The sequence below is a fragment of the Camelus dromedarius genome, chromosome 1 (genome assembly GCF_036321535.1).
Source record: "Camelus dromedarius isolate mCamDro1 chromosome 1, mCamDro1.pat, whole genome shotgun sequence".
NCBI lineage: Eukaryota > Metazoa > Chordata > Mammalia > Artiodactyla > Camelidae > Camelus > Camelus dromedarius.
In genome coordinates, this window is record NC_087436.1 from 92,789,162 (window position 1) to 92,915,632 (window position 126,471).

The 126,471-nt window shown below is 35.4% G+C and overlaps 2 protein-coding genes and 1 non-coding gene across 4 annotated transcripts; all 3 read right to left on the minus strand.

Moving 5' to 3' along the window:
- Positions 1 to 327: 327 nt before the first annotated feature.
- Positions 328 to 61,957, minus strand: SLC30A9 (solute carrier family 30 member 9). 2 transcript variants are annotated; one of them, XM_031435306.2, is made up of 18 exons: positions 61,728 to 61,957; positions 52,087 to 52,239; positions 43,671 to 43,733; positions 42,124 to 42,223; positions 40,300 to 40,392; positions 39,866 to 39,948; positions 34,819 to 34,877; positions 29,738 to 29,805; positions 26,164 to 26,266; positions 22,369 to 22,424; positions 20,058 to 20,193; positions 18,410 to 18,449; positions 17,340 to 17,411; positions 16,785 to 16,892; positions 14,330 to 14,495; positions 10,031 to 10,160; positions 8,062 to 8,175; positions 328 to 1,789 (listed from the first exon to the last, which is right to left on the minus strand). In XM_031435306.2, the coding sequence occupies exons 1-18, from the start codon at positions 61,837 to 61,839 to the stop codon at positions 1,745 to 1,747; spliced, it is 1,701 nt and encodes a 566-aa protein (XP_031291166.2). In that variant the 5' UTR covers positions 61,840 to 61,957; the 3' UTR covers positions 328 to 1,744. The 2 variants fall into 2 exon arrangements, with proteins under 2 accessions (XP_031291166.2, XP_064343179.1); XM_064487109.1 differs by lacking the exon at positions 61,728 to 61,957 and adding an exon at positions 52,646 to 52,762.
- TRNAG-ACC (transfer RNA glycine (anticodon ACC)) lies at positions 41,781 to 41,853 on the minus strand. The gene has a single exon. It is a non-coding gene; the product is annotated as a tRNA-Gly (tRNA).
- Positions 61,958 to 78,579: 16,622 nt separating the features above from the next.
- TMEM33 (transmembrane protein 33) lies at positions 78,580 to 101,377 on the minus strand. Its single transcript, XM_010980351.3, has 8 exons — positions 101,226 to 101,377; positions 100,969 to 101,047; positions 98,044 to 98,138; positions 97,327 to 97,514; positions 93,781 to 93,848; positions 92,557 to 92,690; positions 88,590 to 88,673; positions 78,580 to 84,017 (listed from the first exon to the last, which is right to left on the minus strand). The coding sequence occupies exons 2-8, from the start codon at positions 101,011 to 101,013 to the stop codon at positions 83,888 to 83,890; spliced, it is 744 nt and encodes a 247-aa protein (XP_010978653.1). The 5' UTR covers positions 101,014 to 101,047; positions 101,226 to 101,377; the 3' UTR covers positions 78,580 to 83,887.
- Positions 101,378 to 126,471: the final 25,094 nt, after the last annotated feature.

The window sequence follows — 126,471 nt, forward strand, 5'->3', positions numbered from 1 at the left end:
ATGGCAGTGACATGGAATAACAAAATGGCAGGTGGGAAAGGGGAGGAAGACACAAAGTATAGAGTGAATTATAATGGGTAAAAAAGTTTTTTTAAAAGTAGAGGTGAAAAATTTGAAACCATAAGAACAGAGAATCAAATTGTGTGTGTGCATATATACATATATGTATAAAACAATTTTGTATCTTAAAAAATAAAGCTAGAATGTTATTTCACTTAAAATGTACAGCATGCACAATTCTTTGTAATAGAAAAAAAATTGTACACCAGTGTAAATTTTCACCATTTTCAGTAAATGACATTTCTGGATGAAAAAATTACCATTACAAACCCTTTAATCAAATGTTTATTTTTTGTTTCCAGCATTACAATTTGCTACAATTCATAAACTTCAACCTAAGTAAGTTTTTAGACACTGACCTAGGTCCTTAAGCACTCAATTACCCAGCAGAGATCATTCATTCACCCAGCCACCACTCTTGCGTGGACAATGCTCACTGGTACCTGAACAATGTAAAGTGCACATGAATTGTTTTGATGAATGGAGACACAGCCTTAGTTCTGCACTAAATTTTCAATTACTGAATTGCATGTTTTTTCACCTCAATACCTTATGATCAGTAGAAAGCTACTTACTTACGTAATGTTATAGTCATATATTATGCTAAATGCCCACTTGTAAGTGCAAGAAACTCATGTTTCAGGCACACTACTGACTATATTTTATACAGAGTCATGGCCACAAGTTTCTGCATAAGAGGTTTACTTTTCTATCTTTCTTTTAAAGCAAGAAATATCCCATAGTTCAGATTTACATAAGTAGTGCCTCTTTTCAAATAAATTAAAAATAAAATGCTGTCCTGTCTGTAAAATTATAAATATTTCTAGTACATTTACAGAATGTTAAAATGCTTATAAATGCATGATCTCCTAGTAAATACACATTATGGCACCGAAGCCAGTTAAAGAAACAAAAACAAAAACAAAACAGTCATCACACTGGCCCATGGAAACATCTAGGGTTATTTTACATTTCCTACCATTAGAAAAATTAAACTAAGTAAAGAAAAAAAGCAAAGGAGAGAAAAGAAATCTTACAAAATGGCAGCTACTATGACCTAAAAGAGCGTACTGAAATGTCTTCCTTCAATTCAGTAACACAGCCCTTTCTGGAATGAACATTTATGGGTAACTAGGTTAGGAGAGTGTTCCTCTTAGTACTCAGGGCAAATTACAAGGTATGTAGAAATAATTTCCACATTCTACACATAAAGACAGACTTTAAAATGGAGTGACTATTTTAAAAACCACAAACCAAGGTTTAGTCAGAATGTTCAAGATTGGCAGGTTCTGATGGAGTAAAATCTTCAGTGGCAAAAAAATTAAAAATCATAATCATATGGATGTCTCTTATTTTTACAATGTGTAGAAAGAAACATGATTACAAGGTACAATACACACTGACAGGTTAAGATGAGAAATTATGAACAATTTAAGTAACTCAAATGCTTCCTGTTGAAAATAAAAACATGATTTCCAAATTGATTCAACTTGTAGTATGTCTCTTATAAGTAAGAAGTTGTTTTAGTTCTGTAGACTGTTGAATTGCCCTTTACATGAATACTTCCTCCATCTTAAAAAAAAAAACAATGTCTTCTGAATGGCGCTGACTCCTTCAGTGTGGGAAAGCAGTCTTGGCAAACTTGTTTCCAAGGCTCCCCCAACGGTGACTCATTCCATCAAATCTATAATATCTCCAAATCTACATGTCGAACTTCAGGATTTCGTTTCTGGAAGGAAAAATTAACACCGCATTATTCATAGCAAAAGAGAATCTTCCATTTCCTTTTATTCCTTCTGATCACTAAAGCCAATGAAAACATTTCATCAAACTATAGGTGAATAGACCAGTTACACAGTATAAACAATACAGTAAATAGTCCCACCTCCCTGAGTCTGTTTCTATGTTCGTTAATACAAAAATGGATTAAGGATCTAGTATGCATTGCAAAGCACTGGAAACATGCTCTTGTATGTGATGAAAAGCAAATCACTGCAGAACAATTATAATCAGAAAGATTAAATTGATATTCACTTATTTATATATTTTAGTACCAATCCATATAGTCTTGGCCCAAGTTCTGTGCTAGAAAGTGGAGCTATGATTATTAAAGAAGACTCTGCTCCTGACCCTGAGGGACTCAGTTTAGCCAGAGAGACAAGGGTATCAAGAACCTCTACGAGTTGAAGCATTATGGCTAATAACAAGAACCAGCTAACATTGAATGAGCGGTCACCCTCGTGTCAAGTACTGTGCTAGGGAGTTCACAGCAAGTGAGTGCTTTAAAAACCCTCCTAATAACCCACTCATTTCCATTTTACACATGAGAAAACTGAAGGTTAAAGAAAGCAGTTAACCTGCCCAAAGACACACAGCTAGCAAGTGATGGAGCCAGGACAGGCTCCAGGCCTGACTCTAGACCCCAAGCTCCTGACTATTTCAATGCACTAAATAACAACTCTGCAAACAGAACTGTGAGGTCTATTACTTTTGCTTATGAGATCCAGAGAGAACTCACTGAAGATACAGTATCTAAACAAGGTTTGAACACAGTGAGATGATCCAGAGAAATGATCAAAAGGGTCCAGGCAAAAGAAACAGCACGAACAGAGGCAGAGAGCCTGGAAAGTACGTGCTGGCAGTACGGTACCGTTACCACAGCAGCCACCAGGAGGGCAGGGTTAGCAATGAGGATGGAAAGACAGGCAGATGCCAGACTGTGAAAAACCTTAAGGAATTTCAGTAACAACAAAACCTATCTCTATTACATGCCTGCACTGTACCGAGCACTGAAGTGTACAACAATGAACAAGAAACAAACTGCTCTTGCCTTCTTCAGTGAACTCACCGCTAGTGAGGAGATACAGGTAAAGTAGGCAGGCAATGCTAACAGTCTACTACTACAGAGCAAAGGAAAGGCTTTGGGGGGTTTTTCCACCATCAGTACATAAAGGACACCTAACACAATCTGGGGGAATTAAGTTTAATAAAATGAATATAATGATACTGTGAGACTGTAGGACAGAAGAGAGTGTATAAAAAACTAAATCTATGCCTATGTAAGAGGAAATAAATAATGCTTAAATCAGGAGAGCATGGTAAGACTTTCATATATAATTATGGCAGTAAATATAAAAGAAATACTAAAAATTAAAAAATGATTAGCTCTAAAATATAAAATTAAGGATTGAGGAAGGCAAGGCAAGTGGGCAGGTGACACATTTCTGTACATGCTTTTCAATTCCTACTTCCATCAATTTTTTTTGTGTATACTTGATAAAAATTATAAAAATAAGTCAACAAGGGGGAAAAGGCTCTTCTAAATGATTCTAATAATCAGTCAAGATTAACTCCTAGGAAAGAACAGCCTAGGAATATCTACATGTTGTTCATATTAAAGGAATTCAATTAGGAAGACAAAAATCTGGTAAAATAATGGAGTTCAGCTCCAGCTAGAGCGTTCATTCTATTTAGTGCACACTGGGATTTTTCTCATAACCAGTGTAGCGCAAGTGTACCTAGGAGTACTTTCCTCTTGGATCCTAACGGAAGAATGGCCAGGGACCCCACGTGGTGGGTATACTTTTTTCTCAGTGTTTTCTTTATCTTAAACTATTCCCTGTGCCTAGAATTTCTTAAATTCAATATGGAATAAAAAACTTCCTCAAACAGAAATGAAACTGAATCTTATTTTCCGATTCCAATCAACCCTTACTCATCCCAATATGACATGAAAAATTTTAGCTGTTTATTGGAAAATTTTAAATTATTAAATCTAAAAAGCACTATATAACAAATGTATACTAATAAAAATCTGATCTCAAGAAAAAGAAACTAAAGTTAATTTATTCTGCTTTTTAAAACCAAGTTTTCAGAGAGAAAACTATAATCAAATTCCTAAAATGTAATGTGCCAAAGCAGACACACACAATGTGTTTGCTAAACGAATGGTAAAAGAAATAGGATTAATATCCTTAAATTTTAATGTTTACTGTCTAACAAGATTATCATGTGCAGAGTAGAAACTGAGTAATTGTGAAATAGAACTGAAAATCAATAATAATGTCCAATTTATAATTTTCATTAATTTATTCAACAAATATTTATTGGATCTATGCCATCCCAGATACTGTTCAATGCGAACTGGAACATTTCACACATCACAGACAGATTTTACCAACACTCATATTATGCAAAGATAAAACCAAATTACATAATTTATTTTACAGTGTTTGCAGACTTAAGAAAAGCCTAAAGGAGGATGCAATTAGAGATGCAAAAGACAAAGTAAAGGGCAGAGTATTTAACTGGAATTTATTAGGAATTTGCATATGTTATGGTATCTCCCACTGAATTAATCTCCAACAGAATTATTTCCTCCCAAACAAACAAAAGTTCATGAGGGACAGGACAAGGGTCTATCTACAGACTGAATAGAGAGGTAGAATACAATAACAACAACAAAAACCTAAGCTGAGTTCAAAGAATTTAAAAATAAGAACAAGATGTATTTCATATTATAATATGGGACTTTATAAATTAGCCTCTATATTTTAAACATCTTTACATAGAACTAAGTAAGTTACAGACTTAAAGGCAAAAATATCACCTGTTCTAATACTTAGATCAAGGCATCATTCAAAGGAGATGGCCATAATGCTGCAGACATTTATCACTGAGTGTGACCAAAGTAATTCAATAATTATTAAAATGTAAACTTAGAAGGCAATCATGCTTAGATACTAAAAAAGGAGGGAAAATGCCAATGTACAAAGTTTTAATTTTCAAAAGAAAATCAACTTATTTTCATGACAAGAAAGAAGGATATATTCATGCACTGTCTTGGTTTGGTACCTCAACTATCCTTTGACTTAAGATTAATACCTTATTACCACGTTAGAGATGTTTCCACCTGAAAGTGAGGGCAAAACGTGGCTTCCTGGTGTGAAAGACTTATAATTAAAAAACACAAGATAGTTCAGTCTATTAATTACTTAGTAGCTTCTAATTAAAGCACAAAGTTAGCTAAAAAATAATAATAAGCTTATCTATGATAAAAGTAAATATAGTTAAGAATAACCAACATGTTAATTATTCTTAAATGTGGCTTCTGACTTACGGTTTCTATTAAAAACTAATGCTAAAATGAAGATTTAGTTTAGAAGTCCTTTATTTCTCTTGCCAGGGAAATAAAAACAGAATGGAAATGCAATATATATTCATTCTCAAGTTATCCTGCAAAAAACAATCATCTCATATTTTATTTAGAACAGTGGTTTTCAAACTGTGGTCCAAGGATCACTGGGGTACTAAGACATTTTCAAGGGGTACTCCAAGGTCAAAACAGTTTTCCTACGTACACTAAGATGTTTTTCGCCTTTTTACTATGCTGACGTTTCCTCTGGTGGCATAAAAGCAATAGTGGGTAAAACTGCTGACCCCGTCACACAACTCAAGGTGACTGGCACCAAACTAAACTATAGTCATTGTGTTCCTTTACTGCCAGTCACTCAGTTTTGGTTTTTTTAAGCCAGTTTCACTTTAAAATGTCCTTCATGAAGTAGTAAAAAGTACTGATTTACTATACCTTAACCCTTGAAAACACTCTAAAAAATATTCTGTGACAAAATGGGAATATGTATGAAGCCCTAGTGCTTCACACTGAAGTCTGATGTTGTCACAAGGAAAAGCACCACTGTGATTGCCTGACTTATGAGCTGAATCAGATGTTTTTTACTGGAACACCATTTTTACTTGAAAGAGTAACAAACTACAGTTATTCAAATTTGACAGGCATCTTCTTAAGAAATGAATGCATCTACTACTTCAAGGAAAACAATTAACAGTGTTTGCTGCTAGTGATAAAATGCAAGCCTTAAAGTGAAAATTAGAACGTTGGAAAACTCACATCCACCATCTTGAGCCTGACAGCTTCCCAATAATTAGTACCATATCAACATTAGAATGATGTGCATAGATTCAGTGAACCACTATTTTCTAAATGACCAATTCATAATGTTACAAAATCATGCATGGGTTGAAAGATCCAATCAGACAGAGTACAAAGATAGACCAACAGATTTTAATACACTAGAATATGGGAGGGAACTAATCATACCCAAAGAGAGGTCTGGCCTTTGCCCTTGACTATTGGGAGGTAATCTCTAGGCCCTTGGAATATCCTGCCTGATAATTATGTCTTTGTTTATCTTTGGCCATACAATAACTGCTATACCTCCAGAAGGGGTCAGAGATGAAAGGTCAGCCACTCAAGCAGTCAACTATGGAACCCCAAGAAAATTTCTGGACACCAAGGATCAGATGAGATTCTCTGGTTGGTAATGCTCCATGCAAATTGTCATACATCTTCACCAGGAAAGTAAGACTGTCCACGACTCCATGGGGAGAGGACAACGGAAACTCCAAGTTTGGAATACTGCCCTATGCACCTCTTCCCATGGCTAGTTTTAATCTGTATCCTTTCATTGCAATATCCACACAGTAAGTTATGTGAGTCCTTCTAGTGAATCATTAAACCTGAGGGTGGTCTTAGGAACCCCTCAAACTTTGCAATTAGTGTTAGATATGAAGATGGTCTTATGGATTGTGCCCCCTTACTTCACAGACAGTACAGGAAAAGTTCATTGATATGGTTTCAGATTTCATATCGCAACTAAGCTTTAAGAGGTTATTAGTTGTCAGGTTTTGGTATAATATGAAAAGAGACTACCACAATTACCTGAAAAGGCTGTAAGAATACTTACAAAGGCTCCTCCCTCTTCATATTCTTCAACCAAAACAACATATGGTAACAGACTGAATGCAGAAGCACAGATGGGAATCTAGCTGTCTTATTTTTGCAAAAATGTAAAACAGTACCATTCTTCTATTTTCATTTCAGAAAATACAGTTATTTTTCATCAAATTGTTATTTATATTAACACATAATAGGTTTATCATGTTTTTTAAATGAATACAATATTTTAAAATTTGTTTTAATTTATAATTTGATAAATATCAATAAATATAATTCCAAAAAATAAAAGCTCTTTGGGTCTTCAATAATTTTTAAGAATGTAGGGTCCTAAGACCAAAATATTAGAGAATTGCTCATCAAGAAACTCTGAAAATCATGCCAAATAAGCCTATGAACTATAATATTACATTAACAAAATCATCTTATTTGAAGCACTTCTATTAATAAGATCAGAGATTTAGATTCTAAAGAGTAAAATAGAGATAGAAATGTTTTCCTTCAAGTTTTGTCTTTGTTTCTCTTGAATTTTTAACAAAACTAAAGAATGATCAGCATCAACTGAAGAAAATGTATTTTTGCCTTCAACAAGCTATAAATGTTAAAGATCATTTACAAGTTTTTTTCATTGTAAACAATTAGAATTCAAATGTCAATAAATGACAATTTGAGAATACTGAGACATTTTTAGAGGCAGTCTGATAAGGTAATATTTCAGTAAAAAGCCAATAGGTTGTAAGGATCTCCAACAGAACAGAAACAAACAGAAAATATAAAATACTATCAAATGGAAAAAAAAAATATCATCAGATGGACTAAAGCAAGATGTATGTATATGTTTAAGGTCACACTCTATTTTTTTTTGAACTTTTGAACAGTCTAAAGTTTCCCTTTACCTTTCTCTAGAAACTTTTAAAATTCTTCTTATTTAAAGACAAACAAACAAACAAACAAAAATCCTCTATTTTAGAAACGAAGCAAGCAGTAGAGAATAGTGGTTACAAGCACAGAATTTGGAATGGAACAACAAAGAACAAACGCTCAAATCCCAAGTCCCCTACTTCCTTGAGTAAATTATCCAACTTTTCTAACCCAGTCATTTTCTCACCCATAACTACCAATAAATCATGGGGTTACTAAGAAGATAAAAACACACAAGTGATATAGTTAGCAAAGTGCCTAACACTGATAAGCAATCAAAAAATAGTTGATACTGTTATTACATTATTATAATGAACACATCTTACTTTCAGTTCCCTCTCAAGTCTATCTACTTCAGCTCCTAATGTATCAATAATATTTTCTCCATGTTTAAGCATAAAGGTTTCTAGTTCTTCAGGAGTTTTCACTTCTTGAATTTCCTATAAAGAGAATGATAGCAGAAAACAAAATAAATTCTTAAAAATAAAATCACAGCGGTACACTGATAATTTCTTTTAATAATTATAACAAACACCATTAAGTTTAATGAAAAATGGAAAACTTTCAAGCCATAAGCACTATAGACCACCTATTTCCAAAAAACACAGTTCAAGAAAAAATTGAGTACAATGCTCCACAGAGGTAGCATTACAAAATTAGTGGGAAAAGAATAGACTATTCAATGAATAGCCAGGGAAATTCATTTTCTATAGGAAAAAAAGACTAAATCCCTAGCTCAGACCGTTAAACAAATAATTCTAAGTGGACTGAAAACTTAATGGTAAAAAAAAAAAACCCAAAAACATAAAATATTAGAAGAAAAAATAGTTTTATGATAATGGGATAAGGAAGGGTCTTCTAAGCAAGATACTAAAAAGCCTATTTGACATAAAATTAAAAATGGCATTAAATCTTTTATACGACAACAAAATGGAATGGTAATCACAAAGTAGAAAGTTATCTGCATATACACAACTGAGAAAGGATTAGTAACCAGTATGTTAAAAATAAAATGCTTACAAATCTGTCAGAATATGAGACATTAAACAAACAAAGAAGCAAGTAGAGGGAATACCAATGTCCAATACATTTCTATGCATATTAACCTCACTACTACCAGGGTAATATAAATTAAAGCAACAAGATACTATTTCCCATCCATCATAACGATAAAAATTTCAAAACTCTATGAATACAATCTAGTAAGAAAGTGAAGCAATAGAAATTTTCATACATTGATGGTGGAAGTTAAACTGACACAGTCTGGAGAACAATTTGCCAAAATCTGTTGAAGATATGTTCACCCAATGGCCCACCTATTTTAAATCTAGCTATGTACTACCCTAAAGAAATTCTTGCACATGCGAACAAGGAAACTCATATGAGAATGCTACTTGTGGCATGATTTCCAATAGTTTAACAATGGAAACAATATAACTGTCCATCAAGTGGACATGTTATGTACAACATGTCCATATATACGTATATATATGTACATAAACATGGAAGAATCTCAAAAAGATGCTGTTAAGCAAATTATAGAGGGAATTATATGACATTAAACCATTTATATCAATTTTTAAACATCTAAAATGTTATTATATATTGTGCTAAGAAAAATACATTAAAAAATATAAAAGCCTGAATGGAAATGACAGGTACTAAATTCAAGAAAATTGTTAGTTCTGTGGATGGAGGAAGGAGACTGGGATCTAGAAGGAGAAACAAGGGCTCTATTTTTGTAATGATTTCTTTGTTTTTTTTTAAAGATCCTAAGCAAATACAAGTACAGTAAAATATTAATATTTGACAAAGGCAAGTGGTAACATCTGCTCTGTTTATTATATTACCCTCCATCAATTTTCTTCTAAAGTACTCTTAATAAAAAAAATGGGTTCTGGAGTCAGAGATCTAAATTCATAACTGACTCCATATTATGGAGCTGCAATTTTAGGCAAGTTACTTCATCTTTCTGTGTCTAGATTTACATATAAATATGTAATATAATATGAAAATATTTCTTTACCTCACAGGTTGTTGAGAGTAAATTAGGTAACGTATATAAAATACCTGGCACATAACAATGACTTTAATAATAAGTTTGCTCTTCTGTTATCTCCTCTGAACCACTTTTACAGTAAATAAAAGGGTCTTTGTCAAGTTTTGGAACCCTAAGAAGTTGAAAGCTGAAGTGAGTTTAAGACCTATAAATGAAATAGTTTTATTTTATTTACTTAAGAGGTAATCTGTCTAACCCTTGGCTATATACGAAATCAAATAAATACATAAACTTACTTGTAGCAGTTGGTCAAAATCTTGTTTTTCCAAATACGATCTTGTAACAACTCGTCCATCAAAATCTACTTCTGCCTTAAATCTTACTTTCCCTAATCCCAGATCTGTGGCTTTAACATCATGAATTGCCCTGCAATCAATAACAATGCATAAAAATTTATATACACACACATACACCTAAATTTTAATGGCACAAAGTCTAGAATTCTTATTTTTCTCCAACAGTGACAAAAATGGACTAAGACGGCTTTCAGAGTATTTACCATTAAGTGCCACCTATCATTTTCCAAACAAATGTTCATTTAGCTTTCTCTGCATAACACAATACTATCAAAGGTACAAACTTAACAAATATTGTTTCATGGTAATTTGTATATATATATTTAAATAGTTTGGATTAAAATAAGTCAACTCTAGGGGGAGGGTATAGCTCAGTGGTAAAGTGCATGCCTAGCATGCACAAGGTCCTGGGTTCAAGTCCCAGTACCTCTATTAAAAGATAAATAAATAAAAACGTAACTGCCTTCCCCCAAATAAAAAAATAAAATAAAAATTTAAAAAACAAACAGAAAAATCAACTCTAAATTGCTTTTCCAAAAGACTGTCACTTTATCTCATAATCCTTTTTTCCTGTTGTCAGTATCTTCTGTAAAAGTCATCACACAACTCTGTGAAGTACTCTTATTAGAGTAAGGTTAACAATAACTACCTAATGGGACTGATGTGGGGAATAACAAACCAGCATATATAAAAAGTTTAATATGGTACCAGCTATACAGTAGACACTTAATGAATGACATTCATAAAATAGATTAACATGGCATCTTTACGATAAAACAGTCCTGGGGGCATAAGTGACCTGCCTAAGGCAATTCGTCTAGTCAAGAGCTGAGACTCATCCCAGATCTTCAGATACCCAAACCCAGTGTGGTCTTTCCTTTACACCATTCTGCCTTCCAGAAAGGGAAGCAAATGCTCAAGCACAACTGCTTCCCATTCCTCCTGCCCTACACCTGAGGAGTCAATCTTCCCTAGAAAACTGTTGAGAAATTCCTTTCTTTCTATGGTAATCAATATAACATCTTTTCTTTACAGGATACAAAAGAAAATAAAAAACACTCTGAATTCTGAGGGCACAGAGATTTCCTACTGGAAAAACAAGCCTAAATGAGATTCCAAATACTCTTAAAACATCTGACCCTAATTTGTGAGTGATCTTAAGCAAGTTACTAAATACGGGGTGTCCAAATTCTTTACCCACATAAATAAAGAATTATAGATGAAAATAAGAACTAATGATTTAATATTTATGAAGTTATGTATGCATAAGTTGAAATGAAACTTGTCCAGATTGGTAAGAGGTTATATAATTAATTCATTTAAAAAAAGCGTATCTACCTCAGTCTTAACAAAATATTTAAAAATCTCACTGTTTGACTAATACTTAGATATCAGCTAATGAAAATATTCTGATACACTTTTTCCTTACATGCTTATATGTAACTAACTGCAGACAATTATGATAGGCAGCTTCTGTCATGGCTCCCAACGATCCTTCCCTCCTGCGTTCCAGCCCTTGTGCAGTCCTCTCTCCTTCAGTGTGGGCTAGATCTAATGATTTGCTCCTAACCAACAGAATATGGCAAAATGGTGAGATGTTATTTCCAGGGTTAGATGACTAATCTGTGACTTTTATCTTGTTCATATTCAGTATCTATTTCTTTCTCAGTATGCATACTTTGATTTAGCAGGCTACCATGTTGGGAGAGCCCCAGTTGGGAAGAAACTAAATCTTGTCAATAATTATGTTAAGTTTACAAGCAGATCTTTCCCCAGGAGATGACTACTGCCCCAGCCAATACCTTGACTGTGAGAAATTCTGAAGTAGAGGACCTACGTAAACCATGCCTGGATTCCTGACCCATAGAAGCTGTAAGGTAATAAATGTTGTTTTAAATCACTAAGTTTTGGGGTAATTTGTCATAAAACAACAGATAACTAATACATGGTTTGAAAAACCATATGAACTTTCTGGATTACTAACATTTATTTTCTCCAACAATTCAATCTACAGATCTTCACCCTTCCAGAAAATTTCAAGTTTGCCAGTAAGTCTTTCCATATACAGCTTTCTTCAGATTTTAACTATAAACAATATATGCAAAATTATAAACGTTCATATACCTAATAAAAGGTTAACAAAATACATGAAGCAAAAAGTGACAGACATGATACGAGAAACAGGCAATTCAACAATAATAGCTGGAGACTTCAATAACAGAACAACTAGGCAAGAAGACCAACAGGGAAACAAAAAACTTGAACACTATAAGCCAACTAAGTCTAACATACACCCAACACTCCACACAACAGTAGAATAGACATCCTTCTCAAGTACACATGGAACATTATCCAAGATAGATCATATACTAGGCCATAAAACAGTAAATTTAAAAGGACACAAATAATAAATAGAATGTTCTGCAACCACAATGGAATGAAATTAGAAATAACAGAAAGATATTTAAGAAACTCACAAATATGTGGAAATTAAACAACACATTCCTAAATAACCAATAGACAAAGAAAAAATGTAAAGTAAAATTTAAAAATACTTTGAAGTGAATGAATATGAAGATACAACATATCAAAATTTATAGGAATGCAGTAAAGCAGTACTTAGAAGGAAATTTGTAACTGTAAAAGCCTGTACTAAAAAAAAGAGAGATATCAAATCAAAAACTTAACCTACTAGCTTAAGACACTGGAAAAAGAGCAGCTAAACCTAAAGCAAGCAGAAAGAAGGAAATTAGAATTAGAGCAGCAAGTCATGAAAAGGAGAAGAAACTAACAACAGAAAATCAACTAAACCAAAAACTAGTTCTCTGAAAAGATCAACAAAATGGACAAATCTTTAGCTGGGCTGACCAAGAAAAAAAAAAAAGAGAAGATCCAAATTAGTAGAATCAGAAATGAAAGAGGAGACAATGCTACTAACCCTAAAGAAATATAAAGGATTACAAAGGACTACTAGGAACAGCCATATGCCAACAAATTAGACCATTTAGAAGTAATGGACAAATTTCTGGAAAGATATGAACTACTGAAACTGACACAAGAAGAAACAATCTGAACAGACCTACAATAAGAGACAGAATAATTAATCAAAAAACATACCACACAGAAAAGCTCATGCCCAAATAGCATCACTGCTGAATTCTACCAAACATTTAAAGAACATAAAAGCCCATGCGCAGGTGGCATCACTGCTGAAACCTACCAAACATCTAAAGAAGAAATAATACCAACTCTTCACAAACTCTTCTAAAAAAACAGAAGAAGGGGATATATTTTCCAACTCATTCCATATGGTATTACCTTGATAACAAAACCGAAGACATCACAAGGAAAGGATATTGATATGGATTATCTCACATTAAGTTACTAAGCCTAATACTGATTCTAAGAATGCTCAGCTTCTAATCTTGACCCAGCTAGGTAACTACTTTTAAGAGTAAACACACAGGGCTTAAAATATAAATCTAGTAATCAATTAATCATGTGTTCTTTTGATTCACATATACAAGTCATTTTTAAAGGATTTAACGAACAGATTTTAATTACAACAAGAGAAAAATAGATTCTTATTTTAAAGTTTTATAAATATACATATATATATGTAGGTAGGTAGTAGAAAACTAGAATTTTAAGATTGTTCCTTCCACTTCACTCTGAAACTACACTGCTGCTGAAGTTCACTAAAAAGCCCTATTAGAACTCTCCATCTCTTCTTATAACCTCCTAAGTCTTCAGTTCTTTATATCATTTAAAAATAAGAAACATAAGGGAAGATTTTTAAAATAAGCTAAAACAAAAGTCTATTTTTAACTATAAATTATATTCAGTTTGGTAATGACTCCCCCATGAATAAAAATCTTCTTAAGTTTAATATATTTAATTTGTAATTAAAATTCAGATATAAGGCAAATATAAATACGAAGGTTCCACATAAGTGGTTCTACATTAAAGAGACAAATACTTTACAAAATTCTATTCCTGTTAATCATCTAACTACTCCTTATTCTAAAAATTAAAGATACACAGAATTTAAAAGGAAACAGGGAGTTTCCAAAATGCTTTCACTTGCTTTCTTTTAAAGTTGCAATTCTGAAAAGTAATCAATTAAAAAGTTCTGAAGGCTAGGGATCCAAAATCTCTTCTGGAAGTATTAACAAGACAAGCATGTCTATTTCTTAACATGTTTTTGTGACCTTAACAGCATCATTGGAATAAGCTGACCTTACTGATGGGTCGTTCTCCAGTAGTTCAGTAAGCCGTTGTACTTGCTCTGGCTGGATGGATCGCCCTAAGAGTGCTTCTGTGTTAGTGTAGATGAGGAATGCTGAGACCACGCCTAACAAGGTGCCCACACCCAAAGAACCTAGGCTGTCATACAGTGGATTGCCTAAATAAAGCACATAAAAACTCAGTAAATTAACATTTTCTATTATTTCAATGAGCTTCAGTGAGCAAAAAACCAGCATTAGTTAATCAAGGTACTTGAAATTCGTTCCTAATTCCTTTAATAACTTTCTCCTAAGAGTCTGACTATACTACAAAATAGGAATGCTACAACTTGCTTCATATTACATAGGCGTATCATGCAGTTTATTTATGACCTGTTTCGTGTATCTGGTCACACGGATGAGGGTTCAGAGCATTTTTAGATTAGAGACATGATACACATATTAACAATTTCTTTTTAAAAAGTCCATTTCTTTTTTATGTATCAGTAGCACATCTCCTATCCCAGGTTGATAAAATAATTGTAAGATAAAAAGCCGAAATAACCATTTTTATATCTTTTTCTTACAAAGGTTCTGTGAAAGAATTAAGCCATACAAAAAAATGATATGAGTCCCTCTTATCTCATTCAACCAAGAATGATACATAGCTAGTACCATTCCAGACAGACAGACAAACACGCGCGCAAGCACGTGTGGAAGAAGTTGTTAATTCATTGCACACAATGGCTACCTTACAGCAGTGGTTCTCAAAGTGAGGTCCCTTGACCAGTAACACCAATGACACTCAAGAACTTGGTAGAAACACAAATCTCAGGTCTCACTGGAGATCTTCTGAATTAGAAATCTGGAGGTGGGGTCTAGTACACTGTGTCTTCTCATTCCCTCCAGGTGATTCTAATTCTACAGTTTGCCTTAGGTTTTTAGGGCTTTATTCTCTTCCAGAACCAATGAGAATGTATGAGTTGATATTTATATAACAGATATCAATAAATATTATATTTTAAATATTTATAATAAATTTTAGACACAAGGCTTTTATAATTAGAAATCTTTTTATTCCAAAGACTAAATGTCAATATTAACTTTAACTTTCTTAATGCTTGATAAAAACTAATGCTTAATATTTTACTAAAATTTACACTATAATTTTCAATTTAGATTATTTATGACATTTAGTCAAAATATAACACTAAAAAATGGGTAACTTATCTGTACTACTAAATTTTTAAAATGACCCATTTGTAAAACACAATTCACTAGGAAGTTTGTAATTACAGAGTTCAAAATCAAATACTGCTTTTTAAAAACCCAAATTTATATCATTATCTTTATTTAAAAGTATACATGTATTAATAAGCCTACAGAAATCATAGGATTATTAGCTGGAAAATATTTATTTCCTGGCATGTCATTTAGTTTAAATGAATCAATTCAACTAAGTAAAAATTAATGAGAAACTAAAAAAATTTTAGAAGGTTGATTTGACTGGTTTATATTACTAAGTAAAAAGAATAATTTATTAAAAGTTGACTTATTTATTGATGAAGTCACTCTCCCTAAGCCTAAAATTTTGCTAAGTAATCATTTAGTTCTAGAAATGTCCAAAATGATAAGGTCAACCAGAAAAATAATCAAAATACGTTTAGAAATATTTTGGATCACAGCGAACATCAAAGAATGCTGGCTTAACCTTAAAATGTACATTCAAAATGAGAAAGGCCTATTCATATTTCAGAATATTCTAAGAAATACTACAGAACTGTGAAAGCTCATCACCTAAAATTATTTTAAATATGCAAGGACAAACAGGTAAGAATGGAGTAAGTACCATTCCAAGAGAATTCCAACCTCAGAAATTGAGTCTTTTCATACTGAATGGTTCTTTTGGTTTAGAAAATAAAAATAAAATGATTTTTCTGCTTCTTATCAACCTGTACTGCACTGGTTTTCAAAACATTTAACTAGCTACCAAAATGAGGATGGAAGAAACTATAGTCAAGGAAACAGGGAAGTAACAACAATTATCATTGGCACTAATAGTGGAAAAAGACAAATGAACATGAGCCACACACAATACATATTTATTTCGAACTTTAGAGTTTATTAAAGTTCTCTCTCATATATTACCTTAAACCTGTGAAGTCACTAGGATAAATATTATCAATATCTTTACAGTAAAGAACTTAAAGCACTGAGTAGCTGTATAATTTATTAAGGCACAGCTAGAAGGGTTTAGAGCATTACAGAAATGTTCTATTAGTAGCCTTTTTTATTTCTAATTAAGAGAAATTTCTAACTCAGAGAAATATAAACAAATGGTTAGCATGAAATTCACATTTAACAATATATTGGTTTATAATTATCCAATGATATAAAGGAAAGTCCCCACATACTAGGGAATTATTTAAGTAGCACAATATATCACCTGTAATATAAAAAATATTTACCTGTTAGAGAAGTAAGGCCCATACAAGTGGCTGCTATGATCACTCCCAACACTGCTGCAGTATCCTCCAATAATATAACATTTGTACTAGGGTCACGACTTTCCATCACTTAATCATTTGGGTAGACACAAGAAAAGAAATCTTAATTGGATACTATCAGGTAACATTTTAATGAGTATCTGTTAAATTAATTAAATTAAAATTAAGATTTAGAAATGTAAGAGATCCTGATTTTGAAAACCCTGTTCATTATAAACATAATGTCTTGGTTTAAATGTTAATAACTGATATTTGGAGTCAAATTACTTTCTCAAGTTATATAAGCATATACAGAAATACTGTAGTTCACTTCAGTTAAATCCAAATATGAAGTATTCCTTTTCAAATTACACTACATTTCTCTTTTTAAAAGAGCTGATATGTAAGTAAGAGGCACATAGGGAAGACACTGATATATATTTTGTACACATCTATGTGGAAGAAAGCAATAGCACTAGGCAATTTTAAGCAAATAAGGAAGATAATATAATACACCTGGGTCTCTAAAATACATACCATACTTGTAAAATGACATTCCTTTGGCCCGAGCACTCCTACGAAGTTCATTTACAGCAACAAGAAGTGTTGCTGAAAGAAAAGCATTCGTATCAGCAAGGAAGAAACTTCATGCCTTCAAACTTTAAAGATGGCATCTCAAGAGATAAGTAAACAGGCACAACGCTTAAATGCTAAGGGCTGTCAATAAGGAAAAGTTCTATATTAAACTAGTCACTATCAAGACCCCAATTAATCATTATAATATAATGAACCCCGTATTTCTAAACCACAATAATTTAAATATCATTACTACCACAACAGCCTTAATTTATTACACTAGTCGGTAGGCATCACACTAAGCACAATCACTTTTGATCCCCCCAACCTTCTGAGGTAAGTGGTGTTACCACCATTTTACAAGACTGTCAAAGATGAAGGGAACACAATGCATAAAAAAAACAATGTTTTAGAAGTAAACATGAGTACAGCAGTGAATTAGGCAGTTTCATACATGATATGGTATTAGCACTTCTCTGTCAAAATACTGCTATAACTGAAAGTTTCAGAAACTTTAAAATATTTGAAATGCAAAAAGAGAGAGTCTTCTCTGATTAACACTATTAAAACCTGATTTTTAAAAACTCATTACATAGATAGGTCGTTTTTTTAACTGACATATAGTCAGTTACAATGTGTCAATTTCTGGTGTACAGCATAATGTTTCAGTCAGGTATATATTTGTTTTCATATTTTTTTCATTATAGGTTATTACAAGATATTGAATAAGTTCCCTGTGCTATATAGAAGAAATCTGTTTTTTAATAGATATGCCTTTATACTCCATTTCAAATGTTCTGAGCATTATGATATTATACTCAAGAAAAACATAGCATTTCCAAACTTGCCCCATCTATTATAGGAAGAACCATGGTACATTATACAAAGAATTTCCTCCCTTGAGCTAGACAAAACTTATACTCCTATTCCCACAGTTTTCTTTAATCAACAGAACTTAGCAATCTATCAAAATGGACTGCTGAATATGTATTGCTAAATTAAGAATAAAGAGACACTGTGACAGTACATACCGCCTTCAGATACCAATGATCCTGCTAAAATACAATATGCCTAGAAAATAAATATTAAAGCATAAGTTAATATTTCACTAAAGAATTACAATGGTTCATGCATAAAGTCTTAATATTTAAAATGGAAATATAAATTAAAATCCTAGCCAGATAAGGATTTTGATGGGAAAGAGTTCAAACGAGGACAACGAGATAGTTGGTATCTTCATAAGAGAAAACAAAAATTAAAACTTTGATGGTCATCTCATTTTTTAATACTTGGAAGGGTAATACACACACACACACAGAAGAATGTTATACCATGACCTAAGTTAAATTGATGACATAAAAGAATAATGGTTTAATTAGTAAAAAAAATTTTGGGGGGCTTCAAAATCAACACTATTTGAAACCTAAGGTTGTGGATACCAGATGCAGTAAGATCCACAACCATATCCAGTAACTTCTGGATTTTGTTTGTATGCCCAGTAACAAGAGAATCCTTTCTCAGCCCTGACTCAGAAAAATAAGCAGTTATAAACAGTAATCGGTTTTTTTGGGGGGGAGGGGGAAGGACAACTGCACTTCCCTTATAATCCCAGACACTCTTAAATTAAAGATACCAAGAATAGCTTTAATCCAAGGTGTACAGAAGGAATTAACACATATATTTTAAAATTCTAAATGAAATTCAAATCAAACATCTGTAGAATTTTCAATAATACCTTTTTGGAACTCTAGGCTTCCCTGACATAGATGTTTAAAATTTTTTAACACAGTCCAATACTCATAATTCTGTTAAACTTGAGGTTTCCTAAAGCTATGTGATTTGTTTGAGTATACGGAAATGATGCCAGAGTAAGAACTAGAAATATAAGCTTTTCAATCTTAAAGCTTATCTCCTTCCACTGTAGTCTAAAACTACACCATGAGATACAGAAGCTGACGGGTGCCACATGACCAATCTGCATTTGTCAAGGGAGCTATAGTCAGAGCAGCCAAGCAGGGTAATCTCCAAGAAGTTCCCATGAGAGGAAAAAAAAAGACAGCTTTTAAGTATCTACAAAGGCCAGAGAAAACCCGTGCAAGATGATGTGGTGCCAATAAAGTAGTACTTTTCTGTCCCCTGTCTCTACCTTCAGTGCTGCCAGAGGCAGCCTAGGGAGTAAGAGAGAACAGAAGCCCTTAGGTGAGAAAATACAGAAGGTAACCATGCTCCCATTCTCCCAACGTAGGCTTCCTAACAGAATGAGGGAAAGGGGAAGCTTTAATTTTAAATACAATTGTAGCATATGACTATTATAAGAGACTGGATAATTTAATTACTGGTAAGAAATTATTCTTGGGACTAAAAGTGAACAGATGTCTTCTTGTTTTTCAACAGTAACTGCAGAAATTAATGGCATTGCCCAACACTGCAACCAAGGAAGCAGTGTTTAACGATGGGCCTACAGAGATACTCTTAACATCTCACTGAATCATACGGATTTAGAAGTCATGTCCAGTCACGATCTAAAAAACACAACTACAGATATATAACCCTGTATTATAGTCAAGAAGGTATATGTTGGTCCCATTCTTTAATATCAATTTTACAAAGGCATTCTACTGCACTTAATCATTATTTCATACTAATTCAAAACTGATCAGGGGTCAGGGGGTAGATTACCCATAGAAGAGATTCTATTGGTTGAGGATTAAGCAATCCCATGACTCCATGGTACCAAGATAATCCTGCACCCATCATGAAAATACCAACACCACTAATCAGTGAAACAATATAGCGCATATTTGAAAATCCATACCTGAAAAATAAAAAAAGATAATACAGTTTACAAGAAATACCAGATAATTTCCTTTCAAAGTATCTGTTTAACAGGTCAATGAAAAAGTAAAAAAAAAAAAACTCCCTACAACATTAAGATGTTATGACTTTACATTTAAGTAAAATGTAAGTGCCAAACTCAAATCTAATCAGAAAATCAATAGATAATGTGGAAGAACTGCAAGATCTATGAAAATATATAAAAAGAGTGAATATGATCTAATTCAGGTATTTTTTAAGCCCTCTTCAGTGTAATTTGCTTTGAATTACTAGAGTGACTTTACTCTTATGTACCACAAAAGCTGGTAAAATTTATTTTTTAAATGCATCCAGATGTTTAATGAAGAGGATAACATTTAAATTTCTTTGAAATGCAGCTTCTAATTAAATATTTTGGTCTTATTTTACAGCCAGTCAATCATTTATATTACCTATAATTTGATGCTAGATACTTGTTTCTGGTTTTGTATAGCTTAGCACACAGCAACTAACTACTATTATTAAGACTAAAAGCTTCAGTTTTCTGGGTGTTTTCATAGCACCTTTTTTGTTAAGGCAAGTATTTTTTAAAAAATCTCTGGTCAATGTATGCATTACTTTGTATTACTATATGTACAAATAAAATACTGAGCATTAAGAAATGTAAAAATACAACATACTATAAGAGAAAAAGAATCACTCATTAACAAAAATATTTTCTGGGAAATTTACTCCCAAACTCTATGGCACCTTTCCAGCAGATGCAAACAGACAAGAGTCCTTAATTAAAATTACTTTCTGAATTCCTTTTGCAAATACTATAATCTAGCCATAGGAAATTCTCAGTTTATAGATGTGACAATGTTCTACCAGCTTGATTTAGAAAAATTTACTTTCTTCTAAAGTCTTCTCCCAAAGTAACACAGGATATGTGTGTATACATATATATATGTTAAAGTAAATTAAGATCTAAATTAAGTGGCATTACTTTCATTTTATGTGTTTTCAAGTTGTAGGTTCTTACTGAAATTTTCAGTTATGTAGATCTACAGTGTCCAATATAAGTCACTAGCTACATAAGACTATTTAAATTTAAATTAATTAAAATTAAATAAAATTTTAATACAGTTCTTCAAATGCACTAGCCACATTTCAAGTGCTCAATTGCCACATGTAGCTAGTGACTATCATATTGGACAGATATAAGTATTTCTATTATTGTAAAAAATTCTATTGGGAAACACTAAAGTAGTACCTTAAGAAATTTTCACAACTGAAAATTTTAAAATTTTACTGTTTTTAAATATTTGGTATTTAAAACTAGTCAGGAAAAAATGTTTTTCTTGACGTATTAAAATATTGTAACGATGTATAACTAGCTGATGAAAAAGCTAGTTATCCTCTATATAAGCTTATTGATAGCTGCAGCTATAGGATATTCAAAATATGCTATTATTTATTAAAATACAGGAGTGTCTGGCTTTCAAGTAGAGAAAGGCATTTAAATAAAGCATAGAGGCAGACTCCTTCATAGAAATAAAAGTGTATTTTTTGGCTTAAGAAAAATTTAATTGCTCAAATTTGCATTACTGAGACTTGTTAAAAAAATGCACCTAGAATTACAAAAATTTTACATGGTTGTAGAAGCAATTGAAAAAAATCTTTGTATCAAATAATATGATTCAAAACAATATATTCTAAAACACATACTCATTTTACAAATAAGTAACTTCGAAAAATTAACAGAATACTATTTCCAAATCACATGGGGATTAAAATACATTAAGCATAGATTTAACAAAAATCATCACTAAAATTTTAGACTGAGTGGCCTATTGGTCTAAATGTGGCATAGATATTTCCTTTGACCAAATAAAACAGAATTCTAAGACCAAAATATGTGCGTCGTTACTATCAAATATGAACAGGATAAGATCTCTATGCTATGTATGTTACAAAGCATAAAAGTAATTTGAACTCCATTTTCAAATTATATCTTGAATTTACTTTGACACAGCAGTGAGTCCTGCATTACAGATACTATATAGTGGAAGAAATGACTAAATCACAAAACTGCAGGTATATAAACTGCAAGAGATTCCTAAAATTCAGTTGCTATTATTTCAATGACTTGCTGCCAAAACAAACAAAAACAAAATAAAGACAATGTCCTTACGGATGAGTAGGATCTGGTGTTTGAACAGACTTACTGATGCCCAATGCCAGTAAGCCCTAAGGAGAAAAAAAGGTAAATAATCATTAGCAAAATGGAGAGTAAAATGAAATGAAGCTAATCCGGAGGGCACAACCTGACAATGACTAAGAAACACGTAACATGGGCAGCATTCAATAACCCAACAATTCTAGTTTCCAGTCTCACCAGAGGGAAATAAAGATGAACCCAAAGGGATTGAAAACAACATTGCTTATAAAGATGAAAAATGTGAAGGCAACCTAAAACTCCTTCAGTGGGGAGAAGCAAAATAAAATGGTGGCATAACCAAACCATAAGTTACCTCTACAACAGTGTAAAAGAATGGAGTTTGGACAGAGCGCTCTGCACTGACATGGTGAAAGCTCCTGGACATACCATTGAATGGACGGGAAAAAGACAAGTTTAGAAACAGTACGTACAGTAAGTACAGAAGAACTTCTGTCTTGTAGCTTTTGTATACAACATATAATGTAAAGCAGAGGAAAAGGTCTCAAAGAACTCATATTTAACTACGTCTATACCTCTGAGGAGAGAAGTAGGATTAGGGTGGTCTGTAATATTTGATTTTTGCAGGAAAAATGACTTGTATAGCTGTACAAATAAAAGATAGTAAAAGCTTTAAAGAGCATATATTGTGTATGGACACGATACATTTACACCTCTAGTAAAACTGCAAAACCAGGCACGTGAAGTATACATATCAATGTATATGTAGCAGTGATTGCCTGGGATGTGGAAGGAGGGAATAAAGATGGAAGACTAGTTATAACTAAAATTTTATTTCCTCAGGAAAAAAAAAAGTCTAAAGTAAATATGACAAAAATCCAAGTCTTTATTCTTTTATTGAAGTATAGCTGACTTACAATGTTGTGTTAGTTTCTGGTGTAAAGTGATTCACTGATACATACATATATATTCTCTTTCATATTCTTTTCCATTATAGGTTATTAGAAGCTAGTAAGTGTAGCTCCCTGTGCTATACAGCAGGACTTCTGTTGTTTATCTATTTTACATATAGTAGTTTGTATCTGCTAATGTCAAACTCCTAATTTATCCCTCTCCCGCCTTTCCCTTTTGGTAACTGTAAGTTTGTTTTCTACATCTGTGAGTCTTTTTCTGTTTTGTAAATAAGTTCATTTGTGTCATTTTGTTATATTCCACATATCAGTGATACCATATGATATTTGTCCTTCTCTGTCTGACTTACTTCAGTAAGTATGACAATCTCCAGGTCCATCCATGTTGCTCTAAATGGCATTACCTCATTCATTTTTATGGTTGAGTAATATTTCATTGTATAAATATACAGTATCTTCTTTATCCAGTCATCTGTTGATGGACCTTTAGGTTGCTTCCATATCTTGGCTATTGTAAATAGTGCTGCTAATGAACACTGGGGTACATGTAACTTTTTGAATTAGACTTTTCTCCAGATATATGGAGTAGGATTGCTGGGTCATATATTAATGCTAAAAAATCCAAGTCTTTTTTCGGCTGTTTTTTTCTTTTCTTTTCTTTTCTTTCTTTTTTTCTTTTTGTGCAGGTACTTGGGATTGAACCCAGGACCTGTGCATGCTAAGCATGTGCTCTAACATTGAGCTTTATTTCCACCACAAAAAAATGTAAGTCTTTAATCCTGGTTACCACCTTTCTCTCCTTCCTTCCTCCTTTGCCTTCACCTTTTCTTCCTTTCATTTCTATTTATTTGGGTTTTTGATTGTATCTTTAAAGAGTTATCCACTGGAACGTTGCAGTATTAGTATCTTTGCACATAGTATCTTTTCTATTAATTTGATATAATTTTATTTATATCAAATAAAATTATATCAAATAAAAATATATTATTTATATAAATATATTTATATAAATAATAAGATTACTTTATTAGAATTATTTGTTTAATAAAAATACAAAGCCTCTGAGTGAATACCCTATGTGATTTTATTCGACTAGGCTGGGGCTTTTCTATTTTTTCAACATGTTATCAAACAATCAAATAGGTAAAGCTTCAAGATAACCCAATTCTTCATGGATGAGATTTCTCTGTGGGTTACCAGACATTTACTAGAAACATTCTCTCTCTCAAGATTACACCACCTTGAAAATGGCTAAAACAAATATTACTGGATTTTTAACTTTTGATATCAGAAATCCTACCCTGAAAAAGTAAAATACTACAAGATTTTTCTACTGGACATACCATTGAATGGTATTGATTTTTCTACTGGATTCCCAAGGAAAAGAGTCAAATCTACCTAAAACACAGGTGATGGCTTTTCAGTAAATTAAACTAAGAGAATGAGAGTAAATTAAGACCATATAATTTTTAAATCTGTATATTAAAATCAAAATTCATTATCAATTCACACAATGTGTGTGTGTTTATAATGTTTACACCATAGTCAATGAGTGTTTAATTATTTTTAAAACTCTTAATATTCAGATTGGCTGTGCAATGAAGTCTGAGGTATCAAGTGTTTTATAAACTGAACACAAGGCATATTTATTTGTTCTTCTTATAAAAGTAAGATATCACAGACTATCACCAATCCTATTCTCCTCCAAGGATTAAAGTCAAAGTTCTACTTTGGAACTTCATATAAACAGAATCATACAATAACTACTCTTTTGTATCTGCCTTCTTTTATTCAGCATACTGTTGGAAATGTATAAATGTGCTAATTAGGTAAGTATTTCATTTCTTTTTATTGCTAGATAATATTCCACTGTATGAGAGTACCATAATTTGTTTATCCCTATGTTGATAGCCATCTGGACTGATTCTAGTTTTTGTCCACTATAGAGATTTTATGGTGCTAGAAACATTCTTATACAAGTCTTTGTTGACATTTGTTCCCATTTCTCTTGGGTAAATATTTAGCAGTGGAATTACTGAGTCAAATAGTAGGCACATGTTTACAAGAAACTGACAAGTGCGGGACTTTGTTCTGGCAGGTAATTAAGTTACTTGCAAATCAGTGTGATCCTTTAGAGCTTTGTTAGGGAGGTTCTAGAATACCCTTTACAACAAGGATAATTTAGCCCTACTACTAGGATCTGAGCCTTCTACTGGCCTGGGTAATCAATCAGGACTCCATTTTAGTCAGAAATTGAATAATCCAAGCCCTGTGTGAACTCTAGGAATTACTCAGCTTAATGCTGTCTGCTGATTCTTTGCCCAGTCTCATGGAACTTTACCCTACATATGTGTAAGTTAATGTTCAGCAAAGAGTCAACTCATGGAAAACCCTGTGAAGACTTCTGCAGCTTTTTGTCTGCAGAGCTTCCTCCTCTGTGGAACTCTGCCTTGTAACTTCTAGCCACTTTGGACTAGAACTCTAATATGTGTTTTCTCAACTCAATGATGGGTCTCCCACGCTACTCCACCATCCCAAATGTGCCTCCAAGCAAAAAAATCAGAGCGATCATAGAGATCACCTCATCTGTTTCCCTTCTTCAAGAATCACGGTCTTGCACTGCTATCATCCAATGTTTGAAAACACTGTTTAATATATTTTTTCTAGTTTTTCAGCTGTTTACAGCAAAAGACCAAGTCCAGTTCCCATTAGTACATCATGGCCTGGAAGCATAAGTTCTACAGATAATATTTTGCAACTTGATTTTTCACTCAAATAATGGTTATTATTCCAGATCAGTATGTAGCTATTTACCACATGCTTTTATTGTTTTAAATTAGTAAGAAAGTAAGTAAAATTCAGTAAGAAATTTAGTAAGAAAGAAGCTCTTACCCCTTACCTGATTACAAGTATCAGATAAAGAGTGTATAGCTTCTGAGAACATACTTGCTGAACCTGTATAAATCCAGGCAAGAAATTTGAAGAAGCAGTTTAATCCATTGCTAGAAGAGAAAGAGAAAATAATTTAGCACAAGTTTATATAATAATTTCCAACAAAAGCTTATCTATATACTAGATTCTATTCAAAGTAGCATCCAAGACTTACTATGTTTTAGGCAGTTAAGAGTACACATATGAAGAACACAGTGTATCATTAAATACTCAAATGGAGAGGCATGATGTGTGCAAGCAAATTACCTAAGCACATTTTGAGAACTGATGAGAAAAGGTATTCTACATTTGGACAAACTGAAAATAGAAAGGAAATTATGTGCTTTAGATAGGTAAAGAGGATCGACACTTGATATTGTTCAGTAGACCAGTGTCAGAGGCAAGATGTTAGTGAAGGTCAGTTTATTAAGTAGGCAGATGCCAGAGGTGAAGACAAATCTAGACCAAGTAGTCTGTGTCATACTAGGGGACCATACATGCTAAAATAAACATGGTTAGCTCCAAGGAAGCCAGCTGTGCTCAGAATCCAACAGTAAAAACTGGTACATTTATCTCAGGCACTATACTATATTCACTTACCATGTTTTATTATAACTCTATTATATAAATATTAGCAAATATTAACATCCTCAATTTATAAATGAGGAAACTGTACATCCCCTCCCAGCTATCCTTTTCCCCTCTCCTCCACTTCAGGTAAGTTCTTGAAAAAAATTGTATCTGCTCTTGCTGTCTCAGTTTTCCTTACTTTGCACTCAGTTTTCAATCACTAAACAGTGGCTTCTGCCTCCAACATGTGATTAGACTGTTCTTATCAACACTGCCAACTGTTTCTTGCTATTAAATTTATGAAGACATTTAAATATTTTCCTTTATCTTATAGAAGCATTTGCCACTATTTTCTTTAAACACTGTCTTCCTTGGTTTCCATGATACTCTTGATTTTCTTCTGACCTTTCTCTTTACTCTTCTGCAGGTTCTTTTTCCTCCATCCATTTGTTAAACATTAGTATTCTTCAAGGTTTTTTCCCAAGAGCTTTTTCTTCCTCATACACTATACACACATTCTCAAGGTGATCTTTACTCCTATGGCTTTAAAATTATCATCTATATACTAATAACTCTCAACTCTATGTCTCTAATCCAAATCCCCCTCCTGAGCTTCAGACCAAAATGTATTAACAATAATTGTTAAGTACATATTATGTTTCAGGTGCTACTATGCTAAGCAGTATATACATAACACACAAATTCCTCCAATGAAGAAAGCTTTAATTGCTAATTCTGCTTTATTGACAAAAAGAATTAATCCTGTTGACCAACTCCACCTGGGTGCCCTATAAATAACTCACACTCAAAAAGGAACTCATTATTTCCTTTGCTCCCACCCTGCCCTCTCCTTCCAGTTTCCTTCTCTCAGTGATGGTGCAATATCTATCCAATTGTCCAAACCAGTAACTTGGGCATTCAATGCCCATAACTTCCAAATATTTTTTTAACCTAACCATGTCTCTCCACCCCAACTACCACTATCTTTTCTGTATTACTATAAATGATTTCTTCTAGTCTAGTGCCCCTCCAATCCTTGAAGATAAAAGTATGTATTGTATCTTTTCTCCATATCCTTGCCAACATTTGTTATTTGTGTTCTTTTTGATGATGGCCGTTCTGACAGGTGTGAGATGGTGTCTCATTGTGATTTTGATTTGCATTGCCCTGATTTTGGTGATGTTAAGCAGCTTTTCATTTTCCTGTTGGCCATCTGCATTTCCTCTTGTGGAAAAATGTCTATTCAGTTCTTCTGCCCATATTTTAAATGGGTTGTTTATTTGCTTTTTAACTGAAGTACAGTTGATTTAAAATGTTGTATTAGTTTCTGGTATACAGCATGGATGGACTTAGAGGGCATTATGCTAAGTGAAATAAATCAGACAGAGAAAGACAAATACTGTAAGGTATCACTTACATGTGGAATCTAAAACAATACGACAATTAGTGAATATAACAGAACAGAAACAGACTCACAGATGTAGAGAAGGAACTAGTGGTTACCAGTGGGGAGGGGGAAGGAGGAGGGGCAAGACGGAGGTGGGAGGATTAAGAGGTACAAACTACCAGGTATAAAATAAGCTACAAGGATGGATTGTACAGCATGGGGAATATCCAATGTTTTATAATAACTATAAATGGAGTATAATCTTTAAAAATTGTGACTCACTGTACTGTATACCTGTAACATACAATATTGTTTAAAAATATGATTTTAAAATACACTGTAAAATAAATTTTAAAAATGATATTGTAAAATAAATACATAAAGTTAAAAAAAGAATTATGTATTATACCTTTGTATTTCCAGACTCTATCAAAATTCCTGACACATGTAATATATATATTTTAGAAATAAAAGAACAAACTAATGTATTAGGGAATTAATGCTCTTAAACATCCTAAAACAGATTACTCAGTAAAATAGATAAAAGGTAAGCAAAACAATAGGAATTAAGAAGACAGAAGAATACTTCAATAAATATATATGTATATAAAAAAAAAAACCCAACCCCCCCCAAAACAAGTTCATGCTCTATAGCACAGGGAACTATATTTGATACCTTGTAGTAACTTATGGTGAAAAAGAGTATGAAAACAAATATGTACGTTCACATATGACTCAAGTATTTTGCTGTACACCAGAGATTGACACAACATTGTAAACTGACTATATTTCAATTAAAAAATATATATATATATACAAAAAAAAAGATGACAGAGGAAAGAGACATAGAAAATAAACATGGTTATGGGGAGGGGGAGGGGGGAAGGGAGAGAAAAATTGGGATTTGCAGATGCTAATTACTATATATAAAACAGATATACAAGGTCCTACTGTACAGCACAGAGCACTACATTCAATATCTTGTAATAGCCTATAATGAAAAAGAATATGAAAAGAAATACATATATAAATATATAAATGAATTACTATGCTGTACACCAGAAATTAACACAACATTGTAAACCAACCGTACTTCAATTTTAAAAAAAGAAGACAGAAGGAAAAAGAAAGAGGCAAAGGCATCAATTATGTTCTACCAAGGTAAGTGGGAGAAAGATAAGAGTGCAAATACTCTTCAGTTGTTATAATGCAAGTTGGTTTAGTCACTCTAAAAAATAACCTTGGCCAATTCAACTTTTTAAGAAAGACTTCTATAAACACTAATAGAAATAAAAGATAGTTTTTCAGATAGCAACTATTAGATCTTAACCACATAAAAATGTGGGACCCATGGCCCGAGCATGGTTATCTATGTGGACTCTTCCCCATCACTTTACTAATAATACTTATTCAACTTTTATAATACTCAATACTTATACTAACAAAGATTTATTCAACTTCTTCCTAAAACAATATAAATTCCAATTTTTTAACTAGATACCAAGTAATAAATTTATACATTCAAGGATACACACATTAAAAATAATGTATTTCTATTTTAAAAGGTTTATTTTTCAGTACTTACATGCAAATGGCAACCATCACTACTTTTCCAGGCCCCTTAAAAAAAACTGATGTCGTTCTAGAACGTGGCTATAAAAAACAAAAACAAAAATTCTTCAATATTTCCCAGAGGAACATTATGATGCTTATAAGTGACTGACACACCAGAAAATATCTCCTTTATCAATGCCTCTAAACAACTAGGTTTCCTTATTTTTCCTCTAGAGTTTCCTCTTTAAAATGTAGAAAGATGGAAATTGAAAGTTCAACTGTGTCCTTTTCCAGAACCCTAATTATTTATTTCCTTGTAATTAATTTCCTGTTTACTTCCATTAAAAAAATGAGCTGGGTATATAAAAACCAGAAATAAAGTGATAAAAATGTACTGAAATGAAATCAATATACTCAAAAATTTTCCCATTTCTTGAGCAACATTTTAACTTTTAAACAAGGAACAGCCAAAACCAACAAGTTTATAACTCATGACTGCTCTCTATAGACCAAAGACCTCAAGTGATAACAAAACAGACCAAAACAAAAGGAAATCAAACAAGTAGAGAAACATATTCAGAAAATATTTTTCTTGAGTTAAATGTTCTTTTGCTATTTCTTGAATTTATACTGTCTGTATTTCTTCTGCTCTTTCCTCTCCCTGGAATGCTATCATCTTCTATTGCAACCTGTCTAAGTTTTATTCATCTTCTTCTGTATCTGGCCAAAGTCACTTTTCTATGTAAAGCCTTCCTTGGTCCCCCACAGAGAATAAATACTCACTCTGCTACAGGTTTACTATTGCACTTTACTTTTCTATTTAAAGCATCTCATATATTCTGCCTTATGTCATTTAGTCAAGAAGTATTTACTGTGAAACTACTATATGCCTGGCACAGTTCTAGATGCTGCGGCACGACAGTAAACAAAACAGAGTCCCTGCCTTCATAGATCTCACTGCCTAATGTAGGAAGATAGAACAAATCTGTAATATCAGGTAGTTATAAATATAATAAAGAAACTAAAATAGAGAAGCGAGAGAATATTGTATGCGGGAAGGTGTGTGGTGGACAGGGTTATTTTAACTAGAATAGTTAGGAAAAGCAGCTCAGTGATGAGAAGGAGGCAACCATGAAAAAATCTGGAAGAAGAATGTTTCAGGCGGAGTATGCAGCACATTCAAAGATTCAGGGATAGAAATAAGTTTGGTGTGTAGAAAGGACAAAAGTAAAGCTGATGTGGCAAATGTACAGACAGTAGGGAAAATGGTACGAGCTGAGGCCAGAGGAAGAGACAGGGACCGTATCCCAACTGGACTTTGTAGACCATGGTAAGGAGTGCGAATCTTAGTCTAATGGCCAAAAAAAAAAAAAAAAAAAAAAAAAAGAAAGAAAGCCACTGGATGATTTTAAACAGATGCTTGACATAGTCTAATTTATGTTCTTAAAAGATACAGTTTATGATGTAGAAAATAAATCATGGAGGAAAAAGTAAAGGTAAGAGAGATTAATTAGAAGGGTAAAAGATGGTGCTGGTTTAGACTAAAGTTTCAATAAGGGACATGGTGAGAAGCAGTCATACTTGGTGCCTATTTTGGAGAAAATTCCAGTGAGACTTGCTAATAGATTTAAATATAAAAGGGCCTATAGTGAATCTCTAACATTTAAAGGTTAGATCAAAAAGCAGGGTCTTCTGCAAAGGAGACAGAGGAGGAGGCAGAATTAATGAAGAAGAAAACCGGAGAAAGACTGTCTTGGGCTTCTACAGAATAATGCGTTCCAAGGAAAAGGAATACTTGCTACTGGTGGTGGGCACTTGAACACTCATCCTTACTTCTCTGATTTCCATGAAAAAGGAATTTTCCCCCTGATACTTTCAGCTTCTTGCGCATAACCCTCCCCCCATCTCCAATGGCACCCCCGGAGGCTGACTAAATTTGGTGAGGTAGCTAAACTGGTAAATTGGGGAGACAATGCTGGGCATGCTTAGCTCCCCTTTTTACTCTGAGATTTGGTACACGTTCCCTTCTGTTCTTCCATGACTGTGTATCTACGCAAGAGGGGTAGAGCTGGCTACAACTTATGGGGTAATCTAAATAAGAAGAGTCCTTAAGATCTAATGCACTGGCTTGCAACTCTGAGAAACAGCTAAGGAAAACAGAGTGAAATTTTAGGTTAATGGGGCCAAGCCATGTAAGAGTTTGTTCTTAATATGACACCACAGCTAATGGCAGTTTTATCTCCTGGCAGGCTACCATGACCTTGAATGGGTAGAAATAGGTCTCATCAAAGGTGCAGGTCCTGTAGGGCAGGCTACTGCAGCTTAAACTTGAATTCAACAGATGCATGTTGGCCTGGTATTGCTAAGAAAGCTGAGCTGGGATTCTGTTTCGGGCATTAGGGACGCAAAATGCTTTTCTTTTCTCTTCTTCTTCTCCTTCTTTTTTTTTTTTTCCTCATTTTAAGTGTTTTGCATTCAAGTCTGCAGGCCAGGATTTAAAGAGCACCTCCTAAGTTCCCTGTGGACAGCAGAGAAGAGGGAGCTGCAAGCTTTAGTGTTAGATTTATAAACTATAAACACTGACCAAGGCTCCAGATTCCTGAGTCCTGCTGTTTATTGATAAACAAAAAAACAGTGTGTATGTGTTTTATTACAAAGAGACTATGCCGTATCCTTTGAGCAGAGGAAAAAACTCAATGAAATTATTACAGGAACAGTAGAAAATGAATACAAATAAATGAAAACATGCTGCTTAAGGTGGAAGATGAGAAAGATTTCTTTAGAAGAAAGTTTTGAAAACTTATGGAATAAATAAGACAGATAGGGAAGGGAAATGAGATCTTTAAACCAGAATAGAATGTTATAATAAGGAAAAAGAGGTTCACTGAACTCAAATTGCTCTGATAAAGGCCGCAGAAAAGGTGAAATAGTGACAAGGACCAAGGAAATCTAGCAGCAAGAGAAGGAAAATCTGGAAAAGCAAAGCCACCCACAAATTCCACAATAAATGCAACTGGAGAACTGCTCTTTAAGGATCAGAATGGCCAAAATGACCATTACTGAAATTAGATGAAAGGTATATCAAATATTTATTTTTTCTAGTTTTGTATATGTTTGGAAATTCTCACAACAAATAAGTTTTTTAAATATTGGGGAGAAAACCCAGAAAATGTGGATAGATTTCAGAAAGGACTACCAGGAAAATTAGCAGAAAATACTCAACGTATTACTGGTCATTTCAAGGTGACAATATCATTCCCACTGGAGATGAAGGTACTTCTGATGCTCTGAATGACTATCCCCCAAAATTCACACAATTAGGATAGTAAGGGAAAGCACAAGAAAGTAGAAACATATTAAAGGGGAAATGTATTAAAGGGACAATGAGAAATAAGATATCAATTAGACATTGTTCTGATGAGAGAATGCTTCTGGCAAACCCAGAACATAGTGAGTTCATATATTTCACTATTGGAGTTCCAACAAGGCAAAGAAAAATGTAACAGGAAAAAAAGTATCTGGGTCAGAAAGAAAAAAAAAGAAGTAAAAGTAAAGAAGGTATTTTTATTTCAGCCAACAGAACTAGTCCCATACGTTTTAGAGAAGGAAAGCAACCATCTGTAGTGGGAAAGTGAGTGTTCCTAACAGGAATACAGGAACAGTAGGATTTTAAATATTAAAGTCTATCCTATTACTACCAAAAAAAAAAAAAAAAAGAGTATAAAAGAAAGAAATCTTACTCAAAACCTATAACATTTAAAGGCTGATGAGTACTAATCTTCAAAAGGCCTCTAAGTGACACAGATTTCAGAAGTCAACAGCTACTACTCCAAAACCTGGTGAGGATCATCTTTCACGTTCACATGGAGTTATAAGGCTAGCAATAAATCTTCACAGGAGGCAGGTGTCATGCCTCAATTATTTCATAGCAAGAGGTAGTGGCAGTGCGCTGTCAAGGCACAGAAGTGAAAATGCTGGCTCACAAGACACACAGAGAGTCCAGGGCAGCACTTGGGTGCCAGAAACATAGGGCTCAAAGGGGAAATGGAAGTTAAGAGTTTTGAATATGATGAATGGGAAAGAAAAGCATATCGAATAAAATAGGACTACAGTTATCATCATTGCTAATTTCTACATTTTGCAAGAAGGAAGCAATGACTCAAATTTAACTTAGAAGAAGAGACAATTTGCACAGCTAGCCTTTTCTCCAGATATGGCATTCAGTTCTTGATAGGAGACATCTTATAGCTAATTTAAATGCAAAGTTGACTCTGGACATCTTGTGGAGGTGGTTGGTGGCTTTGGTAAAAGCCATTTCAATGTAGTGGTGGGAATGAAAGCCCAAATGGAGAGGATATGGGAAAGAATAAGAAGTGGGATAGTAAAGGCAAATTTTCTATACTGGTCCCAATATTACTTTCCTTTGGTAGGAAGGAAAACAGTATTCTGGCACACTTGTAGATAACGTAGTAAATTTGGTGATAGAAAGATAAGGTATTTTTATTAGATTAGATCTGTATTTTCAATAAAATATGAAACGAGGTCGCCAGCTGAAGAGGGAAGAGTGAGTTTATAGGAAGTATGGGAAGAGAGAAAAAGGTATGCAATAAGCAATAAGTATCTCACAGGATGGGAGAGTGAATGTATTATGGAAGTTTATTAAGACTGCCAAATATTGAATGTCCACTGATTTTGTATACTCATTATAAAAATAAAAAGCAAAATGGCTGTGCAGTTTTCTCCCCTAAAGGCTGAGCTTCTTCAGAGAATTAGCAGTTTGAATGTTTAACCAGGGTTAAGAGTAGAAGGAAAAAGAATAAAGGAAATTAAGAGTGTATATGAGAGAGTTAAATCTTGCTAAAAACCTAAGAAATAAATCATCTATATCTATATACTTATGGTTTATAGAAGTATCAAAGAGAACTTATGTCCCAATTTTTTTAATTTCAAGGAAAGCAGATAGAAGCAAATAGATTAATTCAGTAAATTACAATCTACTTAAGAAAATCATGGAATAGGATCACAGACATGCTAGACTTTCATAATGGACTGATATTAGAATTTTGCTGTGCAATACATATATACATGACATTATCAAAAAGATACCCTTACCTTTGTATTTCCCAGAAAGTCTCTATATTCTCTCAATATTTTTTGGTTTCTAAATAGCCCTGTAAGAAAAAGAATTACATCATTCATTTAGATTATACCTACTCTTATCAGTCACATTTTAGATGAACACAATTATTCTAAAACTATGCTAAATAGTCTTCTACTAGCTACCAGCAAAAATATCAGATTAAAAGAAATCTGAATTTGCAACCTGATTAAAGAATACGCAAAGGACTTGAACAGACTATTGTTCAAAGATGATATACAAATGGCCAAGAAATATATGAAAAGATGTTCATATCACTAAGTATCAGGGAAATGCAAATCAAAACCACAGTGAAGTATCACCTAACACACATCAGAATGGCTACTATCAAAAAAAAAACCCAAAAAACAAAAAACCACCCAGAAAAAAAAAACATGTAGCCAAGGATATAGAGAAACTAGAAATCCTAAGTATGTTGGTGGGATTATAAAATACTGCAACTGCCATGGAAAACAATATGGAGGTTCCTCAAAAAAATTAAAAACTACCGTGATTGAGCAATCTCACTTCTGGATATATATCAAAAAAAAAAAAAAAAAAAAAAAAAAAAGCTGGGTCTCAAAAAGATATTTTCACACCCAAATTCATAGCAGCACTATTCACAATAGCCTAGAAGTGAAAGCAACCAAAATGCCCATGGATGAACGAACGGATAAAGAAAATGTGGTAAATACATATAATGGAGTATTATTCAGACTTTAAAAAGAGGGAAATCCTCGCACATGGATGAATCTTGAGGACATTATGCTAAGTGAAATAACTTAGTCAAAAGGACAAATACTCTGTGACTCCTAGTAATTACTAGGGGCTAGGGGGAGGGGGAAAAGCAAATTGTTTAACATGCATAATTTCAGTCTTGTAAGGCAAAAAAGTTCTAGAAAAAATTTCTGGAGATGTTTCATAACAATGTGAATATACTTAACACTTCTGAACTGTACACTTAAAAACAGTTAAAACAATAAATTTTATGTTGTATTTTACAATGAGATAAAGGCAGTTTGCTAAGACACCTTTCTCAATATTAACTAGAAAATGAGTTATTTAAGCTTGAAATAAGAACCAATTCTTCATTTTTAGCTCAATGTTTAAAAATACAGGAAAAATATTATTTTATGATTGATTTCTCAAATTTTGTATGTTAAATATTTCATTTAATGTAAGTACAAGGCTAGTCATGGTACCATTATTTCAACAGCAAAAGACTCGAAATAACCTTTGGGGGAATGATAATATAGTGTACCCCTCAAAATGGAGTATTATAAAAGAAATGAAATGGCTCTATTTCCTGCTATGGAAGGCTCCCAGAACATATTATCAAGTAAAAAAAAAAACCAAAACCAGGAAGGGGATGTTAATTAGCAACATGTATGATATTTTATTATACTTTTAAAATGGAAAAAATAACCCCCAAACTAATTTTTTAAACAGTTACCTATGCTAAGGGGAGGGAACAGAGTGGAGAGACAAGGATGGAAGCTAAACTCTGAAGTATTCTGCCTGTGACTTTGGAATCACATAAATGTTTTACAAAATTATAAAACAAAAACAAATCAAACTTCTAAAAATCAAAAGCAAAATGAAACAAATGAACCTAACTTTATATATTAGCTGGTTTATTCATACAGAGAGAAATCACAAGTGACTTTAAAACAGACATTTGACTATAAACCTCTAGTGGAATAAATATTAAAGACAAAAAGAAAAACAAAGAAATCTTAAATCACCCTGATAGCAATAATACTGATACTGTTATTCTGAAACTACACTGAATTCTCTCTATGTGTGCGTATATATATGAACAAACCAAAATACAATTATGTTAATGAATTAAGAAATAAGGTTTTCCATGTGAGATACAAAAAGAAAAAAACAAATACAAAGACAAAAAAAACCCCTGTAAGTTTATCAGAATAACCAATATATTTTCTCTTAAGAAACAATAAATATTTCCTAGCTCTGTCCACTGAAAAGACCTTAAAAATTTAGCAACCTATTAAAAATGAGAACCTCTAATGCCCACAGGTCTCTCAATTTCATTTCCTATTAAAAGGAAAAGGAGTTCCTTTTAGAAATGGCTGATTTCCAATCTAGGGGAGGAAACAGACAAGATGAACCTGAAACATCTTATTGTACCTAAAAGCAAAGATGCTACTACAGTACCCGGATTATGACAAAAGGACTTAAGAGCCATTTTGAGATGTTTCCACCAGCCAACACTGGAATAATTTGAGCACCACAACCTTGCCTGCTTCGTCCTTTCCTTTCTTGCATGTACTTTCTCAATGTTCTTCCCTTTCTCCTTGATCTCCCTCTTGATACCTGACACCCATACTCTCAAGAAATTCTCTCTACCTCTTATCTTAGTGGGCTACTGACCACAGCCGTGTCTCACAATTCCCACTTAGAAATTTTACCAATTCATTAGAAGAAGGAAATATTGTCACCTTTAAGCCTTGGTCCTGTGCAGAACTTAGAAATATAAAGAATTCAAAATCCTCCTAAATAAAGCCCAACTGACAAAGAAAAATAAGTGTATTTTTTGCAGATACTAGACCTCTATCTCTGCTTTAATGCTGCCACATGACTGTTCAGCTCCCCAGAGTAACAGAACTATAACTGTACTATGAGTATGTAATTCCCCAATGGATTATGCCCTACTAGCATAACATTTAATCATATCCTGTATCAGCATCTGTATTACCTATATAGAAACCCAGTGGAAGCCATTAACTGAATAGTGATACCAGAATTCTGGGGCTACCTGACCCCAGTATATATTTCTTTCATTGAAAGTAAACATTTCAGCTAGAGAGTCAATGCAGCTCTATCAAACCCCAAGGACATTTTTCACAGAAATAGAACAAAAAAATTCTAAAATTTACATGAAACCACAAAAGACCCCAATTAGCCAAAGCAATACTGAGAAAAAAAGAATAAAGCTGGAGGTAGCACACTCCCTAATTTCAAACATTACAAAGCCATAGTAATCTTAACAGCATGGTATTGGCAGAAAAACAGATATATAGATCAATGGAACAGAATTTAAAGCCCAGAAATAAACCCAAGCATTTATGGACAATTAATTTATGACAAAGGAGCAAAGAACACATAATAGAGAAAGAACAGTCTCTTCAAATAATGGTATTGGGAAAATTGGACAGCTATAGGCAAAAAAAGAAAGAAAGAAAGAAAGAAAGAAAGAAAGAAAGAAAGAAAGAAAGAAAGAAAGAAAGAAAGAAAGAAAGAAAGAAAGAAAGAAAGAAAGAAAGAAAGAAAGAAAGGAAGGAAGGAAGGAAGGAAGGAAGGAAGGAAGGAAGGAAGGAAGGAAGGAAGGAAGAAAGAAAGAAAGAAAGAAGAAAGAAAGAAAGAAAGAAAGAAAGAAAGAAAGAAAGAAAGAAAGAAAGAAAGAAAGAAAGAAACTAGACCATGATCTCACATCATACACAAAAATCAACTCAAAATAGATTAAAGACTGGAATGTAAGACCTGAAACCACAGAACTCCTAAAAGAAAACATAGGCAGTACACTCTTTGACATCAGTCTTCACAACAGCTTTCTAGACATGTCTCCTCAGACAAGGGAAACAAAAGCAAAAGTAAACAAATGGGACTGTATGTATCAAACGAAAAATCTCCTGCACAGCAAAGGAAACGATCAATAAAATGAAAAAACAATCTACTGAATGGGAAAAGATATTTACAAATTAAATATCTAATAAGAGGTCAATACCCAAAACACATAAAGCACTCACATAACAACAATAAAACAACCCAATCAAAAAGTGGACAGAGTAGCTGAACAGGCATTTTTGTACACAGATGATCAACAGGTATATGAAAAGATGTTCAACATCACTAATTATTAAGGAAATACAAATCAAAACCAAAATGAGATATCACCTCACACCTGTCAGAATGGCTGCTGCCAAAAAAGGCAAGAAAAAAACAACTGTTGATGAGGATGTGGAGAAAAGGGAACCGTCATGCACTACAGATGGGAATGCAAGTTGGTGCAGCCACTATGGAAAACAGTATGGAGACTCCTCAAAAAATTAAGAACATAACTGTCATATGATTCAGCTATCTCATTTCTGGGCATTTCTCCAAAGAATATGAAAACACTAATTAAAAAAAATACATGCATCCCTATGTTCATTGCAGTATTATTTACAATAGCTAAGATACAGAAACAATCTAAGCACTCAAGAACAGTGGGAATACATGAATAAAGAAGATGTGGTATTTCTATTCAATGGAATACTAATCAACAATAAAAAAAAAAAGATGAAATCTTGCCATCTGCTAAGTGAGACAAATCAGATGGAAAAAGACAAATACCGTATGAATTCACTCATATGTGGAATATAGAAAACAAACAAACAAAAAATTAAATAAACAAACAATTCAGGCCAGACCAAACCAGACACGTAGATACAGAGAACAGAGTAATGGTTACTAGAGGGGAAGGGACAGGGAGGAGGGTGAATGTGTACAATGGATCAACTGTATGGTAACAGACAGAAATTAAATATTTGGTGGTAAGCATGCTGTAGGGTAAACAAAAGTAGAACTATAATGTACACATGAAGCATATAAAGTTATAAACCAATGTTACCTCAATAAAAAATAAATTAAAAAAAAGAAAGTAAACATTTCATTCCTATGGAATTTAAGTGCAGCTCTCTTTAGCATATCTGTGAATATAAAGATTTCAACAAGTGTTTCCTTCTCCTAAGAGGCCAAGACCCCTTAACTAGGATTTAATTTAAGAACAGGTATAATCTTCAGTCAGACTAAGTTTCAATATTCATATGCTTATAGGAGCCACAAATTAGCTTCACTTGATCTCATGATCTTTAAAAAGCTATAGAGGAGGAAACAAATAGATACTGTTTTTTATAAAATAATTGAATCCCAAAATGAAAACTGGTACTTGCTAGAACGAACAATGCCAAAGTCAAAAGGTAGGCAACCAATCAGCTTTAAATTAAGAAAACTTACTTTCTCTATATTCTATTTCTGCTTCCTTACGAAGTTTTTTCTCTCTGGCAAGAGCTTCAGGGCTTCCCCAAACTTCCAAAGATCTGTGTACACCAATAAATGACAATTTCAATGACTTTATTATAATCATATTTAAATCCAAATAACTACAACTATATGAGAATCTAACAACAAAGCATAAGGTTCTTCAGGAAAAATATAAAGCACTTGAGAAAGTTTTCTAAATTAAATCTAAACAATAAGAATAAATTCAATAGCAAATTTTCTCATAACTTATAACCTTTTTAAGTTACCTAGTACATACTAGTAACTCCCAGATAAATCTGCAAAAATAAAAAACATGTCAATTTAAAAATTCTGAGTCTGTCTACAATTTGTTTTTATTAATCCCAAATTCTGCATGTATTTTTATTCTAAAAGAACTATGTTCTTACTTTGCCTCCACATCTGATCTCAAGTATACAGTAAAGGACTCAGTGTCTTCATGAGGACTTCGTCGTCTGATTTTTCGAAGTTGTTCTAGATCACTGAAAAAAGAAACATGTTGAATTTAATCAGACAAGATTCATATAGTTTATGCACTTAAAAGGATTATTAAGGGCAGATAAAAGCTACTACACTGATCCTCATTTTAAAAGCTAAATCTGTATAGTCTGCAAAAATCAGTTTAAAGGTGACATTTTGTACACAGAAAGTAGTTTAGAGACAGTTGAAAAACGAAGAATTATTCTTGATTTTCAATATAGATACCATAATATGTAAAGAGCAAATTCCTTTATCAGTGCTTGTATTTTATCTGCTATGGACACACCTGTACAATGTCTGATGTATGAAGAAAACAGTGAAAAGTGGAAAGAACGTGGATTAGAGTATCATTCCTCTATTTAAGAACTTAAATTTAATATTTGCAGTCATTTACTTACGTCCAGATTAATACTAAGTAATAATGTCATTCATCGGTATCAAGTTATAAAGAGTATATGTCAATTTCATGCTATTTAATTATATTCCTTTCTCTTAAATTTTGAAAGGTTTATATATTCATCAAGCCACCGCTAAATAGTCATTCTAAATTTGATCATTGGTCTTCCTAAGGAATTTTGTAACAGCAATGAAAAGACCTATAAATAAAAATTTGGTGACTATGGAAGATATTAAGTTACAGAAATTAAACCTGGAGTTTAAAATAGGTCAACAATCAACCATGACACATTAGTAAAGAAAGTCTGGACCAGGTAACAAGAGATACGTATTTTGGTTCCTTCTCTGACACTGATGCACTGAATGAGTTGGGTCATCACTAACATCTTTATTATGTTCCCTGGCCTATAACGTGGAGACAGCAATACCTAATCTACTTAATTCAGAAAATTTTTGCATGTGAAACAAAATATAGTTTTACACCTTTATTATAATTGATCGTTGTTTCAATAGTTATGTAAGTTATAAAAACTGATTATAGGAATCTTTATTTCTTGGTACTATATCATAGAAGATGTGACCATGAGGGGGTCGAGGGGAGGAAACTAGATTGTCTGATGTCTAAATTGCCAAGAAATCTTCGACATAAATACAGCCTTTCTAGGTAAACATACAAAGAGGGGGAAAAGAGTTTAAATTTGTAAAAAAAAATCTCAATAAATCTCTTTAATTACAAGAAAATTAATAAGATACCAGAAAGAGGTAAAATAATTTATACTCAACAGAAACTACAGCTGCAGTGTGAACATAAATATAAATAACTACTCAACTCTGCAAGCCAAAAAATATAAAAATTTAAAGTTATACAAATATGCAAATAATCTTATTTGCATTTGTGAAAAATAACTATGCCACATATTAACATAACAATAAAACCCCTAAGGTTCTTTTGGGGGCGGAGTAATTAGGTTTGTTTGTTTGTTTGCTTATTTAATGGAGGTACTGGGGACTGAACCCAGGACCTCGTGCATGGTAAGCATACGCTCTACCACTGAGCTATACACTCCCTACCATAAGTTACTTGTGTGATATAAATATTATGAAGAACCTGACTTTTTGAGTTATAGGAGCCAAGACAGACTGGAATTGCTCAGGCAGGAGCAGAATTCAATTTAGTAAACTAAAACTTTTTAACTTAATGAAAGTATTTCTTCAATTTAGGAATTAGCCATGGTAAAGTTTCCACATGGATGGTAGCAGGTAACAAAGTCTAAGGAATAACTGGTTATTTAGATTAGATAGAGCAAACTAACACATTAAAATAAAAATTACTGTACCTGGATTTGAGGCAGAACTCATTCATTGCTCTGACTCCAGTGATGAAGTTATTCTGAGTGTACTTTGGTCCATATTCCCTCTTCTTAAGGACTGCTTTGACTAAAACCAAAAATACAGGAAAAGATACTAACTACTCATATTGGAAGACACACTTGAAGATGAACACAGGCTGATTTTTAAGAGGGTTTGCCAATGAATTCCATACAAAATTTATGTTTTTCCTGATGCACTAAATGGCATTAGAAAGAAAAAAGTTCTCCAAGTACAGAATAGAACAGAATTATACTTGTAACCACTCAGCTTTTATCGCCACAGTGCATCTGAAACTGATGCCAAAATGTCAACCCTCTGTCTAATGAACACCTTGTATAGGTATTACTGGTCTGTTTAAATTATACCAACACAATTTAAATTGCTTAGGGCCTAAATGAAAATAAACTGAAGTTTCAAAGAAGAATTACATGCTGGTTCAGTGTTTTCCAAACATTAGTGAAACCAGCATTTCATAAAAAATAGAAAGTAATCAAAGAGTACCACATACAATGAATAAGCAACTGCTGTGAAAACTTTAATTTCAGTTACATACAATAATCTGTATATATACTAGACCATTATTATTTCTTATGTGGGCATATAAGGAAGTTCAGGTTTCTTTTTACATGAGTTTCAAGCCTCTAAACTGCCTTACCCTAATAGTACTAAAATTCTAAATCCAAATAAGCTCCTTTGGGTCAGAGAGGAGGACTACATCTCTCTCTAAAAGATTAGTTTTTTTTTTATAAATTACTTTTTAATAATTTCTTCAAAGTATCTAGAAATCCCTATTGGCCTGTCCTGGCCCAGATGATTGATGATGACTGCTATCACATTACATCATTTTTAATTGTGACTATATACTATGTATCATCTCTAAAGTTATCCTAGAAAAGAAGCCCCATTTTTAGGACCCTCTTAGAGAGGAGGAAACTACAGCTCAGAGAAGTCAAGAAAACTGCCCAAAGCCATATAGCTAGTATGTGCTGGAGCTACAAAGTGAATCCACTTCTCTGTGACGCCAAAGCCATGGTGCTCCTAATCACAGAACTAGGACCTCCATGAAACATGCACTTTGGAGATGGGAGCCATAGCCCATTATAAAGAAAAGAGATGCAAACAAGCTCCTTCATCACCCAATTTCTCCCAGAAAAGGAAATCAGACAAGAATGTCCAAACTCTACCTGAATTTGAACAAGCTATAGGTGTTGGCCTCTTGTTCTTTAATCGTATTACTCTTCTAAAAATGACAAAGCAATTGATGATTTTATTTGCCATTACTCCTTTGGGCTTTTGAAAACACAATTACCACAGAATTTATGACCAAAATATAAAGTAAACTTCAGCAGAAAATTAGCTTATAAATAAAATAAATCCTTATGGTCAATATATTTAAAGAAAAGTAAAAATGAATATACACTCAGAATAATGTAACTGTAAAGGGCTCTAAATAAACTAATTTTATATATTTAATTCAAAATATTATAATAAAAATAGAATAGAATATATTTACCTCTTACTTGGAGAGGTTCCTGCTTAATAAGTGGAGCTTTCAGTTCTGCACCAATATTTTCTGCTGTAAAGTTTATTTTTAAAAAGTTATATTAAACAGTTGCATTCATACAAACCATACATTTAATTAATATTATCTAATAATCTGATAATGTATAAAAAAGGTAACATACCAAGGACCATGTTAGATTTATCCAAGGAATGAAAGTGTAGTTAAATATTAGAAAAGCTATTAATTCCCCTCAATAATAGATTAAAGGAGAAAAACTAGAATCATTTCAGAAGCTAAGCAAAAAGCATTTAATAAAATTCAACACCCATCCAAGTGTCAAACCTTGGATATGTAATACCATGAAATCTGACAGATTTGATTACCTGATTTAGACTTCTGCCACCTGATGGTCTTCAGTTTACCATCCTTTTTTTCTTTGTTTTTATTTTCATTTTGCCTTTCTTGCCAACTGTTAGATTGATAGTTTTCTGTATCCTCCTCCCACCCCACCCTCATGCTAATTTTGAATTTACAAGATTATATTTCTATTGTTTTAATGATTCCACTTAGAAATTTAACATAACATACTTTCCTTGGTAAATCATTCTAACCATCTGTTAAGTTATTCACCATCTCTTCCTTCCTCTGACAAGAAAAAAACCTTTAACCACGGAAAACTTCCATCTTACTACTCATGATTAAAATTTTAGCATTTAATATAAAAAGTTTATTATTTTATTATCAGTAATTAGCTTTACCAGTACATTTTACCCATTTCTTGCTCTTCATTGTCTCTTTTATACCCTAGCCCTTCTTTCCCTCTGGGTTTACTCTGCATCTTATAGAAATATAGATTTGGTTTTGTTTATTTTTTAATGAAGGTAGGTTAGTAGTAAATGATAGTCTTCTTTACATATGTGAAATGTCTTTATTTTGCCTTTCCTCAAGAATGATTATTTAGACCAGTATAAAATGCTAGGGTAACATTTACTTTTCCTCTTGCCCATTCATGAATGTTACTCTAAATCACTCCTCCCTTAACTTCCACATATTGCTGCAGATAAGAAGTCTACTTCAAAAGAGCAACAAAACAGAAGTCTGACTTTTCTCTCTGAAAGCTCTTAAGTTGGGTTATTTCTTGTTTTGGTTTTGAAATCTGTATATTTCTTTTCATTCATCCTGTTTAGTACTCAAAGTACACTTTTGACCTGAAAATTTTTTTCTCAAATTCTGAAAAATCTTCATCTATTATCTCTTTATATATTTCTCCACCAGTTCTCTATTCTCTCTCTGAAATGCCTATTAAATAGGATAGAGCTTCATGCATTTTAAAAGCTTTTTCAGTTTTTCGGAAAATCTTGCTTTTCCTGTGCACATTCAGGGTAAATTTCAATTTACTAATTCTCTACTTGACTACGGCTATTTAATCTATTAAATTCTTATTTTAGTGACTACAGTTTCATTACTAAGATCTCTAGCTGGCTCTTTTCCAGATATATTTGTTCTGCTTTTATTTCTGCCAGTTTGTGTTTCAAAATACGAGTACTTCATTTATTCTTTTAAGGATTTTAAACTTATTCAAAGCTGTTATTTTAATATCATTTGGAGTTAATTCACATTTGATTGTTGATTTTGTTGGCTTTCTTAGCATTAGGATTCTTTGTGCATTTTTTATTGAGATATAATTGACATACAATGTTCTGTAAGTTTAAAGTGAGTAACATGTTGATTTGATACATATATGTATAGCAATATGATCCTTCATGTACTTTTAAATTTTAGAATTTGCAATTTTATTCTGAATAGGACATACCCTTTCACTCTCCTCCTCATACTCCAGTGCTCAGATACAATCTGACCCTTCTGTCCTGAACCAGATACACACTGCCAATTCAAAATTCCTACCCCTCAGTCCAGTCTCCAAGCCAGCAAACAGCAGGTTTCAGTTCCTGTTTGTCCTCTTGCCTCCCTACCCTACATCGTACTACAGGACAGAGCTTCAGGTAAGAAACGAAAGAGGCTAGTTTCAGTCTCCTGTAGAAGGGTGCGTGCTAAGTTCACGCAGTGAGTCTGACTCCAATACCAGACTGTGCATGGAGCACTTGCAGATCCATTACCAGAAATGAGCCAAACTCCTGCCTGCCAGTGCCTGCTTACACCCAGAGCCTGGAAACTTCTGTTCTACTTCTTGAACATAGCATAGGATATCATTTTTTGAGTCCAATTGCTTCTTCAGATTTCTCTTTCTATATTTTGTCTGTCACTCCAGTAAGTAAAGAGAATGAGTACCTCAGAGCATCTATTTAATGATGTTATTGCTATTTTTTGACATTTTTTTATTGATTTATAATCATTTTACAATGTTGTGTCAGATTCCAGTGTAGAGCACAATTGTTCAGTTATACATGAACATATATATATTCATTGTCACAGTTTTTCCTCTGTGAGCTACCATAAGATCTTGTATATATTTCCCTGTGCTATACAGTATAATCTTGTTTATCTATTCTACATTTTGTTACTGCTATTTTGATCAGACTTTCTGCCTATCTGATTTACCTTCCTATCATGCTTTTATGTAAAAATTAAATGCCAGCAGAATAGGCACTAACAAAGGCAAAGCTCTCTTTGAAATAAAAGCAAAAAATCTTACGTGTAATTTTCAGTGAAAGTCACTAGGGAAACTACTTAACATGGTATATTATGTTTTGTTAACTAAAACGTACAGAAGGCCAAAAAGGCTTTACGTTAATTATTCATCAAATCCTAAGCAGGTTATGACAGCATATTGGTAAATTAAAGAGCCTTAAAAATATTTCTCTTTAATTAGTAACTATGGCTTATAACATTTGACTGAGCACTTAAATGACTGATATTTTTGTCTCGCTACAAACAAACAAATTCTAAAGAATCTTTATGTGTAGAATCTATATATCAATTTCTTAAAATTCTGTTTTGGGGAATAGAACACAGGGCAGAGAAAAGTGAAGGGACAAGGGAGGTAGAATAATAAGCTTTCAACACTCACCTAGTGTCTGAACAACTGAAATCTACTGTCCTCCTTTCCACAGCAATCAAAGTCATTCAAACAAATCACATAAAATGAGTTCTAAAACTGGTATTTCTGGATATTCTTCTCACAACAAACTGTCTAAATGTTACTAATTATATAGTGTTAAGAATCACAAACAAGAAATGCTAGTAAATGGCTTAAACACATGTATGAATACTTAATTTACACACCATCCTCTTAATAAACTTAAGCTCTATCACTGGAGTAAAATCTTCTATGATTTCAATAAGTAACCAACATTTTATCCATGAATATCTCTAGACATTTTGTTTTAAGCACAAGCCCTGGCTATTTGCCACACATCTGCTATCATTAGTAAAATTAAAACTGATTTTACTAAAATTTAAACATCTGAATGCTCCTTAAAAACTTAAGGATTCCTTAGCAAGTCTCTGCCTCTTAATGAGCTGTTTCTGACTTTATCGTGTGATTTGAATTATTCAAAAGTCAATCTCAAACTCTTCAATATACCAATTATCTTTCAATCAAGCAATTACTTGCTGTCTATCTGATGGCTAGCAAGGTCTAATTTGGCCTAAGCAAATTCTGAAAAATTGAACCTGAAATAAAACCATCAATAAACAATGTGGTACTAATGTAATAAAATAAACTAGCATTTTAACTTCAGTCAGCAGAGAAAAAAGAAACCTAGTCATGGATTTCAATTTCAAGCATTTTGTATAGTGGAACCAACATTAAATATTTTTGCCTGAGTCAATGTTTACATCAGAAGAGCATTATAACATGTTTTACCTTTAATTATATTATTTCATCACCTGTTTCTTCTTTCATTTCAATATTCTAATAAATATGCTTATTTCTGGAACTTAGGGACTCATTACACTCTCCACCCCTTCATCCTCTAATATCAAACTCTCAATCAGTATTTACCCTAGCAGTTCTCCATCACAAGGAAAAAACAAGAAATTGGCTAAAACTGTACAATAAGCCTAAAAAGAGGATGGGGCTCAGGGAAAAGGATGAAAAACAGGCATCATAAACATAGACACAGGTTTCTCAAGGAATCTATAAAATCTTCCCTTGTGAAGGACATCCAACTAAAGGAAAGACAGTCTTGGAATGTTTATTATTCTTCAAACATCCCCCTCTCCTAACACCATATTCTTTGTTTTTTTCCTACCTCTCCAGGCTGCTGCTCTTCAAGTGTTCTTTGCAAGCTCTTCTTCTTCCACCTGCCCCCTCCTCACTGGGGATTTTGTACTAGAAGATCTTATCTCCCCAGTCTAAACTCTCTCCCTATACTGTCTCAAACACACTCATGGCTTCAGTTATCACCTGGGTATAGCTAATAATTCCTAAATCTCTATCCCCAGGTCAGAACTCTATGTATTCATTCATTTACAAAATGTATTAAACTCCTACTATGTGCAAACAGTTGCTCTAGGCATTGAAGTTCCTGCTATCATGAGGCCTGGAAACAAGTGGGAAAACACAAATAAAACATATACTGAAAATATCAGTCAGTAATAAGCGCTATCTACACAGAGAATTAAAATTAGTGTAAGATTAAAGACTAACTGGGTGTGCAGAGCTGACGTTTCATTTAAGATGTAAAGGATCGAAAGGGATCAGCCACATGAAGAAGGGTATCTTGGAAAGAGAAAGCAACTAGAGCAAACACCCTATAACAATAACAAGTTTGGTATTCTCTAAGAAGCAAAAGGAGACTGGTTAAGAAAGAAAGAGAGAGTGGAAGCAAGGAGCCCAGGGAGTAGGTTACTGCAGCAATCCAGCCAAGAGGTGACGATGTCTCACAGTAGAAAAGCAGTACACCCAACTGCTGCCTAGTCATTGTCAAGATGCCCCAGAGGCACCTACAATTCAGATGTCCAAAACTGAATCCTCACCTTCTCATTAAGATACACGCCAACTTTGCTATTCCTAATTTTAGCAGTCAACGAAATCACCTACACAATCACCTAATCCAGTAACCATGCACTGTCCTTTACTTGACCCTCTTTCAGTCCCCCAAATTCAATCATCAAGTCTTAATTATTCATCTCCTAAATCTTAAGTTCATCTACTTCCCTTAAAAAAATTCACTGCCATTAACTAGTCTAGAGTCTCATTTGTATTACTGCTTTCAGTCTTCCTCCCTTGCAATCTGTTTTCCAGTCTGCATCTAGTTATCTTTCTAAAATCTTAAATCTGATTAAGTACTTCTTCTACTTAAAATACTCCAATAGATTCTCAGTACCTACAAAACAGTCCAAACTCCTCAGCAAAACCCTAATCTAATTACTGTTTACTTCTTGAGTTTCACCCCTTGTACTTTCAAACCTACCAACTCCCCCACCACCACCAGGTCCTCTACTCACTAGTCTAGGCACATCATATTACTTGCAATGTTACCTTCCCTCTCCACCATTCAACACTCCAATATCTACTTTCTTTCCAGGTCACTAATTAGATCCCATTTCCTTATGGAAACTTTTCTTAACCACTCAAAACTCAGTTAGGTGCCTCTCCAGCATACAGTTATTTTTTCCATCACAGTACTTACTATATAGTATTATATTTGTTTGCTTAATTTTCTGTTTTAGTAATAAAGAGAATATAAACTCAGAGAGTCATTCTCATTTGCTGCCATGTAAAAAGTGCTCAATAAATACTTCTTGAATAAATTAATGAATAAATAAAGGACTTCTTTTCAATGTTGCACACCGGACTAGATATCTTGAAAAAAAATTATTTTTCAAAAGCACTGCTAAGCTAGCAAAATGATCTTAAGAGGGCAAAAATGAAGCTAAAGTAGGACCTCTACAGAATAAGAGAGCACACCAAAGCCAGCTTTTTTCCTGATGACTTCTGTTAACGCTTACATTCTTTGAGCTCCTATTTCCACAGCTGTAAGGAGCATGGGAGAACAAAGAATAAAACTAGGTTCTCCTAAAGATGTAGAGTTTAACAGGAGATACTCAGAAAAAAAAAGCTAGATGCATGGCATAACTGTGACCCAGAAAAAACACACACAGAAGGGAGCAGTAAGGAAGCAAGCCTGCCCTTACTCTGGTGTTAGGTAGTAGAGAAGAAAAAAACTCCCCTGAAAATCCTAGCTGCCATAAGGTAGCTCACACAAGTTTGTAGTCTGAATTCATGCTACAAACATGGTCTGAAAAAATCTTAAGCTGACAATTTAATTTAATGTGGTGCCAAGTTGTGCCCCTAGCAGCTAACAGAGGCAAGTGCAAACTCTATGCAGGAATGTATCTCAATCCAGAGGATATCAAATTCTTCCAAGATATAAAACTACATGGAAAATAAACAACTCTCAGTTTAAAAACAGATACGGTGTCATGAAAGAGAGCAAGAAACAGGAAAAAGACAATACAGTAAGAACTGAAAGATTTCAGATAAAAGGATTTTCAGTCACAGAATATAAAATAGCTATGTTTAATATGCCTAATGAAAGAGAAGTCTGAAATATAAGCAAGAAACAAGGGACTAAGCAAGGTGAAAAATACACAATTTCTAGAAATTAAAAATATACTCATTGAAATTAAAAACCCAGCATTATGTACTAACCAGCAGATTGGAGGTAACTAAAGAGGGAATTAGTGAACTAAGTAGACCTAAGGAAATAATCCAGGATCCAGGCCAGAAAGATAAAGAAGTACAAAGTATAACAGAGAAGTTTAGAGACATGGAAAATAAAGCAAGAAGATCTCGAAAGGGAGATGAAAGAGAAATGAGAGGTGGTAATACATACTTGAAGGGATGACAGAGAATTGCAGAATTCCAGAATTGTAGAAAAATAACAATCCTCAGATCCAGGAAGCCCAACAAATCTCAAGCAGGATAAATATAAAGAAATATACATCTAGTCACATCATAGTGAAAATGCAGTTTACACCGAAGAAAAAGACTTTCAACATAAAGCTAACCAAATTTAAAAAGCAGTCAAACAGAAAAGACATGAAAACAAAGCCATGCTATCTGACCTCGCAACAGCAACAATGGAAACCAGAAGACAATGGATTAAGACATTAAATGTTCCTTTACCATAAAAGATCCTCACCTAAAGGAATTCCTATAGGATGTATATCAGGTAGAATGAGCAGAGAAATAAAAAAAAAAAAATCACCAAAGATTTTAGATAAATTTGAACAACAAAGTGCATTTTATAGAAGGGAAAGAGAGAATAGACACAAAATACTAGCCAACAAATAAGTAAGTTGGGAGGGGATGACCAGAGTTAAAGCATTCTAAGTTCTTTGTATTTTTCAGAAGCAAAGTAAACATTTCAATTACCTTTAGACTTTAGAACAAACATAAAGTATATTAATCCCAAGCAAGGGTGTATACGTGTGTGTGTATAAGGGAGAGGGGATAATAGAATGAGAAAAAGAATTTTTAGAAGGCAAATAAAGAATTAAGGGGGAAAAAAAACAGCACAAGAAAGCACATGATAAAATGGAAAAAATATGTCCAAACATATCAATGATTACAGTAAATGTAAACAGATTAAACTTTCAGTTGAAAAACAAAAATTATTAAATTAGGCCAAAAAAAGGTTAAAGTCAAAGGATAGGAAAAATTATACCAGGCAAATACTAATGAAATCTAGTGGAGACGTCCCTTAAAAAAAAAAAAAAGCTGTTATATAACAATAAAAGGTGTAATTCATGAGTGTTATGTAGCAATTCTAAATGTGTTATGCACCCAGTAACATAGCCTCAAAATATACAAAGCAAAATTTTAGGGACAACTATCAGGAAAGAATACCAAATCTACCATCAGAAATCATGGCTTAAATTCCTACTCTAGAAAAGAAGGAAGGTTCAAAATCAATGAGCAAAATAGCTAACAGATAGTTAAAAAATGATTAACAAAGTAAATACAAAGGAGGCAGAAAGGAGAATACAATTAAGGTAAGAGTAGAAATTAATGAAAAAGGAAACAAACATACAATATAAAGATTCCGCAGGTTAAAAAAAAGTATTAGTTGGAAAATAATAAAATGGACAAAGCTCAGGCAAGGTTAATCAAGAAAATAAGACAAACACCATTAGGAATGAAAAAAAAGGATGTAACTACATATGCTACTAAGAGTATACAGAAAGTATCTTAAACTTTGTCAATAAATCAGTTGAAGTGGATAAATCCCCAGAAAAAAATAGAACTTATCAAAACTGAGTCAAAAAGAAATAGAAAAATTAAAAGAAATTAGTTTAAAAGAAATTAAGTTGGCAGTTTAATGGCTCCTCACAAAGAAAACACTAGTCCAGATGGTTTTACATGTAAGTTCTATCAAACATTCAAGGAACAAATAATCTTGTGCAAACTATTCCTGTATACAGAAAAAAATTATTTTAAAAGATTTATACATACCTGTTTCATCAAATGACGGTACTTTCTCCATTTTGAGAGTTTGTGATCCCTGTCCTTCTTTCTGAACATTTGTAGAGTAAAACTTTACTTGATTCAGTGTACAACATGGAGTGATGTTTGAAAAGCTTCCAAATGTCACTAAATTCTGCCATTCTAAAAGAAAATTTTTAAAATTTCAAACAAACCCATAATAAATACCAATAAAACATACCTCCTTTCATTCTGCTAAATACCCAAACGTGCCATGCAAAGCCACTCTTTCCATGGGGGTGTTTCACTGACCCCCTAGGTATACATGGTCTATATTTTATAAAGGAAAAGTAAGGATAATATTCCTTTTTTTTAAACTTGTAAGTTTATTTATATGTAAACTTCTAAAATTACATAAAATCAAACAAAACATTCATATTATTCAGCTAATCTGCAAGGGCTCTGGAATACAAAAGATACTCTTTATTTTGCATGCTGTTGCAAGCTAAAAAAAATGTTGGCATAATGTACTTTTCACAATAAAAAACTGAGAGGGGGAAGGTCAGGAAGGCTTCCTACTCAAAATTACCTGTGTCTTCCTTCTGCTAGTTGAAGATTCATTCCTCTTTCATTTCACAGTCAATAAGGAATTATATTAATCAGTCATTCAGATTTTCACTGATTTTTAAAAATCAGATAATTAGATCAACATTTGGTGAGATTCCTCAGTATATGAGAAATCTAATTGAGGGAAGAATAGAAGACTAATTACAAAGCACTTCAGCTGCTGCATCTGGGTTGACTGTGGGCTTTGGAGGGCTGAAATACAGAAGAAAGATAGATTCCACACTTGCATCAAAGTGGTAGAAAAGTATATCTCTGTCTCTACTCTCATGTGATCTTCTCTTTTATTTTTTCTGAGTATTTAAAACTCAAAAACCTTGTCCAGATATAATTTATGTATCTTCTAAAGTTTTAGGTGATATAATGAAATTATATAATTTGAGATAGTCCAGTTTCTCTGAGTGGAGGGTTAAGGATTTAAGAGTTGAAACTTCTCTAACTGCTTAATAATGATCTTCCCAAAATGTTAATTCATGTATGTGCATGTGCAGATTGTCTTCTGAAATCAAGAAAAGTAAACCTTTTCTTAACGGATCAGAGAATTTATTAGGAACGTAAATTATTCTGAACACTGAAGATAATTTGAAAAGCATGAGAGACATAAGGCAGCATAAGTATTCACTCAAGTTTCAAGCTTGGAACTTGTTTTCTTGAAAAACTTCCTGATGTCAACTTACTCTTTCATTTATTTGGCAATACCTGTTGAAGGCCAGGATGTTTTTGGTCATTTGCTTCTATTCTTTAAAGGCTGAGTAAAGTAAATATAACAATGTTATCTTCTTTCACATTAAAATATGTAAACTACCAGGAAAATTAATTAGTGAAGCAAGGGCTAAAGTAAATTTTTCTAAGAAACCAATCTTCTTCACCACGGCCACTTGTGTTTTGACTTATTCAAAATAACTTTTGTGATTATTTACCAATGAAGACAATATGCCAACATTCTTTTTCACCCACTGATGAAACGCTTTTATAGATTGTGCTAGGATGTTTAAAGAGGGATTACTAGAAACTAAAAATCCTTCCTCAGAAGACAATGTTCCTGTGACTTGATCCTGGAGTTTTTTCAAGGTTCTCCTTAATTTTTAAAACATTTTATTACAGAAAATTTCAAACATATGCAAAGGTAGGAAAAATAGTACAATAAACACACATTTTCACTGCCTACCTTCAACAATTATCTATCATGGCAAACTCTGTTTCATCTTTATCTGCACCAGTATCTCCTTACCTCCATATTAATTTGATGCAAATCTCAGACATAAAATAATTCCATTCATAAATATTTCAGTATACATTGAGAGAACTTTTAAAAAGATAACTATACCACCATCACAAGTAAAAAAAGAAATCCTTAATATCCTCAAATATCCTCTTTCCAATTTCCAGTATTAGAAGTGTTATAATTTTTGTGTGTGTGAACAGATCCTATTTCAGTCCACATACTGTGACTGGTTGAGATGTCTTTTAAGTCTCTGTTCTACAGGATATCTCTTTTTAGAACAATTTTTATATTGAAGAAACCAGCTTTGTCCTAAACTTTTGTCCTGGTAGTTTTCTAGTCTGAATTTTGCTAATTTAATTCCTATGGCATTGTTTAATTTGTACTTCTATGTGTTCTTAAATCCATGGATGTAAACACTTTATCCAAATCCAGGCTCCTTTTTACTAGGACAACACTACTTGATAGGTAGTTATGAGTTCTTTCACCAGGAGCCACATAATATTTGGTTGTCTGTGTCATAGTGTCTACTATATTTTTCTATGCCTGGAATTAGTTATTCATTAGGTGGGTATAAAATGGTGATATTTCAGTTTTATCACTTCAGTTATTAGTCAGAATACCTCTACAAAGAGAAAATTCCCTTCATTAATTTGGTTACTCAGCAGTACAGTTCAAATAGAAGAGTGAGGCTAAATGCTTCTTTCCCTCTACCAGTTCTCAAAATAATGAGTACCACCCTGCAACAGTGACACAATAATTTGCCATGTGTAAGTATCATTATGACTTCATAGATTTAAACATTATTTGATATATATCAATACATTTTAGTCATTACTCTGATTAATTCTCAAACTGTCCATCCCATTTTTGGCCAGTAGTAGTCTCTTCAAGTTGGCTTCTATGTCCTTTTGACTCTATCGTAATACTCCCATAGATTCCTTGCTACCTGTTTTAAAAAGTAATTAACTTTTTTTTATTGAGTTATAGTCAATTTACAATGTTGTGTTAATTTCCAGTGTAGAGCACAATTTTTCAGTTATATATGAAGATATATATATTCATCATTGCATTCTTTTTCACCATGAGCTACCACAAGATCTTGTATATATTTCTCTGTACTATACAATATAATCTTGTTTATCTATTCTATATATACCTGTCAGTATCTACAAATTTCGAACTCCTAGTCTGTCCCTTCCCACCCTCCCCTGCCCCAGTAACCATAAGTTTATATTCTACGTCTATGAGTCTGTTTCTGTTTTGTATTTGTTCATTTGTCTTTTTCTTCCTTTCCTTCTTTTTTTTTTTTTCCCAGATTCCACACATGAGCAATCTCATATGGTATTTTTCTTTCTCTTTCTGGCTTACTTCACTTAGAATGACATTCTCCAGGGACATCCATGATGCTGCAAATGGCATTATGTTGTCGTTTTTATGGCTGTATAGTATTCCACTGTATAAATATACCACATTGTCTTTATCCAGTCATCTGTCAATGGACATTTAGGCTGTTTCCATGTCTTGGCTATTGTAAATAGTGCTGCTATGAACATTGGGGTGCAGGTGTGAAAAGTAATTACTTCCAACTTCAGTAGAATTTCAGGTATCTGCAACTTTAAATGTACACATCTGGCATAAATACAAGACTGAAAAATGAGGTAGGGGGCCACAGCTCAATGGAAGAGCATGTGCTTAGCATGCACAAGGTCCTGGGTTCAATCCCCAGTACCTCCATTAACTAACTATATAAATAATTTTGAAAGTTTTTTAAAAAGAAGAAAATTGCACAGAACTTGCAGAATGTTACTATCTTTAACATTTTATATTCTAAAAAATATACAGGACTACACTTGGTTCAATAAAACAAATATAATACTTAATACACAGCAGTAGAAAATCATTTGTTGAATAAATTACTGAATTTGTTAATTAATTCTAGGAGGCAAAGAGATAGTAGAAAATATTACCCACCATTCATAACCTTTCTTCAAGGTGACTTCTAAAACAAGCTATGCTATGGTAGATTAGTCCCAAGTTTGGTGCTCACTGTTCTATGGGCCTGGACAAAGACTTTTTTTAAAAATTTTTTTATTGAAGTATAGTTGATTTACAATGTTGTGTTAGTTTCATGTGCACAACAAAGAGATTCAAATATATATATACACACATGTTCTTTTTCAGATTCTTTTCCAATTTAGGTTATTGAATATAGTTCCCTATGCTACACTGTAGGTCCCTGTTGTTTTATCTATTTTATATATAGTAGTCTGTATACGTTAATCCCAAACTCCTAATTTATCCTTCCCCCCTGCTTTCCCCTTTGGTAACTGTAAGTTTGCTTTCTATAGAAAAGTACCTTCTCAAACAATTCTTTTTCTCCCATGCAAACTGACAATTCTGTCTACCATGTACATTGCTTCTGTAATAACAATAACTAAAATCAAACAAAAAGATTTCTTGCAGTTTGGTATGTTTTACTTCAGGCTAATTTCAGGACCAGAGTCAAATTTGTACCTAAATCTTGCAGAGATCAGTCTCTTTACTTAAGAGACTATTTCTGCAGTTTTTTCCCAAAATTACTAAAGCACTGACATATTAAAAACTAAATCAATGTTACGTTTATTTTTAAGAGACTACTAAGTGTGAATTTAAAATACACAATAGTAAGCAGAGTAGCACAGCAGAAACTTGCTGGACCAAAAATAATAATAATATAGAATGCAAAAACTGTTCTTCATGGTATTATCATAGCAGAAACTAGAAACAGCTTAAATGTTCCCTAATAGAATGATTAAGTTATGAGAGCTCCCTATATTTTCATTAAAAACTTTAAATAACATGGAAAAACATTCATGTTATCATGTTGCATAAAAAAAAGGAGACAAAATAATACAGTATGATATCAACTATTAAAAATGTAACTGGTGAAATATCTGGATTACACATAGTTTTTAACTCTATACCTTATACGTTTCTGTATTTTTCCCCAAAATGCCTAAAATTAAAAATTAATAATATATTCATTGAATATTATTACAACTAATGTAATAGACACCGGCTGTCTCTAGTTTACTTTTATGCTTTCAATTAGCCAAAAATGCAGGAAAATCCCTTTTCTGCCTAATCATCCTGGCAAGCATAAATGTGACCTAGACCAGGTAGCTTAACCTTCAGGACTACTGCTGATGTGATTTTTCACCAAAACAGAGCAAGCAATAGGGAATCCTTTTTTTTTTTTTCTGAGTATACAAAGAATAGAAGATGCTGGCAACTTCCTGTGTTGCTCATGGCACACAGCTCTACTTCCTTGCTTAATTCTTGTTAATATTTGCTTAGGAATTGAAAAAAAAAAACCCAAAGCTAATATATTAATGATTTACCATTAGGACATACCATCAAAGACAAAGTGCCATTGTCCTAAACGCTCTGCCTGTATTATCACATTATAATTTATATTCCACAACATACCTCAAAGCCATCTACATCTCTTCATCTCCACTGCGAACTATCATGGTTCAACCACAGTTTTGTTTGCCTAGATAACTATAATAGCCCTCTAATGATCTCCTTACTCACACTCTCCCCTTTCCCACCCATTCTCTACATGGTATGGTTGGCACACCATTTCCAACCATCCCGCAGCCACAGCACATCTGTTTCTGCTCCTGAATACTACTAATATGGTCTGCAGGGTTTCTGTTTGTTCTGCCTGGATTGCTTTTTGCCCAAGATCTTCACCTGGCTTGTTCATTTTCACTTTTCATGCCTTGGCTTAGTCACTACCACCTCAGAAAAGCTGGAGTCCTGGGCAAGGTCCCTGCTGGCTATGTCCTAGCCCATTACTCTGCTTATTTCTTTTACATCATTTAGACAAGTTTTCTCATTCCTCATTTCCAAAAAAAGGTGGAAATGGTGTCTGTCTTGTTCAGTACCACACCACCAGCAATTACAACACCTGACACCTCTTTACTGAATGATTCTCACAAAAACCCTATGAAGCACATACTGTGGTTAATCCTATCATTAACTTGAACTACACAGAATTATGCTGTCAGCCTGTCAAAATGACCTTTTATAACCGTCAATATTCCTATTAGTTATTTAAGGGGTTGGGAGGAGAGTTAAATTCCCATTCTACTTTTCTTATGGTAATACTAGCAGATTTAGAGACAGGAATAAAAAAATACACAGGTCAATTTCTATCTTTTTATTTTAAAACTAGACTTATTAATCTCATGATTAAGGCAAAAGCATGTGTGTGTTGATTTGGTATTGTAGTACTTAAAGGAGCATCCTCTCATCTCAAATCTGTGTCAAATGAGGCAAGGCATAAATACATGAAAAAACAAGTGCTCTATGCAAAGTCAAAAAAACTTTTTAACTCAATAAAAAAAATGTTAAAAAAACCTTTTTAAAATGTATATTCACTAGAGAAACTAGTATTTTTAATTATTTACAAGAATATGTTGGGAGGAGGGTATAGCTCAGCAGTAGAGTACATGCCTGGTACTGGGTTCAATTCCCAGTACTTTCGTCAAATAAAAAATAATAATAATTAATAAGTAAATAAACCTAATTACCCCCCAAATTTAAAAAGTATATGTTTATTGTAGATTATCTGGAAAAAAACACTGGTTAATTAAAAAATTTTTCAGAGAAACTGTTAACATCACAGTATATATTCTTACTGTATTTTTTCTAGTTTTACCTAGTATACATCAAGAGCATTTTTCTGTGTCACTAAATATTCTTCTAAATTGATTTTTTTAAATGGTTGCATCTATCATCAGTCCATAATAAATGTACTGTAACATATTTGTTTTCAACTCTTCATAACTGTGTATGTTATCTATTTACTACTATTAATAGTGAACTTGTACACACCCTTTAATATGTATCTATTTATTGAAAGCAAATCTCTTAAGTGGGTCTCTTAAGTAAATCTCTTGTTGGGTCAAGAGGCACGGACCTTTAAATTCTTTTTCTACAAAGAATAACTGACCTCCAAAACACTGTTCAACTACATGTCCCAATCAGTAGTAAGAGAGTTCCTGCTTTCCTGCACCCTCAATATGATGTATTACTATGAAAAACTTAGATAACATGAGTCAGGCAATGAATAGTAAATCCTCTAGCCTTATATTTCTATGCTTATCAGTAAATATGGAACATTTCTGCATTTTTTATTGGTCACTTGAACCCCTTTATGAACTCATTCACTTCCTTTGCCCATTTTTCTACTGGAATGTACACTGTTTGGTAAAACCTCTTTACAAATTAGGGACACTAACTCTATAACCGCACTACCATACAGTAGTTGTGGGGCCAACTGACGTCCTTCAAAGTCCAATGACTCCCATTCCTGGGCTCTCAGATGTCTGCCTCTGATCTCTCAGATAAAGTACATTCTTTACTGGGCATGTTTGCCCTAACAAACTAGTAGCCCCAGGTAATGCCTAATCTCATAATAGCTCAGGCTGTTTCATTTCAGCCCACCTTATCAGTCATAAACCCCACTGCCCTTCATAGACCCTAAACCTCTTACCTCACCTACAACCAATCAGAGACTTGTGCACCAGCTGATCAGGCACATTGTGACACAACCTTATAAAAGACCCCAAGAACCAGTCCTCAGTGCTCACATAGGCACCTCTTGTCTGTGTGGCCCACTGTTGTCTATGGCAGAGTACCCTAATAAACTCCTTTACTATTCTCCTTCATCTCTGGTAAATTCTTTTACCGCCTGAGACACCCTGTCACCCGCCCACTGCCGAGTTGTGTCCCACAACAGTAGTCTTTGTTTATTGCACTTGAAATGTGGGTAGTCTGAACTAAGATGTGCTGTAAGTGTAAAATGCACATTGGGCTCCAAAGACTTAGTACAAAAAGATAATGTAAAATATTTCAATAATTTTTATATTGATTATATGTTGAAATATTTGTAATATACTGGATAAAACATAAAAAATTTAATTTTATCTGTTTTTACTTTTTAAAACATGGCTATTAGATAACTCAAAATTACATATATGGTTTGCATTATATTTCTTTTGGACAGAGCTGCTCTAGAATATTGTTTTCCTTTTCACCTTTAAATGTTTTCAGCCTTAGTTTGACATATAAGCATTTCTCACTTTTAAGTATGCAAATAAAGCAACTGTTGCCCTCAAGCGTACCTTCTCTCCTTATTCTTTATAAGTTTTTCCCAGCCACACAGGAATTTTAGAAGCATAAACTAAACTTTATTTGACAAAGAAAAACATCTGTTTTTAGAATTTTTTCCCAAAAGTTCTTCAAATATTTTCTTCTTACATGCATCAACTTAATTAGTACTCTTTTTCTAAAGTTTTACCATAATTATGGTTGCTCTTTTAAAAACTGTTTCAGTATTATCGAAACTAAATTTTCACAAATAAAGTTATCTTTAAAATGGACTAAGTATTTTTAAATATGAAAATACATTTTAACTTTTTGGTAATAAACACTGCAAAGAAATTTGCAGTCATTCTGACTGATGAGATGGCCGTGAGAAAGAGCACGTAATTTTCAACGTGACAGCTACAGAGAATAAGGGATTACAAATCACACTAGTTCAACTTCTTTTTACTAACACTTAACAGCAGTTTAGACTAAATTCAACAGCCACTACACCTAATTGAAGTGTAAAATACTAAAACTGCTTTGTCAATAGAAGCAATTATGCTAGAAAGTTTAGTTGGGGATTTTGGAGTACAGTACATAACCAGATAATTCATTGTGCTGACAAGAGAACCAAGTATATTTCCAATACAGAAAAACTCAACAGTTATACTATACTTTTCCATCAGTACCAAAAAGCCCCAAAAACAGTGCTGTTAAAAGCAACACTTCTGAAATTTTAAGAGCCAGTTTTTACATTTATTGCAAAAAGATAAGAACAAATCCTAAAATAATTCACAGCACAGGCGTTACCGTTGCTCATATCACTTATTAATTGAATGACTACAACTTCCAACTTCTACTGCGAGGTCACAAACATGCTACAAGTTTTCTCAGACATAAATTTTGGGGCAATGTTTTTGTAAACACTTTACATCCCCAAGAACCTGGGGGATTAAAATTTAAAAGTTCAATGTTATTTTGGAAACTGTCAGATTTAAAATTTAAATTTGAGTCAGAAAAGAATGTTGAGAGGGATAAAAACTCTCTATAACCACTTTTTAATTTGCTGCAGCACCAAAACGCATTTTTTCACCAAAAAGATTGTTCAGTGGAACTGGGCTCATTCAATAACTGTGGGATGGTCATACTGCATTTGTAAGCATGATTTGTAAATGTTAAGTAGCATCACCCAATTTCCTCCTTAGAAAATTTAACAAAACAAGTTGGGAGCATGAGAAAAGGAGCAGGGTAACAAAATCTACTCGGCCAAAAGTGCCCTATGAAGGTGACTCGGTGAGCTCAAAAGACCCTGGAACTTTGTGGAGTCAGCAATTCCTCAATGCCTGAGGGGAAAGGGAGGTCGGCACTGCTATGTTCACGTAACGTTTTACTGACAACAAACTGGTGGGTTTCCTGTAGGCAACTAGGCATGCAAATTGCCCCAAGTTTCCGCGGAGGCCGTGCTAGGGCTGGAGGCGAGACCAAGCTCAGCGAGGCCTGGCAGGGGCCTCCGCAGGCTGGGCAGTCTGAATTGCAAAGGCGGAGGCCCGAAACAAAGGTTGTGGGGTTGGGGAAGGGCAAGCCGGCGAACAACTGCCCGAGGCGAGGGGCCCAGCACCGAGCCCGGCCTGGTTCTCCAGTCCGGCTTCCGCGGAGTCAGCGGCCGGCGCGGGACACTCACCCTGGCGGTCGCTGGAGCCGCGGGCCGCCGCCCTGCAGCGCAGACGGAGCCGGCATAGGGAGGACCAGCTACATCTGTGGGCCGCAGCGGCGGCGGCCAAGCCCGGTAACATACTGGCGGGGCAAAGGCCCCCACTCGGACACCGCCTGCTGCCTCCGCGCCGCCGCCGGCACCAACTGACTCCATAGACCGAACACTCGCGAAATTCAACGCCTGCGCCGCCGCAGGCGGCCTCAGAGAACCCGGAAATGGTAACGTCCTTTAGAGCCCGGGCCGCGCGGATAGCGGAAGTGACGTACATGCGGAACGGGAATCGCGAGTCCTCGCACCCGCGGACCCGGACCAGCTGGGGAGAGTGCGGCTGCGCGGAAAGTTTGGCGTCCGCGTAGTGTTCAGCGCTTCTGTTTTTGCGTCTTGCTTTGAGGTCTACAGGTGAATTGTTTGCTTCTTAACAGCCAGGAAAGCTTTCATAGAAATGACAGCCTTTGGGCGCTCTGCCTACTTTTCTGTTTTCTGGGCTCAGATTCTGGCCCTTGGTGTTGGAAATGGGAGGTAGGGTGGGAAGATAGGAGAATAGCTTTCTGAGACTCTCTGAGAAGCCTTCCCTAGGTAAGCCCAAGCTTAGGCTACAATGTCCTCAGTACATCGTTAACACTATCGTGTGGCCAGTACCATGAAGGCAAGTACCCAGGGAATCAGTTTTGCACTGCTAACCTCTGAACCTCACAACCCGGTGTAATATAGTAAAACATGGCTTATGCATTCATAATTTGTCTGGGTAAAAAGAAATGTGCAGACACATACATAGGAGTCAGTGTGGTCCCAGAGAGAAAGACCAGAACGACATTCAGTGGGCATTAACTGTGTTTATCTGACATGTGCCTTTAGGTCTTAGCTCATGCCTGGAAAGAGGTCTGCCTTGACCACCCTAGCTATTGTAGGGGAGAAAACTTGCCACCCCAAAATGTGTTTCTTTGGCATGAGAGTTAATTTAGGCTAATTATTTTAAGGTCCGAAAGACTCACATTTGACCTTTCCCCTAACTGCCTAGAACAATATAGATAGATGACCTATTCCAAGAAGGGGGCTTTTCAACCATATTATGAACTAGATATGTAGGTGAGAACCTAGCAAATTCTGTTAAAGTTCTTGTGTCTTCTGTTTCTGTATGGCCCACCAAAATTGGCTTTTTCAGCTCTGTCATTGCGCCCCCACCCCGAAGTTCTGAACTACTACCCTCAACATCTTCTTTGGTCTTTAACTGAAGATGGTATTTAAGGTGAAGGTTTCAACTATTTTGATGAGTTACTTACTCAGTTTTCCTTGATCTCTCCCTTGTCAACATGTTAAAATTTTGATTTTTTCCCCCTATTAATCTGCCTCATGTCAATTTAACTCTTAGACCACCAGAAAAACTTAGAAGGGCAGAGGAAGATTTCCTCCCTGATGCTCCCTAATAGGCCTCTTTATTCTCTGCTCTGTTGCCCTGTATACTTATCTTTAAAATATCTATAGATATTTGAAATAATCTATGTATTTTTTAAAAAATTTTCTGCCTCAGAATAAAAAATAAGCATCATGATGCTGAAATCTTTGTTTTGCACATTGCTGTTTCCCAGGGGTTAAAACAATGCCTCACACAAGTAAATTAACTGAATGGAATGCATGGTGGTTTGTTGCTTAACTGTTGGCAAACCCAAGTTCATGAGGCCAAAAATGTTGGCGTTTGAAGTGAAGAAAGGTTTTTTGCAGGGGCCAAGCAAGGACAACAGGTAGCTGGTGCTCAAAAAGCCCTAACTCCCCAATGGTTCTCAGAAAAAGTTTTTAATAGGCAAAATCTGGGGGAAGGGCTGCAGAGTGTGACCTTCATCTGATTGGCTGGTGGTGAGGTAACATGGTGGTGGTCCTGGAATCTTAGTCATCAGCCTTCTGGCTCCAACCAGTCAGAGTCCACTTGCTTCTGCCCAGCCTGAAGTTACCATCCTCCACCTGGGTCTGGGGAGGGGGTCTTAGTTCCTGTGGATGAATTCAGAGATGCATCATTTTGTTTGTTTATCCACTGAGGAAGAACCGGAACCCAGCTTTATTGCTGCACCATTGTTTCTTGACTGCACCTCCTTTTTTCTGTGTTCCCTCTCTTCCCTAATTAGTAACTGTTTGAAACTGCCCTTTGGAAGTCAGGGAGGGTCTAGAAGGCTCAAGCCTTTTTCCTATCAACAAGAAATGGGGACATGGACAGTCTTCACAGGGTCCTGCTCAGTTTCACTGCAAAATAACTAATTTAAGGGAAAGTAAATTAGTACGTTCCCAATTTTATGAAGATCAACACAGTCTTACACTGATTGAGAAATTACCAGATTAGTGAGGTCATGGTGATTATTGCAAGAATGGTAAGTGAATTTAACTTCCTGTGACAAATGTAGTTTAAAGCATTAGGTAGTTAAACATTAAAAAATGCTGTTCCATTAATATTTATATCTCTAGATTATTCAAAAAATCTGAATATTACTGGAAAGTTCTTAATGCTTTCCTTGTAAACAGATTTTAACAGAAATCCAACTTTGTGATATAAAATACATAAAGGCTTAACTCTAATTTTATGGTAACTATGCAACTATCCATTAACCTTTACTATATTGCCAACCTATATGGATTCTTAAAGTTAGCCCCTGGTTTCAACTATCATTTTAAACAAGACTGATCAAAATTTCATGGGGTTGCTTTTTATGCACAATAGGATTTTAGTTTTCTTTTTGCTTATGAGACAGGAAAGAAGGGGGCAGGGCACAGCCATTCAAGGAATGATGCAGCAATTAACATCAAAATGGTAAAAGATTCAACTCCCAGTAGGCCTTGAGGCTCAAGATGGTGGGAGATTTGACTTCTAGTAGACCTTGAGCTTCATTATATGCCCATTGTAATGTATTAGCATGGTGAATAATAACATGCCCACAGATGCCATGGCAGTTCCAAGGCTAAACATAAAAAGTCAAAGAGTGGGCAATGGCCAACTTCCTGGGAATCCCAGCCCCTTCCCCAGGGTAGTTAAAGTGGTCCTCCCATTGTTAGCACAGAAAGCTACCGAACCCATAAAAACTGGCAACACAGTGCCTCAGTGCCTCATCTCTCGCTCCCACCTCTTTGGAGACTGCCCACACTCTTTGTCTATGGAGTGTGTACCTACTTTTACTCTAATCTGAGCACCCAACACCCACACCTCATGGCCTTTCTCACAGCCTACACTCTATGCAGTATGTATCTCTCTAAATAAATCTACTTTACTTAACCGTGGCTCGCTCTTGAATTCTTTGCTGCGTGAAGCCAAGGACCCACACCTAGCGGGGCAAGTCCCAAGGACTCAACCGAGACCTGGGACACCACCCTTCTCGTGCCCCACATCCATTTTTCCTGCATCATCTCATATATATTTTCTAATAATTCTTAGAGGGATATTCGTTCCTTTTGCAATAAGAAGCATTTATTAAAATACTTTTTTTTTGCAGAGTTAAAACTTTTTAATTTAATAACACAACTGTATGATGTGGAGAACATAATGCTGGTGCATACCACATTTTCACATGTGTTAGTTTTTTCCTGCCCTCTTTTCCCCTGATATAGCTAAGAATAAGCCATAATAATATAACATGGTATAACTTTTCTTAGATACTGTATTAATTTTAATAAACCTCCAAAAGCCTTGACTTGCCAAGCAGTTTGAAAAATAAAGTGGATCATGCTTTCACCATGTTTAACCCTCACAATGCTGTGTCACATAATAAGTTATCCATGGACTTGGATTAAAATACTTATGATGCAGTTGTCTTGATGTTAACACCTATATTGGCATCACGTATTTGTCCTGCTGGATAGGCTTCAAAATTTCCCCAAGTGCTAAAAATTAAGGCAATGTTGTAAGCAAGCAAGGTAGGGGGTCCCTAAAGAAAGAGAACCAAGACTTTCTTGACATAAGAGAAGCCATTTTTGGCCAAAGCTGTTTTGTGATCTAAGCCTGACAACAATGCTTGCCCTTGAACAGGTCTCGGTAATTAATGATCTTAAGGGAAATGAAGGAGTGTAGGAACAAAGGGAAAGCAGTCAAGAAACAATAGTTCTGCAATAAAACAGAGTCCTAGTTCCTCCTCAAGGGATATACATAACAATCTGATGAATGACTCTGAGTTCTGCAGGAACTAAGGCCCCCACTCAGGTGGAGGACAGAATGATGGTGTTGGCCTTTTCTTACCCTCATGACTTCAGTCAACTAAAGCTTGGACTCTGTCAACCTTTGCCCCAATTCTATGCTGAGTTCTCCTCTGTTCAAGACCCTTCATGTATATACATGTATCCTTAGCTTATAAAATGTCCCCAGTTTTGCTGTTGGGGAGACACTGCTTTGGGAAAGATTCCCAGTGTTTTCCGTACTTGCTGCAAGTAATAAATCCTCCCTTCTCCTGATCTTTGGCTCGGTTTTGTCTCTTAGCTCGACACCCACCAAGAGGTGAACCCAGTTTTCAGGTAACGGTGTCAGTTTTAAAGTTCCTTAGGGAAATTTCCTTTGATCCTAAATTCTTTGAGAAATCTCATTCTTACTTTATTTTAATGTTCAACTTGAGACATATTCAGCAGCTCCCTGTATGTACTAAACAGGTCAGATTCCAGTATCATAGAGCTTATTTTCTATTGGAGGAGACAGAAAATTTAAAAATAATTAGATAATTTCAAAGTATGATAGTAGCAGTAGAACTAATACTGATCATTTACTAATTGCCACACACTTTATGTGCATTATCTCATTCATCATGAAACAGCAGGACCCTGTGGGGCCCTCTCTGGTACAAATCCTTTCCTTGTCTCCCATTTCTTGTTTGTAAGAAGTAGGCTTCATTCAGCCTCCTTGACCTTCCCTGAGCTCCAAAGGGCAGATTCAAACAGTTGCTAATTAGGGAAGGGAGGGAATGCAGTTAAGGGAGGAAGGGTTTGGAATCAATAGTGCAGCCTTGAAGCAGGGTCCAGGTTCCCCCTCAAGGAATATACACAACACTATCTTTGAGTTCTGCAAGAACTAAGGCCCCCCAGCCAGGTGGAGGATGGCAGCTTCAGGCGGAGCACAAGGTTCCTGGAATATCACCCTATTACCTCACCACCAGCCAATCAGAAGAAAGTCACACACACCCTGCACTCCTCACCCCAAATTTTGCCTATAAAAATTTTCCCCCCAAAACCATGGGAGAGTTCAGGGGTTTTGAGCATGAGCTGTTGGGCCAAGTGATGTCCTTCAAAGTCCAACGACCCGTATTCCTGGGCTCTCAGATGTCTGCCTATGATCCCTCAACAGATAAAGGACATACTTTACTGGGCATGTTTCCCCTAACAGACTAATTGCCCTCGATAATTCTCAGGCTGGCTTGTTTCAGCCCACCTTATCAGAGTCATAAGCCCCACCGCCCTTCACCCTAAACCTCTTACCTCACCTACAAGCAGAGACCTGTGCACAAGGCAGTCATGCACCCTGTGAACCAACCTTATAAAAGACCCCAACAACTGGCCCTTGGGGCTCACACAGGCACCTCTCATCTGTGTGGCCCGCTGTTGCCTATAGCAGAGAACCCTAATAAACTCCTCTCTATTCCCATACTTTGGTAAATTCTTTTACCAACCCGTGTGTCACCATGTCACCAACCAGCCGCCACGTTGTCCCACAACATGAACCACTGGTCCTTGGCTCTGCAGTAAACCTTTCTCTGCTCCAAACTCTGACGTTTTGGTTTGTTAGAGTTGGAATCACAGAGAGTAAATGAGATTGAGGCCTGCAGACTTGCCATGGAACGCCACAACATAGGGCAAGAGGTATATATATAAATCAGATGAATGTAGTTCACCACTGCTCGCTAGGAGTCAGCTGACAGATAAAGCAAGTCTTGCAAGGACTTACCAAAGCATAGGGACCTCAGTTTCTCCTCAGTGGGGCCTGTTGGGATCGCCATGCATCCTTACTCACAGTGAGCAAGGTAAGTCACAATTTCCTATAGAAAGAGCACAGCAACTTTACCACCATAGGTACTTACCACAGTTAGGCAGTAGTTAAGATATTGCCTGTTTCCCTTCTGACCCCACCATCAGAAGAGCAAGCACGCTCTCCCCTTCAATGTCGCATGACTTTTTGTTACATTCCTAAAAGGCTCTCTCAGCCTCTAGGACCCTTTCCCTCTCTTATAGGGACCCACATGCCCTGTCCAGAATTCCACTCAATTTTATCATCCACCATCTCCTCCCATCTCTCCTTAGGTACCCTCGCAATTCTGCCTCTCCAGCATTACTAGCCTGCCTGCCCAGCTCACTCCCGTGTTCTCCCGCCTAACCACATCATGTTGGCTTTGCAGCAGTGATTCTCAACCAGTGGCATCTTTTGGCAGTGTCTGGAGACATTTTGGTTGTCACAGCTGGAAACTAGTAGCATCTAGTGGGTAGAGGCCAAAGATGCTGCTAAACATCATACGAGGCGCAGGGTAGCCTGTCACAACAAAGACTTAGACCCCTCAAAATGTCAATAGAGCCGCTGTTGAAGAACCCTGCTTCTCTGAGTCACAGTTCAAAACTGCATATTAAAGGCAATGCCCACCAGCTTCTACCAAATATGTGTATGTATGTGTGTGTATTTGTGTATTTCTAAATTCTGGAATCCTTACCCATGCATCTTAATACTGATACTTTTTCCTATCGTCCAGCTCTGTCCATTTCACCATCACTCTTGAGAATCAGGGAGAGAGAAATACGGGATAATACTTCTCTTCTTGCCTCAAATATCTATGCAAGTGAGGATAGGAAGGCAAAAAGATACACAGGGCTAGATTCTTGCTCTATTTTATTCTCAGCTTCTTGTGAACTTCCAAATATTATAGCAGCGTGGACATGCTTCATTACAACTTCTTTTTCCCACCAACTTCACTCTGCTATCTCCTAACACCGTCAAAATTCCTTTCCTTGTCTTTGGGTAGCTTGCTGGAAATATTTTTGTGAGACATCTATATATAAAAATACATATATACACATATATATCATATATACACACACATATATATATCAGATTTCTGTGAAATTTTACACTGATTATTTCTAAAAATATCCAGGCCATCTTTTTAGCCTTTTTTTTTAAGGGGTTGAATTGAGTTGACTCTGGTATTAATTTTGGCTATGCCATTTTTACTTCTGGACACAGCAGCTACAGAGAAACTGAAATGGGAGGAGAATAATACTGCCCCTGCCCTGAATTTCCTGGTTTAGAAGGAGGGGACTTTGGAAAAGGGAGGCCAAAGCATGGTTTGTAACAAGCTGAAAATATGCCCTTGAAAGCTGATGCCTAAACTGTGCCTGTGAAATCGTAAACAAGCTTGACCATGGGTTTGACTTACTTACAATAAGGAAAAAACCAGTTGAAGAATTTCACTTTCCTCTTTATACTTAAACAGAAGTAGACTATCAAGAGCCTTTGATGGTCTTTCCAAAGAATTAGGGCAAATGGAAGAATAGAATAAATAGAAAAGAACTAAACAAACAAAAGAAAAATTTAAAAACAGCAGCAAAAATGTTTTTAAAAAGCTAAAAACATTTTAGAAAGTGTCAAAAGAGTAATTACTAAACCCACATGGCTGTGACAAATGAACTGCAATCAGAGGCCATAGTACAAAAAATAATTATTCATTAACTTGCACTGCTACATGTTATTCCAGCAATGACAGTGAATTCTGAACATAAATCTCTAATTTAGCAGAGTCATTCCTGTAATAGACTTGCAAAAAAAAAAAAAAAAGAAAAAAAAAGAAAAAAATGAAAGGTTATAGAAAAAGTAGTTAAACGGTGTCAAGACTAGTCATAGAGTCTAGTATACCATTTGACCTGGGCAGTAGGCTGCTCACTGACCTGACTGCTGAATACCCCCCTGGGTTTTATGGTTAACAAGCAAGAAGCTCTGAGATGGCCCAATATTTTACACCCCTGCTGCTTTTTTTGATAATGGGCTCACACTCTTACTCCTTTTCCATAAGTGAAGCTTCATGTTGTTGACTCACTCCACCCCCCAGACAATGAATAAAGTCCATGATGGAATCATACTCCAGGCAGTGGATTTGGGCTATTATTTACCAGGATGTCAAATAAGAAAATATGCAACTGATAAAGCTTAGAAGCAAAATCAGGAATAAGGAAAGTAAATTTGAAAGCACAGATTGTTTAATGGTTGCTATTGGAAACAAATTCTGGATTAAACAAAGTTTTTTTTTAAATTGCAGTTTAGTTAGTTTATAATGTGTCAATTTCTGGTGTACAGCATAATGTTTCAGTCATACATATACATACATATATTCATTTTCTTATACTTTTTCATTATATTGAATATAGTTCCCTATCGTATACAGAAGAAACTTGTTGTTTATATAGTAGTTAGTATCTGCAAATCTCAAACTCCCAATTTATCCTTTCCCTCCTCTTCCCCTCCTTGTAGCCATAAATTTGTTTTCTGTATCTGTGAGTCTGTTTCTGTTTTGTGAATAAGGTCATTTGTGTCTTTTTTTTTCTTTTAGGTTCCAAATATGAGTGATATCTTATGGTATTTTTCTTTCTCTTTTGGCTTACTTCACTTTGAATGAGGATCTCTAGGTCCATCCATAATGCTGCAAATGGTATTATTTTATTATTTTTTATGGCTGAGTAGTATTCCATTGTATAAATATAATATATATAATATAAATATAACTTTTTTTTAAGGGGCAATAATTAGGTTTATTTATTTATTTATTTTTAGAGGAGCTGCTGGGGATTGAACCCAGGACCTTGTGCATGCTAAGCATGTGCTCTAGCGCTTGAACTATATCCTCCCCCCTACTGCAACTTCTTCATCCAGTTATCTCTTGATGGATATTTACGTTGCTTCCATGTCTTGGCTATTGTAAATAGTGCTGCTATGAACACTGTGGTGCATGTATCTTTTTGAATTAGAGTTTCCTCTAGATATGTGCCCAGGAGTGGGATTGCTAGATCATATGGCAAGTTTATTTTTAGTTTTTTGAGGAATCTCCATATTTAAACAGTTTTTAAAACTAAATTCAGGTCTCCTGATTCAGAATTTTTTAAAAAATGATAGAATTCAGTGCCAGAGAAGGACATTTATATTTTGGGGCTGCCCAGCATATTTTGAACATACTTCCATTATCTGGGGAATCTTCTACCGTGTGAGTTTATCCCTCCGAGCTAGGAGGCGAGACGCCGACTTGCTTTCCCAGGCTCCTTTCCAGCTAGGGCCTGCAGATGTGACAGAGCCTCAAACCAACCAACCATCAGAAATCTGAGAGGCTTCAGTTTGCAAGAAAGTAATGGGAAAAGCAAGGCATCTCATGGAACATATTTTTGATGAGGGAAGAGCTGCAAGGCAAAGATACACAAATTCAGAGGCAGTAGGGCAGACGTCCTGGAGAGTGTCAGCAATATTGACAACTGTGTCCAGTGGAAACTGCAGTAAGAAGCCACATAGTTCCTGGTTATAGAGCTTCCAAGTCAGCATCTCGCCTCCTTTTTAAAAAATTTGGTAACTATGCAATATCCTTAAAAAAAAAATCCTTTTCTGTGGGGAGGGTATAGCTCAGTGGTAGAGTGCATGCTTAGCATGCATGAGGTCCTGGGTTCAATCCCCAGGACCTCCATTAAATAAACATATAAACCTACCTAAATTTTTTTTAAAAATAAAAGCAAAACAGAACAAAAATCCTTTTCTGTTTAACTAGGATGGATGTTGTTCACGCATATAGTGTGTATTTACTGAATACCTACCATGACCTAAACTGGCTTTTAGCAATGAAAAAACAAAACATGATTCTGATCCTAAAGAATCATGGGGGAGACAGATTATAAACAAAATAAACAAAGAAATAGACGATGATGCTATGTGTTACATGGTAAGCAGTATAAGACAATGATACGTACTATAGAGAAAAATAAAGCAGGAAATGAGAAGAAAAAATGCCAGTATAGAGGTAGGGTGTAGTGTATTTAAATAAGGTGGCGAGGAAAGGTCTCAGCAAGGTGACATTTGAATAGAGACCTGAAGGAGGTAAAGGAATGAGTCAAATGGATATGGAGGACAACATTCTAGGTAGAAAGGACACGAGGGGTGCTTGTGTGCTTGGAACAAGCAGGAGTGTGCTTGGCACATTCAAGGAAAAGCAAGAAAGCCAGTGGGGCTGGAACGCAGTGAACAAGGGGGAAAGTAGTAGGAGATGAGGACCAAGGGGAAGTGATCAAGTAGGTGCTGGTGGGTCACTGCAAGGGCTTGACGGTGGGAGCCACTGAAGGATCTGGAGCAGAGCAGACATGTTCTGATGTATAATTTAATAGCATCATTGTGATTACTGCACTGAGAACAGGATAGGGAAGGGGGCGGGCAAAAACAGAAAAAAGAGAAAAGTGAGGAAGCTATTGTAACAGTCTCCGTGAGAGATGAAGGTGGTTTGGATGGTGGTAGCTGAGGCAGGTGAAGAGAAATAGTTAGATTCTGGATATATTGTGAAATGTAACTGACAAGATTTGTTGACGGATTGGTTTGGGAACATTCTGAAGACCTAACGCTTCTGACAAGTAGTATTAGCTTATATGATTTAATGTGTGTTCTAAGAATCAAAGGAGGAAATAAATGGATTCTTGGCATTAGTAGTAGTACAAACCTGCTCTTATATTGATATAGAGCTTTGGCGTTAACACTATCTGATGCATATAATGACATATATCATCATTACTATGTTGAAGTCATTTCTAAAGTATTTATTTTCAGTGCTTACTATGTACAAGATATCATAATTTGACATCACCAATAATCTAAATAGTACTAGAGTTTAAAAGCTCTTCAACATCCATTATTAAACTGACAAACACCTGTGAGATAGGTGTTTATTACCTATTTTACAGATAAGGAAATTGAAACTTAGAAAAGTAAGTGATGTGCCTCAGTTCATGTAGTAGTAAGTGGCAGACCCAGCCATGAACGGGGCCAGAGCCTTTAACTCACAGGTGAGAGTGCAGTACTTCCAGCAACACTCTACAGTGGCATTCCGCCACCTCCTAGGTTTCACTTTTATTTCTTCATTATAAAATAGTTTCTATGTATGTGTCTTGAACACTAAGCCTATACTCTCTGGACAAAACTGTCCCCTTGCCAAGTTCTTATATTAAAGTCCTAACCCCCAATATGACTGTGTTTGGAGACAGGACCTTTAGCAGGTAATTAAGGTTAAATGAGGTCATGAGGGTAGGGCCCTAAGCCAATAGGTGGCTTTTTAAGAGCAGGAAGAGAGAGCTATCTTTCTCTTTCACCATGTACACAGGTCAAAGAAAGGCCACCTGAACGTAAAGTGAGATGGTGGCTAACCTACAAGCCAAGAGCCCTCAGGATGTAATCTGTCTAGCTGGCACTTTGACCTCGGACTCCCCAACCTCCAAAACTGTGAGAAAATACGTATCTGTTGTTTAAGTCACCCAGTCTATTATATTTTGTTATGGCAGCCTGCACATAATAATGCACCATGTTATGGGAGAGGACGGTGTTTTATTCTATAATAAAGCAATCTTCATGTTGGCCAATTTAATCACTTACAAAATCCCAAATGTTTTGTCATGGCTTCCTTTTCAGGCCGTGTAACCCAAACCACACAAAGTCCACAAGTCCACAAGCCTGTGGAATGTTTTAGTCTATTTTACTTGTCCCTAAGCTCCATTCACAATCATGGAGTACTTAGTTCTGGACTCTGGGGGAACAGCATGTGGTAACACCAAGGTCGCCAGAGAATCTCTGACAATCTTCGTATCTTCAGTATCTCTGCTGTTTGGTACGTTAGCCAATAGTCGTATGTGGAGAGTGAGCATTTGATACATGGTTGGTCTGAACTGAGATGTGCTGTAAGAATACAATATATATTGTGGGCTTAATATGAAAAAAGAATGTAAAATTATTAATTAATAACTGTTGAAATGATAATGTTTTGGATATAGTGGGTTAAATAAAACATATTATAAAAATTAATTTCACCTGTTTCTTTTTACTGTTTTTAGCCACTAGAAAGCTTTAAATGACATATGTGGCTTGCATTTGTACCTTGCATTATATTCCTATTGGACAGCACTGCTCTATACACACACATGGTCTCTTAGTTCTTTTGATACACTCACTCCTTGAAGTCTCAGCTCGTTCTTCCTGGGTCTTGCCTCCAAAGGACATTGTCAGTCTTCCTGTGCTCCAGCTGGTTCTGCTTTTGATAGTGAGCAGGTTTCAAAACTTGAATATGCTTGAGACAGAGGGAAAAAGTCCCCATGAAGGGTCTGACCCCCAGATAAAATATCTAATGCAATTAGATCTTTCCTCATTGCACTGATACTTTTCTCCTTCACTACTGTAGGTAACATTATTTAAAAATACCCTTCTATAAAAGAAAAAAAAAAGATGAATTTTATTTGGGAAAACAAACAAACTAATAAAAATCCCCCAGCCCTTCTAATAATGTAGTCTTTAGAATTAAACATTCTAGAAAATGGAAGGAAGTGATAGGGAATGTGAAACCCTGTCCCATCATATATATATTTGTGATTTTTTTTAATGGTATCCAAGATTATAGAAATCCAAACTTAAAAAAAATTTTTTTAAATTGAAGTATACTCAGTTTACAATGTGGTGTTAATTTCTGGTGTACAGCATAGTGATTCACTTACACATATATACATTCCTTTTCATATTCTTTTTTATTATAGGCTATTATAAGGTATTGAATATAGTTCCCTGTGCTATGCAATGGGACCTTCCTGTTTATCTATTTTATGTATAGTAGTTAGTATCCATAAATTAGTGATTTTGATCCAATATTTCCCTCTATTTTTCAAAAGAGTGGTTAAACAGATTACCCAAGCTCACATCTCTGTATGAAATAGTTACTTCTGAAGCCAGGATTCTGGCCCTTATTCTGTTCTCTTGCCATTATATCACAATATCATGTAATCTCTAAAGTTTAAACTTTCTTTGGCAATTCAAAATTTTACAGTATCTGGTAGGGGAGAAAATGGGAGGTGGTCATTGTTACAAATATCAATTATTACCAAACAGTACGTGGAAAATAATTACAGTTACTTCTGCTGTTTGGGATATAAATAAATGAGGAGTTATGTTAACAACTGCTCAATTTATTCAATAAAGTACTCCACAGAATTGTTCTAAATTAGAGATGATGATGATAATGACAGCCAAAATGTTTTGAGCCCTTTACGTGAACACTGTGCTAAACACCCTATGTGCTTGAGCTCATCTTATCATTTCACCATGCATGGGGTATCATTACCCCATTTTACAGGAAAAAACAGAGATCACATAGTTAAGAAGTGACTGAAACTAGGTCTGTCAGACTCACAGCCCCAGAGCTTGGCCATGCTCTACAGCCTTTCAATGATCTTATCTCTGCGTCTTCCCAGGTGTCTCAAAGTGCACCCAATTTCTGCCCTAAAAAAGACAGGATTGTAAATTCTGGGCATCATTCTCTGCACATTTCAGATAATTTAGTTTCGAGCATGTCTTAGATTGTTTTTGTATCCTTCTTATGAATTCATCTGGCATAGCTTAGAAAGAGCATGTTTTGGAGAAGACTTTTAATCATTTACTGATTTTTGAAGACGTACTTCTGGAGAGAGCTCTTATAGTTACAGAGACTGATCTGATTGTGCCAAGTTATAGCATGTTTGCTTTCTGTCCCTTGCCTTTATGTCCCCGGAATCGTAGGAGTTAAAAAAAAAAATCCACCTGTCAACATGAGGCTTTGTATTTTTTTTTCTTTCAATTTTAAAAGTTCTTTTTAAAAAAATTTTTATTGACGTATAGTCAGCTTACAGTGTTGTGTCAATTTCTGGTATGCAGCATAATGTTTCAGTCATACATATAAATACACATACTCATTTTCTTATTTTTTCATTATAGATTACTATAAGATATTGAATATAGTTCCCTGTGCTATACAGAAGGCCTTGTACTTTAATAAGGGAAAAAGGAAAATATTCTCTTAAGGGGTCCAAAGTTTTTTTTTTGCCCAGAAAGGTTTTGACTTAAAACATGGAAACAAGTTTTTACCAATACTGACTCATGAAGTAGAATCTTGAAAGTAGTTCTTTAAATTCCAGGAGTCCCAGAATATCCTAAGGTAAAATGAGAAGCATAATATAATATAAAATGTAGCTATTTATACCAAGTTCTACAGTGTACAAATATGTTCACCTCAAACAATCCTCAAAATAATTCTCTACTGGTCACATTCTACAAGTGAGGAAATAAGAGGCCCAAGGAAATTAAAGGAATGTCTAAGGACTAGACCATTTGTGGACTTTCTGACATTACTCCTGCTGTATTTGTGTTTGTTAACTCCTTGATTATGTTTTAACATTTGAACTGGTATGTTTTCTTTCACCAGAAAGAAAACCAGAGACATCCTGAATAAAAAAAGAGCCAGGAGAATGTGGCAAAACATTTATTTACTTTCCCATGGAGTCTCTTATGCGACCATAACAGAGAGTCCACCTCAGAGAGACAGTAGTCACTTTTCCCTTCTGGCCCCTAGCCTCTCCACCATCTGTCTCTTTATTCATCCCTTCTCCCACATCTTTCCTTGCCCCCTACCTCCCATTATCTTGGACTGGCAATGAAGGATCATTTCGTTCCCAAAAGGAAAGGGAAAAAAAGCCCTCTGGTGGGTTCTAATTCTAAGAGTGAATGTTTAATTACTCACTTTGAAAAAGTATTTCCAGCAATATATCCATATAACTAAAAGAGCCCAAATTAAAAAATTAAAAAATTTTCCTAAAAACTGTTCCAGTATTTTTGTAAGGATTGTTTCGCTTTTATTTTGTTATTAGGATTGACCTCAGGAAAGGAAAATAAAGTTCATTTAAAAAACCGTTCAAAATAAGCCCAATAATACAGTAAGCCCTTAAAGGAAGCTTAGCACCTAGGAAGCTAGGATCTTGAAAACTAATAGTGATTATTAGTAAAAAGGTCATTTCTAAACACTTCAAAAGATAAACTATATGCTTTGGATAGTACTAAATTAAACTGCAAAACATGAACCTGGTAATTCACAGTATCAAGGACCATTATTTCAAATCAGAGAAACCTACATATATAACTATTTTTTATGACTTAATGACAAAAAAAGGTATCAACTTTATTCTAGATCAGTTCAAGTTTCATTTCTTTGTCTTGAGGGTTTGTGGTTTGTTACTTAAATGAAATGGCCTACTACTCTTGGAAGTCTATGTATAAATGGTTGTAGAGCTCCAAATGTAAAGAATTTAATGAAAAAATACTATAAACTACTATTTTTTAAAGAATATAATTTTAAAAAATAAAATTGGGAATAAATTGACCTAAATTCCACAGTTTATTTGAAAATATCTACAATTTAAAAAGAAATATGGTTCTACTGTTATATCCCTCTCTTAATTTAATGGCATGGCCCCAATTACGTAAGTAATTGGTTAACAGCACTCCCTTCCTTGAAGCATTGACCTAGTCCCACTCTCTGTTAAAACTGCCAAAGTCCCACACTCCCCATGTTTTCAAGGATGAGATCATTGGATACACGAGCTCCTTTAGGAGAGAGAAAGTGAAGTGGGAAGGCAAAATCTTCCTATCACTTCCTCTAGAGGGTGGTGGTCTCTGTGTCTTTGAGGACAGCAATAGAGGGGAAAAAGTCTTCCTTTTACTGAAAAACACTAGAATTTCCCCCTCCTCTCATGTTATGCTTATTGTTATAAAATTGTGTCTTTTTCATATCAGGGCATTACTCTTAGTCAATCACTTCTAGTCACCTAGTCTAAAAGACCTATGTTAATTATAATTATTGTTTTTTTAAAATATTGATCTTAAAAAAGGATCCTCATCTTTTAGAAACACAACAAAATTTTTACTAAGTGTTATAGAATAATGTGAAATTAAACCAGAAGAGAAAAGAGGTGAAAATAGACAAGGGTGGCCATGGTGGAGGATTGCAATGAGGGTTGAGTGATAATATGGAGGTTCATTATACTATTCTATTTTTATGTATGTTCAAAACTCACCATAATGAGTTTAAAAAAAAAAAAAACAACTTTGCTGACAAACCACCTGTCTAGACTGGTAACTCTCAAGGATCTTGGTTGACCACTGCTTTTCTCTATACCACTAAATCTTTAGAAATCAATTCTCCTAATACTCTTTTTAAAAAATGTATTGAGCTACCACTTTTCCCCTGATGTGGACAACTCATTTACTAATTCAATATTTATTCACCTATCAAAATTGTCTTTATACAACTGATTTCCATAATGCTGCAAATTATAATGTCTAAGTAGACAAGGATTTAACTCACTTGTACAGTATTCTGCTTAGTATCAGTTATTAAAATTGCCATAGTAAACGTCTGCCAACTCTAAATACCTGGAAGAGAAATACATTCCTCTATGTTATCTTGTGTTGATTTATAACTTTGAATATATTGTATATTGTGAATCATTTTAGGGTTACAAATAACTCACCCACTAGGCTGTAAATTTCACTAAGTACAGGAAAGCAAGCAAGTGAACAGTTAAGAGATCCACTATGATTTTTCTTTTTTCCGTTTCACCTTAGACCACATTTTTTCCAGTTTCATACTAGATCACAAAATGATACCAGTTATTTTATTTGTGATGAGCTGAGGACAACAGCAGAGTTCAAGTTCACCTTATTCTAACAGTAAGGCGATAAAGTGCAATGGAAAGCTAAATTCTAACTGTAAATGTGTTTTTGCAACATAACATTTTCAAATCAGCTTAAATCCAGAGATTTTTATTACACAATTTGATTTTTACATCAATAAAATCTTAGATATAACAATACAGATAAAGGAACAATTTAATTTGTATTGAAATAAATATTAGATATACAAAGCACATAGTGAAAAAAGGTCACAATAAATTACAAGCGGAGACATTATTTTGCTCAATCACCAAAGAAAGCCCTTGACACTTCCAATTTCACACCATCAAATTTATCATTCTTGCTGATGTAAGCAGAACACGAAACGAATATGGATCCCTGGGCTTACTTTCACAGGTACCAGCATAGATAATTTACTACAGTGATCCAATTTGGAAATCAGTTGGGACCAGTAAATCGCTGCATAAAAGAAAGAGTGAATGAGGTCCTTTTCCCTTAGTGTCAGCAGGCTATGATTATTATGTTTATTAGATATTCTTGAAAAGAATTCACATTTTCTCAAATATTCGAGTGCAATATATTTCCCCTCTGAGCCCTACATTAGCATTTACGTGCTTTGGTCTTGAATACAGGGGAATGATGAATTTTTCAATTTATTTTATAAATTTACACAGTCTTGTTTATAAATTGGATAGTATTAGCCTGAAGAGTATATAACTTCCCAACCTGTACATTAGATATTAAAAATGGATTGAAGAGAAGTTCCTAAGAAATGCTGACATACTATATATACAAATTTTTTAGTTCAACATACCTCATTATGTAGAGCACCAGAAGTAATGCATTTATAAATCAAGCAGTTTTTTATGACTCTCTTTCTAATCTTTGTGACCCTTTTACATTTATTCCAATATACACACATCACAAATGTTACCCGCCCAATACGTTGCCCATTTGGTCTCAATTTACAAAAACATTTGTTCTATTTTAAAGTTACAAAAGAAAATAGTCAAAGTTTGGAATTAAACTGTCATGAATCAAGAGAAAAAGATTAGTTTAAAACTACCGAGCTTATCAAAAAAGTAATTTCAGAAAACTATGATGGAAAAAGTGAAATGAATTCTTGGGCCTCTCCTTCTCCTGGAATATGAGCTAATTTTTTGATTCCAACAAAGATATCAAAAATTTCCTATCATTTTCTAAGAAAAAGAATCTGTTTTAGATTTAAAGTAAGTACTGTATCTCTTGTCACATCAACTCAAATTCAATGCAGGTCAGTTTTCCTATTTGCACTGAACAAGAGGAGAAAGATCACTCTAGAGTTAATCTCTCACAAAGGAACATGTTCCTTCTAAGAATCCTCCTGAATACCACTTTAGAAGATAAACATGTCCTAGGATAATTACTACCAAGAAATCTCCCAAACTCAGCAGCTCCTTTTCTTAACCTTAATACCAGATCCAGTAACAACTTTCCATCCAGAATATTAAAAGAAGACCGCTTATTAAAACAATCTCTGGAAATAACGCCCGGATTTATAAAACATATATGCTTTGGTAAACTATCTGTTAAGCCATACTAGCACACAGCCTCTGTAGAATTCTCTTAATTCTACAGAAATCCCAATGAGGTGTTAAGAGAAACTAGCTGTTTCTACACCTCAAACTGAATTTACAAATCTAGCTACCATTCCTAATATCCAAAAATTTCAGTATGCTTTATATTACTGTGAAAAGTCTAAATTTTAAGAGGTTGAACTGGCTATATACCTCATGTACCTACAAAACGACCACAAAAAATTTTTTCTACACAACTGAAAATGAAGGAGAAAGAACAGTTTTATAATTGATGTGTTTTGGTGATTTAGGCACTTATAATTAAGGGGAAAAAAAAAACCCCAGCAAAGAGATCACGATCAGAATAATGTCACTAACTGTAACCTATGTTACTATTTACCTAGAAAGTAGATATTAACAGGGTACTTCTTCCAGCTTCTGAACATCTCAATATTTTTAAAATGTATTCATAGTAAATGCTTACTAAATATTTACTGAACATTGAATAATTAGAGTCATGGAATTCAGGTCCTTAGTTTTATGTTTGACTCAGCGTATAGTGGCATTTAACCTTCCAACATGGCAGGTCAAACAGCTGGGGACTACTTGAGGAAAGAGTGCCACCTACTGATCATAAACATAACTGTGGTTACTTTCTCCCTTGAGGTTTTCCTTGCAGAGTAAAAATCAGTCTCAATTTGGATGTTAGCAATGAGGCTAGTAGATCAAAGGGGATTTGGGTGGGCAGGTGGAGAGGAGCTTCAGAACTATATTAACTAAAACAAACTCCTTAGCATTAGACAAGGATCTTTACCACAACCCCGCAAAATTTTCATTCATTCTGATCTCAATCTTAAAAAAAAAAACTAACCAAATCTCTCAGTTCTACTTGTATTACACACACACTTTCTTTCCTTTTTAGGATGAGTAATATTCATGTCCTAAACTTGTAAACCTAATCTGAATTTTCAATCTTGATTTTCATGAAGTATTCCGATAGATTTACAATTCTTAGTTATATAAAAGACTTCATAAATATTTTCAGAACTCCTGGTTCAATAATAGCATGCCTTGATTTTCCCTGTAAAGGAGGTTCCTAAATAACTAAATTTAATTTAAAAAAAAAAGTTAGTTTTCTTTTTTGATTACTTCTTCCAGAAGCATCTACCTTGGTGAATTTTTCTCCAAGAAAATTTAAATACAAATTGTTATTTAAGAAATTTCTCTGTGTACTGACATTAAATTTAGAGTTAAAATTTATGAGGAATCAAGTATACAAAAGGGATCTAGAATTTTTGTTAGAATAAAGTAGGTTTTGTATGAGATCTCTACCTGCCCAAGAAGGTTTAATCTCTAAAAATGCCAGAAGAACAGTATTATAACACCTCCTAAAGAATCAGATATTCTGGACTTAGTTAAATCAACATTTTTTTTAAACTGCAAGTAAAAATAAATTGAACTATGCAGTATAATTTATCCTAGTACATTCACTCTATATACTGCTATTATATTTCCTTAATTTTAATTTGATAGGTATACATACAAGTTACACTATAATTTCAGATGTCAAATCAGCTGGCTGTAAATATTCATACCGCAGAATTTCCAACTATAAGTTCATGCAAACGATCTAGTAATGCTCAAATTCTAAGATTTATTTTTTTCATGAGTTTAGGAGTATTTTGTTTATAAATAAAGCCTTCCTTTAAAGAACAAACATGAGCATATCAGAAATCAAATCCCGTGATGTGATAGAAGCCTTGACTTTTGAAGCAGAGTGTTTTAAGTTGTAATAGTTTTAATGTTAAATTCTTTTTGTTAAAACCAACACGAATTATTTCCTTTAGGAAAATCTTTTTGACCAACAGTAATTTTCAAAATAAAGAGGAAAACTCAAAACAGTAGCATACTTATAGATCATTAAAAGACACAATAATGACAAAAAGAGAGCACACAAACACAAAGAAAATAAATGGAAAAACTTACTCATTTCTGTACCTTAGTTAATAGCACTGTTCCACGGTTAATTTCTTAGCTTTGGTAAATGTTGTATAGTGTGGAAAATGTTAACACAAGGGGAAGCTGAGTAAAAGGTATACAGGAACTCTCTTTACTGTTTTTCACAACTCTTCTATAAATCTAAAGTTATCTCAAGATAGAAAAAGATTGTAGAAAACAAACAAAAAACTAGTAACTTAAAAAATAAACGTGCCTTCAGCTGCCAAAATTTCTTGATAATTCAAAATTTTAAAAACATCATTAGACATCAATAATGTTGTTTACTCAACATTACAGTCATTTTATTGCTCTAGAAAACTTAGTTTTAAAACCATCAGATTATATACATAGTGATAATGAAGACTAGCCACACACACACACTCAATCAACTATATCATGAGGCTGCTTCTCTAGCTTAGAAGATAAATATTACAAAAATACAAAAATAGCTGGTTACAGTTGAGCTATCAAGCAGGTATCACATTTCTATAGATCAAAAAGTTGAACAAAAACTGATGCTACTGAAGTCACTGAGTATATATGAGAAATCCAAGTTACATGCAGACAGAAGAAAATAGGTTACAGAAACCATTACATTACTCTGCACTAACATTTTGCAATGTTTTAAACATTTCCAATCATGCAACAGTAATAAAGATCAGAATGAATTTTATAAAGGAGTTTGACGGAAGCTCAACAAACAGGACTTAACATATTACACAACTCAAATCACAGTTGCGTAATACATCCCATTTCCCCAAATTTATCTATACATTAAGAAATTGAAATGTACACAATTTCCTCCACAACTCCTCCTCCAGCCCCATTCCTAATCAATAACCTTACCTATAAACCTTTCTATTTAATCTTTTAAATCAGATTTGATGGGTAAGCATAATCTTCATTATTTCAGGACAGATATTAAGTTAAGTCAGTCACTCAATCTTCAATTACATTCCTTTCAAAAGACATCTGAACTGATGTACCTGTCTATGAAAATTCAAGCCTAAGAAACTGAGAAAACTGGCAGTCAAGAATCTGATCTAAGTAACTCTGTAAACTACAATAATACTAAAACCTATGTATCCACATTTCTAAAAGAATAATTTTCTATTTGAGAAATGTTACTCAATGGGTCTCTGAAAGGAAAACTGTCTGCCTACTGCTCTCTGATGTAAAATGCTTAAGTGACCCCAAATACTTACCCAATTGGCTAACAAGCTTATGGTTAGGCCTTTTTAAAAAGATATTCACAGAAGTAATTATAAAAGTAAAATTTTGGAAGGTCACAGCATAAGATACATATAGAATTCCTCTTATAATGGTACATCCAATATAAATCTGTCTCAACAAAGCAGCACAAAATCAATTTAAAACAATTTGAAATATAGTGGAAAGTGTTTTTGTTAAAATCATCAACCAAAATTACTGAATGGCAAAAGAATACTGTCTCAAAATATACTGAATTTACATGTAAATATTACCATAATTAACTCATGCCAGATATAAATTCAGGATACCAATTAGATTGAAACAAATTTTATAGCTATTTTTACAAGAGAAATAAATGTATTTCATGATAGAGGCATAGCAGCGTCTAAAGAATTTTTGATACATTTATCACAGATCCAAACTTCCTTAACCATGAACAACACAGTACAATAAAATTTTCTCACAAAGTATTTAAAAGGCTTGAATTAACATGCCAAGGAAAATGATTATTTTTCTACTGAGATGCATTTATGTAAATTATGTAAATTAGATTGAGGTCAGTTTTACACCTGGAATTAACCACCCCTAGCAGAAGTACCAGCAGCTAATAATGCTTATTTATATTATATATAACTTAACTGGATGTTAAACTATGCAACTGTTGGTGCCAGTCTGCTTATAAAGGCAATGCTCTGGAGACAAAGTCTTCTCACAAACAGTGGGCAAGCAGGTTTCATTATTAGATGTTCAACAACAATCCTCAGTTCATTGAACAAGGTCCTGCAAGATCAAAGAGTTTTCTTTCAGAAACCCAATAAAAAAGCAACATAATGTAAGAGCAGATGCCAATGAAAGACTTTCCTATAGCCGTTAAAGAATTTGAAGAAGCGGAAAAAAAAAAAAAAAAAGCCAGGATGCCCTGTAGGGAACACACAAAATTTTCAAAATCAACACCTGTTTCTTTTGGGGTGGCAGGGGGAGTTCGTCTAACAGAAGCATTTAACAAATGGCTCTCTCTGAGGGCTGAGACTAGGGATGATTCGTATCTTCTCTGCAGCTGAGTCATACATACCATTTTCACACTTAACTTGGGCAAATTCAACTAGTTGTAAAAAAGAGACCAAGACAGTGAAAATTATGTAACACGAGCAATCCCACCTACTATTTCCTTAAAAGAACATACTGCCTCTTAGAGCTTCCCTTGTCTGAAAAATGGGAATATGTACTTACTGCAGTCATAGTGAAGTTTAAATGAGACAGCAGAGAAGATGCTCAATAAATGTTATCTCCCAACTGGATCATTCTACTCCTCAAACTGGCTCTTGTTTGCCTTCAGACTAAATTCCACCTCCTCAACATCCAATGCCCTCCACAATCTAGTAATCTAGTCTCAGTTTGAACTTTCTGCTTCATCTCCTACCAGCCTCTGCCATGATGCCCATGTTCCAGTTATGTTGCGTGTTTGGGCCCAAACAGGTTGTGGACTTTGCCTTAACTGTGCTAGTCACTTACAAAGTACTGTTCATTACATACTGTAAATCACACACACACATCACACATTGTACAGGCTAGCAGATACAAAATCATGTATGCTGTACTATCACTTCTAAGTGCTTTGAAAAATCATCAAGGGTAATTTGGCTATTCACAGTTTTTATGTGCTGACTCATCCTATATAAAGATACAACTTTTACCTTTTTGTATCCTCTGTGTTATTTTAATGGTTAATAATAGGCAATAATCTGCTTTAAAAAAGGATGTAATACACTCTCACACAAAAACAGGAAGGAAATTTAGAAAGATGCACATTTATCCAAAAACCTGCTCTTCCTCTTGTATGTCCTATCTTTGTGACAGCCCCACTACTCATGACTTTCTAAGGTTTCCAGGCTAGAAACCTGGAGGTCTTCTTTATCTCATTCTTCTTCCCTAAGCCCTAAATTCCTGCCCTCCTAAATATCTTTCAAATTTATCCCCTTTTTCCTTAACCACTGAATTAGTTCAGGCTCTGGACTACTCTAACAGTCTCCAAATTGGTCTTTTTCTCCTTTTCATGAGCCTGAAATCCATCTTCTGGAATCATATTTCTAAATCAGATCCTACTATGTTCTCAACCTCTCCACATTATAAACTTCAAATGCTCTTCCTACCTTGAAATAAAATCCAACCCTTTTCGTGATCTAGTTCCTGTCTATCTTTCTGGGCACAGGTCTTTATTACTTCCCTATGTATTTGCTCAGGTCAAGTGACATGTAACTCCTGGTATGGTAAGCATATTCAGGCACCCACACACCAGAATACAGACTTCAAAAGACTTGGCTTATATTACCACCTGCTCAGTGAATTCTCATCCGTCTCCCTCTGTTCTCTGTGCTTTCAAAGCACCTTCATTATCATATTGACTTATATAGCTATCTAATTCACTCAGCTCCAAGTCCCTAGAAAGCAGGTATTTCAATCTTGCATAAACTTATTATCATCAACAATCACCGTCTTCAGAATAAATGAGTCTAATGAATAAAGTTAAAAGGCACCTTGAAAACACTCTAGTCAAACCCCCTCAGGTTACAGAAGAGGCCTAATGAGGTCAATGCGTGTCTAAAGTCACATGCCTAGTTTTTTTATTCTTGGCTCCATCCGTGGCATAAACTAGACCATGTCACAGAGTTCCTTCGGAGCAGCACTGACAACAGAACTTTCAGTGATGATGAAAATATCTGTCTACTGTCCAGTGCAGCGGCCACCAGCCATGCTTGCAACATGGTATGTGACTCAGGAGCTGAGCTTTAAATTGTATGAATTTAATTAAATTGGAATGGTCAAAAGTGGGTAGTGGTTGCTCTACTGGACAGTACAGCTCTGGACAATCTATACTACACATGAACAAAGGACTGGTACTACTAACTTGAGAATAAATATCATGATAGGTGAAAATGGTACAAACTGGCTATACAGACTGTCTCAAAACTCAATATATTTACATTCTGGAGGATAGTATAGAAGTTTCTTAAAAAACTAAAAATAGAGTTATCATAAAATCCTCCTGGGAACATATCTGGAGAAAAATGTTATTCAAAAAGACACAAATCCCAATGTTCACAGCAGCACTATTTACAATAGCAAAAGACATGGAAACAACCCAAATGTCCACTGACAGATGACTGGATAAAGAAGATGTGGTGTGTGTGCGTGCGTGTATAAAATGGAATACTACTCAGCCACAAAGAAGGATAAAATAATGCCATTTGCAGCCACATGGATGGACCTGGAGACTGTCATTCTAAGTGAAGTAAGCCAGAAAGAAAGAAAAATACCATATAATACCATTTATACGTGGAATCTTAAAAAAAGGGACACAAATGAACTTATCTACAACACAGAAACAGACTCACAGACATAGAGAATAAACTTATGGTTACCGGGGGGAAAGGAGGAGGAGGGATAAATTGGGAATTTGAAAATTGCACCTCTTGGGGAGTGATGGAAATGTTAGCTATCTTGATTGTGGTGGTGGTTTCACTGGTGTATACGTCTATCAAAATTCATCATATTGTACATTTGAAATATGTGTAGTTTACTGTACAGGAACCATACCACAGTAAAGGTTTAAAAAAAAAGTATAGTATAGAAAATGTAGTTTTATAGTCTGCTTATCAATATTCATAAACCCAAATATTTTCCATTACCTTTCCACCATTTTGATTAAAATGCATGCTTATGTGAGAGGTTTATCAGCACATATTTGTGTTATCTTGATCAACTGCCTTCCTTTCTGTCTTTATTCCACTGAACACTTCTGAATTTCTATATGTGCTGATATGATTTAAGGATATGTGGAGAAAATGGGAATAGAGAAGAGGATATAAAGAAGCAGAGAAAAACAAATCTGCTCATGAAAACTGGATGCCAGGGTAGGGGACCAGAATATAATGTCTAAAATGAATACACAGAACAGAAAAAAAAAAGGGGGGGAAACTCTGGAGTCAGGTAAAATTAAAGGTTTATTTTCAACTAGGGACTCCCCGTAAGAACCTATGTCTAAAGAAAGTAAAATCTATTTCAGAAAGTATTATAAAAAAAAACATTGTAGAGCATAAAAACCCCTTTAAAGGAGGTAAATCAGAATCATAAAAAAGGGAAAATAAACTATTAAAAACCAAATAGAATCTAAGTGCTTTTATAAACACTATTTCATTTCACCTCCAGAAGAAGGTTTCTTCCTATGTCAGTGAAAAAATTAAAATTTAAATAACTCGCCTAAAGCCACACACTTGGCAAAAGATGGGCCAGCATTCAAATTCAGTTTTTACTTTGCTTGTGAAAAATGTAACAGAGATGATGCTAATACACTCACTCAATTTCTGGCTGAATTCTACTACATGATGACTTTATTTTAAGTGAGAAAACAAAAACTATGTTAACGTTAGTATCTGAATAACATTTAAGAAACTATTTTTAAAAAGCTGTTCATTTCAATTTTCCTCTAACTTTTGAGATCAGAAGGCATAATTTATTGTATATTAATTTAAGTTTCCATTCCTGAACATTATAGCAATTTACTAAAATATTTCTCTGCTTCTTTATTTTTCCATTCCAAACAATTCTGCACAAGGCTATCAGAAGAATATTGTGATCATGTCAAAACAATCATTTTTACACATCTAAAAAGTTCCAAAATTCTTACTCAGAAACTCAAGAAGTTTTATGATATAGCTTCAATATACCTTTTAAATCTTTGTTCCGACCACTCACCATTCAGAATTTCCCTTATAGTTAAATAGGTCCACTCAATGCCCCTTTTACTCTGCTTTTCACCTTCCTGCCTCTGAACTTGTGCCCTACTGTTTTCCTACCTAAAATGCTTTTCCCTATTCTGTCTGTTAAAAGGCTTTAATCCTTCCAGAACAAATTAAAACCTCTATTTTGTGAAACTTTCCCGGGCTGTTCTATCTTCTGGCTCAATGATCTCTCCCCTCTTGTGGACTATACTGTACTGATACGATAGAGCAAACGTGACAATTCATAGATTGACATGTGAATACTGTATCCTGAACTATTTCTTCCTTTTTTATTATCTGACATGTGTTTTTGTTTCTTCAACTAGAAAAGTTCCTTGAGAATGGGACTTATGTCTTACACATCTTTAAATTCCTTAAGCTTTAGCACTGTTTTAGAGGTAGAAGAAATACAATCATCTCGTCAATCGTTCTATGGCCTAGAACTTAAATATAAAAACATCGCTTGCTTCTAAATTCTAACATAAAAGTTAAACAACTCTTAAAAGTTACAAATACTATTATTTTGTAATTGTCTTGATAAATAAATAAAACAGATTTAAACTAATCAGCTTACCGACAATATGGATTTCTTCGAGAGGAATATCGAAGAGTAAGGAATCTATAATATATAAAAGGCTGGAGCAAACTTCCTTGACCACTGAAATAAACACAAAGGTAATAAATACATGTTATCAATTCATATGTATACTCTCATACTTAAAGGCAATTTAATTGGAGAATGTGTATCTTTATTCATCAAATGGTCATAGTAATAGCTATAATATCTAAATCCAAGTTATTTTTAAAAAGGAAATAAATGAATGCATATGATTGGTAAAGAATAAAATATTACTGTTTAAATTTTATAAATATGTATTCATGTATAAATTACTTTTTAAGTTTTTTAAAGCTATTAAATAAATAATAAATGTTTCAACAACTACCACTGATAACTGATAATCAAGTTTTAAAACTTCATAATGTATTTTAAATGAACAGTAGTTCACTTTATATAAATAAACAAGAAAAACTAATAAAACTGCACAGGCTCACTAGTAAACCTGCACAGCTTATACTATACTACTTACTTTTCTTGGTTAAAAATCAAAATCACAATACTTCAGGGGTCATATACGCTTATGAAATTCTAAGTCTGGAATTCTTTCCTAGGAAAAACTATCTACATTAAGACATCACTAAAATAACTACAAATAAAATGCAGCAATAAACTAACATGGATAGTTCGGTAGCAGGGCTAAGTAAATTATGTTTATTAGATGGACTCGGTATGCAACTACTTAAGATTGTGATTATGAAAACCATATAGCAACTTTGAAGAAAGTAGAATATAAAGCTATACCTATCATTAAAACTTCAGATGGGGGAGAAATATATTAAGATGCTAATATTTTTATTCTCCCTCGAAATTGTGTGGTACTGCTCTCATAATAAAAATAACATACATGATTACAAACTTATAATATTGCTATATCCATTTCCCCTAAAATCATGTGATGATCTTTAACTCTAAATTGAAAAACACACATATTGCAGAAAACATAAATAGGAAAGAATATTCAATGAAAAATAAATTTTCCATCATCCAAGTTAGTTCTTTCTTCAAAGTTACAGCACAGTCTTTAATATATACTTCCAGAAATTTACACAAAATGTTTATAATGACTAACACAAACATAGTGCTCACTTTGTCATTCACTGAATCCACTTAACGACCCTAGGAGGGAAGTGGCATTATCATACCCACCTTACATATGAAGAAACTGACACAGAAAGAAACGTATATATGCCTTTAAACGTATATACCCCAAAATAATTGGGGAGCACCTTACCTAGTTTCCAACAAATTTTAAACGTATTATATCTTGGAGATAATTCCCTTTCACAACACATAACTTATCTCATTCTTTTTACAGCTTCAGATAGTCCATATTATGCATGCACTATTATGTAACAAGCTCTCTACTAATGAATCTACAACGATCATCCTTTTATCCATCTTTGCACATGTGTGCGTGGATATGCAAAATAAACTCATAGACTATGTTCACTTTTAAATACAGAGCTTTACACATTATTGCTAAAAATATAACTTAATAAAGCCTTCTAATATTAGACTGTGCTTCTCCTATGAAGGGTAATATTTAAGGAACAATCGCTTAAAATTGCTTTTAATTTTATAGTCTGTGTTGTATTCAAGTAACGAACTTGAAGCATTACTATCTTTTCTTGTTAGGGAGTGAATAAAACTTTATAACTTTATTTTAATTTTTTAGATAACAATGTGATCCCTCTATTTAAATACTTTCGGTAAATTCTCATTTCCTTTACAATAATCTTGAAGATTAAAATCACTTTGTTCATAGTAAGTGTTAAATAAAAGATTAAGTACCATAATTGAGTTAATATAGCAATACAGTCAAACCTTAGTACTCCAACAAAAAATACACTGCAGTTCCAAAAATGAGGTTTTTCTTTAAGTGTGCATGGCATCTTGGCATTTCATTGTAATTCTCTTAAGCTTACTTAAAAGGAGAATAAATTATTGTGCTTATTAAACAGAATCTGGAGGTTTCAGCTATAGACATAAATTATTTCCACATAAAGAACTAGTTTTGGTAGCTACATTTTAACTTTCACCCAGGTACATGAAACAAATCACAGAACCTCATGTGACCCAAGAAACAAACATGAACAAGAAAGTAAGAGGGCAAGAGGTTCCTTTTACCAATAAAAATGTTTAAGTGTATGATCAGGATTACAAAAAAAGAGTTAACCTTTAGGGTGAAAATTTTAAAGTAGAATAATTGACAAATACAGCTGCATCAAATCCTATACTCAATATTCATGGAATGTTTACTGGAAGGAATCTTGGCAATTACTTATTTCAACAACTTACTAGTCTTTTAAATGTAGAAAATCAAGGCCTAGAAGACTAAGTTAATGAGTCTTAATTAACAAATCAACCAGAATCCAGCTCCCTAACACCAAGTAAGAAGTCTTTCCATTTTATCATTCCAGGACCTTATTTATATACTACCTAGTTTGGAACCCCGTGACTTAAGCATCATGGGGTCATCCTGGAGTTTTCAGAGAAAAATATTATTTATAAGAATGATACCTAATTACCTTTAATGAAAAAGAATAAGAATATGGAAACAAATATATGTATGTATATGTATGACTCTGATGTATGAATATATACACCAGAGATTGACACACTGTAACTGACTATACTTCAATAAAAAAATTAAATTAACATTAAAAAACAAAGAATGATATAGGTACATTTATGAGGAAATCTAGAGGAAACTATTACTAGCTTAAAGACTCCTAAAGAAAGGAGTAACTGTCAGGTTAAAAACCTCACTAGTTAACCAAGGCAACGAACATTAAAATGAAATATTTCAAAGACAAAAATAAATTTATTACAAATTAATGAGATTATGGAAAACAGGTAATTCAGACATATTAAAGGCCAATTTGGCATGTTTTATTAAATATAAAAATGCATTTATCTTAGACTCAGCAAAAGTACAGACTAATACAAAAGTATAGACAAGTAAAAAAAAAAAAAAAATTCCTACAGCAACATTTGGAAAAGTAAAAAGCTGGAAACAAATGGCCGTCAATAGGGGAATGGGTAATAAAATATAGTATACTAATATAATGGAACACTATACAGCCAGAACTGTGAATGTCAATATAAATAAACTACAAAAACATACTGTATAAATGAAAAAAGCAAGATGCAGACAATTGATGTATTATGATGCTTCTGATGTAAAAACTAAACAAAGCCCCATACCCATAAAATAATAATATATATTTTCTACCTATCTTAGTAAGTATTTTTAAAAGAATGACATACATGTACACGTATCAACCTCCTTGCCTCTGGGAAGGAGAGGACAGAATTGCAACTAGGATTCTTAGTCAAGTGATACTTCAGCTTTTATCTATAATGTCCTATTACTTGAGAAACTGAAAACTCAAAAACAATAATCTGGACAGAAATGTAGTTTTAAAACTTAAATGCAAGAACATAGACGGAGAGGGCAATACTATCCTAATGTTCTAATTTTTAAAAGGAAGGCTTTCTTTATTCACGCATTCCTTCTATAATTAAGATACAAACAAAATATGGAGGTGGTGGCAAGCAACAATTAATACCAGACCCTAATTTTTCAGAATTTTCTCTAGTATGGGAAAAATCAATTCAACAATGTCAGAATGGACTAAACTAGCCTTTCCAAGATTGTTTCAAAGGCAGTTATTCTGAAATCAATTTTCAAAATGTTCAATGATAAATCACAAGGAATGGTAATTAAGACAAATTCCTAGGTTTACTATAACATCTCAGGCTCTCTACTATCACGTGAAAAGATGACTCTAAATCCATTCAGCTCTGCTTACAGTATCTATTCAGCAGATTCAAGCAGCTCAAAATGTGACTTTATACATTTATTACGTTCGCTTAGACATCAGCCTCCTACAACAAATGTATTTTACTTTATTCTTACCTAAAAAGCATAAAAACTGTAGCAGGCATCAAGAATATTTCATTACAAGCAATGAATTTCAGAATATTCTGTTGATTAGCGCTTAATTTATCCAAGATGGATCTCAGCAGAGGTAAGCTATTAGAACCTTTTGCCTAAAACATAAGAAAACAAACATTAGAAGTAACATAGCATTTCTGGGGGAAGGGTATAGCTCAGTGGTAGAGTGCTTGCTTAGCATGTATGAGGTCTGGATTCAATCCCCAGCACGTCCATTAAAAACAAACAAACAAAAAAAACTATCTCTCACCTCCAAAAAAAAAAAGAAGTAACAGCATTTTTGATCACTCAGTTATTTTCTTTCTTTAGATAAACAGCATATACAATACACAATACAACCAAAAGATAATTATTTGAATACAATGACATAAAAATTTACAAACTATTTATGGACAAAAGTTAATGTATTTTCCTGCTATAGTCTATTTTCTGTATTTGAAGAGTTAAAAAGGGAAACAACTTTAATAAAAGGCCCTTTCATTCACAGATGTTGCTTTTCTTATGAAAGATTATAGATTATTTCACAAAAAATTGTGGTTATTTCTCTTCAAATGCAACAAAATCTGGGTACCCGTAAATACAGTTAAAGTATTTGCAATTCCTTAGTTAATTAAAGGTAGAAATTAAGGAGTCCAATTACTGTGACCCAAGAGCTATAGGGATAACGAAAAAGGGACCAAATTTTGGATATTTTAATTCAAATTTCAGTGCATATATAGTCAATCTGCCTGCACACTGAAGTTAGGCTTAATGATCCAATGATCCAGAAATAAAAAATTTTAGGAAAGTAGCAATTCTGAACATTAGTGTAAAAGAAATTCGGCACACTCTACTTACCTGGTATGTTAAAATTACTGACGGAACAAGAGATCTCTGACAACTTACCAAACTCAATAGGTATGACTTTTTTTTTTTTAAATAATGAGATCTATTTCAAACTTCAGAAATTTCTTCAGGAACTGGGGGATAATTTTAAATACAATCTCTTATCTTAAAAATGTACTATTTTACTGAAAGTTAAACAATAAAAAATTCTAAAACATTCAAATTACTAGAATAAGTTTGTAAGTAATACAGGAACTTTTTGTGACAAATGCCCAAATGTCTTAGAACTCAAATTTGTGTCAACTATCTGTAAATCCAGGAGTCAAAAACAAAACCAAAAATCAGAATAGTTCTACTTACATCAAGGATCTTTTTGGTGTATGTAGCAGCATGAAGCAAAGAGAATAACAAGACTGGGAAAATACTCACTGAAGAAAACAATTAAGGAAAACATTTAAAATTCACCAAGCACTTTGCAAAATAGGCTATGATTATGTCCAGCCATACAAATCTGAAATGGTATCTGTTGAAATGAGTTCAGTGGCTTTTGTTTTACTGATACACTTTATAAAATAAAGTTTACTGGATAAGAATATAAAATATTTGAAACATTTGTTAAATGAAATTGAAATCTAGGCCACCTGGAAGCATTAAGTAGAACAGCTTTTAACCCCACAATGGTCATCTCGGACAGAATAATTTAGCCTTCAAATACCAAGATAGTCTTTTGTACTGCTTTCATCAGCTCCGTTGCTTAGGAAAGAGTATAGGATGATGGTTGAAAGAGTAGTTCCCAAATTTTCCTCAGTTAAATATCTCTCATTATTTCTTTCCTACAAGGACCCCATTTTTTTGAGATACTGTTCCTATCAAGCTTTTACAGTTAATGTGTTCTCAATTTGTACAAATAAAAAAGTATGTATCTGGTTTTGTATATAGTCAATTGAGAGTCTTTTATCAGTTTAATTACAGACATAAGCAAAGAATCCTTAATATTTAAGTTCTACTGTTTGGCTTATGTCATGGATAATAAAAATACACAATTTCATTCAGCTTTTTGAAAAATGGAAATTGCTCAAAAGACTCTACCCCAATTTCTGCTAAGTTGACAACAAAAAAATCTCACTTGTCCAGGTTATTTTCATGAAATGATAAGACAGTTAATCATGGATGGCAAAAGCATTTGCCCCAGAAATAGTAGCAATTTCTAAGAAAGAAACCATTATATTTTTCTACATCAACTGAAAGCTTGATGTGAGGGAAATGGTGACCACTACAACACAATCTGAGTATCAAATTCATTATGACCATAACTTATCATTTAGGATTCCTAATTTCCAACTGGCAAGTAAACACTGACCTATAGCCAAGTATTGTAAGAATCCTAACTCTCTAACATAAAAGTTCTCCAAACTAATATCCTGACCAATTCTTCCCTGCCACTCATAAGAATTAAGTAAAATGCCAATTTCCTGAGTAGAGATCATATATATATACACACATACACACCCATATAAAAGTTTCACAGTTTTTAATGAATCATACTTTTGAAACTGATGAAAGCTACAACCCTCTCTTCTCTAAGGCCACTATAAAACTCTGCTGCTTCTTAAAAAACTCAATTTAAACTTTGACACATATCCTGTCTTGAAGCCTGATTCAATACAGAAGCAATGTCAGGTAATAAAAACAGAATCCTGAATTCAGAGTCAAGATATCTGGGTCCCGCTCTTGGCTCTGTCACTAACTTCATTTCTCTAGGTCCAGTTCCATCTTCTGTCAAATGAATTTGCAGCAATCAAAGCTGAGGATTTCTAATGAGTCTCACATCTCTAACATTCTATAGTTCATAAATTCTTGATAAGAGATTCATAATTTAGGATTTACTGTTACTTTAAAACTAGGAAATATAAGGGTGAAAATTCTACAACAGAACAAGGACAATATATCACTTTTGTAAGAGCAAAGATCAGAACATGCCTTTGGGCTTAAGTATATTAACATAATACGCAACCACTTAGGAATCAGATTAGTATTTCTTGCCAATTAACAGTTAATGTTATTCCCACTGATTACTCCCACACCCCCTCCCTGTAAGAACTTAAACATGAAATCCTTAATCTTCAACATTCCCTAAAGATGGGCTAGCAAAAAACGAATTGGATAGAAAATGCAGAGAGCCTGTCTTCACTGTCATGAGTCATTTGGCACCATCTCAGGATTCACTCAATAAAACTGTGCCAGAGGTCAATACTGATGTATTCAATTTGTTCTACATTAATTATCTAGAAAACACATTTTCTATCATTTCTATTTAAAGAAATTTTAAGCTACTAAGAGCAGAAACAAGAACCTCTATGTAATTTCCCATTATATCTCAGAAAAGTAAGAATTTTAACATTGGTAATTGTAAAGGACCTCAAAGGGCATAGCTGACCAAACCAGGTCAATCCAATGATATGCCAAACAAATGTGATTATATCATTTACCGCTGTAGTACAACAATTATCAGTGACTTTTACCCAAAAATTAACAAATACAAATTATGATGGAGCATTACAGACCCAAGCATGCACTGAAACTTGCAAAACTATTCCTTACATTGTAAACCACAAATTTAAACAGACTCTCCATGTACTACGTAAGTTGAGCTACCAGCTTCTGTCCAGGTATAGACAGAAACATTTTAAAACTACACTTAAGTGCTACTCACTCAATAATCGTAGATTAGGCAGACCTTTTAAGTCAGATAGACCTTGTCAGCATTACTACTTACTTGCTAATGTGATGTCAGACAAGTTATTTCAAACTCTTTGAGCCTCAATATCCTTATCAATATAATGCTCATGATAATTTTTTTCAGAGTGTTTCAAGGACTAAATATGTCAAGTTTGTATACACTGGCAAAACAGGTGCTCAAAAAATTTGATAAAAAACTTTAAATTTGATACTTCATGAACATAGAAAATACTATCTAAATAGTGTTAGAGACATATTTTATTGTGCTTTCCATTATGTACAGTTGCATAATAAACATTCAAGAACACTTAGGAGCCACACTTCTGAAAATACTATCCTGAGGGATGATTCATGTGGGGGGTGAGGGTGGAGAACAGATTAAAATGATTACATTTAGGAAACACTGCTAACTCTGTCTCACAACGCACACTACCATATCAAAGGTCTATAGTAAAGAAACCTAACAATGTTTAACCTAGTGCTTCCCAAACACACTAAATTGCAAAATCCCTTCTCTTCCTTTTTAAGAATATTTATTATCATCCCACAACATAGTTTTGAAATGTGTAAACAAATTTCAAATGAGTTAATTCTCATTAACTCCAGAGAGTATCTATTTGCCCTTATTTTCTACTCTATCCATAACAAGTACTAATTTCTTTTTATTTTACTGATTAATTATCTCACTCTTTGCATAAATAAGTTATTTCTTGAATTTCCATGTTTCTAGCTTACTGGGAGTTAAAAGAAAGAGCTGAGGATTGGATTTCTTTTTTTAAAGCAAGACATCTGGGCATTTTCCCAAAGAAGATGTAAATTAAATAAAAGAAAAATAAATATTAAAATAAGTCCTCCATAGACTTATCCTTTGAAGCTGAATTTTAAAATATCCATTGCTAATAGAGAAGCTTACGAGAGGCAAGAACAAAGTTCCAAAGTTTAAAATTCCCAAGTTAGCTCTTCAAAATTTAGACTTCACATTTTAGAGTCAGAAATTCTTATACTGAATGTATCTGCATTCAAATGAAGCTGCAAACAAACCAACCAACCCAGGCTTCGTGAAACACCCTCATTGCCGAATCCTTCCTTTATCAAAAAAAATAATCAGAAGAGATCTCCTATATACTCGGGAGGCAATTTCACTGTTAAAAAGGTACAAAAGGATACTTGTAACAGGGTAGGAATTGACAAAGATGAGTGAATACAACAGGTAGTGGCAGCTGTCCTCTAGCAAAGCCTGGGCCAGGAACGCTCTGCTTAACTGGAAGTGCGGCAGTCTCTGGTGCAGCCTCAGAGCGCTAGTCAGAGCATTTGCCAGCAAAGCACGCTGGTAAAAGCTTGCTGCTTCGTGCAACCTGCAAATTACCAGGGGAGAGGTTATCATGAGACACAAACAACTACCATGCCTCTTCCTCCTTTGTGAATTGCATCATAACTGCACAACACCTAAATCTATTCTTGTCAACAGAAAAAAAATTACTTGACTCAGCTGTACATTTTTAGAAGCATCCCTTTACAACAATTTTTATTTATCTATTTATTTATTTAGATTAGTATAGTTGATGTAGAATACCCAACTGAATTTTATAGAGAAGTGATTTTTCCTTTTAAACAGTCAAAAATGCAAAAGAACATGAACTCATCTCATCCCTACATCCATTTTCTTTCAGATTTTCAATGTGATGTTACTTTTCACAAAGCACATGATATAAAATATTACTTCCAGTTGGTAATATTACTAGGATATTAGTGCCTAAAGGATGAGAGTTGTGTTATATTTCTCCCTGCATCTCCTGCAGTTTAACAAGTCTGACACCTAAAAGTATTCCATAAAAACTGACTAAACGAGTGAATCTCAAAGGCAGAAACACATATAATACATACCCAAGAAGAGGCAGAACGAACAAAGCAGAGCAGTAAACTGTGAATAAGCGAGAAAGCCACATTGCTGTGTCCAACTTATTGGTCATCATGAATTGCTGAATTTAAAAAGAAAAATACTGTAGTAAATTAAGCTTGCAAATTATGTTTTTAAGGATGAATACTACATAGTTTTATTCTTACTCAAAAATGGCTTAATGTCCCTCTTGCAATTGTTTTTTTTTAAGATCATTACATGAAAACTGTTAGGGACATTGTTTCATGTATGTGCTCAGTAACTAGGCCAAACTCCTTACAGTTTCGACATGGAAAGCACAGAAAGTACTTATAGAAAAATACCAGCTGACATCTTAAAAAATTTAAAAACTTATTAGGCAAGGAAAATTTGAACATAAACTAAACTACCATTGTCTATTCCTTCAGCATTTGCAATACTGGCTTCATCTACTTAAAAGAACATTAAATAGGAACTAATTGCTCTCAAGAGGACCATAATTCTTATTCTTAGAAAAATCTCAAATTCAAACAGGCAAGTCTCAGATCTGAGTAAAAAGGCATCACACAAAGCTAGTTTGGATTAAATCAGCCTTACAAACGAGAAATGTAAAACCATGGTAACAGTCACCATTGAACTCATTAGCTTATGGATGATTTGCCAACTTAGACACAAGGGCCTGGCATACTGTAGAGGGTCAAAATATGGCTGCCAGGTGTTAATGGCACCTACCTCTCATTTTATGACTTTTTCATCCTCTTGAAGCTCCCTCATAAGACTTACCCTGGTTTCTGTGGCCCTAGATTAAACTTCCATATATCACTTTCTTCTCCTCATTCTGTCTTTTCTTTCACTGCATTTTACCAACAGATATGTCCATCATCACTAATAACTTAAAATCTGTTTTCTCATTCACAATGTATCATATTCAAATTCTAAAGTGGCATTTATATCATTTTTTGATAGAATCTACATAGACAATTTTTACCTCAAGACCCAATACAGACATGTGTGGGTATATAAACAAAATTTTCACAAAACAATAGTTATATTCACTACATGTGATGGATTTTGGTATTTTGTATTCCATTTAATGTTTTAGAAATACTTAGTGTTTCCACTAAAGTGATTTTAAAACTCACTAACAGGTCTTAACCTGGAGTCTAAGACACTACTCAAGGCAATATAACTTAATTATCTTTTTAAAGAAGACATAAAAAAACTTCTGGGGAAAAAATGCAAGTATATTTAGAAAACCAAGAATTTTAAAATTTAATTTTATCGTATGCTTTCTAATAATATGCAGGTAATTTCAGATATATGCCTCTGGTTTATTCTATCCCAACCTACTACGCTGTGACTCTTCTAAATTTAAATGATCCGTGGTAGTCAAGTGGAAGGATGAATATAGCTTTCCATGCTCAGTTTCTCTACAAATATTCAGACTGCATGACAGTCTGCAATTTAATTTTAGAGCATTTTCTTTAAAACCCGTTTGTTTAAGGTGTTCATTTTGTGATAAATCAGTGAGCTCTGCATTTCATTTTCTACACTTTTATGCGTGTGTACTCTATTACACAATAAAAAAGGTTTAAAAAAGTGTATTGGTTTACATTTTAACAGTGAACTGACTAACCATGTTATAAATAGCTCAGGCAAAAAATATTAATGGATCTTGGGGTGAAAAAACTACCGAGGTGAAAAATTATTCACACAGTCTCAAAGTATCATGCCATAGAATACTTTTTATTTACAAAGAGAAAAAAGTTATCTTAATAATGGAGAAATCTGGTGGACACCATCGTAACCAAATGGTCAAACAATATCTCCAATGATGGGATAAACCAACATAAAATGCTTCCTAATAAAAATAATGCACTGAGATGAACAGAGTGTTACTTTTGTAATATTTCTACCAAAATGTTTAACCTGAATCTAGTCATCAAGGGGAAAAAAAAAAAAAAAATCAAACAACTCCAATCTGAGGAGCATCAGGCCTGGATTCTTGAAAGATAAAAATGGGAGGACGAGGGCAAGGGAATTGTTCTAGACTAAAAGGGACCAGAGGCCAGTAAACGCAGTGTACACTTTTTGATTAAATCTGGATAAGGAGGAAGCAGCTTTAAGGGACAATTGACATAATTTGAATATGAACTGTATAGTAGGTAATAACATGTATCAATGTTAAATTTCCCAACTTTAACTGCAAAAATTGCTGCAATAACTGCATTGTGGTCATGTAAAAGAATAGTTAAGTACTTATGGGTTAATAATCATCATGATGCATACGACTCTAAAATGGCTCAGAAAAATAAAGGAAAGAAAAAAAAAAAAGTGACTCACTCAATTCACATACTTACAGTATTTAAAATTAGAGAGCAATTATGCTTCTGGAACAAATAACTAGTAAGCAACAGATCTGCATCTTAAGAATAAAGAATTTAAAAAAGCGTAATACTTGTTTTCTTCGTAAATTTAGTAACGGGGCGGGGAGACGCTCTCCTCCTTTCGCATAATTTCTAATAGCACAAAACGGGCAGAACGGTTCTCTTCCAGCACGCGTGTGCGTAATGAGGCTTGCGTGGAATGAGGCGCATGTCACGAGACATACTCAAGTGGCATCTTCTACCTTAGGACCCAAGCCAGAGACAGAGTAGTGGGAAGGGACAAGAAGGCCCAATTTCCACCGCACACAGGTGGGCATATAGGTGAGGGCCGCCTGCTCCAAGCCGGCCAGTTGTGGCTTTGGAAACAAACTTTTAGCTCCCTCTAACGTCTTAGCACACGATCGGCCCTTTCCCCACCCCCACCCCAATCCCTAATCCCAGTCCTGAAAGCACTGAGCTTCTAGAACGCCTCGGACCCGACCTGCAACACTTCCTGCTCCTTCCTAACTTCCAAGTCAAGCCAAACGACCCTGCCCTCTCACTTACCACTGCGCCCGCCCCTTGGGGGCCGTTCGGAGCCGTATCCGCCATGGTGGGGGGTGGGCTCACACACGCGTCTGGGACGCTGCAATCGGAAAAAGAAAGGAGGTCAGCACCGGGGCCCCGAATCCGGGAACCGACTTCTCTGCCTAGTGCCGAAGCCCGCCCCGCCCTGCGGGGGCTCCGGGCCTCCACAGAGCAAAGGTCTAGCCGCTTCAGTGCAGCGGACTGTCCCACGGGCACCCGCAGTGGCCAGGAAATACCTGTCTGGCACGTCCAAGAGCAAAGCTGGGTTTCTCGAAAGACCAGAGCGAAGGCAGAGCTTCGGAACAAGGCCCAGTAGGGACGACCTAACGCCGCCGGCTCCGGGTAGTTGCCGAACCCGGAAGTGCTCGCTTCACTTCCGTGGGGAAGAGGCGGTGGCGTAGCGGGGAAACCCGGAGCGGTGCCCTGAGGCATGACGGGAAGTGTCGTTTTTCTGGGTTCGGCTTCACTCGTCGTGCACGCCCATCGGCTCATCGGTCAGTTAAAAAGCGAGGCGGGCAAAGCAGCTTTTCTCTCCTCATTAGCTGAAGGATGGTCCAGCCTGCCCCGGTCCAAACAGCGAAGTCTCCTTCCTAATATAGAAGCCTCAGAAACATAGTCCTGGCTGTTTTCTTCGAGGGGCTCACGAAGCCCTGTGGTGCTACTCCTAAAATTAATTCTTTCAACAGCACTAAATGAGTCCTGCTGTGACAGGACCCATGCTTGGCAAGGAAGATAGAAAGATGACTGTGGCACAGACTGCAGGAGAGACAGACAAGTGAACCGAAATCACAACACACTGATTGTGTAATGTGGACAGAGACTGAGTTAATCCCAGGGAGCACTAGGAAGGGCTCTAAGTCAGTGGGGGTCTGGGAAGGGTCCAGGAAAAGGTAATAATGGCCCTAAAGTTTTGAAGGACAAGAAGTTGGCTAAATGGAGGAAGGGATTCCAGACAGCAACAGAAAGTGCATGAAGCAACAGGATAGAGGACTAGTTCAGTTTGACCAGAATGAAGGTGGGGAGGGGAGAGAAGGGGGTGGCAGGGATTGTGAAAGGTCTGGGCCAGAGAGGCTGGCAGGTGTGCTCAGGATTGGATCTGAACTTGACGGTGGAATCCAGGGAACCATGGTACAATTTTAAGAAGTGTGACATCATGGGATTTAAAAGGATCACTTTGGAAACAGGACAGAAGATGACCAGAGGGGCAAATCAAAAGCTGGGGCCTTGATAGGGAAGCCGTTGCGTGTACACAGGAGAGAAGTGATGAGATTCTGAACCGAGGCAATGTTGTGGGGAAGAGAAGAGGAAAGATGACTTGGAGAAGCCATCCAAGATTTGATGACTGACTAGGTATGGGTGTGCTGGAGAGGGAAGGTCTTCTAAGATCTAGAGACAAACTAGCTAAGGAGGAGTTAGAAGAGCAGTGAATTGATAATAAAATCTGAGGGGCTTGGGGAGAGGAAGCTGACTATTAGGACAGCTGGTACCCCACTTGAAAATCGTGACTCTTAATACTCTGACTTCTCATATGTGTAGTTTTCCACCACTAGCCACGAGCAGTCCAGGTGCTAGTCAGCTGTAGCTGACCAGCCAAATTGTGCTCTCTTGAAGCCACAGTAAACTTCTGTTTTCCTAAGGCCACTACCCAAGTTCAAGTCCTCAGGCTCTTCAGCCTGGATGACCTACCTGAGGAAAAATGCCATGTCTTCTGCACTCTTCACATATTTACTCCATATATTTATAGCACTTATCACTCTAACATTTCTTATAATTATTTGTGTACCTACCAGGAGTGCATGTGTAAGTAGGTGTATATGCATGTTGTGTGTCTCTAAACTTGGACTGCCATACAAAATATCATAGGCTGGGTGGCTTAAACAACAGAAATTTATTTCTCACAGTTTTGGAGGCTGGTAAATTCAAGATCAAGGTGTTGGCAGGTAGTTTCATTCTGAGGTGTCTTCTCTTGACTGGTAGGTGGCTGCTGCTTCACTGTGTGCTCATATGGCCTTTTCCAGGTGAGTGCATGTGTGGGGCAAGGGGTGGGCAGAGAGTGACCAATAGCTCTTCCTTTTTTCATAAGGCCACCCTGTCCCGTTGGACTAGGGCTCCACCCTTACAACCTCATTTACCCTTAATTACCTCCTAAAGATCCTAGTTTCAAATAGAGTCACATTGTGGGTAGGGCTTCAACATATGAATTTTGGGGGGGCACAGTTCAGTCCATAGCAATATATATATATGTTTTACTGATTTAAAGGGTTCTCTTATTACAGAGATACTAAAATAGAAAATGTCTCTTATTGTAAATTCCATATAGCCAATTTTTTCTTTAAATTTTTTATTCTTATTTTTTATTGAAGTGTAGTTGATTTACAATGTTAGTTTCAGGTATACAGCAAACGATTCAGTTATCCATTTAGCCAGTTGATTCTCACAGGATACTGTTGATTGTGGCTGAACTCTTACAGCAACATATGGTTGCAGTCAATGAACTGGTGTTGTGCCTTGAATGCCGCTTGATATTTTTGTTTTGGGCAGTAAGGTGAAAGTGAACAACTAAGACGTATATTGAAACTTAACTCTTTCAACAGTGATATGGTCAGCTTCTTTGCTGAACTGAATATTCATTCTGAATACTGGAAGACTCCTTACTCAGATTTTTAATACTATTCACAGTGTAACAGCTACAGATATAACACACTTTTAAGTTTAATCTATATTGTTAACATTCTCTCCATCACATTTAAGTCTAGACAACCAACAAAACAGTGAATCAAGCCCTGATTTGCGGTGTTTGCTGATATTTCCATGATGTAAATGCTCCCACCATGACCTATTTCAAACGACCAACATAATGTCACTGAACATGGAGTTGGGAAGAGATGTGCATTACACCCCATTATATAATATTTCCATCATGCAGATACCATTGAAATAAATAAAATACCTAACACTGATAATGGTACATGATATAGTAAAAATAACTAAGAAGTAATGAGTTTTTAATATTAGCTATTTTTAGTATAACTTATTGTAAAATTTATACTTAAAATTTTTAATAATTGTGTATAACAACCAGCTCACTAATTCTTAAGAATGTAACAAGCAACCCTTCAAACCAATATGCTCTGGTTCCTGCGTATCACTTGGTGCCTTTGAGTATGACATTCCCTCAGCCCTTCTCTCCATTTCCTTTAGGTATTGGGACTTTCCTTAAGCTTTAATACCCTTTCAATCCTACTGCCCAGTGATGCTGTCACTAATCTCTCCTTTTCCCATCAGAAAAAAATCCCTCACTGAAATCCCTGAATATATTCCTACTCTATTAGGGAATTAATTATTTTCCTCTTTTGTATTATAACCTGATTAGTTTATATTCTTATCAAAGGTCTTAAGTTTCAGAGAGGGAACATGAGAAACTTAATGAGAAGTAGAAGAGAGTGGAGAACTTTTGGTGGGTAGTCTTATATACTGTATTTATAACGTAAAAAAATTAACTATTCAATTAAAAAATAAATACATTAAAAACTGACCAGAAAATAATACTAATAATAGGAAGACTCATCAGTGGATGCTAAAACCATTGAGTGAAATGTTTATGGGGGCACAATATTGACAGTTCCAAAGTATCACTCCAGAGATTTGTCGTTAGTTAAAAAAAAAAAAAAAAAAAGATGAAAGGTGAATCTTTTTCCATGGAGCAACATAACAATTAAACCTTAATCAAGCAATCAAATTTAGCATCATGAGTATGGTGGGTTATCCTGCCTCTGTCTCCTGATATGACATAATATTCACAACATTCTCCATAAGCCCTATAAGAAATTCTTGGCAGAATATTTACTCTGAATCTTATCATGCCCTTCTAGACCTAACTTCCAGTTTACTGAGAATGTGAAGAGACAGAGTAACAAGTTAAATAACACTATGGGACAAAAGTCAAAATGCAGTACCTTCTACAAAATAGCTGGCCTAGACCCTTCCAAAAGTAAGAATCATAAGAGGTGGCACAGCTATTTCAAATTAAAAGCATGTACAAAGTCATAATAGCCAAGTGCATGGTTTGATTGCCTACATTCTAGATTTGGAAATAGCAATAAAAGAAATTTGGGGGACAATTGTATATATTTGATTATAGGATGGATATCAGATGACATTATGTAGTTATTGTTAATTTTTTTTGAGGGGTATGTGATTTACATGTAAAGTTTCAGGATGTCTGCATCTTTTGTTCAAAAGTTTCAACAACAAAAAAATCTAGGTAGATGGATAGACAGAACGAAAGCAAATGTAGCAAAATGTTAATAATTGTTTAATCAAGGTGAAAGCTATGAATATTCATTCTGTTAGTCTCTGATTTCATTTAATTCCCATATTAAAAAGTTTAAAAGAGACTGAAAGGAATTTTGTTGTAGCAATGTAATTTCTTCCGAGTTTTAATATGCCAGAAATCATATAGTAACTCATTATCAGGTATTATATGTAATAATCAATCAACTGACAACTCAGGTTGGTCCTCCAGTGGTATTGAAAACAAGTAATTGAAAGTGAACAAAAGCAAAATCTGCCACTTTGCATAATGGTTTCTTTTTAAGCTGAAGGCAATTGAGAAGCAGCAGATATAAGAAAAGCTCTCTGCCCTCCCCCCATTTGCCTAAAAACAGGACGTAAATTTGTAAAATTCTTCCCTCTTCTCTCTCTACCGGGAAGGACAAAGGTTACTCTTACCAGCCCAGAGAGGACACCAAAGCAATTTTACATAACAAACTTCACTAACTAGCTCTTATTTTCCATTAGCTCCCCTATGTATTTGTCTTCCCACAATTTGCCACCCTAGAAACTCAAGTCCTTTTCCTTTGTCTTGTCACTTCTCTTTCATTAAGATGGTATATAAGCCCAAATTCTCACCACCCCTTTGAATAACTCCCATGTGTGTAAAGCATGCACATGTTAATAAACTTTGCTTTGTTTTCCTCTTGTTACTTTTTTTTGTCAGTCTAATCCTCAGGGCTCCAGCCAATGAACCTAGAAGGGTAGAGGGAAAGGATTTCCACACCCCCCCCCCATAAAGGCACCCAGATTGCAAAAGGACTTGTTTACACAGTTATTAAGAGTCAACTTTTTCCTCAGCATCTAACCTGCTATTTCAAATTACCCCTTTATTCAGTGCCCTGGAAAATCTGACAGCTACTAAGACTTCGAAGATTGAGTAAGATGCCTTTCAAAATGTGAAAAGGAGGTTGGAAAGAACCAGTGTGACAAGTTCTCAAACAGATAACTTTTAGGAAAACAAATACATGGAAGCTATGGTTTGGTCCACTCCATTAAAACTTTCAGTGCTAGTACATCTTTTAGAAAACCTTTTTGTACTCCGAGGGGTACATGTATCACAGAATTTAATCTTTTGCCATATTTACTTTATATTTTTTCTTTTTTTATAAAATAACACACGTACAGTTGAAACCCCTCCCCATCTCACTATCCTAACTATCCAGAGCCAGCTCCTCACTGAAGTTGCTATATTCTTCCTGTTCATGTTTTTATAGTTTTATTACGTATGTATTTACTACTTAGGTACACGGAGAATAAACATATACAGCATAGCTTTGTATCCTTTTATATTTTTTAATAGATGGTACCATATTTCATGTATCCTCTTGGAACCTACTTTTTTTCAGTGAACATTGTGTTTAAGATGTATCCACGTACACTTAAGCTTAGTTCATTTATTCGAGTGATAAGTACTATATCCTATAGTATTTTATTTATGAATTACCAAAATTAATCTTAATGATGAACATTTGGTTTTTTACATTTAAAATCAATTCTGCGGTGAACAGCTTTGCATGAGAGTTTATCTAGAGTAAATATTTACAAGTGGAGTGGGTAAGCCATAGGGTATCTTCAACCTGGCACATTAAAACAATAGCAAATTTACTCCCTTGAGAGGTTGCACTTAGTGTATGAGACTATCCCTAATCCCTGCCATCATTTGTTATTTTTAGCTCTCACCAATCTTAGTGTATGAAATGGCATATCATTGTTTTAAATTTTATTTATCTATTAATTTAAAATTTTTTCTTTTAGGGGGGAGGAGGTAATTAGGTTTTTATTTATTTTTAATGGAGGTACTGGGGTTTGAACCCAGGACCTTATGCATGCTAAGCACATGCTGTACTGCGGAGCTATACCCTCTCCTGACACATCATCGTTTTAATTTGCATTTTCCTAAGTAGCAATGTGGTTGAGCCTCTTTTCACAACTTTATTGGACGTTCAGGTTTTCTCTTCTTTTGCCCCTCTTTCTATTGTGTTTGTCTTTTATTATTATCCATTATCATTTGTTTGTTGCAGTTTTAAAAGCTTATGTTTAAATGTTAAAATTATGTTTCGATACTAGTCCTTTGTTATGAGTTGAAAATTTTCCTTTCCCTTTCAAAGCTGGATAAAAATAATAAGTGGATATATGGGGAAAGGATAGAGGAACCATCTATCCCACAACCTTAGACCCCAAACTGAACTAGAAACTGCCAGGCCTGGCTCCGTGAAGCTGCTAAATTAAGATAAATGAAAAGGGGGCACAAACCAGGTTGCTTTCCAAAGCTTGCTGATTTATGAAAAATGATACCCCCCATTAAAACTCTTTTTAATAGGTTGACTTTGTTTTGCTGACTGAATCGACTTAATCCTATTATTCTAACAATTGAGTTATTTTGATTTCATTCTCTTTGCTTCTTCTGCATTCTCAGATGTGCTGAAGATGAACTAAAAAGGACCACAGACGTAGGCCTTCAATGGAGGTTTTAGAAAGATTTCAAAGAAGAAATAATTTATTTTGAATGGATAAAAATGAGGGGATAACTACCTATCAGATTTGTACTGTAGTTATTCTTACAAATTGCGCTCACTTTTAGTGACAGTAGCTTTTCTTTTTCTATTCTTTAATTTCTGTCAAAGGCAGACAGTATTTTCTCCATTTCTATGTCAATCCCCCAGACTTCAAACAAAACTATAGATACCAATGTGGATCCCAGGACAGTGTCTCAGGCAATTCAGGGATGGCATAAAATGTACTGAGAGAAGTTGAAGCCACTTTGCCAAGACATTTGGTTCTGTAAGAGCTTTCATGGTTGGTGTTAACTATTAAATGCCATGACGTGTATCATTGTTCTTCTGTGAGAAGTATTATGAATAGCTTTGTGATTTGTGTTACGTTTAACGTTTGAATGATATTTAATGCCCTTCTTTTTTGTTTTTGTTTTTTAACACTTGGAATTTGTCTTTTTTCCCTTAGTATATTTCTTTACTTCTTTGATCGGTCTGTTTGGTAGTGTTAATTAAACAAGGAGGCCATTAACCCAAGATGGTTCTAACACCTTATTAGCCTACTAAGCAAACCAAAACCTAAGCCTGTTAATACCTCAGGGTTAAGAAATCAAAACTTAAGGACAACCAATTACAAACAGCCAAGTAGTCTTTTCCAATTAAGCTATGGTCAATCAAATAATTCTAGTGCTTTGCTTCTGCCTTTTCTCTATGAAAGTCTTTCCCCTAGCTCCTGTCAGTGGATCACTTCTAACTACTTTTGGTTTGGCAGCGCCTGATTAGAATTGACTTTTGCTCAAATAAACTCTTTAATTTTTAATATGCCTTAGTTTATCTTTTAACAGTTGTGAGATAACTCCCCAAATCTACATGGTTGTCTTAATCAGGATTCTCTTGATTGCAAGTAACAGAAATTAAGCCCAAATAGATTTATGGGGGGAAAAGGACAAAATAATTGATGAATTTCAAAAGGCCAGAGGTAAATGATCTTATAACAGGCATGGCTGGACATAAAGTACAAATGATATCAAAGGAATCTCTGTTCTGGTTTCTGCTTCCTTCTGAGTTGACTTCAGTATCAAGCTGATTCTCCCTTAACTTCAGTTCATATTCCACCAGATTAATAAGACCAGCCTGTAAAAAGTGCTTCTTGCCTGATATTTCAAATAATGATCCAAGCTTGATTCCCAGTGGGTCAAATCTGGGCCCATGAATTCTTAAACCAATCATTGAGACAGAAGGTCCAGGCTTGGGTCATTCACCCACACTGTTTAAATGGAATAGTCGGAAGAATTTGTGTTGGATCAACCTCATCTGACGCTCTGTATTGCTATGAAAAGAATGAGGTATCGTCGCCAGGAAAGCAAAAACAGTATAATTCCACTTCAATCATCATTTTTTATCTGGTGCTTTTTATATTTTTACTTTTTTTCTCCAATGCCTGTCAATCACTTTCTACTTGATAAGAGTTTCCATGGGATGAGGGTCAAGTCCTAAGTGTTACTCAGCTTATTTTAATTGAAGGAAAGAAAATTCTGCTGTGACACAAACCCTGTAGCTGAAGCAGTTGGCTACCAAGAGGCCATTACTCCTTTTGGCTAGAAATTGGCTGATGGAGCAAGAATTGATTCCAGAGTTATTGATGATTTGGCTCTCCCCAGTTTTCAAGGGGGATTCTACTGAACCATCAAGTCATCAATTTGCTCATTTCTGCTTCCATCAGTGATTAATGATCCTGTAGTTGGACAGGGCATTTTTGCAGTTGCTAAGTGCTGTGTCATTCATCTCATTAGGAATACATTTCTACTTTTACTGGCTATCCCAAGGTAAGCTCCAGAAGCTCTGCAGATAGAGCATGAATATGGGGTCTGTGTGTGTGTGTGTGTGTGTGTGTGTGTGTGTGTGTCTGCGCGTGCGCTCCTTCGTCTTTGACTAGGCTGTTTTTAAACTCTGAAAGTTGTAGATAACTAATAGCAATGCAATCAGCCATGTTTATTCTTTTAGTTTCCTATTGCTGCTTTAAGAAATTACAACTAATTTGGTGCCTTAAAACAACACAAATTTACGACCTTAAAGTTCTGGAGTTCAGAAGTCCTACGTAGGTCTCCTGGGGCTAAAATCAAGGTATCTGTAGGGCTCTATTCCTTTCTGAAGGCTGTAGGGGGAAATTCATTTTCTTGCCTTTTCCAGCATTTAGAGGGCACTCCATTCCTGGCTTCTTGGACTCTTTTTCCCATTTTCAAAGCCAGAAATGTTGCAACAAGATCTTATCATATAGCACAGGGAGTTATATTCAATGGCTTGTCATAATCTGTAATGAAAAAGAGTATGTGTGTGTGTATATATATATATATATATATATATATATATATATATATATATATATATATATATATCTGAATCACTATGTTGTATACCAGAAACTAATACAACATTGTAAATCAGAAAATTAAAATTAAAAAAAAAGCCAGCAATGTTGCTTCTTTCTGACTACCCTTCTGTGGTCACAAGGTCCTCAGACTCTATTTTGCTTACCCTCTTCCACTTTTAAGGACCCTTGTGATTACATTGGGCTCACCTGAATAATCCAGGATACTCTCTCTGTACTAAGGTCAGCTGATTAGCAATCTTAATTCCGTATGCGAACTTAATTCCCCTTTGCCATGTAACCTAACATATTTACAGGTTCTGAGGATCAGAGAGTGGACATCTTGGATGTCGGGGGAGGCAAGCACTTTTCTGTCTTTCACACCTACAAAAAATTTCTATCTGGTGGAGGTGGAATTGACTTCTCTACCCACCCATTCTTGTAGAAAAATCCAGTTTTGCTTCCACTTGTAAATTCATTTCAACTTCTCTTTACTCCATATAAACTTGTATTTCTTTGATTTCTCCTTTGAACCAATTTTAACACATCTCCCAGTTCTCTCATTATTTAATGAGCTACATAAAATCTTTGACATGTGTTTATTTTATGCATAATATAATTTCATATAAATATTATACATTTATATGTCATAGTTTTACTTTGAAAATGTATCACTTAGCTACTACAGATAGAATATATATATATATACATACACATACACCAGACATGTGTTCCAGGGCTTCAGAAAATGAAGATATCTACCACTCTCTTCCATCTTCTTATACATTTCAACATAGGTAGAAGATGGACCTGGGTGGGACTGTAATGCCCACTGCTTGAAAGTCAAATATCAGGTTACTTCCTCCAACATTTGAAGCTCACGTTTTTATCACAGTCAATTCAAGGGAATTGTTTAACATCATCTGTTCCTTACCGTAGCTGGATCCCAGAAGCTTTAGAATCTATGTGTTAAAGCTGACAAATAGTTATCCCTCTACCTCTAATTATTGACCATGAATAGTGTTCTTGCAAGATTAAATGAACATGTTAAGCACTTCTGCTTAAAAGTGTTAAGTATCCAGTTACTCTTCACCAGGATGTCTGGGAGTTCTCTGTTCTGATGTGTAGTAATTACCCTATCTCAATTTTCTTCCATTTCAAGCACCTAAATTCACTCTGACAGAATAACTTACCATAAACTTTACCCTAAGTATTGAAACACAACATCCAAATAGATCAAATTTTCCAGTAGCCAAAAGAGACAAGGAAAATACGAGGCAATAAACTTGATGCTTCCTTATTACTGTGAAAATCAATAAAGGGAAACCTCACTAAAATGGAGTCAGGAGGCCAGAAGGGGGAGCTGTCATGCACACACCACTCAGAGTCAATACAGACCCCAATAGGAAGAGGTGTACTTTGCATCTCCAGCAGAAAGTGACACTATTTTACCACCATGAGCCAGAGGAAGAAAGATGTTCTCCTTGCCTGACAATAGGTCAGCCAATGAGAAATTCTCAGAACTCAGTCAATGAGAAGCCACTGTACCTCAAACTCCCAGTTTCCTCCTGTGGACTTTCTTGTTTATAACACTCCTCCCAACTTCCCCCTCTTCTCTCTGTTTTCTCTTCTTTGTTTTACAGGACTTGCGTGTGGTTCACCACAGTTGTGTGTCCCACACTGCAATTCTTTGCTGCTCCTACATCAACTCATTTTGCTGGTAAACCCATTTGGCTGCTTTATTGTTTTAGGCTAACCTTACCAATCCAAATCCTTTTCATCTATAAATTTATCACAGAGGAGCCGACCAGTAGCTCTATAGATCAAGATTGTACTCTCCAGCTGTGCTTTACTTAGGACAGAATTTCAGTAAAATTAAAATGTGAGTAGTAAATAATGGTAATAATAATAATAAAATGAGTATCACAGAATGGAATTTGTAGGCTTGTTAGAAACGTGAAAAAGTCAGTTTTTGGTTCTAAATGGTATTTAAGTGTATTTATCCTTTTGCTCAGAGTCCAAAGGAATAATTTGTATACTTATTTCTATCTAATCTACATATTTTCTCTCCATGAGTAAAGAAAACAATTTGTATTTTAAATGATAGATTTACAATGCTTTAATTTTATTATTATGGAAATATTAATGGACTAGTCACAGTTCTTAGTAGCCACAGGTAACTAGTGACTACCGAGCGAGGTAGTACATATCTACACAATACGATCTCTATGTATTCTCCTAAAAACGGACAATTAGTTACTAGATAGACCCTTGGAGCTAGAGGTCAGCATCCTTCTTTGTAAAATGCAGGTTCAACACCTTTCAGAAAAAGCAAGTAGATTTTAGGTATAATTATTTGCTATTTAGTATTTAGTTATATCCTCTTTTACTCATGAAGAAATATATCAAAGCAAATTAAAACTTTTGCCCAACTTTTATTAACCTTTCATCAGCCTTTGATTTGGTGAGCAGGAGCCAGCTGGCCCAAGAGTGTGTGAACTTGACATGGTTTTCTTTATTAATATTCCTGCCAAATCTACCTTTTAATGTCATCTACAGAACTAGGGTGGGCAGGAATGGCCTCTTGACAGACCACCTTATTTTAATTGTGGTTATAAATAGTGTGTCTTAGTACCACTTCCTTTGGTGTATATGTTAATAGTTCGGTATTGCTTTTGGATAAAAGGAAAGAAACATTTACCTTCTTACTTGAAATAGTAAATAGGAGTATCCTTGTAGACACTGATGAAATTATTTTAGTGTCATGAATCAGTATCAGCCACACGAAGAGATCATTAACTGTGGGGAAAAAATTTAAAAATCTAAACTAGTGGTTCTCTAATTTTTAAGTGTTTGAAGTTACACAGCAGATCAGTGTGTTCGCTTAACCCAGGAGTGCTTTGTGGTTAATTCATGTTGGTGGGTCCCTATTTTAGATGTACTTGTATTCCTAACACCTGCCACAGAGCAGAACCTTAAACCCTAAACCTCTCAGGAACCCTAAACTTCAATGTAGATACAACTGGATAATAAGAAAATCATTCATAGCCATTATAGTAGGTTTAAAAATCTTAATATTACAACGCTGTGTGTCTCATTTTGCAGGTTCCACGGAAATTTGTCTCAGTCTGGTCTTTGGCTAGATTTTAGTACTATCTCTTTTGGATGCCTCATGTCTTCAGAAGCAGCCCAACAATGTGAAATAGTTTATGTAAGTCCCCCAAAGGGACACAAATTACTCCGCCAGCTGCATTCCCCCATGTCAGGAAAAAGAGAGTCCAATATACTTCAATTTATTTCTTGTTAATAAAAAAAATCTCAGAAGGCTGAAACACACTAACACAGAAAGGGAATGCAGTTAGGATTCAACTACTTGCCTTCATGAAAAGTATCAATAATTAATAATGTTTAAAGTTCACAGGACGTTAGAGATGAAAGAGTCCTGGAATATCTTCTGGCATAAAAATCCCTCTCCTTTCACAAATGGGGAAACTCTGACCAAGAGAAGCACGGTTGGTCAAGCCTTTAGTCTCACGATGTGATCTGACAGTGATCTTAACAGCGCTCACTGTTAAGGAGGGCTTGCCAACCATCAGTGCTCCCTGACTCCGTGGGGGGCACATATTCTTAAAACATAGTTGCAATATCAATGTATTACCAGATGCTCTTTTTCTGCACTCACCAGTTACGTGGGACTCTATAATTATATTACAGTCCAAAGAGTTCAGGAACTTGTGTGCACAATTCAGGCTCTTCAAAGGACACAAATGGCCATAAATATGTGTGCATACAAATCTGTGTTTACACACATGCATACACATATACATGTATGTGTTTATGAATATATATATGTATTTACACATGTCATATATGTAAATACATCAACTGATACCTAAAAAGACATCATCAATGTTAAACAGCATTAATAGCATACCTGTACACTACCGTAAAACCATTGTTAAATGTATTGGAGAAGAGAAATAAAGGCAAATTTGCTACTTTTCAATATTTCAAAGTGTTTGTGAAAAATTTATCACTCCACACTTCTGTTAGGTTCGGTTGTCAATTCTTAGACTTTATACCATCCAGTCATAAGCCTTACATCAGTTGCACTAATGAAAAGTGAATCACCCTGGGACGTGTGCTTAGTGTGAATGACCCAAAACTGTTTGTGAAAGAGCGTTGACTGTTACAGCAGTCATCCTTTGTCACGTGTTAGTGATGTAGCTCTAACTTAATTTTTCTTCCAACACCTCCTTTTTAAAAAAATGAAGTGGATGTGTCTTACCCTATACAACACATCGAAGTCTAAACTGTAATGTAACAAATCTTTAAGGAAATTATTACACATGAATTGGATGTGCTTCAGAGTATTGTTTGAATTATGATGACTTCTGGTGCGATTTTTGCCCTTTGGAAGCAATAATGCTGTTCCTCAGTAAAATGGTTCTTTTCAGTAATAGTACAGATATTCTGGTATGTATTAGCTAAAACATTGTGTGTATTTGTATCATTACCAAAAAGAACCACATTCCTGAGGAAAGCATGTATTATTGCTTAGAGATTAGTGGTTTGATTCTTGGATGTGGAACTTAATTGCAGAGAAGCATACCTGAAAGATTAAGAGATCTCAGGACTTCGTCTAAACCTAATTACCTCCCAATGGTCCCATCTCCAAATACTACCATGGGGGTTAGGGCTTCAACCTGTGGATTTAAGGTGAGGGACACAATTCAGTCCATCGCAGTCAGGAAACCCACATGTACCAGATTTTTCTTTCTTCCAAATACCTGTAGATGATGACACGGTCAGGAACAGACAGGAGAAGGGTGCCCCCCCCTGCTGCCTAAGCCTCAGCTCTTCTAGCTGTGCCTTGACTGACATGATACTGCCTCTCCTTGGGGTTTTGCTGAACCACATTCAGGGACCTGCTGTGGCTTCAGACTGCTAGCTTCCAGAACCAGGAGACTATAAGTTTCTGTTGTTTTAAGCCACGTAGGTTGTAATACTTGGTTACGCTGCCCTGTAAAATAAATACAGTTGTCTATCCTCTGGAACTAGGTTGTAATAGACTAGTTAGAGGTACTTCATATTCTTATTTTAAGTTCATATTTATTTTTTCATTTTCAAATAGGCTGAGAAAATGAAAGGTAATCAGAATTTACTCTTTATTTTTAAAATTCAGTGCTGGCAAAGTGAGTCACCTCAAGTAAAACCCAAACAAAGCTGAAGGCAATTATGTTGCATTATTTAATCCAAGAAAACAAATAAAGCATTTACTGCGTAGTGTGGCTTATTGCCAGAGCCGTTTTTGAGGAAAGAGTTATAAGTACATTAAAAATGACATTTACAGAATCAACTATCAAATTATTTGTGGAATACATTAAATATGAAACTTTCATCTCCAACTCCAATATCAAAGAACATTATTAATATTATTTACAATATTAATTATGCAAAGCAGGAGGAGGATAGCAGACTTACAAATAAATTGCCAGTTTAGATTGAAACGATTCCCTCTGAGAAGTCTAAGACGTGTCTTTGAAGTACTACCTGCTTCAAATACAGGAAGGATCTGAGAGATTCATAGTGGTTTCTAGAGCCTTACACTTTGCTCGAATCATTTTTGAAGTTAAAACATTTCTTTATATCCTGTCACATCGTGAAACAGAACATACCTTCTGCTGACTTTAGGGAGAAATCTAACAATGCCCCAAGTCAGGTTCTTTTGTGTATAAATAACCTCTTTGTTCATTGCGGAAAACAGGAAGTCCTAAAGGGACAAGTGATGTGCGGAACAAGCAAGACCTAACTGAAGTATGGCTTGTAGGTTAGCATGCGTTTCCCTGGAAGTGGAGAGGTGTGGAGACTATAGGGGAATATTTTTACCTCCGGAAAATACTCGCTGATAAGAGTCTGCTGCAAAGGTATGGTCAATATGGATAACAGAAGGTACGTAATACACACCTCCTCTCTCTCCACAGAGTCTAAGGGAGTATGAGCTGCTTTTCTGCTAAACAGGTTTGATCTAGCACCTACTACATGCTGGCGGTACGTGCAATTGAAGGCCCTATTTTCAGGGAGCAAGCATTTTAGTAGAAGAGACCAAAAAAAGTTATATTGTTCTATGATATGTTCTCTCAAGTTGCTTGAAGTCTTAACTTTTGTAACTGAAATTATGAATTGTGTCATATGAGGAAGTACATTTGATAGTTTCATTAAATTTGTAAATTTAAGGCCATATTTTAAAGTCTGTCTCTTCTGGGGTCCTTCTGGCAATAATGGGGGTGGTATTTCCTGCTAATGCAGTTCAGTTGGTGGCTTAACTTAAATAGCCATGGCTGTTCTTGAGAATTCTTTTTTGTCACACAGAAACTCTTTCCACCTGCAGCAAATGTAAACACCTGCTTTTGGTTCTGGGCCTCTCTTGTTCACACCATCCCACACCATCCCACTGATGTAGAGTATATAACTTTTGGAGTCCAAAAAAGTACTACATGAATACAGGTTGAACAATCTATTTTCCCATAACAATGTAATTTAGTGCAGCCACTATGAAAAGCAGGATGGAGATTCCTTAAAAAACTAAGAATAACTTACCCTATGATCCAGCAATCCCATTCCTGGGCATATATCCAGAGAAAACTCCAATTTGAAAAGGTACATGTACCCCAATGTTCACAACAGCACTATTTACAATAGCCAAGACATGGAAGCAACCTAAATGTCCATCGACAGATGATTGGATGAAGAAGTTGTCATATATATATACATATATATGTATATATACACACACACAATGGAATACTACTCAGCGATGAAAAAGAATGAAATAATGCCATTTGCAGCAACATGGATGGGCCTAGAGGTGATCATACTAAGTGAAGTCAGACACAGAAAGGCAAATATAATATCACTTATATGTGGAATCTAAAAAATAAATGAGACAAATGAACTTATTAACAAAACAGAAATAGACTCACAGACACAGAAAACAAACTTATAGTTAATAAAGGGGAAAGGTGGGGGGAGAAATAAATTAGGAATTTGGGATTAGCAGATACCAATTACTATATATAAAATAGATAAACAAGGTCCTACTGTATAGCACAGGGAACTATATTCAATATGTTATAATAACCTATAATGAAAAAGAATATGCATATATATGTATAACTGAATCACTATGCTGTACACCAGAAATGAATATAACATTGTAAGTCAACTAGACTTCAATTAAAACAAATAAATGAAATCAATTTTCCGTAACAGAATGAGTCTGGGCCTTTTGTCTAGCTCTTACAGTTCTATGAAAGGCCGACTGGGAGAAAACACCTTGGATTTGAGTCATTTCCCACAAAGATACCATTTTTCTCACATTTCTTCTCACATCTATTCTGATTGGCTCCCAAACTTCAGTCCTAGCTCCCCACAATCTACAGAATAATGTCCCAACCTAATTGTCAAATGATTCAGGAAATCAAGACAACTACTGAATTTTCAAGTATCCATGCAAGACCATTTGGTCTTTATACATAGGGAAGGGCTCAGTTCTGATGTTCTTGCAGGCATGCCCCTTGTCCGCCAACATGCTGAATGTGTCAAGAGCCTTAGTTGCAAGCAAGAGGAATCAAATCTGGCTGTTTAAAGAGAAAAGAAATTCATTGAAGGCTAGTGAACAGTTCACCTGAAGAACCAGGCTTGGAGACTACGCAGCTGGACCACGCTCCAGAATTGGTCCCAAGGAGCCATCCCTGCCGCCACCCTGGGCCCAGATGCCACAGCTTCAACCACCGCCACACCCCGTGCACAACATGGGACACTAGGGCTGAAACCACGGATGCTGACAGCTCTTCATGCCGTGTGTCTGCCACTGCCTCTGCCCCTCTCCTCTGCTGCGTTCTCCTCAGTCTTCATCTTTCTGTGCTTTTTTCCGACATGGACGCCATCGCAGGCCTGGCCTGAGCTGCAAGGGAAGCTGGGAAAGTGAGTGATGGGTGTTTTCAGATTCCAGGGTAGGCTCCGCCTCAAAAGGTATGGGAGGCCCCTGGCCCAGGAGGGGTGTTCGCTATGCAGTGGTAAAATCTCCGTCACTGGCTGAACGGAAGTCCCCAGGCCCCCGTGCACAAGCACGTGCGCCAGGAATAGGTTTGAGACTCTCTTCACCATGCAACCTGGCGCAACGAGCCAGCCCGGAGGAAAGGGTGACTCTTCCCACGGCTCCCCTCACGGGCCCTGCGAGCCCCTCAACACAACGTGTGACTTCAGAGGGAACCTAGAGGTGTCCTGTCCTTCGCCTTGACCCCAGCTGTGCTCACTGCCGGGAGGGCCCTCTGCCCCTTAGCCGTCACCTGCATGACCCACGTGGTCAGACTCACATGCCACTTCCTCCAGGAAGCCTAGAAATTAATTTGCAAAGGACCTGATTCCCTCCTGGGAATCACTACTCTTTGGGCTGTTTTTGCTCCCACAGGACTCTGCTCTGATCTCCAGGACACGGATCCACCTTGCAGTGTTCCAGTTGTAAACACACCCAGTGTTGGCTGGAAACTCCAGAACCTCCTCTGAGGAGGAATTAGTGCAGGGGTTGAGGGGGCTTGGAGGCTGGCGCTGTCTGCCGCACCCTTTACACGAGCCTGAGACCTTGTCAGTTTCACCATGAAGATGGGGTTTTGTGGGAGCTCAGTGTGCCCCTTTTCCCCAGTGATCACCCCCAGTTCTGCCACCTTTTTCTGCTGTAGGGGTTCAGCATCCAGCTCTGGGTGGCCAGCCCTCTGTCCCTCCTGGCTGTGCGGTATTTAGTGGGTGACTTCTCACACACTATGCGGGTTGTTGTGGAGACTCACTAGGTTAATACTCAGGAGGTGCTGCTTACAGGGCCTGGCACTCTCCGCCCACCGTCTTCTGGAGGGCCTTGCCTCTAGGAGAGGCTGGTCAAGTCTGTTGAAGTGAGGTTTGGCATCTGGAGGGATCTGGGGGAAGGCACACTGTGCTAAAATCCTGTCACAGCAATGACAGTCCCGGGGAAACCCGCGTCCTGGGGCTGCCTTGGGCTTCAGGGGCAAAAAGGTTGGGGGGTGGAGTTCAGACTGACTGTGCAATTATGACAAATAGGTGATCTTGGAAGGAAAAAATGGTGTCTACCTAGTCCATAGAACTTCTTTGATTATTGTGATGAGATATTGCCTGCAGCATGCTTTGTTTTGCTGCCGAGAAACCCATACTCACCAGTTCTTTTTTTGTAACCTTTTAAAAATTAAAAAAAAATTTAAATTGAAGTATAGTCAGTTTACAATGCTGTGTTAATTTCTAGTGTACAGCATAATGTTTCAGTCATACACATACATATATATATTCCTTTTCATATTCTTTCTCATTACAGGTTACTATAAAATATTGAGTATAGTTCTCTGTGCTATACAGAAGAACCTTGTTTATCTATTTTATATGTAGTAGTTAGCATCCTCACCCATTTATTCCTTTCTGAAAATGGCCATTTTTCACCGTGTATACCTTTCACGTGCAGAGGAATCACCCAGGATCTTGGTCAAATGGAGATTCTGATTCAATAGGTGTGGATGCGGCATGAGATTCTGCGTTTCTAATAAACCCCCAGCTGTTGCTGATGCTGTTGGTCCACAGATCTTCTTTCAGTAGAAAGAATACACAACACATGGGTGAAGAGGGAAAAAATGCATCCAACTTTTCCTTCAATATTGCAACGCGAACATGTGCCCAGGCCTAGGAAAGCCCATTCTAACTTGACTGTTTCAAGGTTTGTGTGGCTGTGGTAGGGCTTCTGGACAATGTATTTCCTTAGCCTCCCTCCACCAGGTGACAGTGGAGTGGCCGTTTATTTCTATGTAGAAAGGAAATAATAATTATTGCTCCAAACCTGGAGACAAATTAATCACAACAAGATGAGTAAAAGCACTGGGACAGATGGGGACTACCTTAAGGTTCAGAGTAGGATTATTAGAAGTGAATAAAAGGGCTGAGTCGAGTCCACCATAGATGACTGCATCAGAATCATCAGGGAGGCTTACTCAGTGATGGCTCCTGGGTTCCACCCCAGACTTGACGAACCGCAATCTTTGCAGGGGGCATGTGAATCTGAATCTTTAAAAGGAAGCACTTATCCAAGCAACTGTTACTCACGTTAAGAATTCAAGGAGCATGAGTTTAGAGCCTTTGAGGTCTCTAATAAGACTTTGTATCATTTGCTGATCTCACAATACATTGAATTGATAATAGTGTGATTGGTGGTAGCCCTGATCCTTCTCTTGCCCTAAAATATTCTGTGATTTCAACATGGGTCTCTTACCTAAATCTTGAAGGAATCTTTGGGTTCATGTAAATATGCTTAGAATCCACTGACGATCTGGTCTTATTCTTAATGGGGTTTTTAAAATTGATATTCAGTAAATATGACTAGTACATATATAATATATCCAGGTCAATGTTATTTCCACCATTTTTACACATAATAGAGTATTGAGTATTTTCTGCCTCAATACAGCAAATATTTAGTCAACTAGGTGAAGAAAATTTCTACCAAAACCTACAGTGATTTACTTGGAAATATTTTCTTCCCCAAAGCCATGGAAAAATGAGAGCAACTAACAGAGAAAGGAAAATAAATTCATGATAGCACTAGAATGAATACCACTAAGTGACTGTTAGGGGAGAACCACAGCCATCTGGGGGTCTTTTACAGGCTGGATGAGGTGATAGTCTCTCCAGCACCCACATCACTGAGCTACAATTGTATGTATAATTGTGTGGTATCTTAAAGGCGTTTCTGTGTCGTTTTTTTAAATCAGAGAACGGCAGAAGTTTACCAGAACCGAAAATACTTTTCTTCACATTGTTAAGAGGACTTTCATGCTTTTCACCCATTCTTCAGAAAATGAAAAGCTAATGCCATGTAATCACAATTTCCTGGGATTCTGAAAAACCCTTAAAGAGGCACATTGATGCTCTCTGAATGGAAACACTGTAGCACGTTTTGGATTGGCTCTGCTGCGGGGGTCCTTGACACTCACATGCTCAAATCAGAGTTTTCAAAGGTTTCTTTTGTGTCCAAAACACCCAGACAGTCTGATTTCAACCATGCATGTGCTTCTGGGTGAATGCAGATGGTATTTTTTTTTAAGGGGGAAGAAAAAGGAAACTTAATTAAAGCCAATATTAATTATAGCAAAACTTCAGGCTTGACATTATAAGAATTTCATTTTTGTGTGTGTGTAAAAATATGTTTCAAAGTTGTATTGAAAACTGAACTGTTTTCTCTTCCTAGATTAACTAAAAAATCCACCAAATACCATATTAAAAGAGTTTTATTAGAAACAAGGACAAGCAGAAAGTTTTCTGGCCCCACTAATATTTAATTTGAAGACAAAGTAACATGCCTGTGTTACTATGTATATCAGACTGTATTTTGAAACCACGTTTTTCTTCTTAGGCCACTGAGATAACCTCCTTCTCCTGTATCTTCAAACACATCTGTGAAGTATGTGATTGTATATAGAGCCCTGAAGCAGTTTCCAAGAGCCTGATTGATTCCTAGGAAAACAGCTGTAGAAACACAGAATTGGTCTGTGGCATACTCCCAGATGTGTGTAATGGCCAGTATCATTTATGAATGCTTATTGCCACTGAGTGGTGTACAGGGACACCCACCCAGCGTCAGACACAAAGCGATCCAACAGTGTGGCACAGGATGTATCGAGTCCATGCTTCCGGGTAATGGGAGATGTTTTTGGTTCTTGCAATAGGAAGTGGTCCTTGCTACCAAAAGGGACCTTAAGATCCTCTGAAGATCAAGGCTATGAAGCAGTCAGGTGGGAGAGACAGAGAGTGTAGCCCCAGCATGCCATGCTCTGGGTGGGTAAGCAAGTCCATAAGAGCCTGAAACCAGAGCAAATATTTCAACAGGAATAACGTGGGTCACCCAGGAGAGGAGTGCTTCAGGACTAGGCATGCTCCACAGCCATCCTTGAGAGGGTGGACCCACAGGATAGCAGAATTTGTTGTATAGATCTCATTCTGGAGCTCAGTAATTTTCTATAAATTTTTTTGTGACCTTCTTAAAGCCTGGTGTCAACGATCCCCTTTAAGGTGGTGTGTGTAGAAATGTGGACCTGATTCATCTGACTTAAATAAGAGAAATTGCCTTGAGAGGGTGAACTCTCCCTTACCAAACTGGGTCAGGCCTGCTTTGGTCTGGATGTGCTGTGTATGATTCTAGTATGAAGAATCTAATACATTATCTTAAATGAGACAGTCAAGTAACCAGCGTTTGGTTACACAGGCTCCATCATGGTTTTGTGAAAAAGAAATGAAGACAAATAAGCTGAGAGCTGCAATTTTGGGGAAAAGACTTTGAATAATCTAAGTTCATTGATAACGACTTTTATTGCACCCCTTGATATGTACAGCGCTTGGACAGGTGTCACAGTGGTAAGGGCAGTGGAAAGTACAGGAGGGGGAAAGGGGAGGGGTCCGCTGTAGGTTAATTTTAACCTTCTACAACGTCCACACTGGCAGCACATATGATAAGCAGCACTGCTCAGGAGACCCTGTGGCGCCCTGCAGTGTGCTGTCTCCTACACAAGGCCGTTTAGCATCGGGTTAACAGCACGCTCTCTCTGGAGCCTGGTTGCCAGGGTTTAAATTCCAGCTCCGTCACTTCCTTGCCGTGTGGCAGTTCTCAGTTTCTTCACTTGCACAAGAGGGACAGCAGCATAGGAAGAAAGGGGAAATTAAAGGAATGAAAGTGCCTACAGCACTCAGTATAACTTACGTAGTGTTAGCTATTATCATCAAGTACTACTGAAATTGACATTTAGCAGTCCACGTATTCCATTACAGACTGTGTATTAATTTTTTCGCAAATGATAAATCTATGTCAGCTGTATCAGTGGCTGTGAGATAACCTACTAATGAGAATTCGCAACTCCCCAATCACTCCAGGAGAATGGAAATTTACTGTACGAAGATTAAGAAAGACCCTGTAGTGGTACTTGAGAATGTTTTCAGAAGGTCTAGAGAAGTCTTAAAGTTCTGTATTTTATTGAATTTGACATATTAAGGATTCAATTCTTACTGTTCATGTGAATATAATTCATACTAACTGAAGGAAAATAATTCAATTTCCTGAAACAGCAAAAACACTAGACTTCATGTGAGATGACAGTTCCTGTCCACCAGGGGGCAGTCCACTCATTAAAACCAAGGACAGAAATAACAGGAATAACTAAAATCCGTAATTAAACACACACACACACACATTTTAAATTAGTTTCAAGAAACCTTTTACTAGACTTACAACCACATAGCAGAATTTGTCCTTGTTCTTACCCTCTGGTAGATGGACGATTAAGAGCCAGAGAGAGTAGGTACTAATCTCCACTCCAGTCTCAAAGCTGGGCAGGTAAGGGAGCAGCTGGGCATACCCTATGAAGTGAAGTGGACCAAAGCAAAGTTCACCACAGAGAACGTGATTTTTATTTTATTTTATTTTTAAAAATTGAAGTATAGTCAGTTTATAATGTGTCAATTTCTGGTGTTTCAGTCATACATACACATACATATTTTTATATTCTTTTTCACTACAGGTTATTGAATATAGTTTCCCATGTAGAAACTAATTGTTCATATATTTTATATATAGTAGTTAGTATCTCAGAACATGATTTAAATGCAAGAGAACTAGTGACAATTAGCGGGACAATTAGGCTTCAAGTACATAGTACATACATGTTTATCAAAGGGTGTTTTCTGTCTCCTGCCTCCTCTAAAATGTGGTGAGAAAAACAGTAGCTTTCAAAGCAGAACAACTATAAACTTCTCAGTTAGGAAGCACATCCTTAAATTCAGGATTACAAGTGCACATTTTGGCAGGTGTGAAGGACTTCACATCCAAATGAACGTTCGTATTTCATATGCCCAGAATCGACATTTTGTGCCTCACTGCCAGAATATAGAGACACTTAGTGACGAAATGAAACTAAACATTTTGGACTGTGAACTTTCTCTGGATTTTGGTGAAGCTGATGATGCAAGTCCATGGATCACACTGTGTGTGACAAGGAACTAAGGGACTGCTGGGTTTGAATGTGCAGTATTTTGCAATTAACCAGGAACCAGTTGAGTGGAAAGATCAATTGTCTCAGTGTTAAAAGAGCCAAATGTAAATTTTAGTGTCTTTACTTTTCAGTTGACAGAGAGTTTTGACAAACTACAAAGGGCTAATAATTTAAGGCATAAAGAAATAAAGTCAAATCAGATCTATATGTCTTTCTACCATGTGGGGCATGATCATATCATATATTCATAAAGCTTTCCCAAATACAAAGCACCTTTCAGTGCTCTGTCTCCCCACCAGACCTTCCTCAGATGGGATTTTGCAGGAGTCAAGTGAGACAGTCACACAAAGCACTTGGATGTTGACTGAGCATTAGAACGAGCACGTAATGGCAGCTGTTGTTATCGTAATGTGATGCTCCCTCACTCCTGAGCACTGGAGCTTGTCATCCCCACATTGCCAGATTTTGCAAAACTGAGGTTCATGAGAAATAAAGAGACTTATCCTAAGTCACAAAGCTGTGATATTAAAGCCTGGACTTGAGCTCACGTATGTTTTCTCCTTCTCCAGCACAAGTTCCTAGGCTCTGTTCACAATAAACATGAACAGTATCATAAAGAGGATTTTTTTTCCTTTAACGACTATAACAACTTAAGAGCCCAAGTCAGATGCCCCAGCATTGGCTCTCCTACCCTTCTGGCCCTGGTCGTGTAGTTTTTCAGACCCCAGTGCTCTGTCAATGCATGAGTATAGAGCAGAAGTTCTCCCCCAGGCCCCAGCTTTATTTAACTATACGTAACTGATGTATAACATGTCAGTTGTGTAAGTTTAAGGTGTGAGCACAGTTCCTTAATCTGTGATACACACAAGAATGCCCTAGTGAGTTGTGAAAAGTACTGAAGCTCAGACTCCAAACCAGTATAATTAAATCAGAACATCGCGTAAGAGATTTCTTGCTCTTCTACACCAACCACAGTGAGAATGCATGAAGCTGGAGTTCAAGGTCAGTTCCTCCATCTCCAAATTCAGTGCTCTCTCTGCTGCCGTATGTAAACACTAGCAGTCTCAAGAAATGAGCCCACAGTGACGCCTGGGCACCAGTCACCAAAAAAAAACTAGACTTTAAAGTAAAAGATGCAAGATGGTCAAAGTTGGGGGTTGCCGGGAAAATGTGAAGAGTTTAGGAGACAAGTTACATAGAAGTCGAACTAGAGAGAATGAATAAATGTGGATGTACCGGCTCACTTTTCCAGACATGGAGGAAGTGTGCCCACCTGGAGGTCCTCCTAGACTGAACACAAAAAGAACTGGCCCAAAGAGCACTGCTTGACTGCACTGCATCTGTGGGAGCTGAAAGCTCTCAGATGAAGCTTCCTTGATGATAATTACTGCTGGACAGAGATGTGTGCTCTGAGGCTGAGAATGGTTTGGGTAAAATTTTTGTACTTAATAAAGGTGTAGTATAAAACAGGGAATAAGCCTAAATTAGAATGTCTAATAGAGTCCATTACTAAGGTATTTTACTAGTCAAGCTAATGGATATCCCCTAGCTCCAAATTCACCTACCAGAAAATGACATGTCATAATGTTAAGTTATCCTGAGAAGTGGGGATCAGATTCTCTAATCGGCAAACGTGGAGGTCCCTTTTCATCACCTTCCAGTGACTGTTCACCGAGCCCTCTCCTTACCCCTGAAGTCCAAATGCAACAGGTGCTGCATCTCATGGGCTATGGGATCAGAACCACCGGCAAGAGATTGGGGTTGGAAGCTCAGGTCAGAACTGCTGTGGGGGAAGTTATAGCTCAGTGGTAGAGCACGTGCTTAACATGCATGAGGTCCCAGGTTTAATCCCCAGTACCTCCGTTAAAAATAAACAAAAACCTAATTACCTTCCCCACAAACAAAATTTTTTTTTAATGAAAAAATGTTAAATGTGAAATTGTAAAAAAAAAAAAAAATCAACAAACAAACAACCAACCAAAAAAAGAACTGCCAAGGCAATTCTGGATATTAAGAGGCAAATATTCTGGACATCCTGGCCTTGAATGTAGGGAGGATTATTGCTTCTTCCAGGGCTGAATCCAAGTAGAATCCCCTTCCCCAATATAATTTCTCCCCCAGATTTGATAGCAAGTTCTGGAAATATGTCTCAAGCAGGTGAAGTGCAAGTTATGTCCCTATTTGAATATATTCTTTC

Excerpts from the sequence above, each read along its gene's own strand:
- SLC30A9 (XM_031435306.2), bottom strand. The coding sequence starts at position 61,839 with ATGTTACCGGGCTTGGCCGCCGCCGCTGCGGCCCACAGATGTAGCTGG. Across the intron at positions 34,878-39,865 it reads AGAAATAGAATATAGAGAAA|GGCTATTTAGAAACCAAAAA; the intron begins GTAAGTTTTCTT and ends TTTTTCTTACAG. Across the intron at positions 16,893-17,339 it reads AATGTCATTTTACAAGTATG|TGATGGAAAGTCGTGACCCT; the intron begins GTATGTATTTTA and ends CAAATGATTAAG.
- TMEM33 (XM_010980351.3), bottom strand. The coding sequence starts at position 101,013 with ATGGCGGATACGGCTCCGAACGGCCCCCAAGGGGCGGGCGCAGTG. Across the intron at positions 98,139-100,968 it reads CCCAAGGGGCGGGCGCAGTG|CAATTCATGATGACCAATAA; the intron begins GTAAGTGAGAGG and ends TTTTAAATTCAG. Across the intron at positions 92,691-93,780 it reads ACACCAAAAAGATCCTTGAT|GCAAAAGGTTCTAATAGCTT; the intron begins GTAAGTAGAACT and ends CTTATGTTTTAG.